The sequence below is a fragment of the Vigna angularis genome, chromosome 3 (genome assembly GCF_016808095.1).
Source record: "Vigna angularis cultivar LongXiaoDou No.4 chromosome 3, ASM1680809v1, whole genome shotgun sequence".
NCBI classification, from domain to species: Eukaryota; Viridiplantae; Streptophyta; class Magnoliopsida; order Fabales; family Fabaceae; genus Vigna; species Vigna angularis.
In genome coordinates this window covers 1,378,500-1,508,222 of record NC_068972.1, presented here as the reverse complement: position 1 = coordinate 1,508,222, position 129,723 = coordinate 1,378,500, and the positions used below count along the sequence as shown (strand labels likewise).

At 33.8% G+C, this 129,723-nt stretch overlaps 14 protein-coding genes across 25 annotated transcripts; 8 read left to right on the top strand and 6 right to left on the bottom strand.

Annotated features, from left to right (window-relative positions):
• The first annotated feature begins 9,128 nt into the window (after positions 1–9,128).
• LOC108326300 (probable protein phosphatase 2C 60) lies at positions 9,129–13,504 on the top strand. Its single transcript, XM_017559710.2, has 5 exons — positions 9,129–9,546; positions 10,050–10,512; positions 11,109–11,476; positions 12,280–12,516; positions 13,010–13,504. Exons 2-5 carry the CDS (start codon positions 10,194–10,196, stop codon positions 13,277–13,279), a joined length of 1,194 nt encoding a protein of 397 aa, XP_017415199.2. The 5' UTR covers positions 9,129–9,546; positions 10,050–10,193; the 3' UTR covers positions 13,280–13,504.
• A 3,928-nt stretch (positions 13,505–17,432) lies between these two features.
• On the top strand, positions 17,433–22,617 carry LOC108324204 (protein ALTERED PHOSPHATE STARVATION RESPONSE 1). The gene is made up of 5 exons (XM_017557067.2): positions 17,433–17,860; positions 17,965–19,290; positions 20,279–20,499; positions 21,130–21,353; positions 21,439–22,617. The coding sequence occupies exons 2-5, from the start codon at positions 18,306–18,308 to the stop codon at positions 22,292–22,294; spliced, it is 2,286 nt and encodes a 761-aa protein (XP_017412556.1). The 5' UTR covers positions 17,433–17,860; positions 17,965–18,305; the 3' UTR covers positions 22,295–22,617.
• Positions 22,618–25,224: 2,607 nt separating this feature from the next.
• Positions 25,225–28,231, bottom strand: LOC108326660 (protein CHAPERONE-LIKE PROTEIN OF POR1, chloroplastic). Its single transcript, XM_017560269.2, has 3 exons — positions 27,767–28,231; positions 26,544–26,889; positions 25,225–25,706 (listed from the first exon to the last, which is right to left on the bottom strand). Exons 1-3 carry the CDS (start codon positions 28,085–28,087, stop codon positions 25,531–25,533), a joined length of 843 nt encoding a protein of 280 aa, XP_017415758.1. The 5' UTR covers positions 28,088–28,231; the 3' UTR covers positions 25,225–25,530.
• Positions 28,232–34,739: 6,508 nt separating this feature from the next.
• On the top strand, positions 34,740–41,373 carry LOC108326188 (V-type proton ATPase subunit B 1). The gene is made up of 15 exons (XM_017559527.2): positions 34,740–34,898; positions 35,657–35,721; positions 35,936–35,991; positions 36,113–36,211; positions 36,565–36,624; positions 37,329–37,440; positions 37,523–37,731; positions 38,489–38,617; positions 39,213–39,350; positions 39,555–39,705; positions 39,782–39,864; positions 40,258–40,305; positions 40,389–40,442; positions 40,518–40,601; positions 40,701–41,373. Exons 2-15 carry the CDS (start codon positions 35,664–35,666, stop codon positions 40,884–40,886), a joined length of 1,467 nt encoding a protein of 488 aa, XP_017415016.1. The 5' UTR covers positions 34,740–34,898; positions 35,657–35,663; the 3' UTR covers positions 40,887–41,373.
• A 2,753-nt stretch (positions 41,374–44,126) lies between these two features.
• On the bottom strand, positions 44,127–44,697 carry LOC108325366 (histone H2B.10). Its single transcript, XM_017558430.2, has one exon. The coding sequence runs from the start codon at positions 44,646–44,648 to the stop codon at positions 44,241–44,243; it is 408 nt and encodes a 135-aa protein (XP_017413919.1). The 5' UTR covers positions 44,649–44,697; the 3' UTR covers positions 44,127–44,240.
• Positions 44,698–51,999: 7,302 nt separating this feature from the next.
• LOC108326416 (uncharacterized) lies at positions 52,000–57,037 on the top strand. Of its 4 annotated transcripts, none has more exons than XR_001831954.2 (4): positions 52,002–52,755; positions 52,882–53,064; positions 54,554–54,639; positions 56,363–57,037. XR_001831954.2 is itself a non-coding variant. In XM_052874765.1 (3 exons), the coding sequence occupies exons 1-3, from the start codon at positions 52,093–52,095 to the stop codon at positions 53,574–53,576; spliced, it is 957 nt and encodes a 318-aa protein (XP_052730725.1). In that variant the 5' UTR covers positions 52,000–52,092; the 3' UTR covers positions 53,577–53,591. The 4 variants fall into 4 exon arrangements, 2 of the variants coding, with proteins under 2 accessions (XP_052730725.1, XP_017415404.1); XR_001831955.2 differs by having other exon boundaries at positions 54,554–54,786; XM_052874765.1 differs by lacking the exons at positions 54,554–54,639; positions 56,363–57,037 and adding an exon at positions 53,466–53,591 and having other exon boundaries at positions 52,000–52,755.
• Positions 57,038–59,959: 2,922 nt separating this feature from the next.
• LOC108325916 (transportin-1) lies at positions 59,960–83,472 on the top strand. 2 transcript variants are annotated; one of them, XM_017559057.2, is made up of 29 exons: positions 59,963–60,444; positions 61,145–61,432; positions 63,578–63,667; positions 63,763–63,840; positions 63,928–64,008; positions 64,369–64,419; positions 64,759–64,844; positions 65,303–65,369; positions 65,455–65,511; positions 65,603–65,632; positions 65,717–65,776; positions 65,928–66,041; positions 66,253–66,366; positions 67,964–68,062; positions 73,727–73,852; positions 73,958–74,032; positions 74,198–74,269; positions 74,437–74,547; positions 75,355–75,438; positions 76,249–76,356; positions 77,179–77,280; positions 77,538–77,600; positions 77,680–77,754; positions 79,352–79,423; positions 79,497–79,621; positions 82,378–82,429; positions 82,502–82,570; positions 82,659–82,718; positions 82,836–83,472. In XM_017559057.2, the coding sequence occupies exons 1-29, from the start codon at positions 60,253–60,255 to the stop codon at positions 82,917–82,919; spliced, it is 2,685 nt and encodes an 894-aa protein (XP_017414546.1). In that variant the 5' UTR covers positions 59,963–60,252; the 3' UTR covers positions 82,920–83,472. The 2 variants fall into 2 exon arrangements, 1 of the variants encoding a protein (XP_017414546.1); XR_008247765.1 differs by lacking the exons at positions 79,497–79,621; positions 82,378–82,429; positions 82,502–82,570; positions 82,659–82,718; positions 82,836–83,472 and adding an exon at positions 78,860–78,953 and having other exon boundaries at positions 59,960–60,444; positions 79,352–79,420.
• A 1,119-nt stretch (positions 83,473–84,591) lies between these two features.
• LOC108325629 (serine/threonine protein phosphatase 2A 57 kDa regulatory subunit B' beta isoform) lies at positions 84,592–86,987 on the bottom strand. The gene is made up of 2 exons (XM_017558720.2): positions 85,377–86,987; positions 84,592–85,135 (listed from the first exon to the last, which is right to left on the bottom strand). The coding sequence occupies exons 1-2, from the start codon at positions 86,406–86,408 to the stop codon at positions 84,797–84,799; spliced, it is 1,371 nt and encodes a 456-aa protein (XP_017414209.1). The 5' UTR covers positions 86,409–86,987; the 3' UTR covers positions 84,592–84,796.
• A 5,595-nt stretch (positions 86,988–92,582) lies between these two features.
• On the top strand, positions 92,583–98,687 carry LOC108326639 (uncharacterized). The gene is made up of 14 exons (XM_017560243.2): positions 92,583–93,164; positions 94,278–94,389; positions 95,480–95,592; positions 95,820–95,942; positions 96,043–96,245; positions 96,363–96,438; positions 96,715–96,801; positions 96,946–97,026; positions 97,166–97,198; positions 97,280–97,333; positions 97,429–97,470; positions 97,692–97,770; positions 97,877–97,947; positions 98,102–98,687. The coding sequence occupies exons 1-14, from the start codon at positions 93,000–93,002 to the stop codon at positions 98,195–98,197; spliced, it is 1,335 nt and encodes a 444-aa protein (XP_017415732.1). The 5' UTR covers positions 92,583–92,999; the 3' UTR covers positions 98,198–98,687.
• A 352-nt stretch (positions 98,688–99,039) lies between these two features.
• On the bottom strand, positions 99,040–101,221 carry LOC108325161 (uncharacterized). Its single transcript, XM_017558181.2, has 4 exons — positions 101,006–101,221; positions 100,841–100,926; positions 100,154–100,408; positions 99,040–99,423 (listed from the first exon to the last, which is right to left on the bottom strand). Exons 1-4 carry the CDS (start codon positions 101,133–101,135, stop codon positions 99,253–99,255), a joined length of 642 nt encoding a protein of 213 aa, XP_017413670.1. The 5' UTR covers positions 101,136–101,221; the 3' UTR covers positions 99,040–99,252.
• Positions 101,222–103,216: 1,995 nt separating this feature from the next.
• Positions 103,217–108,893, bottom strand: LOC108326195 (uncharacterized). Of its 5 annotated transcripts, none has more exons than XM_017559542.2 (6): positions 108,712–108,882; positions 108,517–108,628; positions 107,935–108,186; positions 107,469–107,612; positions 106,641–107,393; positions 103,217–103,632 (listed from the first exon to the last, which is right to left on the bottom strand). In XM_017559542.2, the coding sequence occupies exons 2-6, from the start codon at positions 108,625–108,627 to the stop codon at positions 103,393–103,395; spliced, it is 1,500 nt and encodes a 499-aa protein (XP_017415031.2). In that variant the 5' UTR covers position 108,628; positions 108,712–108,882; the 3' UTR covers positions 103,217–103,392. The 5 variants fall into 5 exon arrangements, with proteins under 5 accessions (XP_017415031.2, XP_052730721.1, XP_052730720.1 ...); XM_052874761.1 differs by adding an exon at positions 103,738–104,042 and having other exon boundaries at positions 103,517–103,632; positions 108,517–108,893; XM_052874760.1 differs by having other exon boundaries at positions 103,517–104,042; positions 108,712–108,893.
• Positions 108,894–111,390: 2,497 nt separating this feature from the next.
• LOC108324898 (pentatricopeptide repeat-containing protein At2g17033) lies at positions 111,391–113,393 on the top strand. Its single transcript, XM_017557839.2, has 2 exons — positions 111,391–111,923; positions 112,003–113,393. Exons 1-2 carry the CDS (start codon positions 111,654–111,656, stop codon positions 113,107–113,109), a joined length of 1,377 nt encoding a protein of 458 aa, XP_017413328.1. The 5' UTR covers positions 111,391–111,653; the 3' UTR covers positions 113,110–113,393.
• Positions 113,394–114,322: 929 nt separating this feature from the next.
• LOC108325879 (monooxygenase 2) lies at positions 114,323–116,306 on the top strand. 2 transcript variants are annotated; one of them, XM_017558992.2, is made up of 6 exons: positions 114,323–114,461; positions 114,539–114,685; positions 114,773–114,844; positions 115,008–115,170; positions 115,309–115,537; positions 115,666–116,306. In XM_017558992.2, exons 1-6 carry the CDS (start codon positions 114,382–114,384, stop codon positions 116,208–116,210), a joined length of 1,236 nt encoding a protein of 411 aa, XP_017414481.1. In that variant the 5' UTR covers positions 114,323–114,381; the 3' UTR covers positions 116,211–116,306. The 2 variants fall into 2 exon arrangements, with proteins under 2 accessions (XP_017414481.1, XP_017414483.1); XM_017558994.2 differs by having other exon boundaries at positions 114,340–114,461; positions 114,799–114,844.
• On the bottom strand, positions 115,197–129,488 carry LOC108325877 (serine/threonine-protein kinase ATR). Of its 3 annotated transcripts, none has more exons than XM_017558990.2 (16): positions 129,226–129,488; positions 128,973–129,117; positions 128,740–128,852; positions 128,277–128,575; positions 128,040–128,164; positions 127,727–127,871; positions 127,006–127,584; positions 126,843–126,918; positions 126,339–126,651; positions 124,220–125,473; positions 120,079–123,466; positions 119,395–119,964; positions 117,543–118,166; positions 117,059–117,253; positions 116,629–116,840; positions 115,197–116,558 (listed from the first exon to the last, which is right to left on the bottom strand). In XM_017558990.2, the coding sequence occupies exons 1-15, from the start codon at positions 129,398–129,400 to the stop codon at positions 116,673–116,675; spliced, it is 8,169 nt and encodes a 2,722-aa protein (XP_017414479.1). In that variant the 5' UTR covers positions 129,401–129,488; the 3' UTR covers positions 115,197–116,558; positions 116,629–116,672. The 3 variants fall into 3 exon arrangements, with proteins under 3 accessions (XP_017414479.1, XP_017414477.2, XP_017414480.1); XM_017558988.2 differs by having other exon boundaries at positions 115,197–116,516; XM_017558991.2 differs by having other exon boundaries at positions 116,661–116,840.
• Between the last annotated feature and the right edge of the window lie 235 nt (positions 129,489–129,723).

Here is a 129,723-nt window from a genome sequence, read left to right as displayed (position 1 = left end):
ATAAATGTGATCACTTAATCCCTTATCAACTTTATTTTTGATATATGCTTTGAGTAGAATACAAATTATGTAAAGGGTAAGTTCAAGAAAATGGAAATCAATTAATTAAAATATTTCAAAGTTGGACCAAATTTGGAGATAATAGGATAATGTTGTGTTCAATAAGTAAGGTGGAATATGCACGCCATCTCTACCAACCAATACTCATTATATTTTCCTTTTAATATCATTAAGAACATATTTAAACTTGTTTTTTCGTAAAAAACATTTATTTTTTTCCTAACAAATATTGAAAGTAGTGTACATAGATTAATTTGGCAATTGATGACATTACTAATGTCACGTTTAAGTCAAAGCTAATTATCTTTCCTAAATACTGAGCTGGCTGTTATGGTTTTATTACAATTTTTCTTTTCATATAAATATCAATCCAGTGAGTGGGTTTATATAATAAAAGAAATTAGAAAATTAAAATAAAATCTACCTTAGAATGTTAGAAGTTTGGTTTTGTTTTTTCTTTGTGATATTTCTAAAAAATGTATCCCTTTTCTTTATTATTAGTAATTCTGTTTAATGAAATTCAATTAATTTTACATTTTTATTTTATTATATGTTCTGATAAATATCTGATTCCGGTAGGTAGAATATCTAATATAATTTGTGAATTTTTGTATGAAATTATTGTGTGATAAATGATTTTGATGGTGTGAATAAAGTAGTTTAACTCCATTTTAGATAAAGACCTTTCAAAACATTGTTTTCAAACACGTATAAGATAAGAAGATATAGGAGCCATAGCTTTGTTGTGGTTTTCAGTATTTAGTATTTTATACGTATCTGGATACAAGGAGCTATTATTGTCAAAGCTTTTGAAAAACAAAGTCAAATGTTTGATTTGGAAAATTAATGATGCTGATTTTATTATATTTTTCCTTCTTCATTTCGAATTAAGTCTTTGACTTTATAAGATACTTTCAATCACATAAAATAGACACTCTTCTTTCAATTATTCATGCAATAAATCACAGGTTGGTCCCTACAAATAATTCAGGGTTGCTGAATATAACTTTTTTTACATTCACTCAAATTTTAATCCTTTTAACTTAAAACACAGATTTAATTAAATATTTTTAGTGAATAAATAAGTTATGCTTAAAAAAATATTACTACTACTATTATTATTAAATTTTATTTATAGGTAATTTTTTATTATAGGTACCAGATTAAATTTTGAATTTTTTTTATAAAACTTAAATAGTGACTCTTCTTAATAAAAGGTAAAATTAATAATGTGTACGTCAAAAACAGATGAATATATAAATTAATTTCATTTATAAATATGTATATATTATTATAGTTATTTATTATTATTATTGACTAGTGAAAACACGTGTATTAAGTGTATATGTATATTCAATTTTTTTATGATGATAAAATTATTATTTTTGTAATTATAAAAATAAATATACATAATTTTTATAAATTTATTGTAGATAATTCTTACAAAATGTTATTTTAATTTTAAAAATAGTTAAAATTTAAAAAGTGTCAAATCGGCAAAAAATAATTGATTTAAAAAAATCACTTGAAATGAATGGTTAAAAAAAATAGAAAATAAATGTGTATACTGAAATCCTCCTTATATAATAGTAAAAATGACGTTGTTGTTGAAATATTAGGATATCATCATGTTCGAATAATCAAAGAAATCCGTAAAGAATAAGTTAGAAATGTGTATGGTTTTAGACTTATTCTAAATCCCTAATACAACTGAGTACTAATTTGTGTCAATAGAAAATTATGACCCATTTTGTAAACGGAAAATGATTTTAGTTAATAACATGTTTTTTAATATTCAGATAATTAAATTAAAAATATCTTTAATCTAAATACAATTGGAATTTATTTGATATAATATACTCGTGGGATAATTGTTTATTCTCTTAAATTATTATTTATTATATTTTAAGTTTTGAAATTAAAATAATATTTATGTTTTTCTTGCAAATTTGTTAAGTTTAATTATTGTTATTGCACTGTATGGATAATTTAATTATTGTTATTGTACTATATGAAATAAATGATTATTTCGAGATAAGATTGTGACATCTCAATTATATAGAGAGCATATATATAATAAAGACGTCCACATGCATAATATAGGAAAGCAGTTGAGAGTAAATAGGATTACAGTCATCCTCTAAGTAACTTCAGAATATAAGCTTAAACTCCAAAGAGATCTAAAATGTAAGCTGAAAGGGAAGTAGCATTTCATAGTACAATATCAAACTAATAACATCCTAGGGAACTGGGTAGCAGCATTGTCTTCAACTTCCAAAGCTGTCTCCAAAGGAACTTCCTCGCCATCTGCTCCCATCCCGAAAGGATGATCATCGCAAGAAGAAACATACACAAGCAATACAAACAAGCAAGGGTGAGCTAGATATAAAAATCATGTTATTCAATCACACACGACATGTAAAAGCCACTCAAACATGATACATTGACATCACAAGACTCATTGTTTTATAGACCGACTCGTCCGGACCAGAATGATTACCGAGCTATGGCGGGTTATGCACTCGTGGTGGCCTCTACTGCTTTGCAAAGCCATTGCCAATGGGTTCCACCCTACCACCCTCACAAGGTTAGTCCGTTCCGCGCCCTGGAGCATACTGGAAGCCTCCACGACTAGGACCTCCTGCTACTCCTCACCACATGGATCAATCCTCTCTACTTGAGAATGAAAGACCATTGGAGCGTCAGGAAAACCCCCAAGACTGAGCTACCATGCAATCATTCCGTACACCCCCAAATCCCCACCATGTATCCTCTCCTTGAGGATCATGGAATTACGTCCATGAATCATACTGTTACTATGAAACTTAACTCAAGTCATGAATAACCAGATACCTCCATATTATCACAGTAAATCCAACATACCATGCATTCACATACTTTTCACATAAATCACATCACAATATATATATTCCAAACATTGTGCACACTCAATTCAACCCAGAACAAGAGCAAATGGACTTAGAACCGAACACTATTGGTCGAGACCTATTTGGCCGAACACTATTTACTGCAGGTCGACTACTGTCTGGACGAACACTGAGAGATCAAACCATACTAGGCCGAATGTTCAAAACTGAACACCATATTAGATTGAACACAATTGGTCGAACGCTAAAACCGAACATCCCATACTGATTGGACGAACGCTCAAAATTCAAACTTAAGACTATCAAATTAAGACCGAACGCTATAATCACTAATACATCAAAACCGACCGTTTAAGATCCAAACCTCAGATTAATACCGAACGCTCATGATTGAAACCTAAGGATACTAGGCGAAGACCGAACGCTTAGAATTGAAACCTCAGAATATCAATTTAAGAACGAACACTCAAGATTGAAACCTAAAATAGCAAATTGAGAACGAACGCGCACAATCATTAATCTACCAAGACCGAACGCTCGAGATTGAATACTTAATTAAGGACGAACGCCTAAAATAACTAATTCACTGTATACTGTTTTGACGAACGTCTAATATATTACTAATGTTGCCTAAGGACGAATGCGAACGCTCGTTACTTTAGAACACAAAACCGAACGCTCATGCTATGTTGGCCGACCACTAATTGGTCGAGCAAATTGGACGAACGCGCGATTCTGCAGAATTCTGCAGAATCGCACCAGATTTCCAGAAATCCAAAAATCCCATTCTTTCATCCCCTTCTTCCCAGATTTCCATCAAATACAGTATATTTCAACAATCAAACAAAAGATCTAGCTCCCCTTACCTCACAGTAACCTGCAACAGTTCATGTATTCACTCACTATCCATTCTAACTATTTTCCAGAGTTCTTATTCCAATCCAGAAACCAGTACAACCAACACATGCTCATCCAAGTCAAACAAGGTCCAACACATCATGTATACACAACTTTCACACATCCAACAAATACAAATCAACTTATTTTATTTTCATCATAGTAGAGATCTTTCTTTACCCCAATTGGTCACCAGAGAGGACCCAGATGTCTGAACGCATCAAACTCACCTTCGACGCCAGCACATATGACTAGTCACAACTGACTGGACCAGGCCAGGGCTGCTCTATGATCAGGGATGTGCCAACTCAGGTTTTTAAGGTTCCTCTATCCTACCAACAAAGAAAGGCTCTCAACAATTAACAATTAATTTATTTAAATTATCTACTATGTTCTCTTATGCTCTAAATCTGAAATGCCTAATTTTAATATTTTCACTTCCTCTCACAACAACCTCAAACAGTATCTGTACATCTATTTAATACCTATATACATGCTATTACAGAACCCTTACTCCAGACCTTCCAACAAGATCAATTTCAGCCAACAAACTCATTCAAAACAGATTAAATTCATCACATCACAACATGCACAATTTCACAGTTTCAGTTATAGCATCCAATACAATAAAAGTCATAAAACAGTTTCACAAGAGCACACCAGTTCAACATTCATATGCATATATTTTTATAAAATAAATTCATACAAAAATAATTAGCTCCCCTTACCTTGAGGTTGAGCAGTACAGCCAACTAGAGTGTCCTAATAGCGCCTTCACAGAGAAAACCTAAATAGTGCCCCACAACCACCTAAATGGTGATGAAAACAGCTCTTAGAGCTATAATAGACAGAGAATCAAAATGAGCTCTATGCAACCAGTAAGGTTGTATGCCCTAAGGTCAAGAAGAGGGGAGAATTTGACTTACCCGTCCAAATGAAAATCTAATCGGATAGAAAGGAAGCTCTCAGCTCCGTGAGCGAAAGAACGCCACCTAACGGGAAATGCAACGGTGCAAATAAGTGTAAGGGTAGAGAGAAGGCAGAGAAGGAAGAAGAAAGCTGAGTTTAGAGAGAGAAAGGGAAACTGGAATTTGGTTCAGAGTTGGAAAAATGAAAGAACCCCTTCTAAGGTCATGGTGCCTTTGGCCCTTTGGGTCTGGCTGCCCCAGAACATAAGGCCCAATGGCCCATACAATTTTCCAGGACCTTACAAAGATAGTTGCAATTCATAGGTCCAACCATCATATTACAGTATGATTATATTTAATTATGATTAATTTATGACAAAACATTATTAATACTAATTGAGTTATTAGATTATCAATAATACAAATTTATAAATATAGATAAAAAAATAACATTTAATATACATTAATTATTACGACCACTAAATATTTATTTAAAATATTTTCTACAAATAATCTTATAAATTGGTCGAACACAAATAAAAAATTGAAAGTCCTCGTATTACTTACCTATAGAAACATATACTCTATAATTTATCTCAGTTTTTTTCTAATAAATAGTTATAAATGAAGTAAAAATGAGACAGAAAAGTGAGGAAACACAATTGGCATTCCTCAAATCGAGAGACTACGTTATTAAAGTAGAAAAATAAAATAATAATATCTTGATAATTTAATAATATTTTAATATTATTTTATTTACGTATTATTTTGTGATTGATCTATGTTGATTTTTATTATTATTATTTTTATTATTATTTTTATTATTATTATTATTATTATTATTATTATTATTATTATTGATTGTAAAGTAATTTTGAATTTATTATATAATAATACATAAATAATGATAAATGTTATAAAATAATATTGTAAAAATATTGTAAAAATATTATTATCTAGAAAAATACAATCAGTATAAAAAGTTAATGATAATTATTATATATTATATTATTATTATGAAGATAAAAATGTACGACAAACATCATATATTATAACATTTATTTCCACACAGTTAATATGAAAGATTGACCTTTTTCTTGTTCACCACGTGTTGCAATTTATTAAACAAAAGGTCATTATACGTGTTTATTTTTAATTAGTGATAAAACTACGTACTCAAACGATTGAGAATGTATTAGTCTCTTGACATGACAAATGTTTGCATTATTTAGACGTGCACGTATTTTTTTAATTTATCAGGTATATTACTACGTCGCTTTAATTCAGGAAATATTTTAGTTTTACGATTTTTATTGTGTATAACATAAAATACTTAATTACCATTATTCGTAATATTATTTTGCTTTTATAATTTTTATTGTAAAAGATAGTTATATTTATCGTAATTTTTATTTTATTTATATTTATTTGATATTTAAAAACTTTATATGTTTATAGTTTTTCATTGATTAAAAATAAAATTAATTTAAAATATATAAATAGATGTAAATTTTGTTATATATTAAATTGTTTGATATTGGGAATGCAATAAAATTTGAAAAAAATGAAAAATAAAAGTATAGACAACATGTAAACATAATATGCATTATTTAAATGGACAGGAATAATAAAACAAAAAGATATAATAATTTTATTTTTTTAGCGCATAAAAAGAACAGACAGTTCTTAAAAATGTTTTTACTAAAAGGTGTTTTATTTAGCTATTTTTTCAACATAATTAATTTATTATTTTATTAAAACTCTTATGTAATATAATTTTATTTGTTCAAACTATCACTAAAACTAACTATCAGTTCTATACCATAAGAAATGACAATACATATAAATTTCAATAATGATAAAATATTATACATCCTATGATAAGTTCTTACAAATTTACGTTTGATACTATTCAAATAAATATTTTTATTAATAAAAATATTTTATGTGTATAAATCATTGTTTTTATTTTATGGTTGACTTTTGTTTATATCCCACATAAGCCTCACAAGAAAGATATTTCTTTCTCATGTTTCTTTATACTTCCATTAATCTCACTTCGTCCATGAAAAGGTAAAAATATGATTAAAACAAAAGAAAATTATTTTTGAAGTTTAGATAATTTATACTTCGATTAAAATAATAATAATTTAACATGATTAAATAAAAAGTCTTTTTAAGTACATAACAATAAAAAATTGATGTCATTATGTGGGTAAAAGACAAAGATTAAAAAATAATAGTTTTTAAAATAATTCTAACATCAAAATAACTAGGCTCGATCAAATTTTAACTTCAGGTATTTATTAATAATTATTTTATCTATTATTCAAAAAATTTAAATTTTTCAAATAACTGGGTGATGGTTCTCTCCTTTTGCTTGATAAATGGTGAGAACAGAAAAAAAAAGTTAATATAAAAATAAGTTGTATAATTAATTAATTATTATTATTACTATCAATATTATTATAATAATACTTATTATTGGAATTGAAAAAAATGGTGAACAAGATAAAAAATGTAAGTATTTAATTGTTTTTCCCCTTATCTATTTATCCATGCAAGGATAGAAATATTTTATTTCCCTTCGTATCCATCCTTGCAAATCACCCTTAATTACGGGGAGGAAAGGATTTCATCCATTTTCAATCCATCTTCTTATTATTTTTATATTAATCACACAAAATTCTTACATTTGTAAACATATGCATATATGACAAAGTGATAAAACAATCACATCAATCCATGAACAATTAAATCACAATTACTCAATTATAAAATATAATTTTTTAAAGGGTTAAGTATGTTTTTGATCCTTTAATTTTCATTGAAAATTGGAATTAGTCCCTCTTTGAAACTTTACTTTGAACCAATTTAGTCTCCAAACTTTAGAAATGTATGAATTTAGTCATTTTAACTAAATTTTATTAACTTTATTTGATGTTTCAAACACATTTTTCAGTTAACATTTAAGCAAAAATGTGTCCAACGGTGTAAACAATTCAAATGTTATCATGAAACGACCTTAAAACATCAAATAAACCTAACAACATTTAGTTAAAATGACTAAATTCACACATTTCTAAAGTTTGGGACTAAATTAGATCAAAATTTTGAAGAGGGACTAATTCCAATTTTCACAGAAAGTCAAGGGACTAAAAATATATTTAACCCTTTTTTAAAATACTAAACAACTTTCTTAATAGATATCCAGTTAAAAATATCAAAATTTAAGAATTAGTTAAAGTCTCATATTACCTAACACAAAAATTAAGATGATTGAACAATATAACAATTACATCACTCATTGGAACAATTAAATTACATATATTCAATTGAAAAATATAAATTTTTTAAATATTTAATAATTCTTTTTATAATAAGTACTTAATTAAAATTATCCAATTTTTTTTAAAGTTAAAACAACACATTCCTTAAACAAAAAAGATAAATAAGTACAATGACATAGAAATATAATAAATACACACCCACATGAACAATTAAAATACAATGGCCCTTTGAGAAACATAATTTTTCTAAATACTCTATAAAAGATTTATTTTAATAATTATTCAATTAAAAATATTCAAATAGAAAGAAGTAAAACTCAATTAAGACAAATAATTATTATCTTTTAATAAAATATTGTTATTGAATTCATTAAATAATTTTTTCACAGAGAAATTATGCCAAACAAGAATAGATCTAGATAAACAATAAATCTTTTGGGTTTCTTCATTTAAATAGAAAGTCTTGTTAATACAAAATAGCGATGATGGATTAAAAAAAATTGTGTTGACATATCAGTAAACAATGAAATGGAAGGAATTGCCGAATTGTGTTTTTCTTCGATCATCAAAATTTGGAAGAAATGATGAGTAAATATCATCTTTAATCTTTAATAGATAATTTTTATACTTTTATCCTCTTTTAATTTTAATTATAATAATAATTATTATTTTAATAATTTAGGATATTTTAATAATCTTTAATTTTTATTAATTAAATAATTTTTTATTTGTTAATTTTATAATAATTTTTACAAATTTTATTTTTAAATTCATTCTCCTCAAATCCATTCAACTCAAATAAATAATAATTAATTTACCTTCGTGTATCTTCAAATCTATCAACTCATTTTCTTCCAAATCATTCGTAAACCAGTTAATTGCACTTAATAATGTGAAATAGATGAGAGAGAGAAGTATAATAAAGCATAATCCATAAATTATTTACTGTAAGCTTATTATGTGAGTGATTACAAACCCAAACCTATGTATGGGAAAATGTTCTTGGTAAGTGGTTAAAATTATGAATGTTGAAATTCATTGACTCTGTATGTATGTTTCTCTCTCTAACTTTTCTCGCGTTCTCTCTCTCTAGTTCGTCATAGTGGTGTGGAGCCCATAGCTGGACCTGTGCTTTGCTGGCTCCAAGCTCTTCGTTGTTAGTCTTTTTATGGGGCTTCTTCTCTCTCAGTTCATAACAAAAGAAAAAAGCAAAAACAAAAACGAAAAAGGGTTTCACACTTTGTCCAATCTTTCACACTGAGCTCTTTCAATTTTCAATTATCTTTCATGCGCCACTCTCCTTTTTCTTCTCTAATACCTTTCACCTTCTGCATACATACCACTTGCCTACAAAAGCAACACAAAAAACCCATTTCTGTTTCTTTGTATTGATTTGATGGATCCGCAGATCTAATGATTTTGCACACTTTCCTACCTACGGATCACTCTCTTCTTCATCTGGGGCACCGCAATACCTTCTGATCGATTGTCAAATTTTTCTGGGTGAGATCTCTTACCGAATTTTTTTATTTTACTTTGACTTGTTGCCGTACAACATACATGTTTACACTTGATGAAAAAGATTGGCTACTCCCGTGATTGGATTTTATGGAGATCAGTGTAACTTGGGGTTTTGATTTTCAATGTTAATGTGAACAAAGGATTTCCAATCAGCTGACCAAAAAGTGTCTCAGAAAAAGTGGGTTTTGACCTTTGGGGAAAATACAAGTAAAATATATTTTTTCCTTTGTTGAATTTTTCATCTACAGCGGCTGCTCTGTGTGGTCATAGTTTTTGTTGCGTTAAAAGGAAACCGAAAGGTTGGATTTTTTTTCATTGGGAGTTGATTTCTTTTTGTGGGTGCTCTTCAATATTCAGTCATCCATTATAAAACTGTGAAAAGCAGCTTCTTTTGCAAGTTTCTAGTTCATAGAGGGTTCAGGTTGTGTTTGTTTGTTGAGGGTTGAACCTTAATTGATTTTAACTGTATTTGTTTGTTGGTGTAGTTTGTGCTGGATCATCTTCGTTGTTGTGGTAGTGAGGAGTGCAGGACCATATTCATAGTTTATGAAAATTCCGGTGGGGTGAAGTTGTTTTTTGGGTTGTTGGTAGATGTTGAAATCCTTGACGGTTGTTTGGTGAAATGAGGGATGTTCTCGGAGTTGATGAACTTATTGAGGGCCTGCTTTCGGCCGGGTTCCGAAGGATTTTCTCGCACAGGTTCGGATGCCGGAGGTAGACAGGATGGACTACTGTGGTATAAGGACTCAGGTCAGCACTTGAATGGTGAATTTTCAATGGCTGTGATCCAAGCCAATAACTTGCTGGAAGATCAAAGCCAGATTGAATCAGGCAGTTTGAGCTCCAATGAATCTGGCCCTTATGGTACTTTCGTCGGTATCTATGATGGCCATGGAGGGCCCGAGACATCGCGGTTTATCAATGATCACCTCTTTCACCATCTCAAGAGTAAGTTGACAGCAAAATGACTGAATTCTTCAAGTTTTTCTGTATTGGAACAGGCTTTTCTCTTTGCCTTGCTATATTTTTGTCTGCTTTCCAGTTTCAAGACTCATGTAGTCAAATTTTCTTTTTAACTGGGACAACCACCAAAGGAAATACAGGGAATCGTCTTAAGTTAACGAAAGGAAGAAAAACAGTTGTCTTGTTCATTTCTGTCATGTCCTTAATTAGCTAGAAAGATTAGGGATTAATGGAATAATATAGTATGGATTCTTTTCCTGAGTTAATAATATGTCTAAAACAAGATTTTCCACTTTTACATGCCAATAAAAAACTCGTTCTTTCTTCTTTCTTTTGCATGGATGGTGAGATTTCATTCTTTTGGTGTCAGTTTGTCAGAAGTTGTTATAGTGAAGGATTTCCCTTCAACTATTTCTTTTGTCTAACATTCTATCAGGTCTGCAATGAATTAAGATTATAAAGATGTGTGCAGAATCGAAACTAACAAAATAGTGGTTTTCAGTACCTTTGTATTTTGAATTTGAACCAATTCTATGCACATGAGTACTGAATATAATGTTCTCTTTTGCTTTAAATTTCAGAATTTACTTCAGAGCAACAATCAATGTCAGTAGATGTAATTCGCAAGGCATTCCAAGCAACAGAAGAGGGGTTTATGTCAGTGGTTGCCAATCAGTGGTCCCTGTCGCCACAAATTGCAGCTGTTGGCTCATGTTGTCTTGTTGGTGTTATTTGTAACGGAACCCTTTATATAGCAAACCTAGGGGATTCCCGGGCAGTTTTAGGAAGAGCGGTGAAGGCAACTGGTGAGGTTTTAGCCATGCAATTATCGGCAGAGCACAATGCATCAATAGAGTCTATAAGGGAGGAGCTGCGTTCTTTACATCCTGATGATCCAAATATTGTGGTTTTAAAGCATAGTGTATGGCGTGTGAAGGGCCTTATTCAAGTAAGTATTTTCAGCTGCTATGTGTACATGTAGCAGATGAACTCATGATAAACACTTCACACCTCTCAATATCACTTTAAATCTGTAAACTTCCAAGATTGAAAATCAAATTTTCAGTTTTCAGGATGCGAAGATTAACATCAGAAATAGAAAGCTATGCTGAGGAGAATTAAAAGGGACTGGGGTGGGTGTGGGGAGAGAGAGAAAAAAATGTTAGTGTCAATTTTTGTTGACAGGGCTTTATATTTTCAACCTCACTAGAGTTGAATAGCATTAATATCACAGTATATACGTTATGACTTCATATAAACCAAAAGCTATTATTGAAGTTGTGTTAGTGCAACGGCAGAGTTTCAGTTTCTAGATGCTGGGCTAAATGGGTCAATTTTTATCACTTCAGTTATAATATACTCTAAATTATGAGAGTAGAAAGAGTCAAATAGCCTTGCATCATGTAATTCTGTTTTAGTAACTTTGCTATGATTTCACAAGAGTTTGATCTAATCATGTCAAATACAGGTATAAATGTTGTCTATAATATGATGTGAATGGCAATTGCAACCAGTGCTTTTGTATCTTTCTTTTCTTCTGTGAAAGTTTAAATGGCCATGGGCTTGTCATATTTAATTCTTATCTCTGTACTTCCTGATAATCCTTGGCCTTTGTCATTATTGACTTTACTAGAGACGCTTAACTCATTTGATTCAATGCTTATTATTATCTTACCTAACAGAACTTGACTTAAAACCTCTCTCTCTCTTTATGAATTGTCATAAATTTTAAGATCTGTTTCTCAACTGCAGGTTTCTAAATCTATTGGTGATGTGTATTTGAAGAAGGCCGAGTTCAATAGGGAACCTCTATATGCTAAGTTTCGACTCCGGGAACCATTCAAGATGCCAATACTGAGCTCAGAGCCATCAATTTCAGTGCATCATTTGCAGCCAAATGATCAATTTATTATATTTGCATCTGATGGACTCTGGGAGCACCTTAGCAATCAAGAAGCAGTTGATATAGTTCAAAACAGTCCCCGCAGTGTAAGATACATATTTAAATTTGACTATGCTAGATTGTGTTATACCATTACCAGTAACTTTAAAGTGAATTTTCCAGGAGAAAATTGTAATCAGCAGATTTTTTATTTTTTGGCGGAAATGCAGTATTTAAGTAACAAAACACCACCTTTAAATTCTAGCAACAAAAGTTGATTTAATTTGCTTATAGAAATTCATGCTGGAAAATAAAGCCTTCACATGACTTGGATAATCTTGACAAATAATCTTTTGTTGAAGAACCTTGCTTATATCTGATATGGTCGCACAAAAGGACCCTTGAGAGATCTTCTCAATAATCTTGAATTGGTGAAGGATGACTAAGCAAGATATTGGCATGCCTAAATTTCTATGTTTCTTGACACATGAAATATTTTTCAATGCTGGCTTGAAAACAATTCGATAGCATTTTATTTGCTCAGTCCAGGTAGAAAGTTGAGTGCAAATTGAATTCATGTTTCATCTGCTGTCTTTTCAGGGAAGTGCAAGGAGGCTGGTGAAAGCTGCACTTCAAGAAGCTGCAAAGAAAAGAGAAATGAGATATTCAGATTTAAAGAAAATAGATCGTGGTGTTCGTCGTCATTTCCATGATGATACCACAGTGGTTGTTGTGTATCTTGACTCAAATCTTGGGAGTAGGACAAGCACTGCGAAGTTCCCTGGTATTTCTGTGAGAGGGGGTGGTATTAACCTGCCTCATAACACACTGGCACCTTGTACCACACCAACAGAGATTAGTGGTACCTGATCTAAGTTGTATCTTTTATCTTTTTCCTTGTTGTATCATTTTCTTGTGTGAATACCAGTTATCTTCAAATAGCAATGAGAGGAGCAGCACTTCAATTCTTTTGAATGTGAACTGTAACTTACTAGGATACTAATACTCATGTCTAGGTTTTTTTCCCCTTCCCCTCAAAACCAAAACAACACAAGAGATTTTCTGATGACCATTATAAGAGTTGCCTTGGCACCATTTTATCTTTCTTGGTAACTTTGATCTTCAACTGTGATGTGGGAAATGTTGTAATGCTGAGGACACCAACATCTTTGTTTTAGCCTTAGATAATGCAATTCATTCAGGTGTTTTAGGTGGAGAGGAAAATCACTGTGTAAATGTGGATTATGCATGACATGATGTAATGTTAAAGGTGTCTTCATTGTCACATTATTGAACACAATCAATCAATATGGCATCGTCCACCTCATTACAAAAATATTCATGTTCAGAGAAATTCATTCTTTTGAATGATTGAATGCCGATAGAGAAACTTGAATGAATCTACAATAATTTTTTTTCTCTGGTTTTGGAAATATCTTTCCATAGATATATTAAATGCACAGACACATTGAGGAGGATGAAAGTGAGAGATAGACAAAAAAAAAAGGAAGTACCAATAATGAATTGTTTGGATAAAAAGTGAAATAAAGAGAAAGAAATAAGAATGATAAATAAATCAATAATAAAAATATGCTGTTTGGATGGATAAAAGTGGGAAGTAAAGGAATCTTTTGTTGTTTAGATATCTGAAAAGGAAAGTGGAACATAAATGAATTATATATAAAAGAAGTTATAAAGGTTTTAAAAATTTATTTTTTGACAGAATATCTTTGTTAACAACAATAATTATTATTTTAAGATTAAGTTATAGTTTTTAAAGATTAAAGAAAAAGAAAGAGGTAATCTTGTTTCCATTCCAGCCCCTTTAAAAAATTATCTAAGCCAATACCTAACCTAAGACGTTAAAACAATAGGTTTAATAACACAAATCTTCTTAAAATAAATTTCAATATTATATTAAAAATATAAATTTTATAAATTTAATTTTTAAAATTAAATTTACGTCTATTTATATATTATAAATTAATTATCTTTGATATGAAATTTTTTAACATTTTAAAGTAATTAAGTGTTGAATAATATATAAAAAAAGTACAAGAAAGTAAAAAATATTTTTTTTTAACCATGAGAATTAAAAATAACAGTTGCATTTAAAAAAAAAAAAAAACCGTAGTGGGACCGGTTAGATTCCATTTGTAACATGAGTTACCATCGAACATTATGGATTTGGTCGCGGATCGGAAGATGAAAGAATGCATAGTCACACTTTTATTTTCCTTGCCGAGACATTTGTAAAAACTAATTTCATATAAGCCAAAACATTCAACATCAATTTCTTTCATCATCCCTCCAAAATAAATCATCAGTATCATATATGGGCCGAGCAGTTAAGAAAATTAGTCGATCGGTTAACATCATATATTAAACTGTGATTAGGTTACAGAGTGATTTGTATTAAAATCTCGTGACATGACTAATGCGTTAATGGGTCAATAAGTAATTGGGTCGATAATATAACAAATAATGGCAGAATGATCAAATATGAGTAAAAAATATCGATAAGCTGTTTATCCGCAATTAATCGAATCTAAAAATAAGTGTGTTTTTATTTTATTAGATCTGAAGTCAGTTTATGTTCCATGGAATGACTTATAAATTGATTGGTGCAGTTACCTCCCCCTCCGGTCCAAAGCACCAATCGAGCGGTCAAGAGGACAAGCAAGCGGAGCGTTCAATTCCAGTGTCGGAAAGCAATAAGGCCACATTAGAAAGGTTAGTCTCTCGATTATGTAAATCTCTATCAAAACAAATCTCTTTCAAAAAACTTTGTACATAATTTGTACGATGATTTATCAATTCTACTGGATTTTCTCTTATTAATTTTGAAAAATTATAAAAATCAAATTATTAAATCACTTAATTAATATTTCATTTTTTCTCTCCATCTCTTACCACTTAAAATAAATTTATAAATTTGTGAATCTTTGTGGGATTTTAATAAATGATTGATTTTATTATTTCATTTTGTAAATCAAGTCTGCCTTAAAAATCTCCTATTGTAACAACAAACCTAAAACCATAACTAGCTTACTGTATCTGAGAAAATATATTACACATGGTAACTTTGTCATAAAGAGACTTTATATTATATTTGTAAAATCGTACAGATAATTTAAATTATTTAAAGGGTATTATAGTTATAGAAAAATTTATTGGCTTTTCATTATCATATATAGATAATTCTGTTTTCAAGTTAATTTATCATTTTCAAGTATATATCATTCTAATAATAGCAAATGACATGGTGATTTCTACAACAATAGAAAGCAAGTGAGGTGTAGAGTAAAGAGTTTAGAGAAATTATAATTTTTTTATAAATGCATAATTAAATAGTTAAATTTTAATTTATATATATATCAATATAAAAATATAATTTTTATTTTTATTTTCTTTTTAAAAGAAACATCCATACTAAACTAAAACTATTACTCACATTTTCCTAAAATAAAAAAATAGCCTAAAAAGTTCACTTCTAAAAAAATCTGACATATAATTTGTTCATATGTTTTTCTAATTTTCAAATAGTAAAAATTTTATATCCAAACTCACTTTCATCAAACTAATAATTTCGGGTCTTAATTTTTTCGTATAATATTCTTCAATTTTTAACAAGTTTTATTTTAAAAGATAAATTATCTTTAATTTGGAAGTAGTCTGTTTTTAAAATATGATTTGAATTAAATATGTGTTTGCTCAATTAAAAAATATTAATTACTACGAATATCAATCAAAGTTTCTTAACTTAATAACTCTTCGCAATCCTATGCTATGTGTATCTTGTAAAACACAAATAGTTTCGAGTCAAAGCCTCCAAAACTTGTCTTATTTGATAAGCAAAAAGGTGAATTCTATTAAACTATCCGATGATGATAGAAAAACACTTAAATTTTCATTCAACCCAACATCCCATACTTATAAAACAATATTTTTACTTTAAAATATAAAATAATTTAAAACAAATAACTTAGAAGAATAAAAGTAATATTTTTTTAGGAAGTATCAAATAGGGGTAAAAAAATTCAAAAAGATTCATGAAATTTGTTACTACAGTAGTAAGATATAACATGATCAAGAGTGATGTAAAATGATATAATTTATTTAAAATAAATTATATTTTTTGTAACACCTCTCCATTTTAGATATTTGTATGAAGAATAATCGGATTCCTCTTCAAATGAGTGCGAAATATTGCACGTTTGACTATATCTTACACAATTCATAATTCATATTTAAGTTTGATTAGTAATTTGTTTTATTTTTCTTTAACTTAGCTTTTAATTTGTTTTGATTTTTATATTTATTTTTAACCCTCAAATCTATATTTTTTGGAAAAGACTAATCTTTTAAACAAATTACATTAACATTCTATTTAGAAGTCTCACAAATCAAAATTTAAATAAATAATGTTATCTTATATTTTGAAATTTCTCTTAATTCATACAAGGAACGTTTGAAGTAAATAATAGCACTATTAATGATATTAATCATTATAAAATAAGAAAAATAAGTTCTATTAAATATATTTTTTTTTCAAAAATATAACTTTAATTGAGTAAAAAATATATAAAAAACAAAATTAATCAAAACTAAATTTGTAATTTAAATTGTATATATATATAAAAGGTAAAGCTAAAAGTGAAAAAAGGTGAAATGAAAAGAGAGATTTAAACTTGAGGTTGTGTGGGAGGGTTGCAGTGCTTAGGCATAGAAATGTGTTGGGTCACCACCTGGAAAAACTGGCAAAATCTAGTGCCAACAGTAGTGGGCCAGGGCATCTAATCCAAGGGACAATTTCGTCATTATACTAAATACATACCACTATCACACTTCTGACACCTCAGTTCTGTTCTGCTAAACCCCACACTGAATCCCAATTACCATTACCACTTTGCTCTTCTTATCATATCCAACAACTCATTAATATTTTTAACATTAAAAATCACACTCAACTGAACTGATGATGTTTTTTTAATTTCATGGCATAAACACAATTATTCTCTCATTATAAGAGAGATTAGTATAAGACAAAGACTAGAGTTTGAAAACAGAACCAAGAAAGACACCGTTTTCTGACAAAAACCAAACCATCTTCATGGATTTTATTCTCTCTCTTTCTCTCCTCTTTTTTCTCACAAGTCACCACTCACTCACTCTTCTCTGCTATGCTTTTTCTTTTTGTTTTTTGCATTATTTTTAATCTCTCTAGGCTCTACCATTGCTACACCTCTTTTAAACAACCAAGGAATGCTTCTTCACCATGACCGTACTCAAAACCATCAAGTGCATATTGCCAAACACTAGAAAGAACCCTGTCTTCTCTTTCTTTCTCGAGCCCCTACTTTCTTTACCCTCTCTCTCTCTCTCTCCTCTACAAGTGTGCAGTAATTTTTTTTTCTTCAAGATCATTTTTTTAGTCATTTACTACTAATGGTAAGTTAATTACTCTGTCTACTTCCATTAAGGTACTGATAATGAGTTAATAAATGTTTTTGTTATGGAGTTAATATCTTATAATCTCCGTGTTCTTGTTGCAGCTGGCTACTTTGGTAGTGTGTCCGAGGGAATGGAAAACTTTGCTGCGTTGTTTTGTTTGTAAAGGTTCTGCTTGGAAAACATCTACTGCGGTTTTGTCTCAGAAAGAGGAATGGTTTTACTCCAAAACTTAGGAAAAAGGCTATTTTTTGAAAACTTGTTTGTTTCTTTTAAAACCCAGTTGAAAGTTGGTTCTCTCTACCTGGGAAAGCTCCCTCCTTTTTTGTCAGAGAAAGGAGCAAGTAAGAGCCTTTCTCGCTAAAACCATTCAACCCTTGTTTCAGATAAGAAACACTTGCACCACCACACTACACTACACTACACATTAGCGTGTGTGAGAGAGATGGGGTGTGTTGCTTCCAAACTAGAGGAAGAAGAGGAAGTTGTGTCTATTTGTAGAGAGAGAAAACGGCTGTTAAAGCTAGCTGTGGAGAAAAGATATGCACTTGCTGTGGCTCATTGTAAGTATTTTCACTCTCTCAATGCAGTAGCTGCGGCCATTAAGCTCTTTGTTGCACGCCACTCTTCACCTTCATCACCTTTCCTCATAACTTTCCCTCCTCCTTGCCCTTCTTCTCACTCTCCTTCTCCACCCTCCGAGAATGTCATCACTAACCCCATGTTCCTCCAGCAGACACCCTCAGAAACCAAACATGAAGCCATTGCTTGTGACTCATGCATCTCTTCAACATCCTCAGACTCTTCTGAGGAAGAGACTGAAGAGAAAAGGGAAGGAGAAAGTGAAAGCAAGGGAGAAGAACCGCAGCACGAACAACCATGTGGGTACTATTGCATGCCTGTGACTATGCCTATGTCCATGTCCATGTCCATGCCCGTGCCTATGCCCATGCCACCTTCAATGCCATCCCCTCAGAGAGATTTTGGATGGGACTTCTTCTACCCTTTTGACAGTTTGAGGAGTGATATGTGCGGCTACCACAGGCACTCAGATGATGATTTGAGGGCTGTGAGGGAGGAGGAAGGGATTCCTGAGTTGGAGGAAGAACTGGAGAGAAAAGAGGTTGAGCACAAAGTGGTGAGTGTTGAAGAGAATAATAATAATAATAATAAAAGTAACAGTGAAGGTGTTGCGGAGCAAGCGATTAGTGGTGTTGAAACAGTGAAGGTGGTGGATGTGGCCACCGAGAATCAAGGGGAGCAAAGGGGGCTTGCTGTTCTTGATACACCTGCAGAGGGGAGAGAGCTGCTTGAAGCATTGAAAGACATCGAAGACCATTTTCTCAGGGCAAATGATTCTGGAAAAGATGTGACCAGAATGCTGGAAGCTAATAGAATCCCCCTTCATTCTAGTTTGGATGAAATAAAAGGTGGGTCCCTCTTTAATATAGGGAGTTTTTGAGCTATTATTTTTGTTGTTACCATTTTCTGCAAATATCTATTTCATGTTTATGGTTGAGTTTCTTGAATTATTAACTGGTGGAGATAATAGTTTCTCTGTGATGTAATTTGTTGGTTAAAACTTGTACATTGCTGTGTTGTGTTGGTTCTGCCTTGTATCATTAGCCTCAACATTCGGCATGTGCAAGGTATGATTACCATGTCTCTGTTAACTTGTTTCTATTTCTATTATGGACTGTCCTTTTCTCCGTCCAGCATTGGATATTTTAGGATATACTGCAATCTTGGACTGTTGGACATCTCAGATCATCTTGTAAATATGTTTTTGCAATTTTCTCATATTCCTGCATAGGTCATCTTCTGACACTGTACGTGTTGATCCATGTGACCATACACACTTGAGTTTGTAATTAACTGATGTAGGTATGAACTACAAATCAACAGTTGACACTTGTAAAAATACAACTGCATTTCTTGCATAACCTACGCTACCTTAAATATATGTAACTATTTACTTGAACTACTATAGTATAATTGCAATGTTTAACTGAACACTCAAAGGAAGTGCTATTAAGTTAATTAGAGTAGCTGTTGTGTGTTTTAACACTGCGGTAGAAGCCTCAGATACTTTCCTAGCTACACACAAAAACTTTGGATCAGTTAATTGTGCTAAAAATAGCTTATCATAGTTAAAAACTTAATGAGAGAGCTCTAGAAGATAAAAATGGTTTTGATCTGAAAATTAACCAGAGCCATGATATTATTGTTGTATTTGAAAATCATATCGTGGATGTACCATCTTGTGAATTCTGTTTGATGTAGCAACACATGATGACCAATGCTCTGTATAGTTTAGATTTTCCTCCATGTGTATTCCATTATTTCTGCATGGGTTCATATGCTTCTGTTTCAAGTTTCTCAAGCCTTGGGATTTTGAACCATCTGATCTCACTGCAGAAAGTTCGACTAAACTCATTCAGGCAATAACATGGAAGTCCATTTCATCTAGGCAGTCATCATGCAAGAGTCTCATGGCTCCAAATACGAAAAATTCCTCAACTTGGGTGGAATATAAGAATGATCTGTTTGATGATTATGGAGGAATGGATTCGGGAAGCCATTTATCAACCTTAGGAAGGTTATATGCATGGGAAAAGAAACTCTATGAGGAGGTTAAGGTTGGTTTGTTTTATAATGCTTCTGTCTTTTATCCATATTTTCTGTTTTGTGATGATACTGCATCAACGTTTGTTCTGGAATGGATCAAAATAACTGGTGTATATACCATTGTTTACATTTTTCACACCTTGCATCTATCTACATGTAAATTCTAGGGTCAATTATTTAACCTATAGTAGTGTTTTATTAAAGGATTCCTTGTTGGCAAACTCAAGATTGGTGTTAAAAACATGCAGAACTATTTGAACATGGAATACTATGCTAATTTTGTGGATCTCCTTCCATGTCTCTATATATGGCTTCCATTTAAGGAATTTTTGCCTATCAAATATAGTTGAAAAAATGGGCTGCCAGGGCAAAACCAACTGGACCAATTGAAATATTGTTCCAGCCAGGCCCATATTTTTTAAATGGGCCAAAGAAAATTGGCCCAGAACAGCCACAGGCCACTGTTTTTTCAGTTTGGAGCATAAAGATGAATGAAATCAACTTCTCTTGAGAATTTTGTACTCTTTCTTTTGAATTTCATTCCTATAGGACTCTGTATTTTTCAAGCATGACTTCGTTTTCCTGTTTCCACTTTTTCTCATTCTACTTTTAATTAACATCTGAAATTTACCTTACCTTAGGCTGGAGATAGCACAAGGAAAAATTATGAAAAAAAATGTGCGCAGTTGAGAAGTAAGAATGTTAGAGGAGATGATCTGCTGAGCACAGACAAAACCAAAGTTGAAGTGAAAGATCTGTATGCTGGGATCTTGGTTGCAATCCGACGGGCAGAATCAATCTCAAAGAGAATTGAGAAAATGAGAGATGAAGAACTACAACCTCAAATTGTTGAACTGTTAAAAGGGTGGGATAACATTGCCACTGAAAACTGAAAAGACTAAATAATTTCAAGTTTCATTGATTTCTTATGTTCCATTTTCCTAATGCAGCCTGACCCAGTCATGGAAGATCATGTTGGAGTCCCATGAAACCCAGAAGAAGATTCTGTCTGAAGTGAAGTACTTCACATGCACCACGTATGAGAAATTCTGTAACCAGTCTCATGGATTTGCAACTCTTCAACTCGAAGCTCAGCTTCGAAATTGGCGTGACTGCTTCAAAGAGTACACTGCAGCACAAGAAGCATATGTTGAAGCTTTACACGGATGGCTGAGTAAGTTCATAGTCCCTGAAGTGGAGTTTTACTCGAGAAGCAAAAACATTGCCTTGCCGTACGAAGTGAACGGGCCACCTCTGCTTGTGATATGCAACGATTGGTTAGCTTCAATGCAGAAGTTACCTGATAAAATGGTAACACTGGCATTGAAAAGTGTTGTGAAAGATGTTAGAGCTTTGTGGCTTCAGCAAAACAAAGAGCAACAGCAGAAAAGGAAGGTAGATAGGTTAACTAGAGTTTTGGACAGAAGATACGCTTCAGGAGGACTACCTAAAGTGGAGACAAAGATGCTTGAGCTGCATGCCACTGATGAGGAATCAAAGTGGAGTACTACTGATGAACAAGATGAGTGCATGATGGAGAAAAATGATCATGTGGAGACACTGAGAAGAAAACTTGAAGTGGAGAAGGAGAAGCACCACAGTAGCATGCAGGAAACACAGAGGATAACGTTACATGGATTGCAATCTGGGTTTTCTCTAGTGTTTGAATCCTTGTCGGAGTTCTCCAAAGCATCACAGAAAATGTACAATGATCTTGTAAGTTATAGTGAAAAAAGTGACAAGGTTGGGAACATTACATACATAGAGGGTGGCTGCAATATTGAAAGTTGCAACAGCAAAAAATAGTGTTAGTGAGGGATATTTGAGGCTTTGGGGTGCTTTATTGTGTAAGTAATTATGGTGTTATTATGTGTTATCTTGTGTTGTGTTATGTCGAAGCAGCTCGCTGAGACATCAATTTTTATGTTAGTTGATGGAGTGCACTGATGTATGTTGCTGACTGTTAATTGTTTTGTTTCTCTCAAAATTTCTTTGTTTTCTGTGTTTAGCAGGTGAAAAGTAAGATAAAGGAGGGAATATGATGGAGTTGGTAACTCTTGTCATAGCTGAAATGATTAATTTAATGAGGTTGAGTGAGGGAATTTTGTACAAGATTCTCAATTATCTTGGTGGGGATGTTAGATTCTTTTAACAATTGGATTCAACTGCTGGATATATACATATAATTATATTGGAGGCAGAGTCCGTGAACATTTAATAAAATTTTAAATAAAAAAGGGAAATTAGTTAATTTGTACAGATTTTTTTGAAAATATTTTCATTTGCTTAATTTACCTTTTAAGTATAAACATTGGATTAAAAGTGGTGTAATAACATTGGATTAAAAAAATATGTAAATTATAACTAATGTTATATATTTCCAGGTTATAGTCAAACTTCAAGACAAATCCTAAAAAAGATTTAGTAAGGATAAATAAATGAACGTCTGATTTAAAGTATAAAGGGTCTTATAGAGTGAATTATATAAAACTTGTAGAAGGTGTTTTATAATAAAGACTCAAGAGGGAGTAATTCATTATAAAGAAATAACTTTCTTTTACTAAAACCGTGATTGTTGTTATATAAAATTTCTTACCAATCTTAATTAATAAGTGTTAGAAAAGGGAACTAACAAAGAATAATATAGTAAAGCTTGAAATCAAGGGGGAAAATTATTAATCATGTGTAATTTTAATTTTGTAATAACAAGAACTTGTTAAAGAATTCTTGTACATGTTTTATTTGTTTATAAGAACGGTTATTGTTTAACTCTACAAAAAAAATGTTTAATTTATTAATTAAACGAGTGGACCACATGGGGAAAAACACCTATAATTGTGTGGTACCTATAATTTTACTTCCAAACAACTATTATTAATGTACTATAATAATGGTTAAATGTGTTGATGTTTCCAATTTTACTTCGAAAATGTGCATGGAACTCTCAAAAATTGAAAAAAAAATATTGATTAGTCTAAAAGATTAGTTCTAAATATTTTAATCTTCCACCACAAGTAAAGAATATTTTAAAAATATCATAATCAATGCTGTTAGTTTGGTTGGTTTTCTCTTCCAAAAACAAGTGCATATTTTGAATTGCCCCAATTATGAAAAAAAAAAAACATTAAAAAAATGTTCCAATTTTTTTCTCATTAATTTTTAAAATAATAAAAATGTGGATGAAAAGAAAGAATGTAGAGGGAAAGAAAGCATAGATTATGACACATTTTCTCTTGTCTAAAGGGAAATAATAAATTTCTGAAACATTTTTTTCATTCTGTTGTTTTTTCATTTCAAATTACAATTTTTTTTCTCTTTTCTTATTTTCTTTAGTATAAAACTCAAAAGAGGGTAAATGAACACGAAATAATTTCGTAATTATAAAAAATATGTTATCAAGTCAAACTAATGTTGATATGTACCCAAAAAAAAAGAATTGCACCAAAAGAAATACTCTCGAAAATTCAAATTCATACAATTATTTCTACTACCTGAGTTGTACATCGGTTTGTAACCCAAAAATACTTCGGAAAAGATTAAATCATTTACAGTAATAAATTAACAGTAGAATTGACCATGTTCATTTTCCAACGAATTGATCTAAACCAAAAAATACTTCGATAAAGATTAAATCATTTACAGTAATAAATTAACAGTAGAATTGACCATGTTCATTTTCCAACGAATTGATCTCAATGTCTCATTTGACATTGATTTCAATGAAGTTGTCGGCAATCTACTTACCACAATGTTTACAAACTCGAATATCAATCTCTCCCTGCTGCAATTATACTGATTGAAAGTTTTATTATACTTTCCAACGAATAATCAACAAGTAAATTAAGTATTGGAATGGGTTGAATGTAGGTTTAGTTCAGATGTGATATCCAGACACACTCTAATTCATCAATGCGTGTGGGTGTATGTATTTGTGTCTTCTTTGTTTCTTCTTTTCGTAGGCTTTTCCCAAGAAACTAATGGAAACTTGATTGGATCGGCGAGGTTGCATTTATTTACAAAGATTCCCAGACTCAAATTTTGACATTGCAAAAGAAGACTTGAAACCACGCAAACTTTTGCTATTGTTTGTGTGACTATAAACTAGCCTAACATTTGAAGAAATAAGATAATTTTCGTGCCTTTGTGCTGTCATTATTCTAGTTTATTTATTTTTATCTAAACACGACTTGTGGTCGCGTGCTGAAAAGGGTGAGGGTGCAGTCTGTACGTGAGAGATGTACGAGGCCAGCACTTATGACCCACCGGAAAAACACAAGACAGAGGCATTATCATAAAGCTTTGATACAAAACGCCAAAATGCAGCACGTTGAAAGAAACAGCATGGTTTGATATACATCATAAAAATGCTAAGCAGAGCAACAGAACCCATCATGAGAGGACCCATAACACATAAAGATGTACACAGATATAAACAGACATAGTGTTTCACATTCGGAAACCAGTAAGAAAATGAAGTGTTATAAACACCTTTAAAGGACTAAAAAGGAAACCGAACACCCAAGTGTTTTTTTCTAGGACTATTTATTAAACAAAGCAAGACGGGCTACTGAGATTGCAAAATGCTCATTTGCTCACCAACTGTGAACATAAATATGCACCTTTCCAATGTAAGTTTCACGCATTTGCAGATGAGGGACTACATTCTATTCACAGTTTTGTACAAATATGCAATGATTTCACATCCTATAAAATAGCTTGGGTATGATCACGCTGCATGCAAATGAATAGTTACAAGTTCACAATTTCAAATAAGATCACCATATTTTCCTGTCTACCTTAGGTACAGATAAAACAAGATATGAGATAGTTATGATTTTACTAACAACAGCAGCAGGGAGCGTATGCCCAGAAACGGTATAACAGTTCTCTCCAGCTGACAACCACAGGGGGCCAGCTATGAGTCCTATGGTTATAAGAAATAACAGTAGCCTTGCCTGTCTACCTTAGGGTATGAACATGCTGCATGCAAATGAATAATTACAAGTTTCACAATTTAATGCAAGATCACCATGCTTTCGTGTTTACCTTAGGTACAGAGAAACCAAGAATTGAGATATAATAATGATTTCACTAACAACAGCAGCAGGGGAGTGTATACCCAGGAATGGGACAATATCTACCTGCAACCAGTTCTCTACCGCTGACCCTACAACAGCGCCAGCTACGAGCCCGCCTATGGTTATGACAGTGGCCTTCCCTGCAAAAAATTAATAGGATACAACAATAAAACAATAAGGACAATGAGAAAGGAATGAAACTCAAAACTAATCCTAGAAGAATAGACATAGTCTAGGAAAAGAGGCAAAAAAGTCAGAAAAGTATCTCGATTGAACAAAATATAGCTAGAAGTGTCATTTGTAAAGTAGATAAACTTTTTTCAACTGCAGTGTCACACTTTATACTTGAGACTTATTATTTCCAAACAGCCATTAATTTAGACAGAAATAAACATCGTGCTGGATAAATTAATAAATGAATTAGTATCCGTATCAGCAGCATCAGAAATACAGGTCTTTTCTATAAACCCAACTTTTAATATTGAGTTGGGGAAAATACAGTAAACGAAGTAAACAACACAGCCAAGTTTCATTTTGTGCTCCTGCCTAATTACAATACAAAATACAGAATCCCATTATGGAGGTAGATCTTGCAAAACAAAAACCTAAAAATTTGTTAGACAACCACAATAACAAACAACAACCAAGTTTCATCCCACAAGTTGGGAATAGTTAGATATGAATCAACAATTCTTTTAAGAGAATCCAAAACGTTGAGGTTCATTCTTATCACTTACTTTCATCTCATATTCTCTTTTCTGTCCTCAAAATATTAAGTTTCAACAAAGGATAACAAGAAGGTAAATCTCTCTAGGTCCATTTCCCCCTTTTCCCTGGTTCTCCCATTCATTATGGACTTTCCAATTCTCTCTTACTTTCCAACATACAAACAAATATGAATATTGCCACCCACGAAACAAGAATCCTCTTGAATTGCAATGAATTGATTACAGAGTGCACATGTGAACGCTCCTTACCTAACTTAACATTCTTTTTGGTCATAAAGTACAGGGAAGCACCAAAGCTACCAGCCAAGAGTAGTCCAGGAACATCAGCCCCAGCATAAGCTGCAACGGGTGTAGAAGCCCCATTAAGATAGGTTAAACCCATCAATGCACCATACACTCCAGCTTGTAAACCGAGATCACTGGTGGAAGGTGACTCAACTGACACAGGTGAATTCTTCAACCATTGCGGCATTGATCCCGCTGTTGGGGGTTTCACACGCTTGACATCAGCATAACGAACATTACTGTTTGCTACTTTCCCTGCCCTCCGCTGAGTTAGGCTCTGCATAAGCAACATGTCATATGCAGCCTCAACCTACAAAGACAACCACTGATTGTGTTAATGTCCACATCCACTGTATTGAGAATTGAATAGTTAACTGCTTTCCTTTGGCTTCTCTAGAAGCTGATTTTTATTTATCTACAAGCAAACTTTAACTTGAAAAAGGTTTAATTCATTTTACCTTCTATTATTCTTCTTGATGGGTACATGTTTCAAGATATAATATGTTGCAGAAAATAGGTCCCATTCCTATGAAAATAACATAAACATTTATATTATTCTGAATCAGCAATTCCTGGAAACTTCTGTTCAAAACCAAACCCACACAATCCATAAGCATCCAGCGATAAGTTCTTCCAAACAAAAATTAATGTTTTCCTATTGACCCATCACCACATAGAGGATTGACCTTATCATTGTCAGTTAATCACAAACACCCATATTTAACCCTGAAACGATACATATTACCCAAACGACACCCATCATCATTATTTGTTTTCAATCAACACACCGCATACGCTACCAAAACCCACTCAAATAATGAGGTGACCAAAAAACAATCGCGGAGGATGTAACAAGTGAGCAATTAAAAAATTGAGAAATACATATTAAACAAATAATATATCTATATAAAAACCAATGAGAAGCCGAACTTACGTCCGACCCCAAGTTGAAATGCTAATTTTATAAAGAAAAATTAGATGCAGTTTTTAAAAGTGCTTATAGTGAGTGTTCCCGTCTAGATGGAAATTTCAATTTGACTGGAAGCTTAATAAATCTTTAGATTAGACATATGTCATCAAAGATTCTCAATCCTGACCTGCAACTAACATTAACAAGCAGGCGCGATGTGAATTTGATTCTCATAACGGAAATTGGAGCGAAAGAGCGAAATCGAAGAAAACTCAACCTGAGCAACGGCATCTTGGTCATCTTTGCAATTAGCGAGGATGGCGTTTTTGGCGCGGAGTATGTCATCGAAGGACGCGCCCTCCGAAACGCCCAGCAGCTTCAGCGCGTTCTCCACAGACATCTCGAACGGCGCGGAGTCATCGGCGCGAGAGCCGGCGTGGACCGGCGCCACCGTCCTGCGGCGGCACTGTATCCGGGGCGGTGCGGCGCGCCACTGCTCGGCCGCGATTGGTTTGTGCAGGGGAGGGCGAACCGGCGGTCTGAGGAAGGATGAACCGGGCGAGAGTCGGTCGGGCCGGAGGGAGAGAGTGGATGCCATGTTACGTTGTGGTTATTAGTATTGTAATTGTAATAATTATTCAAGCGTTTGGAGAAAGAAAATTAAAAAAAAAATAAAAGGAATGTGAGGCTTGGAGTGAGTGAGGGAAGAGTGTTTGAAATAGTAACATTCAACTGAAACAGCAACAGCAACAGCCACAGCCACATTTTTGTTTTGTTCAGTGACGGGACACTCACCACCGTTGATGTGAAGATTGATAAATCATCATCATCGTCTTACCAGCTACGGTTCAAGGAAAGAGTCGTGTACGTGTATGTATGTATCTTTCTTCTACGCCACTTTAACTTTGTTAAGTACATTTAAATCGTTTTTATTCTTTAAACTTTTTTAGAAACCCCTTAGTGGGATTGGAGTCACATAAATATCCAGCTTTTTTAAGGTAGAAGATATAGATGAATAATTTTGAGATTAAAATAATATATTTAAAATGGAATTTATTGTGGATAAATTAATATCAAGTGCTCAAATTCAATTAATAGTATCAACATATTATAGGTAAAATATTTTAAGGGACAGGGAGAATTTTAATTAATCCATTATATAAAGAATATTTGCTACAAATTTAAACGTGAAAGAAAATACAGAAAAGAAAAAATAATTGACTTTAATATGAATATTTGTTTTTAAATTTATTTTAAAAGAAGCTTGTTATTTTGAAATCTGATGTCAAATACGAAAAGTGTGTCACACAAAAAATAGTATGGTGTCTTTCACCAATTACATTCGACTATTTTTTATTTTATTTTACTTGTATGTCTCGATATCTCTAACTTCCTTTATATTTTTGTAAAATTTTGTTAGATCTCTTAATTGAGGATAATTTTAAAGTAAGTTATAATTTCATGTATCATCTTTTAATTGGGAATAGTGATTATCTTTACCACTTTATTTTTTTATTTAATGTTCTTAAATCATATATTAAAATTTCATTAGATTGTTAAAACCTTTGGTGTCACTTAAAAATTTGATAAGTAATTTAAAAATTTGAGATATATGATTTAAAAATTAGGATAACAAGGTAAATCACCTGTCTATATAAGTGGTTTAAAATTTCGATATTTATTTAATGAGAACTATCAACAAAACTCCAGAGTATCATTAGCTAAGTGATTATATGGATTTTCAAACCATAATAATAATTAAAAAAAGTTATAAGACAAAAGTTGAGTAGAGAGATACTATAACGATTTTTTCTTTATGTGAAGCTGAGAATTGAAATAATGATTAAACACCTAAACTATGAACGTTTGCAAGTTTGGAGAAGTCTAATCTCTAATTCCTATGCTTCAAAAAGTTATATCACTCAAGCAATATTATTATAATTATAACTAATTAAGTATAATTAAATTAACCAATTTAAGAATACAATGTCATGATTTACTATTGAACTTTGTATTTGCATTATATGATATGATTTGTTTAAGTTATGCACAAAATATTATTAACTAAATTGTGATTTTATATATTACCCACATACAATTAATATAATAATTAATATATAGGTCTTATTATTCTATTAATGACATATATACTGTATATTAATACATCAATGATCATAAATAGGCAAGACTTGTTATACAATTGCATGTTAATAACATCTATATGTAATGAATCTACAAATAAGTTTAATCAAAAGTCTAATAAGTCGAACACGACGCTTAATGTCAAATAGTGAATTCATGGAACTTTCTTTATTCTTTTATATGAGAATATTAAGTGGGTCCTCATATTTTTAACCGTCTAAATTGGGTCTATATATTTGCAAAATATCTCAATTTGGTTTAAATATTTGTAAAATTGAGTCAATTTTGCCCAAACAATTAATTTGTCACAAACACGATTAAAATGGTGGATATGCTGAAGTGGATATTTTATTAAAAAATTAGAAAAATTATGCAATTTGGAAACTCCACACGGCATTTCTTTTATTTTCATCACTTCTCTTTCTTCTTTATCAATGTTTCATAGAACTCAAACACGAATCCATATCCATGAATTCTTGTTTCATCCTTCGACGTTAACCACTCCTTCACTCGCTTCTACGATAAATTGAAGAAATATTGAAAGCATATTTTCATTTAATTTTTTTTTCTTGTAATTATTATTTTTTTAAGAAAAGTATACAATCTGTTTCCATGGAGCCTGCCACAGGGAAGTCAGCCTTACTCAGAAATGTTTTGATACAGTTACTCATCATCGGCCTTCTCATCGTCATCGTAAGGTTTGCTTACATAAGGTTGAAAATATGAAGACTCGCTTAAGATTTCCATACAAATACGAGGACCATACAAGGGTTTAAATTTTTTAAAAAATAATATTTATATCACGTAATTCATCTTAAACTTCTCCAACTAAACAACAAAACTCTTTTAACACCTTGTTTATTAGATGATGAAGTTGTAAATGAAATTCAACAACTCCAGCTCTAAGATAATGTGCTGCACTGAATTTGTCATATAAATTCAAATTATAATTCATTTATTTTCACCCTGATTGCACAATAATTATAAGAGAAGAATTTGACAACTCCAAAAAAAAAAAGTTTTGATTTTAATTTTTTTCTAATAATTTGTAACATGGATTATATATAAATAGATTTCATATCGAAATATATAAATTATGTAAAAGAAAATAAAATTAAAAAATGTTTCTTGAACTCTTTTCTTGTATATACTGTGCTATCTAGGTTAAAAATAAATAAATCACGATTTGAACTCACATGACAAATTCTGAGCAGCACATTGTCTCAGACCCCGATTTGCCGAATTTCATTCCCAAGTTCATCATCCAACAAAATAGACATTCTTAAAGAGTTTATCGTCAAATTGATTGAGATCTAAAATGAATCATATGACATAAAAGATTATCTTTTTTTTCTTTTAAAGAATAAAGAAGTTACCTGAATTCACCATTTGACGTTCAACAAGAAATGATAATGTTAAAAAAAATTATCATAGACTGCAATTTTACCTAATGTTTCAAATTTCATGTGTAAGCATTCATGTTTCAAATATCATGCGTATGAAAAAGGTAAAATGTCGAAATCATGTTACAAATTCTCTTACGATGTCATTCTTGGTTGTCGGTGAGCAATTTTCACTATCAAGAAAATGCCTATGCTCCCACTCTCGTGCGGGGTTTGTCCGTCGTTATTCCTGCGCCGCTGCCTCCAGACGAGTCTCCGTCGGGGCTCCGCCGGTTTGCGAAATCTCTGCCATCTGTTGTTTCTTTTTCTGCAACCGTTTATTATCTGCAATCATCACTCAAAAAACCACTATCAAATTTGACAAAATTAAAATTAAAAAGAAAAAAGAATTGCAAACTTTTTCTGGCGCCGAATTGCCATAATTGATTTCATCAGTTTCTACTGCGGCGATCCACCCTCCACGACGATCCTTCCTCCACGGCGATCCACCTTCCACGACGACGCTTCTTCCACGGCGATCCACCCTCCGCCATCTCCCCGTCCGTTTCTTGCTTTCCGCAGTTTCATCTTTTCCACGAGTTTCTCCAGCGAGGATCACCTCTAAACACTTTGCCACCTTCCACCCACTAAATAACAAAAGATTATATTAGTGATAACTACACTTAACACAATATATAAATAACTAATCAATCCAAACAAACTTTTAAAAAAATATTTTCAAAATTTCAGATATAAACTGATCTAACAAAATTTTATTTTAATATATACCTTTAGTAGAAATATATATCATATTATATGTTATATATACTTTTAAATTTCCTTATAAAAAATATCAATATTTAATTTCAAGATATAGTCTTATTTTAATATTAGGATACACAGGTTATTTAAACTTTAAAATATCATGGGAGCAATAATTATATCTATGTGAAAAACAATATATTGTATATATTTTTTCTATTTCCTGTTATGTTTTAGTTAAGATATAGAAAATTACACTATATAAATAATAAGCATAGTAAAAGTTTACAAATAATAAATGCTCGGTTAAATGGTTTAAATCAATGCTTAAAAATATGTTAAATTTCGAGTTTGGAATAACATTATATTTTTCCATTAATAATTAGGCTTAATATCTCTTTTAGTTGCTTGAAAGAGGACTTATGTTTAAAATGGTCCTGTCTTTTTTTAAAAATGATCCCAACTTTTGAAAAAATGGGTCAAGTTAGATTAAGAAAAATAGATTAGACGTTGTCAAGACTTTCATTCAAAGGAGTTTTGAGACTGTTCAGGTTTAAGAGTAAACAACTCTCCACTTGATCTTTTTCTTTGTCTTATCATGCCTATGTTTCTCAAATAAGAGAGTTGGACACCAGACAGAACGTTCCATATAGGCGGATCATAGACGCCATTACCAGCTCTCGTCTTCTTTTGGACAGGGCTGGTGGTAGGTGGATTTAACGCCTATAGACGTATTTTAAGTTTAAGAGCGATCACTTTGAACTTTTACTAGATTGATCAAATAAGCGGAGGTTGTGTACAACAACCTTAACCGCACAAGCCTGGGCTGGGCCTACCTCCATCCCTAGAGGAGTCGTATGAGGCGGAAGCTCCACGTACGATTTTGAAGCCGAGCCTTTCCAGCAATGGGGCCTAGGGACCGATATGATGATTGGTTTAGGTAGGGCAGCCGGCCTACTACGGGGACCTGTAGGGATTAGTGCGTGAGACCGCGATCCACAAACTGACGCATGAGACTCACCCTTTACTTGGGAATGAAGAGTGGAAAGATAGCATGTCACAAGAGCGAGGCGAGGTTTGGAACCCTATTGCGAGAGGGACGCCTCGCGAGCCGGGCTTCTAGAGATGAGGCCTTTTGGCAAAGCCAAGTCAATTTCGGGCCACCAAACCCTGCAACTGATGAGAAGGCCTATGGAGTGAAGTAAAGGGAAGCGTGTACGTTGTCACACTCCCTGCCTTCAAAAGGTACCTCAAGGACGGGCCATAAGACGCAAGCGACGACCCGGGAGCGGATTCCCCACCGTGAAGTCATCTTCTCTGTTCATTTCTGTAATATTAATTTTATTTCTTTAAAAGATTATTAATTATTAATCTGTGTGTGGAGTTACTTTTCACAAGATCTTCCATCATCCTCCAAATTTTGAAATACCACAAATATGTCAAAATTTCATTTATTTGAGAAGTGGAGGAGTTCAATTTTCGTGTCAGAAAAAAGTGGTCAAGAAACAACCCGCTTTTGCGAAGAAACAACCCGCCTCTGTCGTGACCACTGCGTCGCGAAGAGGTCTGTGTTTGGGCTTCCGTGCAAAACAACCTAAAACAGAGAAGAAGAAGAGGGTTTTCCTTGCACCACGAAGGGCCTCGCGATTCCGCCACAATACTCGCCAGATCGTTCCACCGCGAGCCACCACGACTTTCTTCGACATGATCTCCTCACGCAGTCCCTCACGAACACACCGCCAGCCACCACAAAAGACAAAAACGCCGCCTACGTCATCGCATCTTTGTCGTCTTTGCCACCACAAGGCTTCTACCTTTGCTCGAGACAAGGATAACTCTCAGAGTAAAGTTATCCGTGAGAAAGAAGAACTCAGGGTTGGGTTGTCAGCTTGAAAGCAACAAAAGAAAATTGGGAAAAAGACAAATTCTTGATTAGGTTTCTGGTGGATCAACTTTTAGAAATTTAATTGGAGTTAAAGTGATTTTAATTAAATTACCTATTAAGAATAGAGGTAATTAGAAATTGCTATTTATAGTGGTTAATGAAACCCTAATTCTTCATAAATATTTTAATTATAAATTAAAAAAAATCTTATCCAATTCAACATTTGTTAGTAATTATTTAATTTTTTAATAATTATTTATTTTCCTTTAAAGGATTATTCAATTTTTTTATTTTACACCTCACTCACCCAATAGTGCCACACAATCATTAAAACTGGACACCTCATCATGTTTTATCCATGGACACATGCACCTTTAAAATTTTGATGCCATTATAAAAAAGATTAACTTGATATGTTTTTTCAAAAGTTAAGATCATTTATTATTTTTTAAAAACCATTTTGAACACAACCCTCTTTCGAGGAGAAGCCTAATAATTATAACTTTCATACAACATTTATTTACACCATTTTTATCACTTATATTTTGATCCGTATAATAAATTTAACAAATTTTATTTATAGTAAAATATATTACAATAGTATATTATAAGAAAATATAACTAATTCAAACAATCAATTTTTGTAGTGATATAACAAGTTTTATATAATAAAAAAATTACAATGATATAATAAAAAAATTGCAATAATTATATTATATAAGAATAAAGATAAGCAAGATGATAAAAAAATATAACTAATTCTAATAATTAAATTTTACAGAATGCATTAAAGAATGTTTTAACTAACATAAATCTATGATTTTAACAAGATTTATGTAATTAAATATATTACGACAGTACATGATAGGAAAATATAACTAATTTTAATAATTGAAAAGAAAGATTTAATATGTCTTCAATAATTGATAACTTCCTTACTGAATATGACAGAAAATAAATGCAACGTGTCACTCTTGACACTTGACACTCTGGCATCGTGGTGATGTAGTTGGGTCCCACTTTCATTTGAGAAAAATGCAGTTATTCTTCAAACAAAGGTTAAAACCAAGAGATTTCACTTATATTTTTATCTGAAATAAATAGAAGAATTGGGATTTAATAATTTGATGTTGTGTTAAAAAATTTGGTCCAATAGATCCGTGTTGCTCACCCACAGTCCATTCCACACCCACGTCTCTCTTCCGCTTCAGATCACGAAAATCGTAAGCGTTTCGCTGGTGCGTTCTTCCCTCTTTCGATCCATTTTCTCACTACTTTTCGCTTCGATCTCACAGTCATCATTCAATTCTGCGTTTCTTGATCTCATTATTCTTTCTTTCAAATCTTTAGTATCGGTTTTTCGTTTTTCTGTTACAAAGGTTTTGGAGTTTCGAAGCATGCAAAACTAGTTCTCACTTCGACCACTTATCTACTGGAATAAAGCTACCGTGCTTTCAATTTTGAATATGACTGTTGTTTTTGGTTCTATTTAACCTTTGTTTTATTTGTTTTTTATTTGTTCCTACCTAGTTCAACCGCTTAGTTGAGTAGCGATTGGTTCGGATCAATCCGTTTTTTCACGCGCTAATGGAGTGCAATTTGGATCCGAGTATTGTTATTTTCACTCAATTTTTTGTTAGATTGAGCTTCTGAATTGTTTTTTTTCCTAAGAGAATAGGTTGTTTTTTTATTAGATATTCTGGGAACCAAGTATGTTTGAACGGGTGATTTAGTGAAAAATATCTTTACACTGTTTTTGGTGGTAACTCGCTCATCTTTCAAGGACTAATTTAATAGTTTGATTTTATTTTATTTTTTTACTGTGATGGTTTTCGTATTAACTTTGTGTTGTATTGTGTTTCTGGCATTTGCTTTGTCTTAATTTATTGTCGAGATGACTGTTTTTGAAGATTTCTGTTTATGCTTCTCATTTGTCTTTTTGATTTGGTATCAATTGACTTTTTGTACGTCTCTTCTTTTGTCTTCTTGTTTGAAGTTCCAAGATGGGCGTGGCTCAGAATGTTCACGACACGGAGGAGGGTACCTTGGAGATTGGAATGGGTATGTCTTATTAGTTTGCTTGTCTTAATTATTTTTCAACTGTGATTGGAAACCCTGTTGGTGTGTACACCGGCCGTTGATAATAAATGAGAAAGGATATTTAATGCCTTCCATTAAGCATGAAAGAGAATTTGTGAGCAAGACTATTGTACTACTGAGTTTACACACTTGATCAATCAAGAGAACTTGTGGTATTTATTCTATTATTTTGCAGAATACAGAACTGTATCTGGAGTTGCTGGACCATTGGTTATTCTTGACAAAGTTAAGGTAATGATGGCATGCTTGCCGTGTTATTCTTAGCGAATTTTCTGGTATTCTGATTTTCCCAATGTGAATGTGTTATTTCTTCTGTGACTAAAGTTCACTTCATACTGATAAACTGCAATAGGGACCCAAATTTCAAGAGATTGTTAATATTCGTTTAGGAGATGGAACTACTCGGCGTGGACAAGTTCTAGAGGTTGATGGTGAAAAGGCTGTTGTTCAGGTTAGAGCCTCATGCACATAATTATCTTCTGTACCTGCTTCTTGTTTTTGAAACTGAGTGTTGACTTTTTATGTGCTTATGTTTACACGTAAACAAAACATTAAAAGATTCCCCAGTCCTCCTAATATTGTGAGCAGTTTCCTTCGTAAGAAATGCCTTCGCTGCTGTTTACTTTACTAATGTAGTTGCAGTAACTTTAAAAGGATTGCCCAGTTCAGGAATTCCTACAAAGTGGGGATGTTGCTTATTGACTTCAGTAGCAATTTTTTTTGTCACTGCTTAGTTTTTGCCAATCTGCTAGTACAATTATCAGTGGTTCAATGTTTATTCACCTTTTCTTAAATATTGACCAGGTATTTGAAGGTACATCTGGGATTGACAATAAATTTACAACTGTGCAATTTACTGGAGAGGTACAATTAAAATTATTCGTCTAAATTTTTTTATTCCCGTCGTGAAATCATCTGCTATTTTTGTGATTTGTTGCAGTAGTTAGTAGGATCAGAATGCTAATTCTGTGTAGGACTCATTCCTAGTGGAAAACACATAGTTGACCTGATTTGGCTTTGTTTTAAAGAGTTTTCTTCTAAATTATTACGCTGAATACCTAAGACAAATCCCATTATAACTATCCCATGAGCTTGTTGAAGCTGCAGTTTTTCATCCATGAGAAAAGGATAATTGGGTTTGACCAGTTTCAATATGATTCTCACTGTTGATCTATTTACTTGATTAGTTTTCTAATTTTACATTATGCATTTATTTTTTTCCTTTTTAATTCATTTTTATTGTGGAAACTGGAGACTTCTCTTTTATGATATTATACAGGCACATGTATATGTTATGAAACATCAAAACTGTAGTAAGCATCGCGTTGGTTGCTGATTACTATTGTATTCCTTAAGTGATTATTTCACATGATTTTGTCCGTCATGAATTCCCTTATTATTTAGCCAAGAGTTTGATTATTGAATTGAAGCTGACAACTCTTCCTATGAAGTTCTTCTCTGCCTTTCTTTTGCATGTTTCTTTATTTGTGCTGGAATCAGTTTATTCCAAGTTTTGACTTTCTCCTTTCCTCTTTTTTTATTTATTTTTTATTTTTTTATGTCCACAGGTGTTAAAAACTCCTGTCTCTCTGGATATGCTTGGGCGCATATTTAATGGTTCTGGAAAACCAATTGATAACGGTCCACCAATTTTACCTGAGGCATACCTAGATATTTCTGGTATTTAACTTCCTCTGCAGTATTCTACCACTGTATGTTGACAGGTGATTTTTCCCTCCCTAATATCTTCCCAATAATTCAGGAAGTTCTATCAATCCTAGTGAGAGAACCTATCCTGAGGAGATGATACAGACAGGAATATCTACAATTGATGTCATGAATTCTATTGCTAGAGGTCAAAAGATCCCTTTATTCTCAGCAGCTGGTCTCCCCCATAATGAAATTGCTGCACAGATATGTCGTCAGGCTGGCTTAGTCAAGCGACTTGAGAAATCTGATAATCTACTTGAGGTATAGCTGATTTCCTATGGTGTATTTTTGTGAAATATGTTATAGGCTCTTAAACTATGACTTGAGGAAATTGGTAACGATTTGTTTTCCATCCAGACCCCTTAATACTATTAGGGATAGAGAAATAAATATTATTATATTGGTCATCCATAGCCGATATTCTCGAGGGAAAAAATTGTTTGCCCGATTGAAATGTTCTCTTTATAGTCAAACATTTATTACCTGTAATATATGTATTACTAGTCATATGTCTGGTTGTTTAGAGTGTTGGTTTTCAAAATTTATAATATTAAAGCATTACCTTTATTTATGTAACCTTGAAAATTAAATTTCAATATTAAACGGGAAGTATAATTTGTGCTTTCTATAGTTTCTCAAAATTTTTAAGGAACTCCATGATAGACCTGCTGTAGAAATTAGGCAGAAGATCCGTGAATTGCGAGGGAACATTTTGTATACATGAAAAAGAGTCAATGTTAAACATTTACCAGAGCAATAGTAAAATTAAACTATTCCTTATATGATTCTTGAACTCGGATAATTTCAAATGACTTGTTAATCACTAGCAGTGTTTTCATTCTTTTGAACATCTGTAGTGAACTCACATGGTTAATTTGAAATTATCTCACTTGTTTTATTTCTTACAGATCTATTGCTTCTTATTGCCTTCAGATTATTTTTGCATAATCATTTACTAACTCATTACTAGACTTTTTGTAAGATGGATGATTTTTCTCACAAATAGCATGCTATGCAGAGTGGAGAAGAGGACAATTTTGCTATTGTTTTTGCAGCTATGGGAGTTAACATGGAGACTGCACAGTTTTTCAAACGTGACTTTGAGGAGAATGGGTCAATGGAGAGAGTGACTCTTTTCCTTAATTTGGTAAGGTTTGACAATTAAAATAAGTGTTCTTTTGTTCCCCTTAGTCTGGCATTTTTTTCTTCATTTTCCCAGTTCTTTTTGGTTACTGTGCTGGAGTGTAGTTTACAAGTTAAACAATATATTAACCCTTATATTGATATGGTCTTGTAATACATGCTTGGAGCGTACTAATGTATAATTATTTGTTTAAAAAGTTCTTACATTTCAGTCATTGTATTTAATTTAAATCTAAGATCTTGATCAAGAAATATGCATGTAGTGTTAGTATGTCTATGATCAGTGCAGAACTAATTTTTGGCACGTTAATATGGGCTTAAGTGCTTATTTAAATTTAGAGTGAAAAGAAAAGTTAAAAATTTAACGCTGTACAAGCTGGTGAAGTTATAAATTGAGTAAGGTGGTATGATCTTAAAATTTTAAATTGGTCTATCAAGTTGTATTTGTGAAACACATGGTGATAGATAGTATATGATGCATTGAGAATAACCTCTCCCCATTAAAAGCGACATTCAAATGAGTTTTTATTTTTTTCATGACTTGCATGAAAGATCTAATGTCTAAAATGTCTGTTATCTGCAAATGTGAATTAATGCAGGCAAACGATCCTACAATTGAGCGAATTATCACTCCTCGTATTGCTCTCACTACTGCTGAATATTTGGCTTATGAATGTGGCAAGCACGTTCTTGTGATACTCACAGATATGAGTTCTTATGCTGATGCTCTTCGTGAGGTAATAATGTACCTTCAACTGTAATTAGTTTGGAAAAGAAGTAACAGAAGGATAGGAGACTTGAAACCTTAGTACCCTTTAATAATAGTTAAGCAAGGCATTCTTCTATGCCTTTGACTCTTGCTTGTAGTATAAGAAATGACTGAAACAATGTTTAAATATTTAAACCTTTTCAAATTGTTTGCATGACACTTTATTACATAGGTATCTGCTGCCCGAGAAGAAGTGCCAGGAAGACGTGGTTATCCTGGATACATGTATACAGATCTTGCAACAATTTATGAACGTGCTGGAAGAATTGAGGGGCGTAAAGGCTCTATTACTCAAATTCCAATTTTAACCATGCCCAACGATGGTAGTGAAATTTACAGGTTCATTTTTTCATAGTTCTTTCTTGATACTGAATGATCATATTTTGAACTTCTGCACAGATATTACGCACCCAACTCCTGATCTGACAGGATATATCACTGAGGGGCAGATATACATCGACAGGCAGCTGTATAACAGACAGGTGGGTTATTTATGTTGAAGCTTTCAGATGTAATGAACATTGTAATTAAAGAGAGCAATTGATGCAGAATGCATCCTATAATTCAATTGGTGGCTTGTTATTATTCATTGATAAATTAGTCTCCATGTGAAAAGTTTGTCTGTTTCTTCCAACTTTTAATTTTTCTATAATTTCATGGTTTAAATATAAGTTTGCAATGTTATGGTTTTATTTTTCCTTGACTAATCTAGGTGGACTGCTGTAAAAGATGTGAGCAGTGAGATTGTTGCAGATTTTGTTGTAAATCTGTGTAAATGATTTTGTGGTTGATTGGTTGCATTTAATGTTTTTGATTAACCACGTGGATTAAATATCGAAGCAGAAACTAAACATTTTAATTTTCTAACTGAGCAGATATACCCACCAATCAATGTCCTCCCATCACTATCTCGGTTGATGAAGGTAAAATCTTGTTTGTTTGATATCGAGGTGCTTTCAAGAGATAAGCATTTTTTCTGTTTCTGAATTATTGGTCACCTCTGCAGAGTGCTATTGGTGAGGGAATGACCAGAAGGGATCATGCTGATGTTTCCAACCAGGTCTGATATTGTTTCATTCATCACATAGTTATTTATACTGTTCACAACCTTTCTTATTCGTGTTTGTTTTTTCAGCTCTATGCAAATTATGCTATTGGAAAGGATGTTCAGGCAATGAAAGCAGTGGTTGGAGAAGAAGCACTTTCATCAGAGGACCTGGTCTCTAATAATATCCTATCTTAAGTACATTTATTTTCATTACGTGAAGTTTCTCTTACAGTGGTATTAATGGAACTCTTTCTCCCCTTTTATTAACAGCTGTATCTGGAATTTTTGGAGAAGTTTGAGAGGAAGTTTGTTGCCCAGGGAGCTTACGACACCCGTAATATATTCCAGTCACTAGATCTTGCATGGACCTTACTCCGGATTTTCCCTCGTGAACTTCTTCATCGTATACCAGCCAAGACTCTTGACCAGTATTACAGCCGAGATGCTGGTAATTGATGATTAAGGAAGCAAGTTCATATACCTTGGTCTCTTGCTCAACCAGTGCCTAATGTCATCGGCAATTTATTTGTTTCTTTGCTTTCTCCCACAAATCCACATTTCTTCTATGCAGCTAAATATAATAAAGGATTGAGTGAGAGTCTGTTTGAGTGCCTCATATTTTGAGTCGGTCGGTTAGTTAGAAAAGTAGACCCCATAGATGTTATGATTCCTGAGCCATTTTTTCTTTTGGTGGGGAAAATGAGTTGTGTTAGTTTGGGATGGCTGGCGTCAATTGCATTGTGGGATGTTCATGTTCCCTGGTGTTGGAATTTGTGGAGACTGCGTTCCCAATGTACGTTGCATGTTTCATAATTTTATTTATCATGTAATTTGCTTGTTTAGGATATTCATAATCAGGACAGTTGTCTTTTGGACACTTCCTGGATGTATTTATCTGCTTTAGTTTATCAATAATTCAAACAAGCATTTAAAGTCTGGGAAATCTGGCAATATTTGCATCTGTCTCTATCATTTTGTAGGCCCAACTTCCAAACCCATTATTCCGTCGTTCTTGGTGAATCCAGATATATTGGACCGTCTAAGGTAAGAGTCATTGATGATATGATAATACTTATCTTGCTGCCAATTTGAAATTATCCACGTGTTAGCTTATTCCCTGCTTTTCGCCTGACTCAAATGATGCTGTTGCTGTCCAGTGACCACACACCCACCATTTGTTCGGTGATTTACTTTCTTCCCTATTTCTGCTCTCGTTTATTTCAACTCCCAATTAAATCCTAACAACTCGTAATAAAGAAGAATAAAGATGTATTCTTTGCCCACTTTTAATTGTTCGTGTTTAATTTAATTAGGAATATAATACAAGATTAGATTTATGTTTCAAAGTATTCTTGATTTTATGTGATTCGATTACACTATATAAGATTTGATTTGTTTTTAATTTAATTTGACTTTGGAATTAAACATTTCGTGTTATATAACAATCAATTAAGTAGAATTAAAAACTCCACCACCTGACAGCTGTATTGTTAGGTTTAGAAAATGGAAAAAGGAGATTAAATTTATAAATTGTCTTCGAAAGTATTTTCACATTTTCGTGAATATTTTAAGGATTGTTATCGGAGTATATAAATAAATTAGGTCAAGTGTCTGCTTGTGTTTCAACTATTTATGAAGAAAAAGCATATGTAATAAACTATAGATGGTATGGAAGTATTGGGAATTGTCATAAGCCATTCTATTTTTTTATTATTGTTAATTATTTTTTTTTGCTAGTGATCCCATGCGATTGCTATAAACGTACAACACTTTTGAACGAGTTTCTGAGTACGTTGTCACGAAATGTTGCATTGGAGATTGACAGAAGTTATGTCAGGGTATATTTTTATCTTTGTTTTTAGTTCAAAGAGCTGTCATGTCATTGCTAAAAATATATATAGATATAGATATAAAGTATCTGTTTCTGTATCAGTTTAACTCGTAGTTACTTAAAATTATCCATTAAAACTTGTATGTTTTTATATGTTATTATATTTCGGGGTAAATATTTTGAAATATAATTAAATATTTTTCTTAAAAAACTTCAAAACGACTTTTCATGTCTTTGTTTTTAGAATTATTTAGCATTTGACAAAACATCATTTAAAACATCTTAAATAATATGAAAATCGTAATAGCGACATGCTTTTTAATGTTTATAAGCTATTTTGAGTTTTTGTAAATAACTTGTTTCACAAGAACATCTTAATTTATTTATTTTTATAAAAATGCCTTTTTCTGTTGGTTTAAAATTATGCAATGTTTTCTTTTTTACTCTCGATTTTCTATTGTGTTCTCCTTTCTATACCATCTCACCTTATCACAATCCCATTTTTATATTTTTTATTTTTTCTGAACATTTTTTAAAATTAAAAAAAAATCAAATAAAGTTGACTTGGATCAATTTATTGAAGGAGGCAAAATCGTGATAAATGCGTTTAGAGTGATAGGACTAGAAAAAATCACGAAGACAAATTTGAGTTTATTGTGAACTATAATTGTCCTATCCTACCCGAAAAGAATAAATGTATGAACAATGATTCAATCCAATTTTCTTTCTTTGAAAACATTTATTATCCCAGCTATGATAAAGACCATTTTCTTTGACCATACAAAAAATCTTTTGATTTTTTCCTTCTGAGCTTGGATCATGTACAAAGCAAGAAATGCAATTTCAATCCTAATACATTACAGCAGATTTACGACCACTCTTGTCAAGTTCAACATAACCTTGACTTGACAAATAAACAACACCATTTTGGTTATTGTAGAACAAGTTTACATTTCTGCTGTTAGGAGACATAAGCAATGTAAAAGGAAAGAGACTCAAAATTAGCACATGCATCACATACATCAGTTACAGGTAAGAACCACCGCAGGCACAAAATTACCAGTTCCGTTGCTTCTTCAACCTTTCAGAAACTCAAACATTTGAAACCGGTTCCAACATAACTGACTGACCGAGAAATAAAAATTGTTCGTAGAATTTATGGTACAGCCTTCAGGTCATAATTGTCATTATATAAACAGTCAACCATAAATTTGAAGGTTAAAGATAAAAAAGTTAAAACCATGATATCATGTAAATAAAAACACAACACTATCTTGCACACTGTTTGTCAATTCTCATGAACAGCTAAACCATAAATTTTCACTGTTATTGGTTGACGAGATCACACACTGTACATCATTTGAGTAAAATATCGCCAACAAAAACATAACAATTCAAAAGGTATACCTAATAACAATCCACTAAACATTAAACCTACTAAGCTCGGCTAAGGATCCAACAAACTGAAACAGAACAACACGATAAAAATGCAAAATAACAGAAGAGACACGTCAAAAATTTACATTTTAAATAGTGAGGGATAATACCATCAGAAACAAGTAGGCTTACAGCATTCCCTAAGGTTAAAAAGGGATAACAGCATCAGAAACAAGGAGGTTTACAGGGTTAAACACTACAGCATAATATCAACATCTACATCACCAACATTATAATTAAGAAGAAAAACACTAAAACATCAATGATATGAAAACAGATATAAAAACACATGTTTGCATAGAGAAGGGGAAAAAAACCCATTACCATTTTAGGGTATTAAACCCACAGCATCAACAAGAAATGATACATGAAAAGGGTAAAAAAAACTCAGTATCAATAAATTGCCAAAAAAATAAACAAGGAAAAAATTGAAAAGCTGCAATATATATTTAAATTTAAACTTGCCAGAAAGCATGAAATGACATTACAGAGCAAGGGTTGAAAATATACAGACAAAAAAACCCTAGCTCCAATAAAACGGCTTAAGAACTAGTAAACTTGGTGACAGCCTTGGTGCCTTCTGAGACGGCATGCTTAGCGAGTTCACCAGGGAGGACAAGACGAACGGCAGTCTGAATCTCACGGGATGTGATTGTAGGCTTCTTGTTGTAACGAGCCAATCTAGATGATTCTTGTGCGAGCTTCTCAAATATGTCATTGATGAAGCTGTTCATGATCCCCATTGCCTTGCTGGAGATCCCAATGTCAGGGTGAACCTGCTTCAGAACCTTGAAGATATAGATTTTGTAGGTTTCCACATTCTTCGCCTTTCTCTTCTTCTTCTTGTCACCGGAGGTAGCATCCTTAGGAATCTTCTTCTCTGCCTTCGCCTTCTCCGGAGTCTTCTCCGCGGGCTTTTTCTCAGCGGGTTTCTTCTCACCCTTGGCCATGGATTTGTTAAAGAAGGTTTCAGAGATTCCGAAAAGGATGAGAATAGTGATTTTGAAGAAAAGGTGGACAGTGTTTATATAAGAATGGTTCGTGGAAACTGATTGGTTGGGCCTGTGTTACATGGATCGATGACGTGGCACGATGAATTTTAGTTTTGGAGGGAAATTTCCTAATCTCGATTTACTGTTTTCATTTTTTTATTTTAGAATAATTTGTGCCTGATTTTGTTTTCGCCGTATTTTTGGAGTCTTTGCATGTTTGAAAATAAATTTTCAAATATAAATAAAATCAAACTACTCTTTACAGCATCTACACTCTAATATATATATATATATATATATATATATATATATATATATATATATATATATATATATATATATATATATATATATATATTAATATCGAAGTTTTTTATTTTGTTCAGAATCTTAAGTAAGTTCTTAGTTTTTTTCTAATTGGATTTTTATTTTTGAAAAATTAAAAATAATTAAGTCTTTTTCCTTAGTTTCGTAATAACATTCTTAAATGAGTTATCAGTTCTTGATTTTTATGAATTTTTTAATTATTTTTATTTTTTATTTATTTTTAATTTTAATTTTTAAAAAATAAAATAAAAATGTCATATGTCAAACTGGTATTGTGATACGTGACAATGACACAACACTGACAGTATCACATGTCATTGTCACGGTACATGTTATTGTATTAGTCTGAGTTTGGTCTTGTATTTTTATTTTGTCTTAATTTGGTTCTTCTACTTTTATTTTGTCTCAATTTAGTCCTAATTTTAAAAATTAAACAATTTTGTCTATCTCCAAACTCAAACAAAATTTAAATTGTATATAAATTTTAACAAATATTTTTATTAAAATTGATATTTTTATTAAATATTTTTAACAAGATTAAGTTTGATTATATTTTTATTTAATTAACTATATAAATGTTAATTATGTTTTTTAAATATACCAAGAGTTAAAAAACAGTCACATAGCCTATTGAACAAATTATTGATGTGAAATTTCATTTTTTTAAATAAAAAATTTGAGAAAGTTTTCGTGAAAACGGTAATTAAAGGTAGTTTCTTCTTTCATGACCTTCCATAGAAACTTTTTGCGAAAATTCACACCAGCATGTTATGTCACTCTATTTTTAAACCATTATAGATATATTTAAATAACATAATTAACATTTATATAATTAAGTAAATATAAATATAATTAAATTTAATATTGTTAAAAATATTTAATAATAATATTTTTTAAGATTTATATACAATTTAAATTTTGTTTGAATTCGAAGAGGGACAAAATTGATTAATTTTTAAAACTAAGACTAAATTGAGACAAAAGAAAAATACAGAGTTCAAATTGAGACACAATAAAAATATAAAGACCAAATTGAGACTAATGCAATGACATGCAGCCTAACAATGACATGTGGCACTATAAGTGTCATGTCACACTGTCATTGCCACGTGGCACAATATGAATTTGACATGTAGTATTTTTAATTTTATTTTTAAAAAAATAATTCAAAAACGAGGAACTCACACGTGTCACCTCCTTTAACGTTGTTAGTATAGAACTAACAACAAAAACCTAATTGTTTTAATTTTTCAAAAATAAGAACTTAATTGAGAAAAAAAATAACTAAGAATCTAATTAAGACTTCTTAGCAAAACTAAGAACCTTGAAAATGATTAAACATATATATATATATATATATATATATATATATATATATATATATATATATATACTTAAAAACATTTTAATATCATAAAACTCGAAAAATAATAATTCATAAAAAAAAAAAAGGTGTACAAAATTTTTTATAATTCATTATATAAAATTAGTAGAGATAAAAGGTGTCCTTCTTTTAAAAATTTATCAAACTACCAAATAATTAATTATAGGTTTAACCCTCAGATCGTCCTCATATGTTGTGGAATTCCAGGTGGGTCCTTGTTTTTTAAATTGCCAAATTGGGTCCATATATTTGTAAAATTGAGTCAATTTTGTCCTCTTTGTTAAGTTTTGAAGTTGAGAGATGTTGAGCTGTATTTTTTTTAAATGGCATGACATTATGTATTAAATTGAATGAGTTATGTGTTGTATAATCAACAATTCCATGTGGAAAAGTAAATCTGTTATGGTCTTGGGACCACACTACTTCTTCCTCAACTGCACACTAACCCGACGAGCCACCTCTCCGCTAATGTGAGTGGAGGAAATCGTCAACGACGCGTCGGAGGAGTACGAAGCGTTCATCGAAGATAGGTTTTTCAGCACGGCCTGGTGACGCTCCTGCCGTCGCAAAATAAACGGAGGAGGAGCGGAGATGCATTGCAGTGGCGCGTTTGAAAGCGCCACCGGCTTCTTCTCTGTCTCCGGCGTCAATTTCTTCATCGGTTTGCGTCCACTGACTGTGGGTCGGACTTTATTACCTGCCGGGACGAGCACTGGACGCACGTCGGGGTCGGCGATCGCGAAGTTCATGGATCGGACTTTGGGTGGGTCTGACATTGCAAACCCTGCACTCAAAAACCTCTCTTTTCAAACCCACTCTCAGGTCAATGTCGAATTCGAAATTCAAATTTTAAACCTTCTCAAACAGAATAAAAAAAGCTATTTGAAATTTGAGTAATGGGACTACTTAGCAGGTTCGAAGATTGGTGATGATTTTTCATGGTGGCTCTTGAGACACGGAGTGGTGGTGTTGATTTGAAGTTCGTGATTTTGGATTTTAGGGTTTATTTGCAAGTTTGATTTGCGGTTAAAGCTCTCGCAGTGGACTCATGATTCAAGGGTTTTCCTTTTTTCTGGTTCTATAATTTCTTATTTACAAGTTGGATTAGTGAAGAAGGTGTGAAGGTTGGATCAATGAAGAAGGTGTGAAGGTTGGATCAATGAAGAAGGTGTGAAGGCGTTTTTGTTTTTGGTTTTGCAGGTTGCGGTTTTGTGAATTGTTGATGAAGGCGCGAGGCTTCTGTGCGATGAAGGCGAATTAGTGGTTCATGGTTTCACGTTCTCGCGAGGAAGACGATGGAGGCTTCGCGTGGCAGTCACTAAGGTGCGACTTGGGATTTAAGGTTTTTCTGGCTTTGGTTTGAGTTTGCAGGTTGACGAATATGGAGAATAAGGTTCCCTGGTAGGTTCTATTTTTGGTGGTGCGTTTTCTGGTTGGGTTAGAAGAAGATGGTAGATCCGACGAGGTTGACACTGGAAGGTTGTGGCTTAACGGTGTTGATGGTTGTGTAGCACAGTGGTGGTTCTGGTGAGGATGGTGGCGGTGCATGGCTAACTACGGTTAGGGTTTCTATGGAGAAGACGAAGTTAATGGGTGAGAGATTTTTTATTTTTTTTTAATGGAAATTTCTGATGGTAAGAATTTACTTTTCCACGTGGAATTGTTGATTCTACAACACATGACCTTTCAATTTAATACACAATGTCACATCATTTAAAAAGAAATAGCTCAACAGGTCGTCTGTCAAAACTTAACAAAGAGGACAAAATTGGCTCAATCTTACAAATATATGGACTCAATTTTGACAGTTTAAAAAACAATGACCCACATGAGATTCCCCAACAAATATGAGCTATGAGGGTTTAAACTTTAATTATAAAAATAAACAATTTTTATAACTATCTTATTATAATTAATTATTTAAAGTTAAAAAGACAATTGTTAAAGACATTAAATATTAAAATTAATTATTAAAAAGGTAAATTGAAGTTTTATTAATATAAAGATAAAAGTGTGATTATTTGGATTAAAAAGAAATTTAGTAAAGAAACGAAGGAAATTGAAAATAAAGCTTAAAAAAATTAGTGGATATGCGATAAAATTGATAAATTAAAAGATTATTTTAATTAATAAAATTGAATGATTATAATTTAATTTCTTATTATAAAATATAATTTATGGTGAAATATATTAAAATAAAATAATGATAATTCATGCACCTAAACTTAAAATAAGATCGGAAAAATTAATAAAGTTGACCGTTATATTAAAAATTAAGACTCAATTTTTTTTTATATATTGAGCTGAAATGATATTAATGCCAATCAGACTTATTTTCAATGAGTATATTTTTTTAAAAGAGTTTCATTGTCTTGAAAACATCTATAATATGACACGAGTTTAATCTATATAATATATTAACATTAATGTTACCTCAAATCCTAAAAATATTAAACTTATGAATTTCTTTTTTATAATATTTAAATTTGTCACCTTTATTAAACATAGACCTAAATTTATGCTTAAATTAAAAAAATATTAAAAAGTATAAATATAAGTCTATATTTTATATTGAGTAAAAATAAAAATTAAATTAAATTCAATATAATTGAATGATATTTTCTCTTCCAATCTTTTTAATACAGTGAAGAAGTTATAAAGCTATCATTATATAGTATTCAATTGTATTAAATGCAATTCTAACTCTTTTGTATATTACTCCTTTATTTTTATTAATGGTGTTTTTAATTATTTTTTTCTGTAATATTTATACTGGAACTGGACAAACTAAAATATATGTAAACGTAAGGAATAAAATGTTATGTTGAGATTATGGAAGTAAAAGGATAATTTATGTAAACTTAGCAATATTTCTTTGAATTTCTGTGACAGGTTTATTGTGTTGGGATGGAAGTCTCTGGGCAGAATATTGCTAAGTGTGACGAAGAGAAAACATTGAAGTGCTTGCTTGATGCATTTGGCTCTGCGTTTTCTCTTGAAGAGATAGCTTCTGCGTATAATGCTGACTTGGCTGGGGAAATTTTGTTTGAAATGCAGGGAAGCTTCACAGGATCATCTTCAACCCTTGATTATCCAATGCAGATGGGTCTTCTGAAAGATGGGTATTCCATTGAAAATTCATTCCATGAAAGGAAAACTTCAAGGCCCAAACTTCATAACGAACGAAATTAGACTATTTCATTATAATTATATTTTTCATTTGTTCTTTCATTATAATTGATAGATTGATTAATTATTGTTTGAGTTTTAAATTAATTAAAGTACATTGTTAGCTGAAGATCATCATACAATTGATCAAAGTAGAGTCTAAATAAAATATAAGACATTTTTAGATTATTCATAATGAATTCAACTAAAGTGCATTCTCAATCAAAATTTGATGGAAGTCGTATCCGAATCAAATTAATATGCAATTAAGTGTAGTATAAATTAGGAAGTGATTCCTAGGTCGTCTCCCCAGGACTAACATTTGGTTCACTTATTAGATCAAACACGTGATGGAGGGTTTTGTATGAATAGATTTACGAACTAAATTGACTAATTAAAGTACAAAATAAACACACAGGTTGATTTTCAATGCAAGATTAACAACAATCAAACATTATTATTATCCCTAATCAAACACAAATTAACCAATCAAAGTACATTCTCAATTAGTAGCAATAACACGTTTAATCATGTGAAAGTTCATAAATTCAACTAAAGTACATTTTCAATTAGTAACAATAACACGTCTAATCATGTGAAAGTTCATAAATTCAACTAATGTACATTGTCAATCAAATTTTTGTGTGTTTAATCATGTATATTTTTACATCTCCTCACTAGATTAAAAGTTAATTAATCAGAGTAAATTCTTAATTAATTATAGTTGAAATTCTTAGTACCAATCAAAGTACATTCTCAATTAGTAGCAATAACACGTTTAATCATATGAAAGTTCATAAATTGAATCAAAATAAATTCTGAATCAAACATACAAACCTTTGAACTCATGATTAATGAGTACATATTCAAACACCTTATGATACAAAAATCATTACTTTTAATATGATTGAGAGACGAAGGACGTAAAATAAGAATAACTCAAATCAATAATCAAAATAATTAAGTTCATTAATTGAACTTAACCTCATAATCCATAATGAAAATCTTCTAGCAATGAAGTAGAACACATGGTAAAATAAAAGTGAGAAGAGTGATGGATGATTGCTTATAGTGGAAGAGTATGAATGAATAAATGAGTTTTTATTTCTGTCTCCCTTTAGTCTCGCTTGATTGAGTTTTTTCTCAATATTTTGCTGGTAAGATCTTTTATCTTATATCTTTCAAATATTCAACAAATTGAATCAATATTTAAGAATATTTCTTAGATATTTTTAGTTCATATTTTTAAATTAAATTAACTATCTTTAAATATCAACTGAATTGTCTCTGAAATTTCATTTACGTCATTCTTAATCTTCCAAAATAGCAAAAAAGTATTTGGAATTTCCTTTAATAAAACTTTTAAATGAATAAATAAACATTAGAATATCCAACTTAATTTATGCAACTAAAAATCACATTTTAAGCATTTCTAATTCTTAAACCCGATAAATGCAATTGTCACACATTCACTTTAAATCAACTATTTAAACACAAGAATCTTATCAAAATTTTGAATTTTAAAGCATAAATGTGGAAATAAATATGCACTCATCAACTATAAGTGCATCAGAGCATAAAATTCCTATTATAATCCATTATGTGTAGCTATAATCTATGTTTACCACAAACTTTTCATTAATATTGAACATGTGACGTCAAATATTTAGAATCCTGATCAATTGCAAAATTATAAACATTTCAAATAAGAACATACCTAAGTACATCCTGATATGTATTTATAATAAATATATCACTATAGTAAATGATAGGATATAATAAAATTTATATCATAAAATATCATATAACTTATAATAAGATATATTACCATAGTATATGATAAGATATAAGAAAATATTATATAACTTATAATAAGATATATATTACTATAGTATATAACAGTATATATGATAAGATATAGTATACATCATATCCTAGTATGTATTTATAATAAATATATTACTATATTATATGATAAGATGTAATAAAATTTCTATAATAAAATATTATATAAGCTATAATAATATATATTACTATAGGATATGATAAGATATAATACAATATATACAATAGTATATGATAAGAAAATATAACTAATTTTTGTAGTGTTTTTAATAAATTTTATATAATAAAAATATTATAATAATATAACGAATTCAAATAATTAACTTTTACCGAAATTCAAAATTTCATGATTTTAGAAAATATATATAATACAAATATTGCAATAGTTATATAATATAAGAAGCATGGTGATAAGAAAATATAACTAATTCTAATAACTAACTTTTCCCTTTACAGTAACATATAATGGAAATTTTGTATTTATTAGAAAGATTTAATGAAATTTTTTATTTATAAGAAAGATTTAATATGTCTTCAATAATTGATAATTTCCGTACCGAATATGATATATCATTCAACGTAACCACGGATTGCTGCATTTCATTCTCAAATTGAAGTGCCGTGTTGACAAGGTTAGGGTTAGGGTTTTGAGGCGCGGGAAAAGAGTTTTGGGGAAAAATGGATGCCCAGATTGATCACTATGCGGTGCTAGGGTTACCATCGGGAGAAGAAGGTGCCAAGCTAACGGAGAAAGAAATCAACAAGGCCTACAGATGGAAGGCTCTGGAACTGCACCCCGACAAGAGGCCCGACGACCCCAACGCCGCCGCCAACTTCCAACAGCTCCGCACATCCTACGACATTCTCCGGGATGACAAGGCCCGTAAGTTATTCGACGAACTATTGCGTGTCAAGCGCGACCGCGAGCTCCGCCACTCACAGCGCGATGGAAAGCGCCGCAAGATGGTTTCCGATCTCGAACGCCGGGAGCGCGATGCCAACGCCCCCGACCTCGCTGCCAAGGAGCGTGAAGAGGAGGCCAGGATCGCGCGCCAGCTCAAGGAGGAGATCGCTAGAATTCGTGCCATGCACGGCATGAAGGCGGCGCCACCACCTCCACCGGAGACGGAGAAGGAGAGTGGCCGTGGCCGTGCTGGTGGGGGAGGTGGAGTGGATCCAGAGAAGGTTCTGAAGGTTTCTTGGGAAAAGGTGGGTGAGGATTATTCGGCTGATAAGTTGAGGCAATTGTTTTCAGAGTTTGGTGAAGTGGAAGATGTTGTCATCAAAGGGAGCAAGAAGAAGGGTTCTGCACTCGTTGTTATGGCCACTAAAGAAGGAAGTGTAAGTTTCTCCTTTCCAATTTTGTTTATTTCGGAGTGAGGTTTTAAATTGATGGTGTTTTGGTAGAAATTGTTGAAAATAGACTTTATTCCAGGTTTACTAATCTGTAATTGTCGTTTTATCCAGGTTGCTGCAACGGGAAGTGTGATTGGTCATCTTGCTAATCCGTTGCTGGTTTTACCTCTTAAACCGGCAACTATTGCAGATTCTTCCAGTTTTCCGAAGTCTGCTGAAACTGCCAAATTGAGTAATCTGGTTGGTGCCGGGTATCAAGCTTTTGAGGATTCTGTTCTGAAGAAACTGCAAAAGGTTTGCCATTTGCTTGTATAATTTTCACAGTTTAAGTTGTTTCGAGCTGCGTTGTTCTTTATATTGAGTTAGTGTGTTTTCTTGTTAGAATTAAGTTGGTCTTGAATTTGATACGGTAATTTTCGAGCATTTGATACAGTTTAAGTGGAATTTTGATTTAAATTAGTTAATTTCTTTTCAACTTAGGTTTATATACTGTTAACTTAGTTTTCTGATGTGAGTATGATTTTGGGATCATTATCCCTCTGCTTTATTTCAGTTTTTTGTGATGAAATTTTTATCCTTTTCTGTTAGTTGTATAGTGAAATGGCTATCAAAGTATATTGTGTAGGATGCTGTGATTTTCCAATAGTTTTTTCCAAGTTCAATTTAATTTGAATTCAAGGTCCTCATATTTGCAGTCACGACCCTATTTACTTATGGAAGCCGATATGGGTATTGTGGTTTGTCTAGCGTCTTGTATCCCCTTGTCATCTATAGCGAGTGTCAGGTTTATCGAACTTTTATGTTAACAGTATATCAACTTTTATGCATTTTATTTCTTTTTCATACAACTTAGCTTTTTATATACACATATATAGGAGTGAAGATGAGCCGGGTCAAGCTATTGTGGTTGGACTTGACTTTGGAAAAAAATCAGATGCTTAAGCTTTGGTCATTTATTTAATCTACATATTTCCATAATCCATATTGGAACACGCACATTACACAAATGAACTACTCACGAGCTTTAATGTTAGCTTTTAAATATTTGGCTTGGTTCATTTTAATAATTGAGCAAAATCTCAAGTTTGATTTTGTTTATTTAACCAAACAAATATACCTAAGGAGTAATTAATGGGTTGAGTCCAGTTAGTTTGACTCATTTACACCCCTTCACACATAAATGTATATTTCAACTGGTCTGTGACTTCTGCTGTATTCTCTCCGCTATATGAAGTAGCTGATAACTAGCTTTCTGCAATCCACAATTAATAGCATTGAACATTATCCAATATATGGAGTTTGTGTGCTTGATTTTAATTGAATTCAGTGGTGGTGGTTGATCTATGAATGACATTCTTGTGTCACGAAGTAACTGTGGCAGAAATGGATGCACTGTTTTCAATTCTATATCATGAAGCTGATATTAGTCCAAATCTGAAACACTTGTACTTGTAATGTTTGGATGATCTAGTTAATCATGGATAAATGAATCTCTAATGTTTGTAATTTAATTTTCTTAGCTGTTGCCGTTCTATTGCAATGAAATTCTATTAATCCTAAAAAAGTCTTATTATTTGACTCTGATAATTGAAAAGGAGAATAACAGTTTAATAAGAGTAATTCACTAAGCTTGAGAATCCGTCAAGGATGAGTTTTGAACGTGTTTTCTTTAATTTTGATGAATAAACTGCTATTCTCAGTATAATGTGTTCATGTGCCTCCTAATACGGTTTATGACACCTGTCACTGATACCCTACCTGTTTTATTTACTTCTCTGTGCAGGCTGCAGAAAAACAAAAATGATGCTGTCAGACTGATAAGCATAAGATTCAATTATTTGGCTTGGTCATCCCCAATTCTATGTTTAGGTACAGAAATTACCATTGTAATAGTAATCTGTCAACTGATCTTTCTGTATCCAGATATACTAATTGAGGAGTAGCATACTAGAGACGAATGTTCACTGTAGAAATTTTATGTCATCATCTAGTTGGGCTTGGCCAGCATATTACATGGTACAAACTTTATGATTCTCCTACAGAACTGTGACTGGTACATGGGTGCTGAAATTTACGAAACAATGTGAAATTTAAATCACTGTACATTCTCTGACCCCAGGCTGAAGTTTTATTTGATCTTATCTTTGTTTCTTGTGTTAAATGGTTGAAAATTAATAAGAACTGCATTAAAATGCCTTTTTGCTACACTACCGGCATGATTTTTGAAGGTGAAAAAGTTAATGAAAAACCTGACAATGCTATATGGAATGGATAAAAAGATACTATATTGTCAATATAGAATGACCTGAGCTTCAAGCTTCGTTACATAGTAGCTGAACTTATTTTTTATTAACAGAAGTATGTTTTTTTGCACCGCAGAATCTATGTTAATGAGTCTTGTTGATTTTTTAAACTAAGGTCCTTGGGTTTTCCATAAATCATGACAGTGGTAAAGATGTGAACTTGGTTAAAATAGGGTGATATGTTCTTGAGTGATATTGTTTTTGTATGCATGAATAAATTTTCTGAAAACTGAGTTATTGCACAGTTGGGTTAGTCCATTTTTTGCCAAGTCTTGGGAAAGTTCCTTTCCAATTTCTTATCGTAGATACGAATAAAATACAGCATAATTTTTAGGTTACTTCTATGCTGAATGCTAAAGAATTTATATGTATGTAGCCCTGGTTTCAAATTTTAAACTCTGTTGGAAAATTGTTTTTGTTTTTACCTCCTTTGAATTCATGTCTGTTGTTTTCTTTTTAAGTGTACTTCCTGTTCGGTTCTGAACATATGTTTGAGGATTATTATTGTCAAGTTGCTTTTAGTAATGGGAAAGCATGACTACTTTCCCTTAATAATTTGAAACTGCTCTCTCCCTCTCTCTCTACACACATTCTGTGATATTTGATAGTGTGTACAGATGAAATGAATTCTTCCTAGTTTCATTTTATTTTTCCTTACTTCAGGTTAAGAAAGTAAAATAAAAGATGCCTAACTCTTAATGCCGTATGGTTTTTGTTTGATTTTTAAATTGATTCATCCTTGATAATAAAATAGGGTAGAGACTAGATAACTAAATTTTCTTTTAAAAATATTACAAATCTTACAAATAGAAGTATCGAATCATTGTAAAACATTTCCAATTCCAAATAGGCAGAAGAGAGAGTTAGGAGCTGAGTTATACGGATAGCTTGGTTTATAGCAAACCATACTAAGAGAGTTGAGTGTTAGTAACACATTTCTATCTGTTAAAAATTATTTTAAACTACAAAATCATGAATTATTCATTAAATATGAGGGGGAAATACAAAGTTTTGTAATTTTCAATAATTTTAACAAATAAGGAAGAGTGTCGTGCATAAATGCTGGTATTTTTCTTCTAAGAAATAATTATTATGTTTTAAGTTGATAACCAAAAGATTAGTTCTGCAGAATTATCTACTATGCTTAGAAACACTCGTGCCTTGTACTCAATAAAATGGTCACTTGATGATCGGATTGTATTAGGGAGGGTGTCACAGGTTTGGCTAGGAATGTATATGTTAGCACTAACTGATCTGTAACTGATTTTCTCTACTTAATTGATTCTCAGGAATCTGCAAACCTCTGGTGTTTTAATTCAAGAGAAATATCTTTTGTTGAAAACCACAAGCTGGAAATTGAATCAGTTGTGTGGTTTTAATGTCATCTGGGCTCAATGTCACATGCCGTTAAGAGCAGATAAAATCAATACTGCTTGCAAGCAGGTGGAAAGTCAGAAGCCATCAATTCCCACCAGGATTGCTTATAAACTCAGTGTCAGTTAAATCCTGTTCTCTGCTGTCTGTATGCAGCACTTAAATGGGAATGGAACTCGGATTAAACTCAGATTCTAAGACCACTTTTGGAAAAGCTCTCGCTCAACATTGCATTGGATAGAAGAATAATACTGTGGACTATGCCTCACTCAGCCATCCATGTGTGCTAGAATAATAAATAGTTGTATAAAAAGACTAGAGCTTTAGAACGTGCTGTCAAGTACCGAGGCTTTCTGAAAATACCTTTTTATACTGTTGATTGCCACACGACTGCACAACATTATTATTGTTTTTTCTGATGTACATTTCAAATAATCCATGAATTGATGTATTAAAGACAAACCTGAACGATGCAATACCAAATCGGTAACCTTTGGAGGTAAAGCAGAAGGGAGGAATTACACTTGAGCCCGTCAAAGTTAATGTTTAACATAAAAAGGTGCATAATGACCAATAACCAATGAAAAATATAGCCATGCTTCTTTCTAAGTATTTCGTGAACGCACGGGATAAACCAATCAGGTAGCTGGTTCAGTCAATGGCATTATTTAAATAATGATAATAATAGTTATACCAAAGGCATTAAACCAACGCAAAGGAATTAGTATTTTTGTTACTCGTCATTTAATTACTAATCTGATCTTTTAAAACGGGGGTTTGAAATTTTAGAGTGCTTTTTTAGACTTATTAATTGTTAAACTTGTTTCACTTGAAATCTTAGATGATTCTCTCGCCTTTGTATTAAATAGTTTGCACATTCCATGTTGGCTGGATTCCGATATCTATGGGCAGAAACAAACCACAGATCTCTTATTCTTTTATGATGCTAAAATATTGGTGGCAGAGGCTTAGAGCACCATGTGGATGTGATTAAGGATATGTTTCATTCCTTCTATATCTGGACAAAATGTTCATACTCACATATCCAAACTTTATTTCTTTTTCTCGAAAATGTGGATCGGGACGGATTTAGCTTTCTAACTTTTTCGAGAAACTAATATTTTGAGTGTGAAACTAAACATTAATGTTCGACAACAGATGAAACAATATGTTTAAAAAACAGCAAATATCGTTAAGATAGACTCTAACCATATCTGTGATGTCATGTTAAGAAGTGAGTTTAAGTTTAACTCAACCCCACAAAATTGACTTATAAGGGGAGGTTTGCACTCAATTATATATATATATATATATATATATATATATATTCTAAATTAGTCTTATCTCTAGTCGATACGAGACTTTCAACGGTTAGTTTTGTAAATATTTTATAAAAGGTTTTAGTGTTGATTTAAAAATTAGCCTTTAGTAAATTTTAGACGATAAGCTTTTTTTGCACCACTTATGATTGATGAATAGTGATAAGGAAGTTTGGTTGTATAATTAAAAGGGATAGTGATATAGGTTTGTTAGTTCAATTTTTTTGACTTTGGAGTATAAAATTGGGTTAGTGGATTTGGAAATTGAATAGAGAGAAATTATGATTCAACTCCTTTCATTATCAAAATATTAACAATTAATATTGTAAGAAAAAAAATGGTTGGTGAGATTCATGAAACTTTGTTATAAGTGTTTTATAAAAGGTTTTATAGTTGATTTAGAAAATTAGCCTTTATTAAATCTTGGATGATGAACTTTTTTTTTCCACCACTTATGGTTGATGAGGAGTTATAAAACGATTTAGTGATAAAGTTGACAAAGTTTAACTTCCTCCCTTAACACTTGACACATAAGATAGGTTTAATAGATTTGAAAAATAAGACGAGAGAGATTTTAAGTTCAATTAGGCTCTTATTAAAATACTAACAATTAATATTATAACAATAAAAAAAGAGATATTAATGAGGTACATTAAGATTTGCTGGAAATATTACAAAAATGTTAAAATATGATGTTCATTAATATGAAATATGTTAGAAATTAATAAAACTCTTCAACATTTTATTCTTTGCAATTTTATAATGTATATGTTTTTTCTAGGCCGATTGAAAAGCTCTTTTGGTCTGTGTCCTATCTTTTCATCATTGAAAACGTGTTTTGTATTTGTTAAATGTGCTTACAATATATACAGTGATAATATTGTATTTTAAGGTAGTTTTTTTACATTGTTTATAATTTTAACGTGTGTTAAAATCTTATATTTATAATAATTGTGTGTACGTATTTTTTAAAATATTTATAAATTATTTAAAATTTTAAAGTAATAATTAAAAGAATAAAATTGAAAAAAAATAAAAGGTATATATATAATTATAAATATATAGTTATAAATATAACTATAGATAAAATAAATTTTAGTTACTAAAAAAAATATTATTATAAATAATATTACAAGTAATTTTTAAGTTTGAAAAAATAGTTACTAAAATAATAAAATAATGAATAGAATAATTATTTTATAATGAGTAATTATTTAAATTAAAAAAGTAGTTACTAAAATAATAAAACTGAAAATTAGTTTTATTAGTTCAACTATTAGATGAAACACATAAACAAGATCATCAAACGACTCCATAACAGAATATTAGACGGTAGATGAAACAAAACAAAAAAGAAAGTAAACATGGATGACACCATGCAACGACGAACAAACGACTCTATAGAGAAATGATTAAATGATATGAAAAAGACTTTGATCACATTTCATATTTCTATTATTTCATTATTGAATTATGGTGTAATTTTATTTTCTCTCACTTTTTTATTTCAGTTTTTAAAGTTTTTTTTCATGCCATTCATTTTTGGTGATTTGGTCTCTCTTCTCATGTTTTCTATATATATTTATTCGGTGATGAAAAGAAAAAAACTTTTTAAGTGTATATATTTCTCAACATAAACAATTTCAAATTATTTAAAGAAACAATTTTTTAATTTTAATTTTTAAATATTTTTATTAAAATACGTTTAACATTTTGTTCATTCTGTTAAAACAGTTTAAACAAAGATAGCCGTGGGAAAGTTAATTTGATTTTATATTTCCACAAACATAAAGAAAGTTTAAATTATTGGTAACAACTTATGATCATCCATAACTCAATGTTTAAGGACACAAAACGTCATTAAGGTGAATTATATTTGAATTTATTGTTTCCCTCAAGACAGCAAGCCCAACCTGAAGTATGGGTTAAAAGCATAGCATTTCGTACCCACACCAACGTGCATTAACATTAATGATAATATTTATACATATTCACCAAACATTGCGTAGAATAATAATAGGTTGGTCCCAGATATTTTCTGTGTTACCTAAGTGGTGGATTAAAGTGAAAAAACTATGATGAAAAGTTGAAGATGATTTTTGAATTATTATTTTTGGAACTTGTTTTATTTTGATATTGATTTTAATTTTTTAATTTCAATTTCAATTTGGTGCTATGGCCCAACGAGGTGAAGGCCTAACCTAAAGGAAACGGAACGCAAGCGAGCGAACAGTGTTCTGTGTTGGATAATTGAGGTTGTGAACAGTGTGAGAAGTGAGAGAGGGTTGTTGTTTCTTTGCTGGCAGAACAAAAAGTTATTTGTATTGTTTTGCGGGCGTGCTCGAGAGCGAACCTTGAAGCTGTTGCGTTTCATTTAAAAGCGGTGTCGTTCTCTCTCTCACTTTCTCTTTGTTGCGCCCACAAATATTCCAAAAACCCCTCTCTCTGTGATTGAACTCAATTCGCGGGGGCGGATTCCGGTGGCGATGGCAGCGGCGGCGGCGACTCCATCGTGGCAGCCTCAGGAGCAAGGGTTCAAGGAGATCTGCGGCCTCCTCGAGCAGCAGATTTCGCATTCTTCTTCCGCCGATAAGGCTCAGATTTGGCAACACCTTCAGCGCTACTCGCACCTTCCTGACTTCAACAATTACCTCGCCTTCATCTTCTCCCGTGCCGAGGTATTCCTTCGCCAATTTCCGCTTCACTTTTCTACTGCTATTGTCTCTGCTCCGTCGAAACGCTATTTTTCATGTGTGCTTTGCTTGCATCTATGTGCAAGAGTGAGGATCGCCTTGCGTGGTTTTGGTTTGATTATGTCTGCGTTATGCGGAGCTCTTGTCGTAGTGTATTTGTGCTTGATTTGATTGTTCTGAGTGAAATCTTCTGGACTTGATAAAGGTGATGCTCCAACGAGTTTTATTCTCTGTTTAGTATTATTTTTTTTGTCTGTTGCTTTAACTTTGTTAATATGCACTGATCGGTTAATGATATGACATTAGAAAACTCTTTTGTTTTGTTTTTTAGTGTCGTTTAACTAGTTTTAAGATATATTGTAGCATGTTTGGTTTTGGTCAAGTTTTCTGGGAAATCGTATCAAATTTCCCATTTAACAGTGAAGCAACTTTGTGTAGTTTGACTTTTCCATGTTTGTTACGTGCGTTATGCGTTTTCAATGCGAAACAAAATACTATCAGTGTGTCTGGAATCACATCTAAAAAGATTAGCATGTCAGATGTTTTGTAACTGTTTAAGTGGTTCTTGGAAATATTTGATAAGACTTTATTTATTTATTTATAAAACCACATATGGCGTGGCAGTTGTGGTTCAAGTGATGTTGCATTGATAATAATGGTGCCGTGGTGATTTTCAATTGACCAGGGAAAATCAGTGGAAGTTCGTCAGGCTGCAGGGTTATACCTGAAGAATAACCTCAGAAATGCTTATAAATCTATGCAACCTGCCTACCAACAGTATGTGAAATCGGAGTTGCTGCCTTGTCTCGGTGCAGCAGATAAGCACATAAGGTCTACAACAGGAACTATTATTAGTGTTGTTGTTGAAATAGGAGGAGTTGTTGGATGGCCTGAATTGTTGCAAGCCCTCGTAAATTGCCTGGACAGCAACGATCTAAATCACATGGAAGGTGCAATGGATGCATTATCCAAGGTCGGTTTTCCATTTTACACTTAGTATGTTATTCTTAAATTATAATTCTGGCTAAAATAGAATCTTCAAAGAAAATGCAAGTACTTTCATTATATGAACTGGTGCTACTGAGATCCCTGTAGAGAAAGGAGACACGTTTATTATTATTTTATAAAGAAGGATTTTTATTGTAATGTGAGAATAGAAACAGAGGTAAGGAGGATTCTAGGAATCTTCCTTGGAGAAACGCCAATAAAATTATTTAAATCAAAGCAAGTTACATGTAAGCATGGACCCTCGCAATATACCAATTGCTGCGATGGGATTTTTCTCAAACAGTAATTGAATGGTTGGGTCATTAACTGTTGGATTGAAAAGAGTCCAGCTACTCACATCTATTGATTTGTTGTAGAGTGCTTCCCACCATTTTCCAACAACTCGATCATCTATATGTTTTCCTCATGAGAAAATGAACACACATCTATAAAGAAGATAAATAAGACAGCAAGTCCATGTTTTTATTGCATTTGTGGGTACATGAATGTGTTTGGACATGCCGAGTGTACTTCTCTAGAAATTCTGCGGGATATTTTTCTTTGGAAAGGGGGAGGGGCAGTGGAGAAGATTAAAGCATTAAGTGGATTTCAATCAACACAAATGGGAGATCTTGAAGGGGCTAGAATAAGTGTTTTGTAAATTTGGAATTGTTTTATCATTAATGATTATGTATTATACCTTATCTTTTATATATATATATAAAGTACAACATCTAATGTTTAATATCCTTTGCTATTCTACTATTTAAATTTTTGGAAAGTTTTTCTATTCAACCCATTGTAGTGTTTAACTTTTTGCTACTTAAATAAGTGGTTAATCGGTAAAGAGCATGTGAGGGAGGGTGGGCTGGGTCAATAGGTTGTAGAATGTGGTACAGAGTGTCCATATAGATGGGGATTTGAGTTTATATAGATAACGGTTTTAGCATTGGTGGACTTATTGCATTGCAATGTTAATGACATCAGAAAATTTTCTTTCTATTTTCCTTTAGAGCTTTGCAATTTTTGTCCTTTGAACTATGTTAAATTCAGTGTATTTCTCCTCTCTATTTTCTCTATTTACACCTGGTTATAACAGTAACCAGAAAAGAATTGGAAGTAACTACGCAAATTATAGAAATAGTGTATTTAGTATGCCCCCATGAATTTTTTTTATGCAATTGATATGTCTGTTGTACTGTGTCCTGTTTTATTAATAATCCCTGTTTATATTATTGCTGTGACTTCTGTGATTGTAACAATGGTAAAAAAACTTTGATGTAAAAATGTGATAAAGGATAATGATCATTCGGATGAGACTTAATCTGATTTGGGAATCCCGTGTTTCTGCACCAAATCCATTTTCTTTCAGGTTTGATGGAAGCTTTGATATTGGTTGTAGCATCTAGCATGTATCTTTCATGGATCCATGAAAACATCATAATCAGGGTTACCAAAATAGGAAGTCTTAATTGTTCTTTTTGGTTGTCTTAGCTTTGTTAAAATCTGTTTGTTATCCATTGTTTCTTTTGCCACAACGTTATCCTCATACTTTTTTGAACTGGTGCAATGAGATTCCTAATCACACTTATGCTTGTATGTCATGAAATGTGATGACGTGACTCCTCTATGATTTTGCTTAGTTGAAGATAGTTTGGCACAATCAATTTCAATCTGATAGAGGTAGAGGACTTAAGTTGCACCAATTTTGGGAATTACTAGGTAAACTTGTTGCGATAAAAAAACTAAGGGTATGAAAATTGAACTTTTCTAAAATCAATGAAATCAATGTGTAATTGAGCCAAAAAAATAAAAAATAAAATAAAAGAGAAGTGTCATATATGTATATTTTTATCAATTTCCTTTTGCTAACTCAAAAAAAATGAGATGAAGAATTCGTGGGTGGGTAAAGACTGGAACAACCTTGTTCTTTTATTAATTTTCAATGCAAATAAAGTTCTTGATTTTTATCTGATTTTGGTTGTATAATTTAAAATTATGGAATGACAATTTGTATGTACTATTATTTTAAAAGGCTAGAGAAAGTGCAGTCTTGGCAACTGATTCTTAATATTTCATAGCATTTGTTTCTAGCTGTACCCTTTTAACGTTTTTTTTTTACCGCACGAAGATTTGTGAAGATATTCCTCAATATCTTGATTCTGATGTACCGGGTTTAGCAGAACGCCCTATTAACATATTTCTTCCTAGATTATTTCGGGTAAGATCAGTTTTTCCTTTTTATAATTGTTTTCTTTCACTTCTTACTATTGTATCCTCCAACTGTTTATTCTTTTCCTTTTTTTTTTGTTTCAGTTTTTCCAATCTCCTCATGCTTCATTGAGAAAGCTATCACTTGGTTCTGTAAATCAATACATTATGTTAATGCCTTCTGTAAGTGTATAATGTCTCAGTTCTCTGGTTATTGAAGAACTGCTGAAGTTTGGAATAGATTGTAATAGTCTTAATTGTTTTGTGAAGGCTCTATATGTATCCATGGATCAATATCTTCAAGGTCTGTTTATTCTCTCAAATGATCCTTCTGCTGAAGTGCGGAAGTTGGTGAGTTCTTAATTCTTTATATGGATATAGATGTAACTTGAATAAAATTTATAAATTTTTTTCCATTATTGCTTTATTAGTGAATTACTCCAAATCCAGCTGCTGGTTTGAATTGCTAGTAATTGAAGGCTTCAGTCTTTTGACTCTGCCTTCTGCTCATTGTGTATTCTTTTGTTTTATACATCAATTATTTTGATGACCTCTAGTGAGTGAAGGCTAGATCCTGTTTGTGTTGTCTTGTAATTTCTGATAGATTTTGCAAGGAATTTCATTAACTGTTTTTTTCTCAAACTTTGTTATAACTATTTTTTATTAATGTTGGAATCAATTGAAATCATCCTAGTTGCTATTCATGACCAGGTTTGTGCGGCATTTGTTCAGCTAATTGAAGTCCGTCCATCTTTCTTGGAGGTGAGCATCTTGCTCTGGTTCATTTTAGTTTTTCAAGTTAATTGGATGTTCTTATATTTTCGAGATTTTTCACATTGTGGTGGTTTATCTGTTCTATTCATTCTGTCACACTATATCTGGTTGTCTACTTGTTTGAGTAAGTAGAATTCATTTAGATATCACAAGATCAGAATGCGTAGCACTGTTTTATATACTTATCTCAAGTTTATTATATGCATTTGTAATTTTTCAACTAGTTGAACAAGCAAGCATCAAGTGTCTTACCTATTTACTTTCTTTAAAATTAATGTTATTTCTATCTGCTCTCTCTTATCTAATGCAATTATTAATTCACTGCAGCCACATTTAAGGAATGTGATTGAATACATGTTACAAGTCAACAAGGACACAGATGAAGAAGTAGCCCTCGAAGCCTGTGAATTTTGGTACTATATGTATTTTTGGATGTTATTTTCTTGATGGTTCAACTAGTGGCTGGAGTTCATAATGTAGCTTCTAGATGTTATGAATCACAACTAAAATAATAAACTTATTTATGTGTATTTTGTTTTATTTTTGTTACTTGCTTTTTTCATACTGGGAGGAGGGGTTTCAGGTGGTTGTAATGTATTCTAATTTTGAGACATGCAAGTTCAAGTCATACTGTTTCTAGCAATGTATGTTTTCTGTTGTTGGATATTAAGATGGCATATGCAGAATCAATCAATTTATTATTTCTAAAATCAGCATGCTGATGCGAATAAGAGTTCAATGTATCTATTATGTAATGATGCTATATTCTTTGTTAAGCTGATTTAAAATTTCACTAAAAACTCTCTCTTTCTTAAATCCGTGGAGTTTTTTCTATTTTGCATCTTTTATTTTATAATGATTTCTGTTGCAGGTCTGCATATTGTGATGCTCAACTGCCGCCTGAAAACTTAAGAGAATTCTTGCCTCGTCTTATTCCAGTAAATCAAATTATACACATCCTCTTTTGTAATTGTATCCCTGTGTAATATTGGAATTTGAAGTTCATTTGTTGCATCCATGTAGGTATTGCTGTCAAACATGGCTTATGCAGATGATGATGAGTCACTTATTGAAGCTGAGGTTTTCTTTTGGATTGATTAGTGTTTAGAGGTGGATTGCATTGCAACTAATTCTTGTTTGTGACTTCATTTGTCTGATTTTATTTTTCCAGGAAGATGGTTCTCAACCTGATCGGGATCAGGTCTGGTTGTTTATTAGTTGACTTACTGGGTTTTCTTTAGTTTGAGACCATCAAATTTCTTATTTTATATTTTTTTCACCATAGGATCTTAAACCTCGATTTCATGCATCAAGATTTCATGGATCAGATGAAGTAGAAGATGACGTATGTTGTACTTGCTCTATTGTTTTGTTATTCTTAATATTTGATTAATGCTATTTCCCTTATTTAATAGGGTTTATGTAGCTTTTGAAAGATTAGCTTTAAAAAATGCTTTGCAATTTGAAGTCACAATTTTTATTTTTCATATTTACAGGATGATGATGTTGTCAACACATGGAATTTACGGAAATGCAGTGCAGCTGCTCTTGATATTCTTTCAAATGTGTTTGGAGACGAGATTCTTCCAACACTTATGCCTATTGTTGAGGTGATTTGCACTTGTGATAATTTTCTATATCATAGTGGCTAAAAATGAGTAACAGTCAAACTAATGCTGTTAATTTAAGGCAGACCAAGCATAATGGTAATGGGTGAGACATAGGTGTATATATGTAAGACAAACTATTTTATGATGCTAATTTCTCCACAAGCCTTATTTTTGTGTGTGGATATACTAAAGGTTAGGAGAATTTGTGCAGGCTAAGTTGTCTGCTGGTGGGGATGATGCTTGGAAAGAACGGGAAGCTGCTGTCCTGGCCCTTGGTGCCATAGGTGAAGGTTGCATCAATGGTCTTTATCCTCATCTGTTGGAGGTATTTTCTATTTTTCTGGTTCTGATTACTCAATCCAAAAGCAACTGGTTTGATTGCAGGATAAATTGTTGAGCTTGTTTTAAAAATTTGATTAATGTATGCTTGAATGATTGTATAACTTAATGTATGCTTGGATGTGTCTTTGAATATGTCATTAATATCAAAATTGTATATTAGAGTTATTCAGAGTATCTAATAATATCTAATTGTATTCTTAAATCTTTATCACTTATGTCTACTTCCTCGATTTTATTAGTTTCCACATTTCCTAATATCTCATAATTTGTTTCTGTATTATTGTTAGGATCAGCATTAGTAAAAGTAATGGTTAGCGCTCTATGATTTACATGCATTGCAGTTCATCTTATTGAAATACATCACATAAGACTAGTAAATGTTATTCAAAGTATCTTTCTTTCTTTTCCCTCCCTTTACACCTAAAGCCCCGTTGGTTTGTGCCGGTTTGGTGTCCTTCTCTAGCTACACAATATCTTGTTCCTTTTATTATTACTAGTTTCCAAAAAATATGACAACTTCTAGAATCATTCAATCTTTCCTTTTTGCCCTTTTGTAGTGATCTATTCCTTATGTTCAATTATTCAATCACTGTGAGATAATTATGATACTTTCTGGATGAGTTGTAATTTACAACTCATGTTCAATGTTGTTAAAATTGCAATCTAGATTGTAAGTTTGCATGGTCTTACTATCTTTTCTCCCTGTCCTGATCTGGATCACACCTGAAATCACAAATTGGTATGATTGTAATGGGATCATACAAGTTAGTCGAGTTAAGTTTTCGGCATTGTAACCAAACATAATTTCCGCATTTCTTCTTTTTTATTGTCTGAGAAAACTCTAATCATAGGATTAAATAAAAAAAGTATCAAATATCTGTCTTGAAGCATTCTTCACCATCTTGTGTGTCCCTCTCTTATGAAATGTTAGTTTTTAAGTTTGCTTTAATGTTCTTGTTTATGGTTCCTCTCTTCTTTTTTCTGTGTTAGTATATATTAGTATAGTTTACATTTGGTAAGATCATATAATCCTTGTAACAATTCTACATTCCTACGTTTTTGAGATATTGCAACACCCATTTGGATCCTGAGTAGAATCTCATTCATGACAACATTATTGATATTGAAAAGAGAAAAATGTTTTTTCACTATGAAATGAATTCCAATTTCGAGTTTTTCAGTTATGGTTCTGAAACATTAGTTTTAGGTTAACTTTCCTGTTGTTATTTATAGCTTTCCCCCTTTTTTCCTATGTGTGTGTATTAATATAATATTCATTTTGTTAAGATCCTATATCCTTGGTACAATTGTACGTTCCAACATTTTAAGATCTTGCAACACACCCATGGGTCCTATGTGGAATCTTAGTCTTGACAACATTATTTATTATTGACACTAAAAGGAAAATGTTTCTCTGACAACATTTTTGTTGATCTGTCAATCACTGATTCTTATTTTACTGAGTCTTGTTAATCTGCTTTATTGATTTCTTACTCATACAAATATCAGATTTTTTTTATTCTTTAGTGTGGCCCTTACTTCTTACTAATTCAGAATTTTGCACTATTCTTTGTTTATAGATTGTGGCCTTTCTTATCCCGCTTCTTGATGATAAGTTTCCTCTAATACGAAGTATTTCATGCTGGACACTGTCCCGTTTTAGCAAATTTATTGTTCAGGTATAAAAGCCCTCTGTTCCTGTTATGCTATTGCACCGTTATGATTTTTTTTGGCACTGATGCTTTTACAGTTCTATAAATTTATGTACTTCTGAATATTTTGGTCATTTAGAGAAAGTTAATTCAATCCTAAATACCAATTGCTATCAAATTGCTAATTATTAAATTCACTAAATGTATCTCAATATCTTATTACTATTTGGTATATATTCCTAATCTATATTAATGTTACCTTCTCTATTCCTGATATTATTATAACTAATTATTTTAATCTGCTCCATCACTTTAATATTTGTGTATTCTGTTAGAATAATTATTAAGTCTACCTATGATTAGTAGAGCAGGGCCTAAAGTAGGTAGTTGTGTGTTGGGTTATCTATAATGATTGTTTCTAGCAGTCTAGGACAATCTCTTCATCTTCCATCTATCTATTGTATCAAATTTTTATCTATATAAATAATAGAACTGAGAAGGGTCTTTCAAGCCCTTTAGAACTATTTTTCTCTGTTTTAGATCTCAAGTTGGTATCAGAACAGGTTCATCCTGCTCTGGTTTCTGTCTTGGGTTGTCCACCAGCACTGTCACTGCTGTTTGCACCTGTCCGGTGCCGTTCGCCGTTGTCCGCGGCTGTCTCGCCACTATCTGCAGCTGTCAACTGCAGTTTGAAGTTCTTCAACTTGGTTGTCCACCATCTCGCATCTGTCCGCTGCTGTCCACCGCGTCCGCCGTCACTGTTCCGTTCGGCGACCACTGAATCTGGTTCGCCTCTTCACGCGACAGCCAACCCCACCGGTGGGTTCGCCTGATTCTCCTTCACGCTTCGCCACGCGCAGCCTCTTTGTGTGCTGCGAACAGGCACGTGTTGTCCACGCGCCGCCCTCTGCTCACCGGAAAGTCGCCGCGCCACCTCCATAGTTGTCGCCCTCTGCTCCTCTGTCTGTTCTGACCCTCAAAATCTTACTTTGGTGTGTCCAGAAGCTCTCCTTTAAGAAAACGCTAAGAAACCCTCTAGGGTTTTCTGGTTCTTCACGGTTTTTCTGGTTCCTTTTCCTGTTTTTATCAAAGAATGGCGTCTGGAAGTGCTCTTTCTTTCTCTGGAAGTCCCTCAATCACTTCCGAAAAGCTAAACGGAAAGAATTATCTATGTTGGTATGCTGCTGTGGAAATGTGGTTCCTTGGTCAAGGACATTATGACCACCTTGAGCAGGATGGGAGCCAAGTACCTTCTGACAAAGCTGAACAATGGAAACAAGATGATTTCCAATTGTGTGCCCTATTGTGGCAATCTGTGGAACCCCGACTTTTGATATCTCTGAGAGCCTTCAAGACATGTCACACTTTTTGGAAGAAAGCTCAAAGCATTTATGCTAATGATATTCAACGTCTCTATGATACCGCAAACAAGCTCGCCTGTCTCAAAATGACAGACCATGATATGGTCTCCTTCATGACTGAAGCCCAAGCAGCTGTGGAAGAATTGAGAATGTTCTTGGAAGTGGAATCTTCGGAAGATATCAAAAAGAAGCTTGACAAGTATTATATGGTGATGATCCTCCGTGCTTTGCATCCAGATTTGAATCACATCAGAGATCAACTTCTGACAAGTCATGAGGTCCCTTCCTTGGAAGCCTTGACCACACGTCTTCTTCGTGTTCCGGTGTCTCAGTCTCAGGAAGCTCATGAAACAATGGAACCATCTGTCATGGTTGCCACGCGAGGAAGAGGAGGACGTGGCACTAGAGGAGGAGGACGTGGAGGTCGAGGACGTCCACAGTGCTCTTACTGTAAGAGGGTGGGTCACACCGTAGAAAACTGCTACTCCTTGCATGGCTTTCCTTCAAAAACCGCCAATATCTCTAAGGCTGAAACTTCCACTTCCAACTCCAAGTTCACTGAGGAAGAGTATCAAGAGTATCTGCGATTAAAGTCTAACAGTTTGGCGCAATCATCTCAGTCCCCAAGTACGTCCACAACTTGCATTTCTCAATCCATGGAAGGTCTAAATTCATGGGTAATTGACTCGGGTGCTTCTGATCACATTTCTGGTAATACCTCATTGTTCTCAACCCTTTCCCTCCAAGAAAAACCCCATTTCATTACCCTTGCAAATGGCTCTAAAACTTGTTCAAAGGGAGTCGGTCAAGTCTCCCTCTCTAACTCTGAAATCTGTTCTTTTTGTTCCTAACTGTCCATTCAATTTAATTTCCCTAAGTCAGTTAACCAAAATGTTACCTTGTTCAATAACTTTCGATTCAAAATCTTTTGTTATACAGGAGCGTGGCTCGGGGATATGTTACCTTGTTCAATAACTTTCGATTCAAAATCTTTTGTTATACAGGAGCGTGGCTCGGGGATATGAAGCTGGAGGTTTATACCATTTTGGATCTCGTCCACGGGTATCTTGTGTTGCAGCTCTTCCCCCTAAAGTGTTACATGATCGGTTTGGCCATCCTCACTTGTCAAAGTTAAAAAAGATGTGTCCTGAACTTAGTGGTCTTCAGACTTTAGAATGTGAGTCATGTCAACTAGGAAAACATGTTAGATCTGTCTTTCCTAAAAGGTCTCAATCAATGTGTACTTCTAGTTTCTCTATTATTCATTCTGATGTCTGGGGACCTAGTCGCGTCTCTTCTTTTGGTTTTAGGTATTTTGTTACTTTTATTGATGAGTATTCTAGATGTACTTGGGTTTATCTAATGAAAGATCGCTCTGAATTGTTACCCATTTTCACATCTTTTTTGAATGAAATCAAGAACCAATTTGGTCACGTAATTAAAGTCTTAAGAAGTGATAATGCTAAAGAGTATTTCTCATCAACTTTTTCTTCACTTCTTAGCTCCCATGGTATTTTGCATCAGTCCACTTGTCCTCATACACCCCAGCAAAATGGTATAGCTGAAAGAAAAAATAGACACTTGGTTGAAACGGCTCGTACCCTTTTGCTTGGTGCTAATATTCCTGTTCATCACTGGGGGGATGCAATCTTAACTGCATGTTTTCTTATTAATAGGATGCCTTCCTCCTCTCTCAATAATAAAGTCCCTTTCTCCATTCTCTTTCCCAATGATCCTCTCTTTCACACCTCTCCTCGAGTCTTTGGTTGTGTTTGTTTTGTTCACGACATGTCTCCGGGGCTCGACAAGCTCTCTGCTCGTGCGATCAAATGTGTCTTTTTGGGCTATTCTCGGCTTCAAAAAGGGTACCGGTGTTACTCTCCTGAAACCAAAAAGTACTACATGTCTGCCAATGTTACCTTCTTTGAACAGACACCTTTCTTCTCTCCCTCTGTTCAAGATGTTCATATCCTCCACCAGGTCCTTCCTCTTCCAGTGGTTGAGTCTAATATCTCCAATGCCTTAGTCAATCCAAGTCATGCCCAAGGTCCTCCCGAACCTTCCTCTCCACATACTGATATCCTTCGACACAGTACCCCGGTGAGTAATCCTCTTCCAGAAAAGGGTGGATCTCCTCCTTCAGATTCTTCTCCGTCACCATCTCCTGTCACGCCTCCTGGTGAAGATGATTTTGGTTGGCCCATTGCTCTCAGAAAAGGTACTCGTTCCACTCGAAACCCTCATCCCATTTATAATTTTCTTAGTTATCACAGAGTGTCGCCCTCCTTTTATTCCCTTTTATCCTCAGTATCTCCTGTGGTTATTCCTAAAAATGTGAAAGAAGCACTTGATCATCCTGGATGGCGACAAGCCATGATTGAAGAAATGCAGGCTCTGGACCACAGTCATACTTGGGAGCTTGTGCCACTTCCCCCGGGCAAAAAGGCTGTTGGTTGTCGATGGGTATATGCAATTAAAGTCGGCCCTAATGGTGACATTGATAGGCTCAAAGCCCGACTGGTTGCAAAAGGGTACACTCAGGTTTATGGTCTTGATTATTGTGACACCTTTTCTCCCATGGCAAAGATTCGATTGTTCTTTGCAATGGCAGCCATTCGTCATTGGTCACTTCATCAGTTGGATATCAAAAATGCCTTTCTCCATGGTGATCTTGAGGAAGAAGTTTATATGGAGCAACCTCCAGGGTTTGTTGCTCAGGGGGAGTCTGGTATGGTTTGTAAATTGAACCGATCTCTATATGGGCTCAAGCAATCACCACGTGCTTGGTTTGGAAAGTTTAGCTCCATTGTTCAAAAATTTGGACTAAAACGCAGTGAAGCAGATCATTCCGTCTTTTATTATCATTCGTCTCCTGGGAAATGTGTTTACTTGATAGTATATGTTGATGATATAGTTATTACAGGAAATGATACTGCTGGAATATCTCAATTGAAGGAGTACTTGTGTAGACATTTCCAAACCAAGGATCTTGGGAGCCTCAAATACTTCCTAGGCATTGAAGTAGCTCAGTCAAAAGATGGAGTTGTAATCTCCCAAAGGAAGTATGCTCTGGATATTTTGCAAGAAACAGGCATGATTGATTGTAGACCGGTTGATAGCCCTATGGATCCGAATCAAAAATTAACAACAGAAGAAGGTGAATTATTCTCCGACCCGGAGAGATATAGGAGGCTAGTTGGAAAACTAATCTATCTCACTATTACAAGGCCGGATCTATCTTTTGCAGTTGGAGTGGTTAGTCAGTTTATGCAAGCTCCATGTGTTGGCCATTGGAATGCTATCATTCGCATTCTAAGGTATGTGAAAAAGGCTCCCGGGCAAGGGCTGTTATATGAAGAAAAAGGAAGCCTTCAGGTATCAGGATATTGTGATGTTGATTGGACAGGTTCTCCTATTGATAGACGATCTACTACTGGATATTGTGTTTTCCTTGAAGGAAACATTATCTCATGGAAAAGTAAGAAACAAAACGTAGTGGCTCGATCAACAGCTGAGGCTGAATATAGGGCAATGACTTCATTAACATGTGAACTTATATGGGTGAAGCAGTTCCTTCAAGAGCTTAACTTCTGTGGCATCCAAAGTATGAAGATGTATTGTGATAACCAAGCTGCTCTTCACATTGCATCAAATCCAGTGTTTCACGAGAGAACCAAACATATAGAAATTGATTGTCATTTTGTTCGGGAAAAATTATTGTCAAAAGAAATATGTACTGAGTTTGTTGGATCAAATGACCAACTCGCAGATGTGTTGACTAAGTCGTTAAGGGGACCTCGGATTGAGTTTATCTGTTCCAAGCTTGGTACATACAATTTGTATGCTCCAGCTTGAGGGGGAGTGTTAGAATAATTATTAAGTCTACCTATGATTAGTAGAGCAGGGCCTAAAGTAGGTAGTTGTGTGTTGGGTTATCTATAATGATTGTTCCTAGCGGTCTAGGACAATCTCTTCATCTTCCATCTATCTATTGTATCAGATTTTTATCTATATAAATAATAGAACTGAGAAGGGTCTTTCAAGCCCTTTAGAACTATTTTTCTCTGTTTTAGATCTCAAGTAATATTCAAGTTTGAACTTATAGATATTATAATATAAGGAGTTTGTAGCTAAACCAAATCTTGCATCAGTCTCAAAGGATATTGGTCCATTGGAATATTGTATGTTTCCAGATAATTGTAAAATGACAAAACAACGAGTGGATATTATATATAAGATCTATATGAACTGATGTTTAAGTTTAGCCATGCAAGGATATTGAGCAATTTACTATGTAATTTTGTTTGAGTTTAAATTTTGTGTGCTTTAGGGTATTGGACATCCTAAAGGCTATGAACAATTTGATAATGTTCTTATGGGGCTTCTACGAAGAATTTTGGATGACAATAAGCGGGTACAAGAGGCTGCTTGTTCTGCTTTTGCAACCCTGGAAGAGGTTCTGACTACAATTTCTGTTCATTTACCCTTAATGAATTGATCAAATTACTTCATATATTTTAAATTTATGAGTCTCAAATTTGGTTTACCAAACTTATAATAGGAAGCTGCTGAAGAGTTGGCACCACGCTTGGAAATTATATTGAAGCACCTTATGACTGCATTTGAGAAATATCAAGTGATTTCTTTACCTTAATAATAGCTAATACTTTATATTTGTGTTTTTGTTTCTTGTGCAAAGAATCATGTTTCGATGCACACTAGCTCTGTACTGTGTTACATTTCCCATCATTATGTGTATGGTTAGACATTGTTAACTGTAGTCTATTGTTCTGAATTGCAGCGGCGAAACCTAAGAATTGTATATGATGCAATTGGAACTCTAGCTGAAGCTGTTGGGGGAGAGTTGAATCAGGTATGCTAATTTTTAGCAGTAGTCCATTCCATGGATGGACAATCAAAGTACATTAAACTAATTTTTCCTTTTTTCTGAAGTTACTCTTCAATGTTTACTACCGATATTCTATCCCTTTTGCTTCAAGAGACATTTCTTTACCTAGTGTTTTTCTTCTTGCTTTGCAGCCTGGTTATCTTGAGATTCTAATGCCACCATTAATTGAGAAGTGGCAGCAACTTTCAAATTCAGACAAAGATCTTTTTCCACTCCTGGAATGCTTTACCTCTATAGCACATGTACGGATATTGTTTTTCCACTTATATATTAAGAAGTGTTTCTCGGTTTTGTTGTCATATACTGTTCATAACATTTATTATGAATATGCATGTTTGAACTTTGAATGAGTTTGCTGGGTAGACTTGTGAACCGTAGGTTGTTCTTTAACAATAATTCAGACAAAGATCTTTTTCCACTCCTGGAATGCTTTACCTCTATAGCACATGTACGGATATTGTTTTTCCACTTATATATTAAGAAGTGTTTATCGGTTTTGTTGTCATATACTGTTCATAACATTTATTATGAATATGCATGTTTGAACTTTGAATGAGTTTGCTGGGTATACTTGTGAACCGTAGGTTGTTCTTTAACAATAATATCCTACTTATTTGTCAACAAATATTTCACAGTAATTAATTGAAGATTATAAAGCTGATGAACTGGCAATGTGCAGTATATCCTCTTGACAGTATTGGCACAATGCAGAAGGCACTTGTCTATGCATGTTGAAAATTCAATTTCATTTGAAATAGCTAAAGCTCATCTTGTTTTTGAACTTCCTAAAAGCTTGCTTGTAAATTTGGTACAGCTTAGGGGATTTTATTTATGTTACTAAGAAGTGTAGTTCAAATTTAATTCCAAAGGAAGTTTCAAATCATATATTATTATAAACTTACAGGCTTATGCTGGAAGTTGGAAATTAGGTTATCATTCTGATTCTCATGTTAATAAATGCATGGGATTTCGGGAAACTATTGATATAATTTGAACTTTTTGTTTGGTATGTTTTTTCTTGCTCCTGATGCGGTGCTCAATTGGTGCAGGCTTTGGGTACTGGTTTCACTCAATTTGCGGAACCTGTATTTAGGAGGTGCATAAATATAATCCAGACCCAACAATTTGCTAAGGTTCTAGTTACTTTTGCTCAAAGATCTTTTAACATCTAGTTTGCACTATATCCTGTTTAAAAACTAAAGTTTTGGTTGTTTCCTAGGTGTTGTCTGACATTTCATTTGTAACGTTGTTAGTGCTACAAGTTTTTTCCTTCTTAATCTCACATTCAAATGATAATCTACTACGTGTTTTCTTATTAGTATTGGTACGCACACACACATGTGTATGTAATGTTGACATTTTAAGGTTTAGGTATTTAGACGAATCATATATTATAGAATTGATATTGAGCTGATATGAGTTGTTTTAGTACAATATATGTAGCAAACCTACAGAGTGGTGCCTTATACCAATAATCATAACTAAATATGGTAACAAAATGTAAGATATCTGGAACAGGTGAACTTACAATGAAGAAATATTTTTCAAGATAATCTAAATTGTTTATGGATATGGTATTTTGATATTAGATGATATTCTAGTGGTGTGAACTAATCAAATTGTAACACTACTTAGAGGTTGCTGTTATCTATTATGTATATTTTTCTTTTATTGAGAACTTAAGTGCTACTAGTCATGCTATATATGTTGAAAGGTATCCAATGTACACAAAGCTGAAAAATTGTCAAATGTTATTAGTATGTTCTATACTTGTGTTTGTTATCAAATTAATGTCTGTATATGCTGTTTGATCTGAAAAATGCATTTCATGACCACCTTTATTTGTGATCTGTCCAATAAACTACTCTATTACTACTTCCCAATAAGGTCTGATTTTGAAATTTATTTTATCTTCCAACAAGTTAAATGTCATTTTATTTCAGGCTGATTCTACTAAAACTGGGGTTCAGTATGACAAGGAGTTCATTGTATGCTCTCTTGATTTGCTTTCTGGACTAGCAGAGGGTCTTGGCAGTGGAATAGAGAGTTTGGTACTCATCTAAAACTTGTATTTTCTAGATATGAATGATACTTATCTGTTAGCTAATTATTTGTCATCTTCTTGGATGTTATTTTGTTGAAATAGTTTGCATTAATTTATATAATTGGAGCTTTTTTTAGCTTAGAATATGGTGCAATTATTTCCTTAATATTCTTCTTCATATCATGTGCAGTAGTTGTTGAACTATTTCTGTAAATTTTAATTCCGAAACAGTTCTTTGGTTTGCTGTTAGTCCACCTTTTTTAGCTGTTTTTGTGTAAAATATGTCGTTTTGTATTAAGGAACATACTTGCCTTTTTTTAAATATTGTTTTTGCTTTTAATGATTGGGCTTTTGCAACATTAGAAACATCTATTTATTTATTATTTATATTTGTGTAACATTTTGATCAGTTTTCTCTAATTAAAGAGTTAATTTTTTTGGGGACAGATGGCCTGATTATTTAAAAAACATCAATATGACCACAAAGTTTGCCTTGTTAAACATATTCGTGAATTTGTGGTGGTGCTTTCTAATGAAAACTGGGGGCATTAACACTAGATTGTTTCTTAAATTCCTAGCATGATATTATCTTTTCTCTACAAAACCTACTTCTTTAGAAGAAATCAATGATAAACTAATGTCATATTTTCATAGTAATTGCAACTTATGCTATTCCTAAAAGGTATATTTTCCCTTTCATTTTTACCTTGCCCCCGAAAGACCTGCAATTCCTCTTGGTGTGTAAAACTTGAAATGGACAGCAATTCTGTCTTCTAAAGTTTCCTTTGTATGAGTTTTTGAGATTATCTTGATGTACACCATTTGGCAGGTTGCACAATGTTCTCTGAGAGATCTACTTCTGCATTGTTGTGTGGATGATGCTTCTGATGTTCGACAAAGTGCCTTTGCCTTACTTGGAGACCTGGCTCGAGTAAGTTGATTGTGATCCTTCATGCATTGCACTGGAGCCCACATAGCCAAAAGCATTTCCTTGTCCTGTTGTATTTTGGAAGTAAATTAACTTTTTGAAGTTCAGTTTTCTTTATTCGGGGTTGGTTAAGGAGGGGAATGGGTGGAAGTAAGTCTGGGTCTCTACCCAAACATTTATTTTTATATTGTGGGGTGGCAGGGATTGTTCTTTGGACTGTATCATAGTTGATGGGATTCTGACAATGGTAATTTGGCTAGGTGTGCCCCGTTCATTTGCACCCTCGTTTGTCTGAGTTTCTTGAGGCTGCAGCCAAACAGCTGGTATGTATGTGCCTGATACAAATTTGTTTGTAGGTTGCATTTATTTGGCCATTTTATTCTAATAGTGTCTGGTGTGCAGGAGATTTCTAAGGTAAAGGAGGCCATTTCAGTAGCAAATAATGCATGCTGGGCAATTGGAGAATTAGCAGTTAAGGTATGCCATTTTAATGCCTCTTTCTGATAAAATGATAGAAAATTTTGCAATATAGATTCTAATTGGCATATTGACATTTGGTTTGAATGATATAGTTCTAAATTGTAATGATTAGGATAAATTCTGGTTTACAAGCTGTTTAGACTGTAATGAATACTTTGATTGTTAAACGTTGCCATATGCTGTAAATGATGTATATTGACACGGTAGAGAAGCCACAGAACAAGCAGCTGGTCTCTAGTTTGTCCCATTCTGCGCAGTTCCAGGTGTCCAACCTTGGGAAGATTTTTGACACTTCTCTCCAATTTAAAAAAACTAAAAAAAGAAACTGTAAAGTGTTGAGAACCAGGTTATGCACAACCGGACTGGGTTGTGTGACCTGGCATGCCCAGATCCAACTACAGACCAGATTCATAATTCTCGTGATCTAGATTCAACTTTAGCGATTCTAAGTGCAATTTGATATCAAAATTAACACTGTACTTTCTCTAGATGGCTTTAGGAGTCATGTTGAATTGCTATACAAATTATATAATTGTTTCAATTATAATAACTATTCAAGCAACTGGCATGTTGAGTACATGTCTTACAAAATTATAGGTTGTTATCATGAATGTTCATTTCTTGAGCATAAATTTCCTCTAACTTGTTCTTTATGATTATATTCATCTGGTAGCTTGAATTGCTACTTCTGTCTTTGTGTTTTTGAATATTGCTATCCGTATGCATGTTTAAGTATCTGACTATCTTGGTTTGTTGTGTCATAAGAATTAGGTTGTTTATGACCTATTTCATCCCACTCACACAATAGAGTCTAATGTTAACTTTGACGGTTTTGGATTTAAAAAATGAGACCCCATGTGATTTGAGGACAGACTAAAGTTAAACTTCAAGTCCTCTACCTAGTTCAGTTTCCTATATTTTTTAGATGCGTGCTTTCTTAACAGTCATGTATTAATATGATTTCTTAACTCACTGGATAATACTATTTTTACATAAACATTATTTTTAAAAAGTACTATACGATGCACCTTAACTTTTGTTTTATGCTTCTGCTAAACCAAACTTTTTTCATTATTTGGTTTTTTGATTGGACTGGGTTCAGGTTAAATAAATGAACCCATCAAAATTGCAGGTCAGTTGTGGCGGATAAAACCATCTCACAAACAAACATTCTAAGTTGCGATGAGACTTATGTTGTAGGTTCTTGACAGATAATTTTACCTATATGCTTCTAGTATTTTACAGATTTGTATATTGATCATTCATGTTTCTGTTTGACGACATGAACATTAAATATTTAAATTTTGAAAAGCATTTTTTCAATCTTGATCTCTCCAGCTCCAGAATAAAAAATGGAGCACTGTGTAAAATTACAACTCCTCTGATTGAGTATTGGAGTAGATTCTGCTGACATGGTCTTGTTAATTTGCTAAATATTATGCAACATTACATCTACTCTGACGTGTTTGTGTTTCAAGGTTGTTCTTCCCTCATTGGTTTGATTTTCATGTTTCTGATATTGTTAGGAGCGTCAATAGCTTATACCATGTCACATTTTATTTATTTTGTCTAAAATCAGTCTTTTGAATTTCAGGTTCGTCAAGAAATTTCTCCTGTTGTCTTGACTGTAATTTCATCCCTGGTTCCCATTCTTCAGCACGCAGAGGTCACTATCATTTTTCGTTCTTCAATTATAATTTTGACCATGTTTAGTTGCTGATTGTGTTTGCTGTTTATAGGGACTCAACAAGTCACTAATAGAGAATAGTGCAATAACACTGGGGAGGCTTGCGTGGGTCTCTCCAGAGCTTGTATCACCACATATGGAGCATTTCATGCAATCCTGGTGCACTGCTTTGTCAATGTATGTTATAGTACTGACCTTCATACGAGCACATAAATATCTCCGGTTCTCTTCAGTTGTGCATTAAAAAATGTTTTCAAAATCATGTGCTTTTGCCATTTTTTATGCATGATAAGTTGTGTATAAATTCCTATTCATTATAGAAGTTTGTGGCTCATTTATCTTAGATGTTTAGGTGGGGCTTGAGGGATTCAAAACATAGTGTATTCAACTAAGTTGAGAAATTGGTTATAGTGCTGTTCCCTTGGGAGGGTGATCTGTTCAGTTTCAGAGGGTGGTGACTGCGATTGTCGATGAATATTTTTCCTTCATAAGAAGATATATGGAGAAGATCTGATGAGTGACCTAAAAGGCAGTTGAGATGCATAATGTTTACTTTAATGACAAATTAAAATAGTAAATAAATTGGAGCAATCTCCCTATTATGTGCAATTCACTTTTCCCTTACAAATTATAATAACTTTTTTTTTTTTTGTAAAACCTCTTCTGCTTACTATGTTTCTAGAGTATTAGTAGTGATTTCTCCGGACAACACCTTTTCTCTAACAAAGGGACAATCAATTTCAATATGTTTGGCTTTTTCATAGATGCAATGTGAAGTGCAACTTGATTGTCACTAATAAGCTTTGTTTCATGGATGTCTCCTATTTTTAGCATTAGTAGTAGTTGCCTAAGGCATGAAGCTTACAAGTGGCTGAGCACGATATTTTGCTTCTGCACTAGATCTGACAATCATATTTTACTTCTTGCTTCTCCATGAGATAAGGTTTCCTTCGATAAGGTTTCCTTCAATAAGAACATAGTACCCAAAATTGGATCTTTTAGTTGATGGTGATCCTGCCCAATCCACATCAGAGTAACAAGTGATCTTAGTACTGTCTTTGCCTTCATACAATAATCCTTGTACTGGAGCATTTATGTTTCGAAGAATAGGTGTCGGGTCTGGTGACGGTGAGATAGTTGAGTCGGCCTATCAGGCAACAATGTCTTTCCAGCTCTTTCAATGGGATCCCGGAAGAAGGTTGATATTGGGATCCATAGGAGTATCATAAGGAAGACAATCAAGCATAGCAGTTTAAGAATGTTTTGGGCATACTTAGGTTGATTAATAACAATTCTAGAAACAGATTGAGCAACTTCAATGCCTAAAAAATATTTTAGAGGACCCAAATCTTTAGTATGAAATTGTTGTGAAAGATGCTTTTTGATTTGTCAAATTCTAGTCTCATCATTACCTGTGATGACAATGTCATCAATATAAACAACAAGATAAATGCACTTGCCAAAAGAGGAATGAAAGGACAAGACAGAATGATCAACCTCACGCCTGGTCATGCCAAACTGAATCAAGACAGAACTGAAACAACTAAACCAAGTCCGGGGAGATTGCTTCAAACCGTTGAAGCTTACAAACAAGATGAGAATTGCCGGGAGCAAGAAAACAAGAGGGTTGATCCATATAAACTTGCAATTCACCATGTAAAAATGCATTTTTAATATCTAGCTGATAAAGGCCAAAGATGAATAGCAACCATAGCCAAAAAGAGACGAACAAAAGTTATTTTGGCCATGAGGTCCTGCTGTCACTATATAAACCCAACAACAGCCAACAATTTGCTTGCCAGGAGGTAAAGGACCAAGTTCCCAAGTGCCATTGGAATGTAAGGTTGCCATCTCTGCCATTGCCTGACGTCAGCTGGTATCAACCATGGCTTCACATGTAGTCTTAGAAATAGACACAAAATCCAAAGGAGAAATAGGATGGAGAGAAACAATCATAAATAATGGTAAAAGCATAGAGGGTTAGGATTACAAGAGGAACAAATACCTTTTCGTATTGCAATAGGAAGTTTAGGTGTTGGAGGTGTGGGCAGAGCGACAGTTGGAGCATGAAATGATGCTTGAGGATTAGTAGAGTGAGTCAAAATTGGAGTTTTAACCCGTGGTATTGAAACAAAGGACGTTGAGGAGAAGCATAACCAAGTTGGAATATAGAAAAAATATCAGAACATTTTTTTATTAAGAATAACAAAGTACATTGGGAGAGATAGTCAATGAAAGTAACAATGTAACAAAAAACCATAGCTGGACAGCAGCAGCCTAGGAGCTATAGTTGCTCGTCTCGGTTAGTTGCAGGTCTGGGTGCATGTGCAGCGAATCAGGGCGGCGAATGAAGAACAGTGGTCTCTGGAGGAAGACTGTCTTGATCACAGTGGTCACCAGAGGAAAATGACGTTCGGTGACTGAGAAAAGGGGCATACAGTAGCTGCTGGTACTGTCACAAAAAATAAAGATAAAGAAAATCCAAGATCGAAACCCTAAACTATTGATATCATAGAATTGTAGATGTTCTAAAAATGTATTGTGTGTCTAATGCAGACCACACAGTATGTATTTATACTATTTTAGAGAGTCAATTATAATAAAAACACCTAATAATTAGCAATCAATCATCCTAATTTTCCTAGATTATGTAATGGTTAATTTCCTACAAATCTGGAATAGCTGATTACATTCTAACAAGCTGAATGTCCAATATTATAATGAAGATCTTAGATAATACTTGTCTGAGAACATATATAGTCAATGTAGTGCATGCAATCATGTATTTATTTAAATATTTGAAATCCATGGATAAAGGAGAGTAATCATTATCTAAACATTCACACTTTACAAATTGAACATGATTTTAGATGACCACAGTTCCATTCTAGGTTACCTTGTATACTGATTTCTCTTTGATGATATTTTTGCAGGATACGAGATGATGTTGAGAAAGAGGATGCTTTTAGAGGCCTATGTGCTATGGTAATTTCCTATTCACACTAAAATTTTAGATGTAGAATTGTAAAGTAATTGGTATCTTACACTTGCTTTCAGGTCAAAGCTAATCCTTCTGGAGCTCTAAGCTCGCTTGTTTACATGTGCAAAGCGATTGCAAGTTGGCATGTACGTTTAGCCGTCAGTATGGTCATCTTAAAAGTTAAAAATTGCTTTAAAGATTTTATAATATAACTGCTTTTATTAACGTCTGTAGGAAATAAGGAGTGAAGATTTACACAATGAAGTCTGCCAGGTCTTGCATGGGTATAAACAGGTTAGTGTTTCTTTACTTTAAGGCACACATCTACCTTTTGGGTAATGTTATGTTCAAGTTATAGCCGCAATACTCTGCTCGTGATAATCAAACTACAATCTTATGTTTATGCTGTAGATGCTTCGCAATGGAGCATGGGATCAGTGTATGTCTGCTTTGGAGCCTCCAGTAAAAGAAAAACTTTCAAAATATCAAGTATAATTTGTGTGAGCTTTTGTATCTTCTGCGTTGACCTTGTTGGGCGTTGTGTTGAAAAGCAATATTGGAGTCCGGATTCATATGAAGCAGGAGCTTAGTCTCGGTCCAAGTTTCCAGACAGAGTACCAGTACTTGTACAATTCGTTTGAGCTTGATGATTACAAGCAGTTCCACAAGCCTCGAGATCTCATTTGATGGAGTTTCCCATGAGAAATGTACAGGGGAATGACTTTCAACCTTTAGAAATGCTTGATTCTTTGTTGTCTTTATAGTTAAAGCCTTAATTAAAGGCTAGGAGTTTTATTCAACCCTTGTGCTCGTCGCCACAGTTTTCCAATTTCTATAGTTCAAGTTGATAGGTTGTGTCTTGGTTACACAGTTTTGTACCACCAGAGAGGGAGGGGAGGGGTATATGATCTGGCTCGTAGTTTCCAGAGTATTTAGTTTGTTAAATTGTTTGTAAGATGTAACTTGAAAACCGATTTCGACGGTTTTGCCTTAGGCAGCACATCATTTAAATTTTGATTGGGACAATAATTATTTAAACTTGTGCATGCATCGTTGTCTTTCTTTTTATGCTTTCATCCCAAGGGAAAAATGTGGGCATTATTTTCTTATGACATCGATGCCCCTTAAAGCTAGTTAATGTCTACAGTAGCTATACTTGTAGTTTGAGAATAATTGATCCACTGAGGGATTTTTAGCTCTCACTATGTGACCCCTGACAATATTAGCGTTTTCTATCAATCGGAAGGTCAGCACTCGGTTGAAGATCACAAGTTCCACACTTGACTTTGCTCGGGAAAATACCGCTTGAACCTCTCCTTTTTCTCCGTGGAATGCAGTTCTCAAATCGCTTCCTCGTTATATCACAAATAGTATACGTCCCAAACTTCTTTATAGTAACAGTTTGGGTTTCGTCACTCACTAATCCACCATTCGTGGATCGACATAGAGTCATTCTTGTTCTCATTCTCCGTTTTCTTGATTGACCTATCCAACGACGACTGATGGGCATTTCTTGCTGGCAGTGGTTGGGCAAAGTTATGTAAACAAGAAACTGGAAAAGCTATGAAGGCTGCGTGACTTTCCGTAGGTAAATTGGGAAAGATTAAAAAAAAAAAAAGAAATAATTTCGTTGGTTTTAAAATAAAGAGATTTATACAAATATAAGTTTCCCCGGTGGGAAGGTCCACCGTAATATGCGTCTCCATCAGTATATGTCTTTTTTCCTCATCACCCTGACAGAAATACTATCTGTTTGAGTATTTCTTTCTCCAATTAGATGAAAGGAGTTTTTCTCGTTATTGGTATGATTTTTTACTAGAAGATAAATACTTTTTGTCATAATTTAAGTGATATAATATTTAAATTATTTTTAAAGTGTTATAATACACAATTAAATTTAAAAATAATAATGCTATGTTAATATTGGATAAAGAATAATTCTAACAGTATATACTCCGTGTTGGGTTCCTGGCTCCTGTTAGGCAGCAAGCAATTTTTGTTTTGTCTTTAACTTTTTACAAATTTACTCATCAAAGTTATTAAACATACACTTCTTGAACCGACTAATAATTTAGTATAATATGATAATATTTTTATATTAATGTAGTATACTGTAGAAATACATAATACACTCAGCTGTTGTTCATCTGGGTTTATTATGTCTCTGTTTCTTTATATTTTGGACGCTTTTAATTGTTATTTGCCTTCCATTGAATATCTCAAACCACACCTGCCAATTTCTGGTTTGAAGTATTCATATTTGGCATTGTTACAACTAAGCAACTTTTAAACAATTTTGGTCTTGCAATTATTGTTCTACCCAAGGAAAGTTGGCATTACCAATGCCAGCACAAATTTGCATACATTAATGATCAGTAGGAGACACGTATATAACGTTGTGGGTTGAAAAACTGATTCTTGGCAGCTTCCCATTCTATTCTTTCCCATTTCTTTTTTCTTTTGATATCTTCTAGATGTGCCATTGATTCTTTAGCTTCCATGTCCATGAGACCCTTTGAATACAGATCTGGATCCATTTCTTCCAGCATCACCTTCACACTTTCCGTTAGTTGTCTAACGCTCTTGCTCCAATGCCACTTCAGGTTCTTTTCCATGCCTTCCACAATCACATTAAACACTTCCACTGTTCCTATCATTGCCATTTTCACGAACTGCTCATTGTTCCACATATACAGTGCACGCTCCGCTACCTAACACAAAATTATGCATCATAAATAAATTAAAAAAAATCTGTTTATCAAATGCGAAATTCATGGAGCTGACAAAGGGAATTTCTTGTACTTGAATCAGCAGAGGAAACCATGAAGGTTTATAATTAAGTATTACGTCTCATCTTATTCAATGACAATCTAGTATGATTTTATAGGTTTCAGTATATTTCAGTGTATTCAATCTTCTTGTGAGGATTAGTAGCAGTAGTAACAGATTTACCTGAGAATTCCAACTGTTTATGCATTTGGTAATCTGGGTACACAAGGGCAAGGCCAACTTACGATACTGGTCAGGGTCTAAATTCTCAACCAAATCTTCCAACTCCCCAATTAGCAAAATTTCTTTTTGACAGTTTGTGACAGGCCAGTACCTCAAAATCCCTCTGACAACAACCCCTCCAAGCATAGGCTCCTTCTGCACAAACTGTGACACGCAATAAGCCAATTGCCTATGGTACACTTGCATCCCCTTGGTCTTATGTAGAGGAATGAGCACTCTCATCAGGAACAGTTTGTGTTCTTCCTTGAGCGGCACGGTAAACCCATTGATTATGGTTCCCCATATCTCAAGCAAGTCTGCAATACCCGGATGCTTCTCTGTCTCAAAAACGTAGTTCAAGAGCACCTCGGTCATTGATTTCCTCATGAAGGAACGATCAGAAATGAACTTGGAATATATCTTGTGGTACACATTTTTCAAGGTCTCACGTTCCCTCGGATCTTCTGACTGGAAAAGTGCTAACAGGTTGCGGAGGAAAGAATGATCGATGCACTCTCTCAGTATCTTCTGGTCTGTGCTGTTAACAAGCTTAAGAAGCATCTCGTAAACTATTTGGAGATGTGACCACAGAGGAGAAAATATAGAAACGGGGTATTCTTCTTCAGGCAAATCCGTGATGGCAGAAGGGCTGGAAGGAGGAGGGAGTGGCCTGAAGAGGTTGGCAGATATCATGGCCGCTAGAGCCACCAAAACTTTTCCATGCACTGGTTTCTTGGAAGACTTCAATATCGAGACGAGTCTTGCGAGTTGAAGCCTCTTTGAGTCTCTTTGTGCCGGAGATTCTGAAGGGTCGGTGAAAGTGAAAACAAAGGTGCAATAAGAAATAGTGGAGAGAAGATCTTCATTTCCTGAAGTGGGAGAAGAAGATGGGATGGTGAAGTGAGGACTCTCCTGCACAAAGAGATCATGGAGAGTTCTTGAGTTTTTCTTTGGGCTTCTTGTTGATGGTGACACTTTCTTTGGGCTGCCCATGCTTGATTTCTTCCTTTCTTTCCACTTTCCTCTTCAGGCTTGTTTCAGAAACCGTTATTCTGGTTATACCTTTTCCATCAGAGAGCTAAAGTGGTTGAGAGGATCAGAAAAAGTTCTTGTATTCTTAGATGTTTGATGGGTTCGCAGAAAAGCCAAGAAAGGCGATGCCTTTGCAGAAGAAACGTTGGAATGTCCGATTGTGAAATCATTAGAACTGCACATTCTTGTGTTACGAAGGTATCATCATCTCATTGTTTCTGATCCCTCCATTTGGACTTTGCCACCTGGAATTTCAGGCATATTCATTGGCCTAGTTGGCATAGTCCTCATCAAAAGGTTGTCGCATTTCTCATGAAGGGCTGAAACTAAAGACAACCTGCTTCCTAATATATTCATCTGTGTAGTTAGGATCACTTTCGAGTTCTATTATGTGTCTTTCATGTGCCTCAACGGCCACTATCATGGATCGCGTTTTTTAATAGAGAGATTTGATTTCAGTCATTTTCTTTTCCTCTGCACATGACAGTGTTGCGTTTGGAAATGAAAGGACAAAAAGCAGATCTTCCATATCCTATCCACTTCCTAAGCTAACTCCACAAATCCTACTTGCTTGTCTCTTTATTGTTCAATTTATAATAACAAAAGAGCCAGGCCTTTAGCTCGAAAGAGAAATAACTTGTGTGAAAAAAAGAAGAAGCACACAAGACAGAAAAACATTAGTTAGCCTTTGGAATTGTAGTCACAAGACAAAGGTACAAAATGGTGAAATTTTGTTTTAAAATTATCCAATGATATATTTTTAACATAAAAAAATTGTAACAACTTGATTTGATTTCATTTAAAAAAGGGGTCTTAAACTGATATAATTTAAATTTAAATTTTTAAAAATGATAATGCATTATTAAACTAGTATGACTCTAGTTTATATCATATTATAATAAAGATAATTTTTGGATGAAACAGTGAAATAAAGATAATTTTCGGAGATTACTGTAATGATGACTAATCACTAAACTAACTTATTCACGTAACACCCATGGAAAGAAGTGCCCACATACAGAGACCATCTCCAATCTGTTTTAATAAAAACACTCTCTCGCTTATTAAACTCCCACTAGAAATCCTCACTCCACTCCATCCACTCATCTCTTCTGCAACCTCCCTTCGTAACCATCTAGTTCCCCTCTTCTACTTTATTTTCTCATCTCTGTAAACCAACCCCAAGAACCCAACATCTCACACTACCCTTCTTTAACAATCACAGACCAACTACACATCCCCACAGAAGAATTTAATGTCTTCGTTTCGAAAACTAGATACTAAACAGAAATTCATCTCTTAATACGGGACGAAATAAGCATTTAATCTTTCATTTTACAATGTTCTATCTGATAGTTTGTGATTGGTTGATTTTAAATATACGAACTAATAAAATAATAACATTTAATCTATTTACCATACATATTCATTTATTTTAATTGCAAAAGAGGCTCCGGTTACAAAGCCAATAATGAGAACTAGAAAAACAGTGTTGGGTAAATGTTATGTGTACATTCAAAACTCTGCAACTAGAGAGAGAAATGACAGATGCTATGGATAACATGATGTCACAAAAAGAGAAAATCTGTGATGATTAAGCTTCCTACATATGAATGTAATTTGCGACAGTAATCCACAGACAAAGTTAAACTAATCTCTACTCAGGGATGCTTTGTAGCACAGGAGTCCAGCACGCGTGGCGATTCCTCTTGGTTGTGGAAACATACTTTGTCTTCCATAACAGCTTCAATCGTTGTTCAACACAAGACACAGAAGATTCCAACGAAAATGTTGGATTGACAGCAGTCATAATTTGAAGCACCTCCTTTAACTCGCTCTTTCTCACCACAATCTTCATCCTCACAACCCCTCCACCTTCCTCTCTGCATGAAACCACTCCTTTTCCCTTTCCACCAACCATGCCTTCCAACACTCTCTTCTTCTTCTTTTCACTCCAACCCTTCAACAACACACCCTTCAACTCCATTCTTCCAAATCTTTCAACCTTAATCACAATATCTTTCTCTCTCAAGCCAACCTTCTATATATAGAGATCATCCACGAACTAAAATAATAAAAGTATTGGTCTTGTTATCTGGCATTCCGTGCTGTATTAAATTACAAAGCATGGTCAATGAGTAAAATATGCAGAGGAGGTGCCATTTTATATGCATTTATTTTCAACCGCTCACATGCTAGCTCTATAAAGTTTGTGGCACTTAATGTTGGGCCAACTACAATGAAAATGACACGTTTGCATGGAGTGGAAACTTTTCAGGTTAAGTAAGCGTGTTATCTTATCTACAAACTATACAAAAATTTAGACATTATCATTGTCTCTTCATAAAACCCATGTAACATGTAATGTAACACAGAATCCGTTTCATCTCCTTGTATGAAAACTAGTAACATAGTAACTCTCATAACGCTAACTATATTACTTTATGTTTTAAAAAAAGAACACTTATTTAGACCAAAATCTGTCCTAACAATATAGTATCTCATAAAACTTGTCTGATAATTAAAGTGTGTTTGTTCACTTTATAATTCTGTAGAATCTTTCCACCCATGTTTCGTTGACTGCTTGAGGTTTGTTATGGAGCTCTTTTTTATTTGGTTCCATTAACATATTTGTATGGTTTGTGCAGAAAAAATATGCATCTCTTGTAGCTGTCATTAATGCTATTTAATGGCTAACTCCGTTTGAATAATATAGTTAGGTTGAATTCTGTAGGAATGCTTTCTAGATTTTTCTCTGCGCAGCCTAATACAGAGTAGCTAGAAGAATGGTAGTAAAATTTGTTGTGTTTATGTTGTGGTGGTTGAAGTCAACATCAAATTTTTCTGTGAATAGTCTGTGGTACACCTCACAACAAGTAATTATGGTTACTGTCATTAATACTTTTGAAATCTGAGAACTGAGAAACAATATTTTCTAAGAATGGAAGCTTCTTAAGTTGGTGCAACAGTTGTCTAAAGCTTCATTTTCTCTAGTACAATCTTTATCATTTAAGTTGGTAATTTTTATATAGTTCTGATCTGTATTTGATATTTTTAACACAGAATTCGCTCAGAATAAAATATATTTTGTAATGAATTTTAAATATTCTCAAATAAAATCTTATCGCTAATTAATCTCTCTTTTTTTAATAATATTCTTATTTATTACACAAGAAAAGAAAATGCTTTTATATCTCAAATTATAAAGTATTAAAATGTAGAAATGGTCACGTAGTCATAACTTTTGACCACGTAATATGTGGTGTTTCTTTTCTTCTAAATATTTGCTTTGATTTATTTATTTTCATCACGACAATTACAAAATAAAAATTAGCAATCAGACAATGTCTATTTTATACTTGACGTATGATTTAGTTTTACTTTTTCTTGACATTTTATTTATTTAAAGTTTGGACTTTAAACTTGTCCATTTATGTTTGGAAAATTGTTTTTGTTTTATTGATGAAGTACGGTCTCTAAAAAAGTGCAGAGGAAAATATCTGTATTTTTTGAGTAAATGAAAGAGGATAATGGATTGCATGTTTGGGGAGAAAAGTGGCAACATATGAAAAGAAGCTATAATAATATCTTCTTCCATTTCACGTACCTCAATAATACAACACGGACTCTTGCGCTGCATTTATGAGCTTAAGACATTTTCTCTACTGCCAAATATCTCAAACTCACTGCACAAATAATCTAAATCAACCACTTTTCCAAACAATTCCTACAAATATTCAATTAATATCATTTCTAATCCAACACTTTAACAATAAAGTCTATCAATCTTTTCATATCTCTTCAATTTAGACTCACATTTATATTTTCATATATAAAAAACCAAACCAAACAAGAACTTAAGTTATGAAAAGTTAAAAGAAATCCTAAAGAATCCGTAGGTAAAGAATAACAAGATATGTATATAAGAAAATAAATAAAGAATAATAAATTGAATGTAAATAATAAAACTCGTTCTCAATCAATTTTCAGAATGCTTGAAGTTTGTGTTGTAGTTGCACCTTAATGAGAGACAGACAAGTGAGTGAAAGAAGAAGACGAATTCAGTTTACACTTTCATTCTCAAAATCTAATCTTTCATATCAATCAAAGATACATACCAAATGGGAAAGATAAGATCACTCATCAGTCTTTATTTTTTCAAAAAGAAGCAATAACACAATAATATGAAATTTCAAAATAAATTAAACTTTTAAAAATTTATGATAAAAATTTTATTATTTAAATTTATATAATTTTAAATTTTACTTAAAAGGTATGAATTTGAATTTTGTCATAATTGCATTTACATTTATATTTCTTCTTTTATACAATTTTATTGTTTTGATATCTTTATCAACTTTAAAACCACATTCAACGATGTTGAGAAAAAAAAAACATGACTTGATATTCGCTGAAATAGTTATGGTCAATAATAGTTAAAAATAGCTTTAATAGGAGTCAGTAAAAGTATTTCTTGTAATATTACTTGAAAAACAGCCTAACCCAATTCCTGCATAAAAATTCTAATATTTTAAAATCATTAAATAAATTTTAATATGACATTAAAAAATTTAATGATAAACAAAATTCTAAAGCACCAATACATGTGTAATTTTCTTTTTTTTTTGTCTTTAGCTGCCCAAATTTATTTTCTTTACCCTCATATTTATCTTCTTTTTTTCTTCTTCTTACATTATAGGATTAGGTGAGTTGAGTTTGTCGTTGGTTGGGCCATTGACAAAAGTGTTATTCTCAGTTCCACTATTTCCCATTCAACCCCTTTCAGCCCAAAAACAAAAGTACATCCTTCTTTATTAAAGTGCAAAAAACCTACTAATAAAGAGATTTCAGATCCAACAAAAATATACCTGTATTAAATACAACTCTAGGTGTAATATATAACTTCAAATTAATCGTAACTTTGTGGTATATATAAAATCTTAAGGAAATGGCTCAGTGCGTTTTTACTTTCTACTTTCTTATTTTTATTTACTCTCTTCTTATTTTTCATTGTACATTTTTATCTACTCTCTTTTTTTATTTCTCGTTTCTATATTATTTTTCATTTTTATACAACGTAGAACTTAGATTAAGGTTTAGACATAGAATAATCCACTTTCTTTTCTTATTTTTTACTGTACATTTTTCTTCACTCTCTTTTCTTGTTTCTTATTTCTATATAATGTAGAACTTAGATTCACATTTAGATTTATTTCTTATTTCTATATTATTTCTCATTTCTATACAACGTAAAACTTAGATTCACGTTTAGACGTAGAATGATCCACTTTCTTTTCTTATTTTTTATTGTATATTTTTATCCACTCCTTTTTCTTATTTCTCATTTCTATCCACTCCTTTTTCTTATTTCTCATTTCTATTTAATGTAGAACTTAGATTCACATTTAGACACGTAGAATGATGGCAGGTAAAAATGCAATTTTTTTTTCAAAAACATTATTTTTCCCAATATAACATACATGTAATAAGTAATAAGCAAAGAGACGTAATTAAAAGAATTGAAAAAGAAAAAGAAGAAAAAGAAAAAGTTTGGTGATATTTGTCTTTCTGTTTACACATTAATATGATCTGCTTTCTCTTTTGAGAGGGAGAAAAGGACCCAATTGTTTGAATATATTTAAGTTCAATTACAAATAATTCAGTCTCACAGTTACTAAATTAACTGAGATTTAAGAGGCTGTCCATATATTCATAATGAAGAAAATGAAGGGAAGGTTTCGTTCTACATATCTAACCATTTCTTGTAGGAAACTGCTAACATCATTTCACACTTTTGTCATCGTTAGGTTAAACTATTATGAGATATTCCTTCCTCTTTCATGCGTGCACATGTTGCTGATAAGGACTTCAATTCAGAAATCAAAAATTACATCTCTCTCTTAACTCAACTCTTACAACACTCATTAATTAAAGTTATTAATTTCAACACTCAACAGCTTTCGGAAAGTGCAGATGTCACATGTTGTTGGGTCTGTAATTATGGCTAAATCAAGGAGACATGGTGAAAAAAAAAGGGAATGAAGTAACAGCAGTAAACTAAAGAAAAGAAGAAAAGAGGGTCGGTTATGGTAAAATAATAAGAGAATTGAAAATGAAGTGGAAACGTGACGTTTACACGAAGCTCTCATTTTGCTCCCCACAATCGCATATTAATTGGATTTATAGAAATGCCAATGCAATACGGAAAATTCGATAAATCATGAACTTTCGTTAAACACTTTGAGGAACTTGGAAGCTACGTCTCGTGACCCTTTTGCTTTCCTTTCCTTTGCTTTGCTTGCTTTCTTTGAATTGGTGTTGATATCTCAAAAGAATCTTTGGAATCTTCTTTCTTCTCTTACCCTTTTTCTCTATCTTCTTCTCACACTCACTCTCTCGCACTCCACTAGCCTACAATTTCGACAGAACACACCGCACCCATCAAAGTATATAACAACAACATATACTTGTGTTGGAATCCGACATTCTTGAGTACAACTAAAGTTCAAGTCTTGGGTTTGTGTTTTCCATTTTCTTGGAAGAGGTTTTGCGATGGAGGGTTTAGCAGGTTTGAGCCATCTTTTTGTGACGATATTTCTAACTGGGTTTGGTGGTACCATAGCTATGCCTTCAATAACAGATGTTACCATGGCTGCACTTTGCCCTGGTCAAGATCAGTGCTCCCTTGCCATTTACCTCTCTGGTATCCAACAAGCTGTCAGTACACTCTCTCTATATATATGCTCTTCATTTTCATTTCATTCTCTTCAAATTCTCAATTTTGTTCTCTTCTTCAAACACTTCAAAATTATGTTCTTCTTTTTCATTTATCGATTACATAGTTTTTGCAGAGAAATTATCTAGAAATATCTGATATGACTTTCTGTATATTTTATATTTTTCTGAGCGGTGTTCGGTTGAAGACATACACGTAGGGGCAGCAACAATTGTTCTATGATAGGATAGAATGTTCTGTTTTGACTGTTCATACTATTTTAACAGGACACCGTTTTCAGATACCAAACACTTGATAAATAAATTTTTAAAAAAATAGTAATACATAGTTTAATGTTTTTTGACCAATGTTTCGGTTATACGAGTTTTTCTAATGTTGTTAAACGTCAAAGTCACTTCACGCTATGAAAGGAAAATTTCAATTATATATGTACCTTGTTTTTGTTTTGTTATATAAATATATTTTTTTTTCACGGACTAGTTATTTTTCCGTTATTATCTTCCACCGGGATTTATCCGTATTGTTCTTTAATTAGATAAGATACTGTTTTTAAAAATTAATTAAAATTTTATAATAGTGTCAAATTCATTTTAATTCTGACCTAACTTCTTTGAAAAAAAACTTTGAGATGAGACTTTTTTTTTTTTATCTTCTCAATTAGAAGTCTTCTAAAAGGGAATTTATTGAAGACTGATCCATGGGTTAAGTTGAGAGTTCTAATTAAAACTTTCTTACTGACAAAACTACTAGTAGTATGATATTTTACACTTGTGAGTAAATGACAGTAAGAAAATTTTGTAGATGTATAATTTTACAAGAGCTAGTGAACAAAATATACACACTGAAATTAATTTTTTTTTAAATGTAAGGAAAAGGGGTGTGAAAAATATAAGATTGTTCTGCCTTTGCCTTTACACACACATAAATATCAACTCTGTTACTTTTCTTTCCTTTGAAATTTTGCATATTTTAAGAATTTATTTTTTATTTAATTAGTAGCTGCAGGCACTATTAGAGTGTAGGTGAAAAAAGGTAATTGGATGCATAAATAATAAAAAGGAAAAAAAATGAATGAAAATGGATTGATGATGCAGATGTCTGGAGTGGGGTCAGTGGTGATGACACCACTCATAGGAAACTTGTCCGACAGATATGGCAGGAAAACCTTGATCACTCTTCCTCTCACTCTATCAGTCATTCCTTATGGTTTGTCACTTTACTCTATTCTTTTATTATTCATTTTACCAAACTTTTAATTATAATAATAATCCCTTTATATTCAAATTTTAAAAATATATAAATTTGGTCAATATATTTTCAATAAGAATGAAATTATAATTTTCTTATAGTGAAGTTTGAAAAGAAAACATGGTAAGATTGTAGTGTTGACCAATTCATACACTTGGTCCTTTAGTGGGAAGCCTAATGATTGATTATTCCTCTGCATCCATATGAAGATAACGGACCAACAATAACCGTATAAGTCCTTTTTATGATAACATTTCATTCACTTTGTAACACTAAACCAACATCCATGTAACTTGTCATCTCAATTTTTTCACTAAATTACTTCTTATTCAATTAATTACTATGTAGTATTAGTATGTCCAATCTTCTCAAAATAAAAAAATGACTGTATAGTACTATTTTTGGTTTATTAACTAGGTAAAAATTATAAATAAAACATTTCCTAACAAAAATAACTAAACTTATTTTTCATTTTTACCCGTTAAGTTTTAGGATAATAGTAATTACAAAATTTGACTTTATTTACTACTGTTGGACATTCGTGCAGTACGATGTTGTTATAGCTATGATTGCATACTGGACACAGAGAGATGTGTGTTTGGGAAAAGGAATGAACAAGTAAAACACCCTCTATTTTTACTTTTATCATAAAGTAATGGTTTTTCTTTCACTCTTTCCTACGCAGAAGTTCATTTATTACTGTTGAATCTTTGCTATTGATTCGACATGATTTAAAGAATAAAGTGAAAAATACCCTTGCGTTGCGTTATAATGAATATTCTTATTTATAATACATTTCTTCTAACCTCGGTTGGTGACTTTGAACTATGTTAACTGTTGTTGAATAATGCTTCAAAAGTTATTAGAAATCATCAGTTTTCTTACCCTTCAGAACAAAGACGTGATAACCACCTTGATTCAAACAAAACAGTCTTTCATAAATGATTTGTACATGGTTATCAAACATGGATTACGGTCTTAGAAAAAAAAAATATGCAGTACTTTTACAAATATAACAATTTTGTGAATTAATGTGATATATTTGCAGTGATATTGGCATATAGCAGGGAGACCAAATTCTTCTATGCGTACTATGTTGTGAAAACTCTTGCTTCCATGGCAGGCGAAGGGTCCTTCCACTGCCTGGCTTTTGCATATGTGGTATTTCTCATATCTCCATCTTAAACTAAAATTAACTCAATCACCTCAGAGTCAGGAAGAGTTTCTAAAAATAAGCTCAATTTAATTTACTTTCTTATTCAAACAAGTCATAGATTCACTCAGTACATACAGACAATGGTTGTTGGCCAGTGAAATCAATGATGACAACATAATACTAGCCATGGCACAAAAATTTAACGTGTGGCATTTTGATGTTATGAGTATAGGCAGACAAGGTTCCAGATGGGAAACGAACATCCGCATTTGGGATACTTGCTGGTGTTGGATCAGCATCATTCGTTGGTGGAACATTAGCAGCTCGTTTCCTATCCACTGCCTTGACATTTCAGGTTCCATTTTCCTTTCTGTTATGGTTCCTACATCCATCACGGTAATAAACCATACCCTATTCTTGTTTTCCAACGTATACAATTTGGTTTAACTATTCAGGTTGCTGCTGTCTTGTCAATGATTGCATTGGTGTACATGAGAATTTTCCTTAAGGATAGTGTACCTGGTGGTGGTGTGAGCCAGCCATTGTTGAAAGAGGTGGAGGAGACATGTGCTGAGGATGATTCATCACGAAAAAGGGCAACAGGAGCATTTAAGAAACTGCCCTCTCTGGGGGATTTGATTTGCTTGCTCAAGTGTAGGTAAGCAAGGGATTGCATTAATTTTGGTATATAGATTGGACAGAATCTCTTTCTGCTACCTTCCTACTACCAACATATTTCGAATTTGATGGAGTTGTTGATCTCACATTTCTGCAGTCCCACGTTCTCGCAAGCAGCAGTTGTTTCGTTCTTCAATAGTCTTGTGGACGGTGGCTTGATGGCTGTGTTGCTGGTAAAGTACTGCTTTCTATACTAAACATAGTCAAGATGGTGAGATATTAAGATTTTAGTTGAGATTATGGATAGAACCAAACGGGGATGAGGTTATTCAAGCGTTTGTGAGAATTAAAGTTTTGTAAGGTTTGGATTGAAGGCCTTGATGTGAAACTTTAATTATGATTGGAGAACTAGATTAAAAGCACCTAAACAATTGCAGATCAGTTTTATTTGATGAGGAAGGACAAAATCATTGTAAAAAGTAATTAATTAAATTTCTTACTACATGCAGTATTATTTAAAGGCACGCTTTCAATTCAACAAGAACCAGTTTGCAGATTTGTTGTTGATTACTGGGGTTGGAGCTACTCTTGCACAAGTACGCCGAGTCCTAGAACAGCTTAGCTAGCTGTCTGTTATTTTAACATGTCCTTTAAACAACTCGATACTTTCAGTTTGCCAAAATTCCGTTGGAAAAGTTACTTGCTCTAATGACCATATGGTTGGTTTTGTGTACTTGCAGCTATTTCTCATGCCCATTTTAGTGCCTGTTATAGGAGAGGAGAAACTACTCTCCACAGGGCTCTTGATTGGCTGCATAAATGTAAGTTCAAGCTCACTCTTCCCCAGATTTCCTGTATATATATATATATATAGACACACACACACAACCCTAACCTAAAGTGTATAAATGTGCACACTGAGGCTAACTATGGCACTTCTCAATGTTTGGTGCTATGCAGGTCCTTGTCTACAGCATAGCATGGTCAGCATGGGTAATTTTCTTATAACACTTTGTTGTTCTCTTATCACTTCTAGAAACCAACAAGCCTTAAAAACTGTTGAAAACGATGCAGGTTCCTTATGCTCTAGCAGGTTGCTCTATATTCTCAGTTTTTGTGCGGCCAAGTGTAAGTGGCTAACATATCAGTCAAACCCTCAACAACTTGTTTTTGTTTTATTACTTTGAAATACTCTCTGATCTCTCACAACGTGGCTGGCACAGTTATGCAGCATTGCATCGAAGCAAGTTGGACCTACAGAACAGGTATCCCTAACTGAAAAAAAGAACTTGGGTTTCCTTCATTTTCTTAAGTATGTTCTCAGAAAGTTCAGTTTCTGAGAACGCAAACTCCTACAATAATTCAGTTGTTGAAACTCAATCTACAACCATGAGTAACAACTTTGCTAAACTTCACATTTATATGCATTCAACAGAATTGATCTCTTCCTTTCTCTTTTAGTCTAATTGATCAGTCTGTGATGTAGGGAATGGTTCAAGGATGTCTTTCAGGAATTAGTTCCTCCGCCAACATCATTGCTCCGTTAGTTTTCAGTCCACTGACAGGTATTACTAAACTTAGAAGTATAATATTAAGGTTGTATGTGGTACTACTGAATTATGTGAAAACAAAAAACAAAAACTGATAAACTTCTCCATCCATCGTATGCAGCCTTATTCCTGTCAGAAAATGCTCCGTTTTATTATCCTGGCTTCAGTCTAATGTGCCTTGGGCTAGCGATGGTAAGATGATCGTATTCGTGGCATTATATGATTTTGTAATCATTGACTTATGGTTCATCTGCTGACTGCTTGAACTTTTCATCATCATTTTGTTAATTGGTTTCTGCCAACGTTCCTTGGTCATGTACTGAACACATTACACATTGTATTTCAGATGATAGCATTTTTTCAGAGTCTAATGATCCGAGCTGCTCCTCCTATTGCGGTTGGAAAAATTAGCAATAGCCGCTGCACGGATACTTTGGTCTGAGATGAAGACTATTAGCTCTCGATCGGGCAATAAACATTACACCTTACTGCTTCATTTTGTCTCTGGAAAATTCTTGTTCATAGCTCATCAGACGATAAATTAGAAAGATGGCAGAAGGAATCGCACTATAAGTGTAGATTATAGGGTCTCCGCGTATGCTTGTGCACTTGGAGATATAAAACAGTAGATAGCAAAATACAAAAAATAAAAATAAAAGAAAATTAATCCGGTGAACCAATAGCAGAACCACGTTTCTTTGGAATTATTAAGAGGAAATGTGGCATATGTTTATGAACCGTAGGGTCTCATTAGTTACTGCTCAGTCATTTTATCTTTGCAATGTTGACCATTGTATGCAAACATCCTTAAGCCTTAGCACTACATTTCTAGCTTGTATATATTTTTTTCCAAAGTTTCCACTTCGTAGTCATCAGCAGGAACTTAGTAACTTTTATATTATGAATGAACATTTCAATTTGAGCTAAGTAAAGCTATGATTGACTTTACTATTTAAGTTTGCTGCATGAATCTGAAACGAGAATGGTTGTACGGAAAAGAGATTAATCAACGAAAAACTTAGTCTAATAGAGCAAGACCGTAATAAGTTGGCTCTGCAGGTATGAATATATGGCCAAATCCAGGAACAACTCTATCTCAGTTTTCCTTACATTATCATGCAAAAAAAGATCCCATTCACTATTTCCATTGTTTTCCTTACATATTGTTACTACTACCATCATTGCCTCTATAAAATTTCATAAAGAAAATAAAATGGGAAAACAAAAACTAGAATGGAGGATAAATAATAATAGCCGAACTGTCCGATACACCTTATCAAGCAATGGCAGAAATCAAAGGAAAAATTTATTTAATGTCTTGTACATTTTCAAATTGATAATCATACAAATGAGTTCAAAGCTATATATAAACATGTTACTGTACGAGTCCCGTACAAATTTTACTATAAAGCATGAAAACCTAGAGAATATACAAGACATCTAAACTGAACTTCGATACAATCAGGCAGAAGGTATATGATCCATATGACAATTCACTTATGAAATGGGAAATATGTCATTGTCGTCATCGTTATCATCCATATACCTAAACTTAAGATCATCCCATCCTTCTCCTTTAAACTTAAAACTTGAATTCAAATAGCAATTTGTCTCCTGAAACAAGTTCAAGTGATCCACCAGCTTATGATACGCATTGCATCCACAGCACTGACAACAATGACAAACGGTCAAGATTTTGCTTAAGGGTTTAGAGTTCAGACCCCGCCCCATACACACATAATTATTTAACAATATGTTAAAAAAATCATATACACATGTTATTTGAGAAAATAAATTTATGTATCAAAATATTAAAATATGTATAAAGTTATAACATTATCAACTTTTTAGTATTAAACGAACGAGTCTATTTCTCTAACATATGGTGGTCTCATATCTGGTAAGCAGAAGACAACCAGAGAATAGATAAAACATCTTATTTCTACGATAATCTCACAGAATATATAAAAAACAGTTTTTTCAAAAAGCAGACTGCACCAATTAGTCTGACTGGTTCAACCATGAACAAGAAATCAACCAGTTTGATCAAGCCACGTAAAGCATTACTTTAAAACCAGCTTTAGAAACATTGAACCACAGAAACCAATCTGATTGTCCATGAGCCGGATCAATGTTCTAAAATTGAAAAATGATTGATATTTTGTGCAGGTATCCAACTTTTCTTTTGATTGTTATTTTTATACATACTATGACAAACATTCATTTCATTTACACACGCATAACAGCATAACAGTTCAACCAAAGTTTTCTCGTAAAACCATGAATCAGTTCCGTTTGGCAAACTGCCATTAGTTTATGATTTGGCTCCAACTTCATATCAAGAAAATCACTGAGACATGTGATGATAGGGTTAAGGTTAACAAAAGCAAAAGGTTACCTGCACAAAGACAGTGCCATCAGTGTAAGCATGGGGATTAATGGCTCGTGTAGTTCGCTGGCCACAGATGGTACAAGTAAAAGCCACCAGCATCCTTCTCCTAGGGGATTTGGTGAAGAGAGACCATGGGAAAGTGGAGATGTTCCCCGATTCATTACCCCTACCAACTGCAGGAACAGAGGGACCTTCCATCCCTGAACCAGTGGTCCATCCTCTACCCACCGCAGCACTCAGTACCAGTCCCATCGCAGCATCCTGACCCAACAAATTCTTATCAGAATTTAATAACTTTCATGACCAAAAAAAGTACACTTTTATACTCCATTGCATCTAATGCAAGGCACATCACTTGACCCTTTTAAATACCGATGCAAATTGAACTTCAGATTTTGGAAAAGGAATAACCAAATTATATATTTCCATGACAACAATTTTATTTTTATTCATTGCATCCATTTCACGTAAGGTAACGGACCCTTTGAAATTTCACCTATGTTAGGCATGGAAAAGCATTGAAGCATAAATTTGGGAATATGATTAACACAGTTGATTTAATTTTCTTTTTGATAAAAAAAAAAAACAGTTTTTTTATCCATCAAAAGAATGCAATTGGCCCCTTAAAATTCGGGATAAGTTATGCACAGAAACTGATTCAAGTTGAAATTTTGGGAAGAGAAAAGGACGTACTTTGGACAGAGGCGAAAGGGAGAGGCAGCGATCATTGATAATTGGAAGGATGTTATCCTTGGCGTCTGAATCGAGAGCATCATCACCTGAAACAAAACACTAAATTGAAGAAAAATGACGCAGAAAACAAAAGGGTAAGCAAAAAGAATGGAATAGAATACGCACGCTTGGAGGGTAAACGAAATTGGAGAGTCTTGGAAGGAAAAAGAGAGGTTCTTCTTGAAGGGAAAATCGAAAAGGGAGAAGAGGAAGATGGAAGAGTTGCAGAAGAAGATGTGGCCAAGGTTTCCATCATCAATAAAATTGTGTTGTCTTCTCAGACAGAACAAACTAAAGTAAACAAAACCAAGAATCCAATTCCTTGTCTAAGCTTCTTATTTCTAATTTCTAAATACCACAAAATATGTTAACACCACAAAATAATAATGCTATATATAAAATATCACATAGGCCATATGGTGCAGTAACAATTCATTTTAGTCAATTAAATTTTACTTTTATTTTTTATATATACCACTCGTGTTTTTCATTAATAATATATTAATTTAATTATAATGTAATTTTAATCGATGTATATTAATAAATTTATTAACTTTCCATTTAATAAAAAAACCGATTTCTTGTAATAATTTTCAGAAAAAATATGTTTAAGATAATCTGTCTAGAAGTTGTGTTTTAATAGAATAATACATTCAGCATATGAATCGTGTTCATCAGTGCTTGCTCTGTATTGATATATATCAATATGTAGTCGAATTTATTTTTTAGAGTTTAATTTACTTTTATTCTTATATTATCTTCATAATAAATTCAATTATAGTATATTATAATAAAAATAAATAAAATTATGATCATAATATATCATGAATCTCGCTAAATTTGATAATTCATCCACATATAAAAATAATAAAATTAAATAGCAAATATTTCACTAATTAATTTTATTTGATAATCAATTATTACCTTTATATTTATATCTATGTCTGGTTATAAATACAACACGTTGATATAAATAATATTTATTTAATTTCTCTTATACTCGTCCCAAAAAATAGGTGAAAAAAAATTACATCCATACATTTATAAATATAGAACCTAACAGTTTGAAATAAATATGAAAACTAAAATAGTTATAATTTAAGAAGAAAAAACATAGTTAATCCTTTAAATAATTACTAAGCCATTTTACTTAACTTTATAAAAAATGTAAACATGGATTATGAATTCTAAGTAGATCACAACGAGTAATAAATAGAAAATTTAAATTTTTAAATAATAGTAGATATATTCGTCCACTAACCATCCTCTAATCACATTCAATATATATATTTTTATTACCTGATAAGTATTATACTGGTTTGATTTACATATAAATATAAAAGTGATTATTTATTAGTGTATAATTATTTTATAATCTTTTCTCATTATATATATCTCGGAATATGTAATTTTATAAGAGTTATCAAATTGATGTGTTTTACATTAACAGGCATCCCCGCATAATTGGTGATTATTTAAATCGGAAGATGATTTAGGGTTTATTTAAATTGGAAGATGGAATTGATGGAATGAAAAAGGAAAAAAAAATTGAGTATAAATTTTTTTAGATGGAAAAAAAAAATTAAAAGTGCAAAAAGAGTTAAACAAAAGTTTAGGAGAAAATTATTGTTTTCCCAATTGATATTATTTAAACAAAATTTAACGTCTCAATTGATGATAAAATAAATATTGCAGACAACAACAAAAAGATTATCATGGCAAACATCAATTGGAAAACATTTAATTCGCCTTAAAAAAATAATCTCCCAATATTAGCCAAGAAAATTGTAACTGATATAAAAATAATAATAATAATAATCAACAAAAAATATTATAACAACTTAAATCACAAAAATAACTTCAATATTAAAAAATAAAAACCTAACCGACATCAGTCAAAAAGTTTTATTCCAACAATGTATCGATCTCGAACAAGTCAATAATATCCAAAATAAAAATTGGATTGAGAAAACATTCGAACTGCAATTTGAGAATATAAAAAAATTTAATTCTTACATTTTAAATGGAAATTAAATTTCTATAATAATAAACAATTCAATTACTTTAATGAAATTCTACAATTTAAATTTCTTTTTAAATTATTTACTCAAACAATATATTTTACCATAAAGAATTTCAAATTCTCTAAAAAAAATTAATTATCCAACTAAAATTCTGGATCCAAACACACTATAATGGTATGAAAATAAACATTAATTAAATCCCAGGAACACATTAAAATACTAGAAGCTCTGTAAGTCACCATTCCCATCATCTGCAAATAACTCGATACAGAATAAAAATACAGGTCACCACACAGCATAGATAACTAAAATCTGTGAGCAGAAGAAAGACAACTCATTAAAAAAATGGCAACAAATAAATTTGGAGGGCAATTGTACGTAGAATATTGTTTAGACAGTATGCAATATTCCAGTCAACAGTAACTGTTTATCCTATGTTATTTACAATTTGCTAAAATGGTCAGGTTTTGACCGATATGTAGCTCTCAACTAACAGAACAAGTCATCTTGACTGGTTGTATCTGCATCATCATTGTCATCATCATCATCATCATTAGAACTGTCACTATTTGCATTGAATGTCAGTATCAACTGTAGAAGGTCTCGATCTGTAGTTGAGTTTTCTCCATTGTTTTCTGTCCTAAGCCTTCGTCTTGGAAGTGATAACAGTTGCAACATCAGGTCTTCAGGAGATGCTATCCGGTACATCCAGCCCCTAGCCTTCGGTTTCTGTGGGACACAAAATTTTCCATCAATTTGCATCATTACAACCACCACCAAAATTATCATCGTGTCATTGTCATTTATCATCATCATCAACTTTATTGTTCTCACCATCATAATCACTGATATAATCACCCATCATCTTCATCACAATCATCACTGTCACCCTCTTTGCTCTCCTTCTCCTCTTCCTCTTCTTCCTCCTCCTCCTCTTCATCATCATAATAATCATATTCATAATTATAATCACAATCATAACCATTCACATTCTCATCATCATCTTCTTCGTCCTCTTCATCATCATCACTCTCAGAAATCCCATCCGCAAATTCAACCTCAGACATGATAAGATAATCTTCATCAAAACCACCACCACCAATTGAAAACCAATGAACACGATCACACACGTGAACCTTCTTCAAAGAAGTACCAGCAGAGAAATTAGTTCCTCTGCTGCTTAAACAGTACATGTAACAAATATTCTTTATCTGAATTTTCATTTAATAACAGACCAGTATCAGTGCTAAAATCACATACCCAGTGGAGCAATGAGCACCCACCCAAAACTCCCTTATGGCAGTGTGTTCAAGCCTCTAACTTTTGCCAGTTTTACCCATTTTCCTGACAAGTTATACAACCTTATAATGATGTAGCAGCATATAAGCTTGCCATATCATCCAAATGTGAAATGATCCAACCAACTAATTCAATACTGGTTCACAAGTTTCAGGCATTACTGTTCACGCTGGTTCTCAACAACATTTACTAGTTCACATTGGAAAGTTATGTGTCATGTTGTTGCAGTTGTTTATTTAGTAACCCTAGGATGTTTATATCACTTATGTGATAAACTGCAAGCCAGATATGTGCGTATTTCCTAAATAAGATTTTTGACAGATCTCTGTTTCATGGTGAGTTAAAAAAAATTTAAGTTTGTTTATCGAAGGAGACTCTTCAACAGCAATTAAGCCTGCGATATTGTTCTGCACTACAATTCTTTCAATTAAATCTCCCAGTTTGTGTTCAAACTCTAGAGTCTAACGTGGTCTACTTTCCATTCATGTAGTGTACTTCTGTGTTGTTATGGTTTTGGGCCTTTACTGGTCTTTGCATGAAAGCTAGAATGTCTTTTGGGTGTTGTTTTTGACCCAAAAATGAAAAACAAGGAAACTTGAAATGTTCCCATAACATAAATGAAACCTAAAATGACAGTGTTATTCTCCGTTTTAAACCTTCAGCACTGATGCCTCATTCGCCAAGTTCATTTCAGTTCTATGTTTACTGAACAAGGTTTGTTGGCCGCAATTTAATAAGTAGAAGGGTTAGTAAGACAAAGGGGATTCAACAGGAAAATAAATAGGAGTAGGATGCAAGCAAAGAGGCATTCTATCTTGTGTCACTTGATAATTGAGCTTTACTCTTTGAGAAAGCATGTGAAGGGGAAACCCTTGAAGGAGGATTATCTCTCATATTTTTTGTCCTTTTGGAAGCAATAAATATCGTCTTACCTTTGTTTCTTCTATTTTTTAATTTGAGTTCGAAACAAATTGGTCCAACTTACCATATGGATTCAATTGGATTAACTAAACCCCAAATCCAATTTTTGGGAGAAGTATTGGACAATTCCACAAGATTCTTGACAGAAGGGCAAAACGAGATATCTAGGGTAAATAGAAAAAGTTTAATCGATTGATGAAAACACAAGAAACAAAACCAGAAGCAAGTAGAGATCATGATGGAGTTTAGCATTAATCCCAAAAAAATAAGTAACTAACAATCACATTAAAGGGAATCAAATAGATTCAGAAGATGTTGCAGCTGTTCATGAAGAAAGAAGGAATGAGGTTTGAGTTTGAAAAAGGATCACACAAGCAGGGACTGTTTCGATATTCAGGGAGTAACCTGAGAATAATCCAAGCTCAGAACAGAGATTCCAATGTTAATAATGGTTTCCGTTGACAAGAGCAGAATAATTTTGTGCAGAGAATAATCAGAGAAGATAGAATTTTACTGAAATGATGATAAGCCAATTTCATTGGCCAATTGGCTGTAATAAATGCTCAAGATGGTTACAATTTCCAAATAACATAAAGCAATTTCTAACAAACTTTAGACACCTCAGCTTGGGAGTGCCCAATGCACGTGAACAGAATTTTCTAATCACCAAATCTTACGTAAAACTAGGAATAAAATTTAAAAAAAGGGCATAGACCAAGTATTATTAAGGGTCACAATTATACAGTGACACAAGCAGTATTGACTTTGCAGCCATGCGACAAAGTCATGGAAAGACAGTGATTCAGTAGAAGCCTAAGGTTTGTGCCAATGGGAGAATTGAACACACCATTGTTGAGGTCAAGAAAGTGAAGGATGGGTGTCAAAAATAGAGACTCAAAAAACATTGAAGCTAAGAAGGTGGAAGAGGATAAAGATTTGCTGCAGAAAATGGAGGAACAGAAGGTGATTTCGTATGTATCAAAGAATCTCATTCTGCAGCAGGAAATGTCTTACATGGGGACTTGTTAGACATCATCTCTCAAGGGCAGTGTTGACACGGAATTCAGTATTATGGAGTATCTTAAGCTTCACTTGGAGTAATGTGGAATGCTCGGTAAAGTAGGCAAGTGTTTTGTTCTTCCTCGACGAGATAAGTTCCCCAAGTACTTGGGAGTTAACAAGAAATGTCATCTTTCTTATGTTTTCTAACATGGATTCCTAACAGGGTCTTGCATGATCCAACTTAAATTAATGCATAATCTAATTGGTTCAAAGCAGAGGGGGCTGAAAAGCTTTGGATGATACCTTCACACTATGTACTTGGATTTATGATAATATATTATAGTACATTATGACATATATATATATATATAATGTTTTAATAGAAACTTCCAATCAGAGATTTATGCACAAAACTAATGCTTCCTGCACATCAAAGGCATCGTCCACATATAATAATATCATCCTGACCTAAGTTCTGAGTTGCAATAATTTACTTCTTAAGACCAAATTTATACCTGTTGAATAATTTTGGGCAGAGTAGCTTTCTCAAGGGCCTTTGGAGTCCATATCTTGATGTCATGCTCAATACCACTGCTTGCAAGAACCATTGTATGAGGATGGGACTCAATGCAATTCACAACATGCTTATCTGCTTCCATGACACGAATAAGCTGACCACTCTTCTTTTTCCATACAAAAATACGACCACAGTCCGACCCACTCACCACATACTCACAGTTGGGTCCAAAAAAGTTGACACCCTTAACTGTGTCACAATTCCTGTGTCCCTTAAATACTTGTGGGGTGATTTTTTCATCGCCATCCATGTTGGATTGAGACCACACAGATCCATGACTAAATCCAAGTTCACCTGCATCACAGTTCATAGATTTAGGAAACCCAGGTTCATGGTCGGGTCCCAAACCCATATCTTGGGTAAAAAGGTAAATAAACTCGTCATTGTATGACACAAGCAGCTCTCTTTGTTCAGAAAAGACCAAGCCTGTTATTCCAACCCGCTCGTCACCAATCAAGTGAGGAGGACAAAAGAAGTCGGTTGGTTGACCAAAATCTGTAGATCCATCCCATTTATACTTGCGAATATCATAGAGTCTAGTATATTCATCAGTCCCAGCAACGGCAAAGAGATTTGGGTTCCTTGGATCAATTGCAATAGCATTAAGATGGATGACTGGCATATAGTTCCATCTATCCTGGATTGGCTGGCATGTAAAAAGTTCTGTTGCGACCCCAGTTCTCAGATCAAACTGTCAAAATACATAGTGCGATTACTAAAGAATAAACAATAAAAAATTAAAAGTGGGAAAGAATCAATAACTCACATGCTGTACTAATCCATCTTCACCACATGTATAAAATATATGAGGGCTACCGGGTTCAATAGCCAATTTATGAGCCCTTCCTTGATGCTTGGCCAGAAACTTAGTTTCCACTCCTCCATTTTCAAGAATTTTAGCATGTCTAACCTATAATTGAGAGGTCGCAAGGAAAACACCCCTATCTTAGTAAAACAATATGACAAGATTCCTGCATATTCATATCGTAATAAAACAGTAAAATTAATACCGTAGAAGCAGTTACCCATACCACCAGAAACCATATTACACTTTTGGCATCCCAAAGATAAAATATGTACCGTTTCTTATAAATTATGGCATTGTTAGTTAAAACAAAAAATTGGAATAGAGATTATCACCCCACGGATATAAAAGGAAAATATGCAAGGTATGTTGACACACACAGACCAAACCTTATCACAAACTGGAAGAATTGACAGAAAGCAGATACCTGTCCATCAGCAGCACAGGTGACAATGCTTCGATCCTCAGAGTGAGGCATGATCTTGGCCTGGAAAACATTGTTATTGTGACCGGAATGGAAAGAGAGCTTGATACGGCCAGTTTCCCAGTCCCAGAGAATAACCCTAAAATCATCAGAACCGGACACCAGAATGTCCCCATCAGTATTGAAGCTGACAGTGTTGACACAACCTCTGTGCTTCTGCAGTTTCCTGAGCACATCAAGTCGAAGGACAAGATCCTACAAAACACACAACAGCACATTAATTAATGACCAGGGTAGAGCTTTGAGCTTCTGGATAGAAGCACATTCAGATTCACACGCCTACAAAGAAGCCAAATTATTATCATCTAAAAAAGCAAGCAACCATCTTGATCGGATACCCAAAACAAAAACACCCTCTACAAAAAGGGAACAAAGGGACCCACATTCTCATCCTCAATATAAAATATTCCATGGAAGCAAACAGATGGGTAAAGCACTGACTAGAACGGATGAATAATTGAAAACATAAAGAAAAAGGCAAAAAGAATGGAAATTGAGGGTTAAGAGAAGAGAGGGTTGTGGAACCTCGGAGGCGCCAAGTCGATGAGCGAAATTTCTGGGCGGTAGATGGCCGAGTTCTCGATGACAGAGATCAGGAATGGCCTTGTAGACGGCGGTTATAGGCCTCTTGTTCATCCTACCCAGTGGAATAAGAAAAAGAATTGGATTGAGCAAACAGAGATTGAAGAATGATGAGCTATGAAGGATGATTATGGATACCTTGAAGAGGAGGAACAATATTCAATATAAAGAAATAGATAGATAGGTTTGGTTGCAGAGGAATGGAACAAAACAAAAGCAGTGATGGGAGAACACACAGTTATATGTGTGCGAGAGAGTGGGCGTGTGCTATCATGGTGATGGCGATGAATGGATGGATGTTGATATAGATGATCGTCGAATGCTCACGTAAAATTACTCCACACTGTTATATGTTATGATGTTCATGATCATGATGATGGATGGATGGATGGATGGATGGATGGATGGATGGATGGATGGATGGATGGATGAATGAATGAATGGATGTTGATATAGATGATCGTGGAATGCTTCACGTGAGATTAATCCACATGTACTACACTGAACTTGCCACATCAGTGCCACCCTCCTAATTTAATCTTTCCTTTTACGATAAAATAAAATAATTAACCCTAATCTTTATCATATCATATATCATTGTGTGATTTTTAAATAATCTTTAGAGACGTTTATTTCTGTTGTTAAAGGATTCAACGTCTTGTTTATTTATATATAATATATATATAATCATTAACTTTAATATGATCACTTTTGTTTTTCAATAATTCACATATTAAAATAGAAATCAATTTAAAATCTATTTTGGATGATAATCAAATTTGATAATAATTATTTTTACCGAAATCAAGGAGTTTCTAAAATACGGAATTCCTGAATTGACTTTTAGTGAAAGAACTCTTGATTTTGAAGAGAAACACAAGAAAAATCCACATGACACTTAAGTCAATAAAATATTGTGAATATATACAATGTATAATAGTGAATAAGAGTAATGGGTGTGTAATCCTTCTAGTGGATGGTGTGGTTATAGATTTATTGGAATCCATATATAAACAAATATAAATATATTAAACAAATAATTGTTTCATATATTATATTATAAGATATTATCTGTATCTTGAAAATATTTGATAACCACTTATGTTATTATAATGCTATTATAAGATATTATTTCTAAATATATTGAAGGTATAATGAAATCTAATAATCAGTTATTATATCATAAGATACTATTTTAAATATTTTTGAGATATTTATAATATTTTTTCATGAGTTTTTTTATATCAAAAACTATAAATTTGTGTTTGTTTTTTAAGATAGATTTGGAGCATTTGATTTAAGAGAAGAGGGAATATAAACTAAGTTGTTTAGATTAAGGAAAAAATAATAAAAACTAAAAGAAAATGAGAGAAAAATTTATAAAAGTTAGTTATTAATGCGATGAGTTTGATAAATTAAAAAAAATGAAAAATTACAATTTCATTTCTGGTCTTAAATTAATAATAATAATAATTAATAATAATAATAAATTATTATTATTGATATTAAGCTTTATATTAAGGTTTCTTTGTTTTAGTTTTTTGTTTTTAAACTTCTCAAGTGGAGGTGCAACGAAGGTAAATTTGAGTACCATCAAGAGTATCAAGATGCATACATGCAAAAAAATCACAAAAAAACGAAAGTGACGATAGATTTTAAAATCATTAAGAAACCAATGATCGATTATTCAATATATAGAAGAATCAATTTCGTTGTCAACCACAAAACTACAAAAATTAAGTACCATTGTCATCGTGTTTGACCATGTTGTCTCCTCAAGCAATTCAAATCATAAAATTTGAAGTCTAGGCAAGTATAGATATAGATATATCTTTTACACATCAGGTACAAAATATATATATATATATATATATATATATATATATATATATATATATATATATATATATATATATATACTTACTTTGAACGTTAAGAATTTGTCTAAACAACGTCAGTATAAAAAGCAATTATCATTCACTCATGCTAAATATAGGTACATTTTTAATTTGCATTCACATAATAATAAACCTTCTCCTGCAATTGGGTAATGTCAAATCACGCTCCTAGATAAATTTAGATTTTACCTTTTTATTGCCACTTTATATCGGTATTTTATTAAAGTTATTTTTAAAATATTTTTTTACATCACAATATACTTTTTCAAACAAAAAAGTCAGAACATTTCTTTTTATAGACTTAAAAAGATATATTTATTTTTAATATAATGTTAAGAATTTGTCTAAACCAAGTCAGGATAAATTTTTTTATCATCCACTCGTGCTAAATATACATAGATTTTTAGTAAGTTTCAACTAGTTAACAGTATAAAAATTAAATCTATATTATAAGTCAAACTTTTCATGAATCTCAAACGTATTAGTTTAGTGTTTTTTTTGCCTAAATATTATTTATTACGAGATCCTTTTATAAGGTAAAAAACATTTAACTATCTTCATTTATTTTGTTATTATAATTTTTAATTAAAGATAATTATAACATGCCTTTAATATAAAAAATTTATATTGACTCTTAATCATTAATTTTTTTATAAAAATGTTTTTTTTAAATTACTATTTAAAATATATGAAAGTAATTTTTAAGTAATTGACATTATTAACGATTTTGCCCTGATATTGTTCCAACTTCAATTCTTAAAGAAAACATTGTATATATATATATATGTTTTGAATTTGGTTCAAGATAAGACCAACACGGTAAAAGTTCAATAGATGACAATAATAGGATAAGATAAAAAAAAATGCACGAGAAAGAAAACAAAAACTAATAAATATTAATTATTTACAAATGATGCTTAAGTAATCGCTGATAAAAAAAAACAAATGGTTATTGAATAATTTCACACATTTATTTATCATCTCCTAATAAATTAATAATTTTTGTATTGTCATTTCTGTTGAAATTTTTATTTGTTTATTTTTACCCTGTGGCTGATTTAGAAGAGAGGCAACAACAACAAAAAACTTAGGTGAGCTGATATTGGAGATTGAAAAGAGAAAAAGATAAAAAATGGATAAAAGAGTGAGTGTGTGAGGAAGAGGAAGTTAAGATCTGGGAAGATGATGAATGGCTTACAGAGTCCTCACCAAGGGCTGTCATGGAGATGGAAACAACGTGCTGTCCCAGTTACAACCATTAAAATGGAGACTACCACGCTAACCAAACAAGGACAACGATTTCTGACCAAGTTAACCACCTCCTCCGCCGCCACCGACAACCTCATCCGAAGATTCGTCCAAGGTTCTCCCAAATCTGTCGTTCTCACCACTCTCTCACACCTCCTCTCTCCCACCACCTCCTATCCACAACTCTCAACCCTCGCGCTCCCCGTAAGTACCATTCTTTCCGCCAATCTTTTTTTTTTCTTTCCAATTGGGCCGCTAACGGGCCTCGCTACAAAAATTGCAGCTCTACGGAAGAGCCAGCCAAGCCCCGTGGTTCATATGGAACTCCACCACCGTGGCCGAACTCGCCGCGCTCCTCCACAAACTCGGCCACCGGGCCCAATCCGAAGCCCTGATTTCCGAGGCCATTTGCAAGCTACAATCTCGCAAACGCGAACTCGTTGTCTTCTACGGCAAACTCGCGGAAGCGTACTCCAAACGAAAATCCGAAACCGGCTTCGACGTGGCTTACGGTTACCTCAACAACCTTCTGCGCACATCCGAATCGGTGCACGTGAAACGCAGGGCCTACGAGTACATGGTGAGTGGGCTGTGTTCCATGGACAGGCCCCGTGAGGCAGAGGATTTAGTTATTGGGCCTGCGGCTGGGCTTGGGCTTAAACCCTCGGGCTTTGAATTGAAGTCAATTGTGTACGGATACGGCAGGGTGGGGTTGTTTGAGGATATGCGGAGAGTGGTGGATGAAATGGAGAAGAGAGGGTTTGTGGTTGACACGGTATGTTGCAACATGGTTGTTTCGGCTTACGGGGTTCACGGGGAGCACGTGGAAATGGCGACGTGGCTTCGGAAAATGAGGGATTCAGGGGTTCCGTTTTCCGTCAGGACATACAACTCCGTTACGAATTGTTGCCCTAGGGTTTTGAGAATGGTGGGGGGATTGAGCGAATTGGCGTTGTCGATGGAAGAATTGAATGAGGGTTTGGACGGAGGGGAGGGAATGGTGGTGAGGGAGTTGTTGGGGTGTAGTGGGATTTTGGAGGAGGTGATGGTGTGGGAGGCGTTGGAGATGAAGCTGGATCTACATGGTTTTCACTTGGGTGGGGCTTATTTGGTGGTTTTGGTTTGGTTGGAGGAGATGTGGAAAAGGTTGAATGGGTTGAATTGTGGGGTTCCGGCGGAAGTTACGGTGGTTTGTGGGTTGGGAAATCACAGCAGTGTTCGAGGGGAATCGAAGTTGAGAGTGCTGGTGCAGAAGATGATGGTGAAAATGGGAAGTCCGTTGAAGGTTGATAGGAAGAACAATGGGTGCTTTATTGCAAAAGGAAAAGCGGTTCAAAATTGGTTGTGTGAAATGAGGAAGGCACCTCTGAGTGGGTCTGCTTCTCTGTGAATGTTAGTAGTTTAGGGTTATGTGAAGTAAAATAGGAAACCCTAAATGGTGGTCATTTTATAGTTTTTGTTATTGAAGGAGGTTAACCTTTTTCATTCAAGAACAAACTGAGACAGATAATGCATGCACATTGAAATTTTAGTGATATTTTAGGAAGACATGATAAAGAGGTAAATTTGTTTGGTGGGATAGGTAATGCATAGCATACCATAACATTCAGAGGATGAGAAACAGCTCTACATTGATCCATGGGGTCTTGCCCCTGATTTTTTTTTCTTCAAAAATTTGTTATATAACGTATTCAATATATAATATAATAAATCAATTTCAAGATTTGTTATTTATTTTTGTGCCTAGATGAAATTAGATGAAAAACTATAATAAAAAATAATTTAAAGACTCAATTGTAAGCATTTTAGTGTGCTTCATCACCTATGAGACTCAAGTGTATATATTTTGTTAAGAGATCCACTGAAAAGGAGATTTAAATGCGCAACCTCTCTACCTATGACACTCATTTGCATTGCATATACTTTGTTAAGAAATTCACTAAAAAGGAGATTTAAATGCGTAACCTAAAAAAAATTCTATTACATTTTTCGGTACTCAATTTAATAATTTTTCGGAGTTCATAACAAATACATCATTCACTTAATAATAAAAAAAAACATAAACAATCAAATTAATTAAAAAATATAAAAATTTAAATATCTAATATAAAAATTAATAAAAAAATATATAAAAATTTACAAACACTAAAACTTACTCAAACATGAAAAAAATTTCCAAAACCTAATCAGCCTCTTAAGTACAATAGTGCCGCTTTTACATGTTAATATGTATTATAAGAATCCCATTCCAATAATAGAAAACCAATATCTTGTCCTCAAAATATTTATACACGTAAATGTATTTTAGAAATAGCGTAGTTATATAAATATAAAAGTGAAAGTGCTCTTTTTATGAATATATTTTAAAAAAATTGAAATTAGCTATATTATTCTTATGTATTTAAACATTAATAGGTAATTCATGATGCTAATCATTTATAGTTTTTCTTTTCACAATGTCTTCGAAATATATTTTAATTTATAAAATTATTCTCACATTTTTTATATTTTATGAATTTTTATACAATGTAATATATATAAAATAAAATTTCAAAATTTTATTATTACACGACTAAGTGTTTGTGAGAACATCCTTATTATTGCACTCATCTTCCGTATACGTCTATATAAGCGAATTCAGCCACACAATTACATTGTAACAATGGAAAAAGAATTAGTTGAAGATATTGTGATTGTGGGGGCTGGAATTGCTGGCCTCACAACATCCTTAGGACTTCACAGGTATCTTTTCCACTTCCTTCACAACCAAACTATTTTTCTGTGTCTTTATTATTAGTTTGTTTCATTTATACTCACAGGTTGGGTATCCCAAGTTTGGTGTTGGAATCCTCGGACACTTTGAGGGTTACTGGCTTTGCTTTGTCCATATGGCAAAATGCTTGGAAGGCTTTGGATGCTGTCGGTGTTGGAGACATTCTCCGTCGCCAACATCTCCAGCTCAATGGGTATGTTATACACCCACGTCTTCTATACTTTCTCTTCTTAGTATCATTCATTTTTCTCTAAACTGAACTGCTGGGATTGGATAACAGGATTGTCACCACTTCATTGGTTACAGGTCAACAAACAGCAGCCATGCCTTTCAGAGAAACAGGAAATCGGAAGTATACTCCATGAATTAGTGTGCCTAAATGTTTCAATTTGAGCTGACCTCTCTAGTTTTATTCTTTTGGGGGATAATTATTCAGTTTATATTCATTGTAGAGGGCGTGGTTGTTAAATTTGATCCAAATTCTTTTTATAATTGGTGTTTTTGTGATGTTGTAGAGATATTGAAATTCGTTGTGTTAAAAGGAAGTCATTGTTGGAAGCCCTTGTGAATGAGCTTCCAACAGGCACCATCAGATATTCGTCAAAAGTTGTTGGTATTGAGGAATCTGGCTTCTATAAGATACTCCATCTTGCTGATAAGACAACCATAAAAGCCAAGGTAAATATTATGTGAGACATGTCACGAGAAGAAATAAGCATGGATATTTCTTGTATGAGAAGCAAACAAGCGAAGTAACTGTTATGAATCCAAGTTAGTAAGCTCCAACTAATACTTGGATGTTTTCAACGGTAATAGGTGTTGATTGGGTGTGATGGAGTGAACTCCTTGGTGGCAAAGTGGCTAGGCTTCAAGGAGGCCTCTTTTACTGGGAGATATGCAGTCAGGGGTTTTGCAGAGTTCAAGACCAACCATGGGTTTCAGCCCAGGTTCATGCGGTTTTCCGGCAAAGGTATTCGAGCTGGTGTTGTTCCTTGTAATGAAAAGGCAGTCTACTGGTTTTTCACTTGGATACCCACCAGCCAAGGTGAATTTTCTTAAATACAAGTTCTTAACTGGAAACTTACATTGAAAAAAATATCATATCATTCATTCACTATACATGCCTGTAGACATTCAAAATGTGCTTACCGTTGTCATTTGCCTGCCTTGCAGAGAAAGAGCTAGAAGAGAACCCTGCCAAACTGAAACAATACGTGTTAGAAAAGCTTGAGAACATGCCAAGTGATGTTAGAGCTTTCATAGAAAAAACGGATGTAGATGGATTTTTATCATCTCCATTGCGATATAGACATCCCTGGGATCTGATGTTGGGGAACATTAGTAAGGGCAACGCTTGTGTTGGTGGAGATGCTTTCCACCCCATGACTCCTGACCTTGGACAGGGAGGGTGTTGTGCTTTAGAGGATGGGGTTGTTTTGGCCAGATGCTTAGCGGAGGCCTTTTCCGAAGAACCAGGAAGAGGTGTCAAAGAGAAAGCCGAAGAGGTGCATTATAAAAAGATTGAGGAAAGCTTGAAGAAATATGCAAAGGAGAGAAGATGGAGAAGCATTGATGTCAGTGCCACAGCTTATATGGTGGGTTCTATTCAGCAGGCTGAGTCCAAATTGGTTACTTTTTTGAGGGAAAACATCTTGGCCACATTCTTAGTTAGTCAATATTTCAAGAAGTCAAGTTATGATTGTGGAAAATTTACATAGCTCCTAGCGACGCAATTATCTTGTAAAATGATTGGTAGCAGGGAACCTAATAGATGAATAACTTTCTTATAAATACAAAAAGTTTATTTTCTTTAATCATATTATCCTTAAAAAGGGAAGTGGTTGGTAAGTATGTTAAAAGATTATATACAATCAAATAGCAGCACCTTTTAAACATGCTTCTAAGGGATGGATCCCTGCGAAGCAGAGCAAGGTGTACATGCAAACTATGGGGGCGTCAAGCTCCACTCATCCAAATCTTTTGGCAGAATGGTATTGTAACTCTTTGACCAAAAGCAGGACCACCTTCATCCATGCATTCATTTGTTCAGTTTATAGATTGACTCTCTGTATGTATATATCCACATAAACACTCAAATTAAATAAAGGAAATGAAACTAATGACATCATATCGTACCTGTATGAAAAGACATGAAAAAACTTCTCTACCCATCCAAATCTTCAAAACCAAGGCATCCACCATATGTACATCCTTCCAAGATTCTTGAGAGAGACTGCTTCAGCAATTAGTCTACGAGCTTGACCTTCTACAGCAAGTGGCAATGATGGCGCAGCTCCAACCCCAACAACTACTCCTTGTAACCTTGCCGCAATATTACTAATTGCTCTCTGATAAAATCCAGAGATAATTACAACAATTATATTTAATTGCTCTAGTGTCTTGCAACAATTATATGCTTAAACGGATACAAAACAACAAAGGCATATCAATTGGAACTTTTTCTATATTATTTTCATATAAATCCTCGATGAAAAGAATGATAAATTGCAGATGGTGATAAAATTTATTACATTAACAATATGAAAACAAAAACTGAATCCCAAACCTGTGCATGTGGATTTTGAACTTCTACACCACTGGACTTGTGAGATTTCGTCCATTCCACAAGAGGATCGTGGATGAAAGTTTCGAGCACGCTCATGAGAGTCTCCCTGTGCGACCTCAGTACTGAAAGTGTAATTTCACAAACCCTCAAAAAGATACCCTCATATCCAGTTATTCCTAAGCCATCGATCATGTTCTGTAGATTTTGTTGCAATCCGTTAGAACATTTATGCAAGCATTCATTAATATGAGAAACAAAATTAATTAGCAAAGCTAGGTGTTGATAGGTGCCACAAATCATAATCTTTACTTCTAAGTAGTGATGAATTTTTTTCCCCAAAATTATAAGTGTAGGACTTATAAGTTTAATAGCCTTGGGAAGTAAGACTAATGCTAATTGTGGCCAATTTCTGTGTTCAGCAGAGGAAAAAGTAAAATAATATGATTGATTTGCAAAATATTTTCCAATTATGTGGTTCTATTACCTGAGTTAGCCTAAAAGGAACAAGCTCAGGCTTGTCCAATTGCAAACCTTTGTCAAATAGGCAACTGAAATCAACGTGAACACAATCACCACTTGTAGAATCAAAAAGAATATTTTCACCATGCCGATCACCCAGTCCCACAATATGCCCAACCATGGACCAAACTGCAGTCGTGTGAGCATAAGCAACACGGGCCCTGAACCATGCAGCAGGCTCTGAAAATGTTGTCAGGAACCATTTGTGGAAAACGGGAGGAAACATTGGAAGGATTTTGTTCTTTAGCATCTCATCCCCTGGCATTTTACCTTGACATTGATCATAAATTTGTCTAATTTGAGGATTAGTTTTCTGCCTATCAAATTTTCCACAGGTAATATAGATGTCTTGAAGAATGTGCCGCAGTCCACGAGTGTGAGGCACCCACTCTACCATGCCACAGTCTTCTGTCAGAGGAATCACAGCAAATGTTCGAATATAAAGCTTCCTTCGACGACTCTCAGGATATTTGGACAGCAATCGATTGATCATTGCAGTAAACTCCATCATGCGAGCATCTTTCCGAAGGTCATCCTTTGGTTTGCAAAGAAATGGGCGCTCAAGACCATCACTGCCTAATAGAACAATCTGAAATGAAAGGGGTATTAATTAAAAAGATGGTGAACACAAGACAGTAGACAACAAAATAATGACATTCTCTATCGGTGGGTTCATTGGGAAAACAAGTTCGCTAGACCTATCCAGTATCTTAAGCAGATGACATTTAATGAAAATTGATAACTCTACTAAGTAAAAATGGTCCAGTGGAAGGAAAACAGTACTGCCATCTTTGCAATGAGTTTGAAAATAAATACAACGCCAAATTCCTGTTAGGAATATTGATCAAATATCAATAATTGAAAAGCAACCCCTTAAAGAACTTCCATGCAGTTCTTATCCCCAGCCACTTTCTCCTAATTAGAGACCAACTAATGCTTGTAGCAGGCCACATGCTCACAATACTCTGCCCAATTGGCCGCTCCAACCATTAAGTTAATTGACGCTATAGGAAAAATGTAATACAATAAGCAGAATAAGCAGAATGATAGGTACCCAGATTTTATTTACACTGTAAAGAACTCACAGGTTCTTGGATGATCTTCCTATGAAAACTAGACAGCTTGGTCTGTATCTAGTTACTGGTACACACAAATCCCAGGTCTTTTGAGAGGATCTGTTAGAGATTCAGGTAAAAAATCTAACTCACTCACACTTTTACGCTCACAGAAACAAACACCACACAGTATGGGATGAATAATGGGTGTGTATTCACAAGAAAGAAACAAGAATACATAATAGTCCAGGAGCTTAACCTCCTTCACCAGGTGCTATGACCGGTCAACAAATCAACAAATGTCTAACCACCTAACTGATACAACAAAGAGGTCCTTATATAGGCCTCTTTCCCAAACCCACTTAACTGACTAGCAGTTAAGTCCTCTGTTTTCCCTTTCTTCTCTCATAGACCCTCCATTCTCTAACAGGATCTGTCTCTCCCTTCCTTTTACTTACAATTTTCTCCAAAAAACTACTTAAAACAACCCCTGTATAGACTATATATAATAGTCTGTTTACAACAACCCACCTCACAGACAGGTATAACTGTCTGTTACCCTTATTCCTTCTAATATATACTTCCCCTGAACCTATCACAGCACCAATGCTATAGTTTGGTCTATTACGACTTACAATGCCTGCTCAACTGAAATTATGTGGAAACCCCAAAAACAGCGCAACACCACCCTTGTATTTAAAATAAGTGAACTGCATACTCCAGAATCAGAAAAAATATTAAGGTAGAAAATCATTAGCTTACTTTCTTAGGCTGCTGAAGAGAAGAAAGAATTTCTGCCTCATCAGCAATGCCAGATATAGTAGGAAGATCTGTAGCCGAAAAGATATTAGACATAAGTGAACCACCCAGATTCCCATCACATGTCGGAAGATTAACAGTAAGAGATTGTTGAATTGGCATTACAATTCCCAGGGGCATCATCCTCTTCAGAGAACTGAATTCAGTTGAGAGATTAATTGTCCTTGATCTTGACTGACCAGCATGGAAGCATAACTTGATCAGGTGATCAATCAGTGTAGCAAATTGAACAAATAAACTGTTCTCCTTACTTCCTGGGCTGAAACCTTTACGAGCAGCTTGTATAATTTCAGCTGCTGCTTCCCGCCTTGAAGGAACAGTGGATTTTGAAACAGCAGCCATTATCCATAAGCCTTGTTGTGGATACTGGCGCAGAACAGAGGTAATGATAAGTTTGACCAGTCGAACAGTCTCCACATTCTGGTGACAAATCCTTGAAACCAATTGAGGTAGCACTGTCAACCAGTGGTATGTTGGTAATTCCATCAAACAGCCTCTTATAATACTCATTACCTGCCAAAGTGAAAGAAAAGAAAGCAAATAGTATAAAAACTACAAATGCAGATTAAGAGTTTTGACGTCTTGATCACAAAGAAAACAGTAGAGGGAAGAAATTTCTCTACTCACCTTCAAATGTACATTCACTAAATCCTTGTTTGATGAACCACTTCTTTGATACATGCTTCCAAAGTCAAACCACAGGGTTAATAACCTTGGAAGTGCCTGAAATAAATTTTTGTGTCCCCTGTGAAGTCCTTTTGCATAGAATAATAGTACGTCAGGAAGATAGGTCCACCATCGCTTCTCACCATTCAGGTTTGATGAGCCAACAACAGTTGCTGAAGGAATCTTTCTAGGACCAAGTTCAGAATTCTCCTCCTGCCGTTTCCTGGCATCACCAAGCACCTCATCACAATACTTAGCAATATAAAAGTACCCTTTCTCCCATTTAGGTTGCAGTTCCCTCACCCTGGTATAAAGACTTATTACATCTTCCTTCTGTTTCTGCCCAGTGTAATGGATCCACCTTGAGTACAGAAGAAGGGTCTTTGCAATGTTTCTATTTTCATTCGTGGTCTGACTTTCACAAAGAATAGGCTGTGTATTTAGTGGTAAGAGAGACAAGCTAGTAATAGATGATATTGCAGCAGAACCTAAAACCTCAACAGGCATGTCCAAGAGAGATTGTTGCAGCACTGCAATGGCACCATCAGACCGCCGTGTGCTCCAAAGAAGTTTTGCTTTTTCCATGTGGACATTAGGGGCCCCAGAGGCCTGAGCTTCCAAAATTGCTCTATTGGCTGTTTCATAATGACCAGCCAGGCGACACAGTTTTGAATATTGAAGCCAGCAATTCCCAACTTGAGCACCAAGGCCACTTGCACCAAATACCAGTCTTCTGAAAGCCAGGAGGGGCTCCCTCGCCCAGAGTGATGACTGTGTAAACCTGAGTCGATTGTCCCAGTTGTCCAGTAATTTAGAGAAAGCTTGATCATCTAAGTGAAAAGACTTCTCTAAGAAAGAGTTATTACCCAGAAGAGAATGAAAGTCCTCCAGTTCCCTTAGAAAGTGCAGTTTAACAACAAATGGGTAGGCTCGCATGTAAGAATCCATTCCTGCAGCAGCAAGGGGAGCAATTAGTGACTGCTTGGATAAAGCAATTTTTTCTGCTACAGAGAAACGGTCCCTTTTCATCATTGCCTGGAGAATCACTGCAACATTCAAGTCAAATGAAGTATTACTTTCAGAGCCACTACAAACTAAACCGTCTTCTTTAGCTCCACCAAGGTACTCATCCATCAAATCCCACCGGCCAAGCCTCCAGGCTGCCTGCACACCTTGCATGCACCATGATTTCTTGTACTGAGGAAACCTAGAAATTAAACCATCAACATGAGTGACCATGGCCTGAAGGTGGCACATATTTAGTAAACAGTTAAGGACGTCAGAATGCCTCTGAAATGAGGTAGGCTCCATCTGCAAAGCTTGTTCACAAGAAGTTAAAACATCAGCCCAATTCCCAGCCTTTTTGTTCATTAACAGCTGATCTTGCAACCTCAAAGATTTACTCAAACAAGACAAGCCGGATAGTCCATCTGGCTCATCCAAACAGCTATAAATTTCCATTAGATGTGAAACATCTTGGTCCTCAAAGATGCCACTCCTCTCAGAAGCAGGGTTAAAAGAACCTGACTTTTCCCTCACATATGACTCAAAGTACATCAAGGACCTTGCGTAAGCCTGACACCTAAAGGAGGCTCTAGCAAGAGTCACCTTTGGAATCACAGACAGAAGCTCTGTGACATATTTACACTGTAAATGGGGTTGGACCTGATCTGTAAATGAACTTGACTTCTGGACCTTTGACTTTTGTTGCTTAGAAACTGATGACTGAGAAATAGAAAGAGCAAGCTCCTGTTCAACATCATCCACCCATTGTCCTAGGTTATCAAGAAGAGTAAATACTGCCTGAATACAAACTTCACTTTGACCACCACTGAATCCATGAACTGAAGCACCACTATTCTCTGATGCAGCTGCATCAAGAACAGACAGGATTTCTTCTGCTATGCCTTGACGTGCCTCCTGAGTACCATGACAAACAGCATTGAGAACCAGGTATGGAAGTAAATATATGGTTGTTTGCATATCATGACGCACAATACCACGACAAGCATTAAAGATGCTTGCACGAGATCCAGTAGCATGTGCAGTTAGTTTTCTTATCCAAAAGAATATCCACCTTCTAAAGGACATTGATGTGAGGTAAATAGGACCAGCAGATGTTGAATCAGCAGCTACTTTAGGAAGCTGAAACCTAGATGTTAAGCATGGGGCTATTATCTCTTTCACATAATTCGAGAACCGATCCCATAATTTATGGCCCCTATTATTCATCCCTTTACTACCATTAGTACTCTTAGTCTTAGATACAACAGCATTGCAACTACCCTCATCCTTTTGTGCTTGTGATGTAGTAGTTGGAGCATTTTCGTCCAGTGATGCTTCACAACCAGCAAATTTTAGCAACTCCTGTATAGCCAATGCAGCAGAGTCTTGAATAACAGTATCAGGTGCAGATCTAAATGCTCGAGCTAGATGTTTGTGGATCAGTTCAAATATGAGGTCATCATCAGAGCATTGAATTTTAAAACGCTGGCATGAAAAACCTCTTACTTTTGCAGGGTCAACAGCACCAAGGGATCCAAGACAATCAGCACAGACTAACTTCAACCGCTGTCCAACCACAGTCCTTGATTCTTCTGCACATCCTCTTAATAATGATGTTATCAAAGAACTCAAAACATCCAAGTCTGAACCAGCTTCAGCAGTTATCAAATCAGTAACATCCTTCCATCTTGAGTCCAGAAGCTTGCGAAGCTCACACACTACCATATACCTCACATTTAAGTTCTCATGATTTAAACCATCAACAACAACTTGCAATTGGTTCTTCAAAGTCATAGTTCCACGAGCATCCTCAATTGCTTTGTTCACTTCTGCCAATGCAGGAAGGCTGGGCAATGGGGGAAACTCACATATATGTTGCTTTAGGATAACCCTGTTATCAAGAACAAGTTCTTCTAAAATGGTTACCACCTTGTCCAAATGTATCGAGGGATTTTCTTTGTCTCTCTCCAGGAAGGGAAGGAGGGAAGCAAAAACTTGAGAAATAATATGCTTAATGCTAGATGGAGATACTTTAGACAATTGCTTTATAAAAAAGTGCAAGACAGACAGACCCTCCTTTTGCAGTGGTTCTTTAGCTATAGCATGCATGAGAAGAACCATCAATTTTGGCACATAAGTACTAAGATGAGGACCCATCATTCTAATCAGCAACTCAATACGGTTCAGTGATTGCCTCTGCAGCATAAAATCATCAGCATGGAGCAATTTTCTGTCTATGCTGTTAAGAAGACCTACAAAATGATTCCTCAAAAACAGAGGGAGATCTTCTGCACCAGTGAGAACTTTGGCAATGTCTTTAATCATATCAGGCACTTTTGCTAACCTGTCAACAAACAGAAGAATAATGAATCAAGGACAAGCAAAACTTCCGTTCAATTGCCATTTTTTTTCATTATAACTCTGGACTAAAGTAGGAGTCCTTCTTTGCTTTATGATGGAAGGTTATACAAGTACCCCAAATAAATCTGAGATTTAATAAAGTTGCTAATCAAGAAAAGAATTTCAAAATGTGAAACAAACCAATTTCTGTCAATCAAGAACAAATACAAACAAGTTAGGGGGTTTTTGTTTAAAGGTATGATTTTGTAATTCCAGGAATCATTCTCTGGAATATTATACCAAGAAAGATATTCCCCACAAACATGCTTGGCTGGTATTTAATATATTTAAGAAAAAAAATTAAATTTTATTTAATTTAAAAATTGAAAAACAAAAATAAATAAAAAAAGTAAAAGAATGCAGTGGGAATAGGTAGTTATTGTAGACAATAACACCATTGCCGTGGGAATAAAAACAATTTAAAAAGAGAAGGCCTAATTTTCCTGAGAATAAAGATACCTAAGAACATATTTTTATAACCGCCTAGCAAGGGTGGGGATATTTAATCCATCATCACATTACCAGAGATGACGTCGAACAAACAACCCTTACATAATCCTTGATATAGCTAAACCTGAGATGACAGTAAACATAGTTTCCCACAAAAACGCAAATTTCAAAGATTAATATCCAGGTATGAAAGTTTTCCACTCAGGAACCGAATTAAAATCAAGTTTCAGAAATATAAACAAATTACCTTCTAGCTATCTCATCTGAATTGCCACCATCTGTAAAGCATATAAGTTCATCTAGAAGAGCAGGCAAAGCAGCCGCAAATATTTCCTGCTTGTCAGAGCCAGTCTGTACATGGTAAAACTGCACAGCTGTAATTAATTGTTGGTCATCAGTTTGATGAAGCGCAAAAGCAAGAACTTTTGGTAGCCAATTAACTATCAAAGGCACCAAGTCAGTGTTCAAACACTTGGCTAATTCATATAAGGTGCCAACTGCTTGACTATTATGGTGAGACATGACAAGCTTTGGGAGAACAAAAGGAATCATTTTCTTGACAAGTTCTTTTGTTTCAACACCAAAAACAGCTTCTGCAAACTCCCTCACTAAGACTGGACGGCTGGCAAGTCTCTCTGAGAGATAATCATACAGTTCAGTACAAATACAGACATCTTTTGAAAGAATTAACTCAAGGCCTCCTTTAAGATGGAAATAGCAAGATCTGTGTATTAACCTGGATGCATTCATTCGCACAGTCATGTGTGTGCTATCTAGTTGATCAACAAGCAGTATAAGAGAACATATGAAAAGTTTGCAATCCATATTGACAGCAACCATTATTTCTGCTGTACATTCCATTAATGTCTCCAATATATGTGGACTACCAGCTATGGTCATGGAATGTTTAAGTGTATCTAAAAATTTTTCTTCCTTGCTTTTATCAGCATCTCCAGAAAAAATTGAACTCAAAATAAGATTATCCACAAAGAATCTAATCTGACTGCAAAATGCTTCTCTCAATTCCTTACTCCTGCAAGTAAGAAGATACTCCACACATTTTATCCACTTAAATCTTGTTTTTAGCAGAATATCAGAGGCTCCATGTGCAAGGATCTGATGAATAACTCTCGCACAGGAAAGTTGAACTTCTTCTGATGACTCGTCAAATAGAAGTTCAAAAAACAAAGATTGAAGTTGAATGAAAATATTGTCAAAACTAAAATCTGAATCTGCTCCATGTGTACCAGATTGGAGAACGATTGGAGCATGCTTCTTATCCAGATTGCAAATGAAACTGCCATTGCATTTTGAACAGAAGAAGCCTTGCAGTAAACAATCTACTGTTGAACATGTTCTTCCACTTTTCACATTTACAAATAATTTGCATTCGTTTATATTCGAACCAGATATAGATCTTTTGCATCCATAAAGACATGATAGAAGACCAAGAGATGTGGGAAGAAATTTCTTAACCTTCTCATTATCTCTTTTTACATACCTGCGTGTTGGATAGAAAAAACAAACCACCTGGTTACCAGAGGATTTGTTTCTCCAAAATTTTAAGACACACAAATCCAACTAATTCGAAAAAATTAACAAGCAGATACATGATGGGGAAAATAAAAAACTTGCTTAAGAACAATGGTCAACTATAATAAATTTGGAATGCAGAAAACTGTTGAAAACTCTTGAATTTGATCTGGGTCAAAGTCAACCCCAAAAAGCTAGCTCATTAGGTGAGGATTGTCCAAGCCTTTTTTAAAATTTACTTTCACCATATATCTACAGTTAAACTGGGATCAAAAAATACCCCCACCCCCTACCATTACCCAGGATTGGATATCTAAAACATGGTAAAACACAACTAGGAAGACTTTTGGTCGACAGTTACGATGTCAACATGAATTTGGGTCAAGATGTCAAGCGTCACACACTGAGTAAAATGAGCTACTTGACATGGGCATTCTGCCTTGACCTCTTCCACCTAATATTTATATTTGACATCAGATCTCAACAAAGAAGAAACAAATATTGAAAAGGTGAAATATAAAGGAACAGCTCACTATAGAGAATGCAGTCTTACCATTTGAATATTGAATGTTGTGATAATTATAGAAACATCTTAAATATGTTGCATTCAAAAACATAATCGATCCTAGGAAATAGAACCAAGAGTTCAAAGAAAACAGAAAATGTTGAAGTAAAATATATTCTTTCTATCAGCTCCTGCAATTCAGATTTTAAATCTAATATGAGTAACTCCACATAAATCACAGGCCTGTATTCAAACTAACTGAATGACAAATGCAGCCAACATGTTTCTTGAAATTATGTACAAGAAAATATCCACACAGCTAACTTACTCCATCCTTTCAAAAACAGGAGATGAAACATCGAGAACAGACCACAAAACCATTACTGGCATAGAAATGACGGCTTCAGTTCTGACTTCTTCAGCTTGATCATGGAGACCCAGATCTAAAACTTCAAGAACAACTTTTTCGCTCAAGCTTGGGCCTAGCTTTGATACTACTTGAAGAGAAAGGCATTTTGTTTTGCATGGAGAACGATTATCAATAGCAACAGGCATGTGAGTCCAGGGAATTTTAAGCACAAGTATGAGGTCTACATGGTAATTCTCATCGTCTAAAGGGTTGTGTTCTTTGAGAGATCCATCTGATTGAGAGCAATTCCAAAGTGATACAAATCAGAAGCATGAACTAGCAGACACCACAACTTTAAAATATAAGTAGATTTAAAATTTAAGGATACGGTAATTTAATCAGCTGGGAAGAAGTATAACATTTTATTGCTAAGGAAAGAGAAAAATTTAAACACAGCATCGATATAGGCAAGGTAAAGCTTACTTTGCACAAGCAATACACTGTGAATTCCTTCCAGGTACGTGGAAATATCTACAGTAATTGAGTTTCCTTGTTTTGCCTACAACATACCAAGTTAATTTATTGATAGATAGATAGAGACAGATACATAGATAAATAACAGGAATTTGAAAAACTACCTACCAACCTTATCAGCTATCCATGGAAGCCAAGCAAGCATCTGCTGAAAGATTCTGAGAGACAAATCAATCTCTGGATAAACAGAGAAGGTAATGCACAGAATGCTAAGTGCAGATAAAGCAATTTCTGGCCTCAAAGAACCCGGTCTGACAGCAGGAGCATTTAATGAATCAACAAATGAAAGAATAGATTTATTCATATGGCTAGCATAACCTTCTACTGTTTGGCAAGTGACTACAAAACTACTTTTACATTCCACATCAAGACTGCCGTCTGCAACCACAACTTCTTCATTCAATTTTTGTCTCTTGATGCTTAAATTATCCATATCCTGAATGGACCTCTTGTGGCCAAGCCTTGTGCCTTCAACTGACTTATATTCTGATGCTAACACAGTTAAATCCTCATTGTTTCCTAGGATTCCCCGAACAAGATGTGGGCCAAGAGTAGACAGAGCTACCTCGAAGCACTCTATCAAAGGCAAACATGGTTCCGAATGATAAAGTGCAGATATGAGATATTCTGGTTTCCAGATATGAGGGGGACAAACTTGAGCAATCCTAGCATAGGCACTGCATAATGCAACCTGAAAGGAGTACTATCAGAACCTCTTCAACCTCAACCATTCACTAGCTCAAATTCCTCATATTTCAGAATGAGAAGTGAATCAATGAATAGCTTCCCAGTTAACTAAATTAGTCTAAAATAAATTAAGTATCAATATTAACCTTAAGTTGCTGGCTTTTCGTTCTCCCCATCGATTGAAGGAATACACTAACTAAATCAGCGGCTGTTAATTTGACAATATCTTCTGGACAGCTAGAGTAGAGTGCATTAAGGCAAATACCCATTGACAAATCATAAGCCATGTTTCTGCAGGAATATAATCCTAATGTTTGTCATTAAGCAATCTCATATGCTGAAATAAGTTTTAAATAAGGTCATCTATATTTATGCAATGCAGCAAAATGTAAGAATCTAATGGAATATAGTTTGCGACTAAAGCCCAAGTACGTTATTATTTTAAAGTAAAAACCAAACCTGAAAACAGGAAGCCCCTCCTTGTCGACACTCAAGATAGTGGTTATTGACAGGATTAAATTCTGATAAGGAATGAGATCATAGTTTGTCACCGTTCCAATGGTGTGTACAAAGTCAAAGCATGCCTTCCATAACGTCACAAATCGTCAGATAATTTGTTATCGGCCAGAAAATAGTTTAAGTAAAATCAAGTGAAAACTCAAACTCAAATTCTAAATTTCGTCAACCATTACACACCATATGCAGGTCAGCATCCCCATAGCACAAAAGAGAGCACGCAGCAGAAATAAAGGACGCATGGATCAATCCTTCAACATAGAGCGTTCCTTCAGTAAGGCATTTACTGAGAAGTTTCAAAATCCACGTTGCAAACGGTTGCCATCGGCTGCGACCAGTGAGGTCAATCAGTAAACCACAATCATCAGCAGGCTTGTTGGAGGACGGAAGGTCTTCAACTCCAGAAAAGAACTCAGAAAAACACTTGAGCATCACCCTGGAGGATCCATTAACATTGAGCGAAGCCACGTATAAAATATCTGCGTAGGCAAAAAAACAAACATATGATAGTGAATTCACCATACAAAAAAAATAGCATACATATAACCATCGATCAATCATACACACTAAACGGCAGCTTAGTTTCGAACTATTAGAACAAAGACGACGAGTTCATAACTGTAATTTATGCGTAGTTTAATACCTTGAATGAGCGACATGGAATCGACGAAAAACTGGCGGTAAGCATCTCTGGCTCCCGAGCGAAGCAGTGCGAGAAGAGAATCGAGAGCTTCGAAGAAGACGCCGTGGCGAGATCTAAAATTAGGGAGAGGAGTGAGAGGAGAAGAGAACGAAGAAAAAGAAAAAGAAAAGTAGAGCGAGTAGTTGAGAGAGAGAGAGAGAGAGAGAGAGAGAGAGAGAGAGAGAGAGAGAGACCGAAAGAGAGGTTCGGCAAAGAAAGGGAGAATCCGCGCGAGGACGGGGGAAACGGCGGAGGGCTTGCCGTGGTAGAAGACTCCGGGGAAGTTTCTGGCGGTGTGAGAGATAAGCTTCACCACAGCAATCACTTCTCTCTGGTTGTCTGCATTGGTAATGAGAGTAAGATAAGAAAGACTAACATTACATTCATTGTTAAGACGAAGAAGATTATGAGGATGAAGAAGAAAAAGAAGATTGAAATCATAGGTACCGGAGGAGGTGGAAGAAGGAAGAACGCAGACGTGGAGAAGATTGGGAAGAACGGTACGGAACCTGACCTCCAAAGCGTCGTCGTCTGAGGGGTTGTTGGGTATGGGAGAGGAAGAGGAGGCTGCTATGCGTTCACGGAGTTCGTGAATGAGACTCGACAGGTTTGCTTTTGCCATCTACTATTCAGTGCCTTTCTTTCTTCATTTCTTTTCTGCTCTTTTCTTTCTTTCTTCCCTCCCAAACCTATAACCATTCTTCTTTCAATTTCCGGCCTCAATCAATTCAAATAAACAAATAATATTTCAAAAGAAAAATAAATAAATAAAACGCACTCAAGGACCCGCTTAGGCCCAACCTCTGTTGCACTTCTTTAAACTTGTTGCACTTCTTTAATCTTATCCATGCAGGATTTGAAGAAGGTATATTTGTTTATCATTTATTTGAACGAATTTTGGATGCAGAGAGTGAATCTGAAATTAAATTTTTTAATTTATTACAT

Excerpts from the sequence above, each read along its gene's own strand:
- LOC108325879 (XM_017558992.2), top strand. The coding sequence starts at position 114,382 with ATGGAAAAAGAATTAGTTGAAGATATTGTGATTGTGGGGGCTGGAATT. Across the intron at positions 114,686-114,772 it reads CAACATCTCCAGCTCAATGG|GATTGTCACCACTTCATTGG; the intron begins GTATGTTATACA and ends ATTGGATAACAG. Across the intron at positions 115,171-115,308 it reads AGACAACCATAAAAGCCAAG|GTGTTGATTGGGTGTGATGG; the intron begins GTAAATATTATG and ends CAACGGTAATAG.
- LOC108326195 (XM_052874761.1), bottom strand. The coding sequence starts at position 108,627 with ATGAACAAGAGGCCTATAACCGCCGTCTACAAGGCCATTCCTGATCTC. Across the intron at positions 107,394-107,468 it reads AAGATGGATTAGTACAGCAT|TTTGATCTGAGAACTGGGGT; the intron begins GTGAGTTATTGA and ends GTATTTTGACAG. Across the intron at positions 104,043-106,640 it reads TGCCCAAAATTATTCAACAG|AAGGTTCACGTGTGTGATCG; the intron begins GTATAAATTTGG and ends ACTTCTTTGAAG.
- LOC108326300 (XM_017559710.2), top strand. The coding sequence starts at position 10,194 with ATGTTCTCGGAGTTGATGAACTTATTGAGGGCCTGCTTTCGGCCGGGT. Across the intron at positions 10,513-11,108 it reads CCTCTTTCACCATCTCAAGA|AATTTACTTCAGAGCAACAA; the intron begins GTAAGTTGACAG and ends TTTAAATTTCAG. Across the intron at positions 11,477-12,279 it reads GTGTGAAGGGCCTTATTCAA|GTTTCTAAATCTATTGGTGA; the intron begins GTAAGTATTTTC and ends TCTCAACTGCAG.
- LOC108325629 (XM_017558720.2), bottom strand. The coding sequence starts at position 86,408 with ATGGGCAGCCCAAAGAAAGTGTCACCATCAACAAGAAGCCCAAAGAAA. Across the intron at positions 85,136-85,376 it reads TAAACAGTTGGAATTCTCAG|GTAGCGGAGCGTGCACTGTA; the intron begins GTAAATCTGTTA and ends ATTTTGTGTTAG.
- LOC108324898 (XM_017557839.2), top strand. The coding sequence starts at position 111,654 with ATGATGAATGGCTTACAGAGTCCTCACCAAGGGCTGTCATGGAGATGG. Across the intron at positions 111,924-112,002 it reads TCTCAACCCTCGCGCTCCCC|CTCTACGGAAGAGCCAGCCA; the intron begins GTAAGTACCATT and ends CAAAAATTGCAG.
- LOC108326660 (XM_017560269.2), bottom strand. The coding sequence starts at position 28,087 with ATGGCATCCACTCTCTCCCTCCGGCCCGACCGACTCTCGCCCGGTTCA. Across the intron at positions 26,890-27,766 it reads ACCAAGATGCCGTTGCTCAG|GTTGAGGCTGCATATGACAT; the intron begins GTTGAGTTTTCT and ends TTGTCTTTGTAG. Across the intron at positions 25,707-26,543 it reads CAAAAAGAATGTTAAGTTAG|GGAAGGCCACTGTCATAACC; the intron begins GTAAGGAGCGTT and ends AATTTTTTGCAG.
- LOC108324204 (XM_017557067.2), top strand. The coding sequence starts at position 18,306 with ATGGGGTGTGTTGCTTCCAAACTAGAGGAAGAAGAGGAAGTTGTGTCT. Across the intron at positions 19,291-20,278 it reads TAGTTTGGATGAAATAAAAG|AAAGTTCGACTAAACTCATT; the intron begins GTGGGTCCCTCT and ends ATCTCACTGCAG. Across the intron at positions 20,500-21,129 it reads AACTCTATGAGGAGGTTAAG|GCTGGAGATAGCACAAGGAA; the intron begins GTTGGTTTGTTT and ends ACCTTACCTTAG.
- LOC108325916 (XM_017559057.2), top strand. The coding sequence starts at position 60,253 with ATGGCAGCGGCGGCGGCGACTCCATCGTGGCAGCCTCAGGAGCAAGGG. Across the intron at positions 65,512-65,602 it reads AGTCACTTATTGAAGCTGAG|GAAGATGGTTCTCAACCTGA; the intron begins GTTTTCTTTTGG and ends TTATTTTTCCAG. Across the intron at positions 66,042-66,252 it reads CACTTATGCCTATTGTTGAG|GCTAAGTTGTCTGCTGGTGG; the intron begins GTGATTTGCACT and ends GAATTTGTGCAG.
- LOC108325877 (XM_017558990.2), bottom strand. The coding sequence starts at position 129,400 with ATGGCAAAAGCAAACCTGTCGAGTCTCATTCACGAACTCCGTGAACGC. Across the intron at positions 127,872-128,039 it reads GAGGGGCTTCCTGTTTTCAG|AAACATGGCTTATGATTTGT; the intron begins GTTTGGTTTTTA and ends ATATTCCTGCAG. Across the intron at positions 123,467-124,219 it reads TCAGATGAGATAGCTAGAAG|GTTAGCAAAAGTGCCTGATA; the intron begins GTAATTTGTTTA and ends GTTTGTTGACAG.
- LOC108325161 (XM_017558181.2), bottom strand. The coding sequence starts at position 101,135 with ATGATGGAAACCTTGGCCACATCTTCTTCTGCAACTCTTCCATCTTCC. Across the intron at positions 100,409-100,840 it reads CCCTTTCGCCTCTGTCCAAA|GATGCTGCGATGGGACTGGT; the intron begins GTACGTCCTTTT and ends TTGTTGGGTCAG. Across the intron at positions 99,424-100,153 it reads ATGGCACTGTCTTTGTGCAG|TGCTGTGGATGCAATGCGTA; the intron begins GTAACCTTTTGC and ends CATTGTTGTCAG.
- LOC108326639 (XM_017560243.2), top strand. The coding sequence starts at position 93,000 with ATGGAGGGTTTAGCAGGTTTGAGCCATCTTTTTGTGACGATATTTCTA. Across the intron at positions 94,390-95,479 it reads TCTATCAGTCATTCCTTATG|TGATATTGGCATATAGCAGG; the intron begins GTTTGTCACTTT and ends ATATATTTGCAG. Across the intron at positions 97,027-97,165 it reads TCTTGATTGGCTGCATAAAT|GTCCTTGTCTACAGCATAGC; the intron begins GTAAGTTCAAGC and ends GGTGCTATGCAG.
- LOC108325366 (XM_017558430.2), bottom strand. The coding sequence starts at position 44,648 with ATGGCCAAGGGTGAGAAGAAACCCGCTGAGAAAAAGCCCGCGGAGAAG.
- LOC108326188 (XM_017559527.2), top strand. The coding sequence starts at position 35,664 with ATGGGCGTGGCTCAGAATGTTCACGACACGGAGGAGGGTACCTTGGAG. Across the intron at positions 39,351-39,554 it reads ATGCTGATGCTCTTCGTGAG|GTATCTGCTGCCCGAGAAGA; the intron begins GTAATAATGTAC and ends TTTATTACATAG. Across the intron at positions 40,602-40,700 it reads CACTTTCATCAGAGGACCTG|CTGTATCTGGAATTTTTGGA; the intron begins GTCTCTAATAAT and ends TTTTATTAACAG.
- LOC108326416 (XM_052874765.1), top strand. The coding sequence starts at position 52,093 with ATGGATGCCCAGATTGATCACTATGCGGTGCTAGGGTTACCATCGGGA. Across the intron at positions 52,756-52,881 it reads TGGCCACTAAAGAAGGAAGT|GTTGCTGCAACGGGAAGTGT; the intron begins GTAAGTTTCTCC and ends CGTTTTATCCAG. Across the intron at positions 53,065-53,465 it reads TTCTGAAGAAACTGCAAAAG|TCACGACCCTATTTACTTAT; the intron begins GTTTGCCATTTG and ends TCATATTTGCAG.